This window comes from Arvicola amphibius, chromosome 1, assembly GCF_903992535.2.
Source record: "Arvicola amphibius chromosome 1, mArvAmp1.2, whole genome shotgun sequence".
NCBI classification, from domain to species: domain Eukaryota; kingdom Metazoa; phylum Chordata; class Mammalia; order Rodentia; family Cricetidae; genus Arvicola; species Arvicola amphibius.
The window spans coordinates 12,956,260-13,100,438 of NC_052047.1; the positions used below are offsets into that span (position 1 = coordinate 12,956,260).

At 44.1% G+C, this 144,179-nt stretch overlaps 4 protein-coding genes across 11 annotated transcripts in view; 1 reads left to right on the forward strand and 3 right to left on the reverse strand.

The window, feature by feature from the left end:
* Nucleotides 1–15,115, reverse strand: part of Shroom3 (shroom family member 3) — a 282,941-nt gene extending 267,826 nt beyond the window's left edge. For both annotated transcript variants that reach the window (XM_038331795.2, XM_038331788.2), the window contains exon 1: nt 14,075–15,115. In XM_038331795.2, the coding sequence (XP_038187723.1) occupies nt 14,075–14,239 (165 nt within the window). In that variant the 5' untranslated portion in view covers nt 14,240–15,115. The remainder of the gene's footprint in view (nt 1–14,074) is intronic.
* Nucleotides 15,116–23,720: 8,605 nt separating this feature from the next.
* Nucleotides 23,721–92,685, forward strand: Ccdc158 (coiled-coil domain containing 158). Of its 7 annotated transcripts, none has more exons than XM_038317253.1 (24): nt 23,721–23,839; nt 29,509–29,647; nt 31,371–31,588; nt 34,382–34,491; nt 34,852–35,179; nt 35,493–35,569; nt 36,882–36,992; nt 38,954–39,068; nt 45,409–45,528; nt 46,082–46,279; nt 46,460–46,942; nt 53,575–53,764; nt 61,450–61,602; nt 66,434–66,546; nt 68,907–69,065; nt 70,755–70,847; nt 71,675–71,800; nt 72,713–72,861; nt 74,595–74,654; nt 77,321–77,380; nt 81,911–81,978; nt 85,321–85,479; nt 90,369–90,468; nt 92,541–92,685. In XM_038317253.1, exons 2-24 carry the CDS (start codon nt 29,581–29,583, stop codon nt 92,659–92,661), a joined length of 3,378 nt encoding a protein of 1,125 aa, XP_038173181.1. In that variant the 5' UTR covers nt 23,721–23,839; nt 29,509–29,580; the 3' UTR covers nt 92,662–92,685. The 7 variants fall into 7 exon arrangements, with proteins under 7 accessions (XP_038173181.1, XP_038173189.1, XP_038173164.1 ...); XM_038317261.1 differs by lacking the exon at nt 23,721–23,839 and adding an exon at nt 30,906–30,978 and having other exon boundaries at nt 29,520–29,647; nt 90,361–90,468; XM_038317236.1 differs by lacking the exon at nt 23,721–23,839 and adding an exon at nt 30,906–30,978 and having other exon boundaries at nt 29,520–29,647.
* Nucleotides 92,686–94,612: 1,927 nt separating this feature from the next.
* Stbd1 (starch binding domain 1) lies at nt 94,613–98,430 on the reverse strand. Its single transcript, XM_038331335.1, has 2 exons — nt 98,154–98,430; nt 94,613–96,313 (listed from the first exon to the last, which is right to left on the reverse strand). The coding sequence occupies exons 1-2, from the start codon at nt 98,377–98,379 to the stop codon at nt 95,532–95,534; spliced, it is 1,008 nt and encodes a 335-aa protein (XP_038187263.1). The 5' UTR covers nt 98,380–98,430; the 3' UTR covers nt 94,613–95,531.
* Nucleotides 98,431–110,874: 12,444 nt separating this feature from the next.
* On the reverse strand, nt 110,875–138,101 carry Fam47e (family with sequence similarity 47 member E). The gene is made up of 9 exons (XM_038342430.1): nt 138,022–138,101; nt 132,428–132,770; nt 129,552–129,685; nt 123,190–123,334; nt 121,396–121,498; nt 120,730–120,830; nt 115,584–115,739; nt 113,435–113,512; nt 110,875–111,926 (listed from the first exon to the last, which is right to left on the reverse strand). The coding sequence occupies exons 1-9, from the start codon at nt 138,099–138,101 to the stop codon at nt 111,828–111,830; spliced, it is 1,239 nt and encodes a 412-aa protein (XP_038198358.1). The 3' UTR covers nt 110,875–111,827.
* Between the last annotated feature and the right edge of the window lie 6,078 nt (nt 138,102–144,179).

Sequence of the window (144,179 nt, forward strand, 5' to 3'; positions counted from 1 at the left end):
GACGTAGCTTTAAATCCTGGCTCCGTCAGGCTTTAGAAGAAAGCTTTCCTCGTATATAAAAACAAATCTTATTCTAATACAATAATAGCCTAACATAGTGTCAGACCCACAAGTGCAAACCAGTATGTATGTCTCCTTCTCTTGCTCTGACTCCCCTATTGAAGAAGTCAGGTAGCAATCACACTTAGTATCTAGGACCAGAAAGGAGCCACACAGCTTGTCCACTGGAAGGAGTCTAAATGGACCATTCTTCTCACAGGTCACATCCACTGACTTCCATGTGTAGGAGAAAGCACGGTGGGGGTCCGCTGGAAAGAGCGCCAACAACTTGTTGAATTGTATACTCCGAGCCAAGAGCACCACCACGCAACTATGAATGCAACGCTAAAGAATACGGCTAATTCCTTTAACCTCTCCTGCTGTCTTATTCTTAGGTTGATGGCTGCCTTCTTTTTGGCTGGCTGCTCATTAGTATACACTCAAAAGCAAAAATATGAAAAGCAAACAACACACACTGGCATAAGAGAAAGGGCCATGCTATTTCCCCTTCCCATCCTTAAAAGGTTATTCATTGTCCATTTTTTCAATTATTTATGTCAATACCCAACATGTGTATTCATTTCTGGACACCACCCAGATGCTGGGTCTGAATTCCAGCCGCTCATTTCCCAGTTTCCATGAGACAAGTTCTAAAACTTCCAATGCCCCAGAGAACACCCACAAAATGATGAAAGCTTAAATTATACCCGAACATCTTTGTCCATTAAAAGTTTTGAATTTTAGAGGAAAGGAAGAGGACTGGGAGTACAGCTCAGGGGTAGTACGTTTGCCTAGCATGTGTGAGGGCCTAAGTCTGGTCTCCAGCACCATGTCGGGAACCAGCCTTGACAGAAATACCTCTTGCCAGGGTAGGGGCGTTGGGATTTAGAAATATAGTAAAGAATACAAAGATGTGCTTAAAAAATAACAAAACAGAAACGTATAGAATAGTATTGGGAGGGAGCTCTAATGAGTACTGAAATTACCCACATTTAATTTCCAATTGCTTAAAATACCACTGACCCCAAAAGGTAGGAGTATGACAAAAAAAAAACTGCATTAACATGATACAAGGAAATGAACAGATCAGCTGAAGGTCATGGGCTACTTCTGTCGTTAAACATTCTGTTGCTAGAACCAACCAAGTGACACTCACACCTTAGGCCAAAACATTCAGTAGGCAAATTACTCCCTGGATAGAATCCAAAGTTATCTCCGAGGTAACTAGGACGTTAGTTGGATCCTTAGACTTTTGTTTGAGGTAGGAAGGTATCTGCTTTTCTATTCCTGAAATACAAGGGCTAGCTATTAGCCCCACCTGTTAGCAATAACCTTGAAGAGCAGAACTCTCTGGTCTGAATCTAGGTAGGACCTTTGTTTGAGGTAGAAACACAATAACCTTGAAGGAATAGAGGTAAGTTCCAACTCTCTGACCTTTGGTCAACGTGGAAGTAGGCTCACATTTTTGGGCCTCCACAGCACCACACAAAAGAAAGGAGAAAGACAATTAGTTCTACAGTAAGCAAAATTGTAGCTCAGAACAGAGTTTAATAACCAAGGTGCTAAACACTTAGTCCAACTAATTTCACTTCAATTACACAGCTCGGTTGTTTGTTTGGTTGGTTGGTTAGTTTTGTTACTGTCTTTTTGGGGGCAATTTTTAAAAGATTTATTTACTTTATATGTATGTATGTATGTATGTATGTTTGTATGTATGTGTGCCTGTGAAAGTTTATGTGCACAACATGTGTATAAGTACCTGTGGAGGGCAGAAGAGGGTGACATATCCCCTGGACAGTAGTTATAGGCAGTGTGAGCTGCCCAACATGGTGGCTGCTAGGAACAGAAATCCAGTCCTCTGAAACAGCAATGTGCACTCTTAATCACTGAGCCATCTCTCCAGCCCCCTCCTCCATTTTAATCTCAAACCACTTTCTCTCTTGCTTAACAACCTCTAAGCATTGCTTGATTTTTTTGGTGGATGGGAGATATTAATTTATTTTTAAATTATTTTTTATGTAATGTAAACATTAGTGAGAATATGGTATACATGTTGTAGGATAATGCTTTTGTACACTGTATAGATTTGTCACTTGTATAAACACTGATTGGTTAGTAGTCAGGCAGGAACTATAGGTGGGGCAACCAGACTGGAAGAATTCTGGGAAGAGGAAAGGCAGAGACACAGTTACTAGCCAGGCACAGAGGAAGCAAGATGAGAATGCCTCACTGAGTAACGTACTAAGCCATGTAGCTAAACATAGATAAGAATTATGGGTTAATTTAAGTTGTAAGCACTGGTTAATAATAAGCCTGAGCTAATAAGTTAAACAGTTTAAAATTAATATAAGCCTCTGCGCATTTCTTTGGGACTAAATGGCTGCTGTTATGATCTGCTGGTCTGGTCTGTCACCTGGGTACCTGTCCCTATAAGAGACAAGCCCCACCCTCTCCCAACTCCTCCCCTTCCAACCTGCTCTCTCTCTTTCTGTCTCTTTCCCAAAGAGGTTACTTCTGTGCTTGCTCTCTCTCCTCTGCTCCTCCTCCTCTCTCTCTCCCTCTCTCTTCTTCCTCCTTTCCTTTTCTGATTCCCCACTTCTTATCTACTAGGTCTTAGTTCTTAGCTTAACACGGGGAAACTCTCCTCTCATCTGATTGAGGACAAGCCCTGCTCTCTCTCTCTCTCTCACACACACAGATATCATCACTCAGGGGCACACTGGATTGGTTTTGTTCTTAATAAAACTTACTCTATCCTGGAATTGTCCTGTGCAGACATATCCTTTGCCGTAGGGCAGGACATTAGTTCAGTGTTTCACCATGAAATGGCAACTCGGGCCATGATATGGAAAACCAGACAGGTACCATCTTTATTACATGTTATAGGAATAGCCTGCTGCTGTCGGACTTCTGTAGCCCTTGCTGTCTTGGAACTCACTCTGTAGACCAGGCTGGTCTTGAACTCAGAGATCTACCTGCCTCTGGCTCTGAGTGCTGAGATTAGAGGCGTGTGCCACCACATCCAGCAGGATACTCCAGTTGTAAACAAAGTTTCAGGAAAGATGAGCCCCTTGCACACGGCCTCATGACCAGTGATAATGCTATGTGTATTTTCACTCAAAGCCGTCCACCATCTGGGATGTGTATTTTGCTACACTTGACAGCCTTGCTCCGAATGATACAAATATCAGAGATTACAAACATACCAAAGAGGACTTCTTAAAAATAAAGATTTAGATAAAACCTCAAAGAAAACATGCAGTTCAAAAGGGAGAAGGTCACAGCAAATAGGTGTGAGGAATGAAAAAATGCAGATGACGTAAGTGCAAGTTCAAGCTCTGACGCCCAGGACAGAGTCCGGTCTGCCAAAGCATCCTGGGAAGGCAGGAAAGAAATGTCATTTCCATTCTGCAGGTCAGATACCCCAGCTTTGCCTTTGTGGGAAAAAGTCACTAGAAGGCAGGGAGCAGGATTTAGCAAAGACTCTTTGCATCATTTTTCTGCATTGAGAAGTGCCTGGGAGGTCAGAGCGCAGGAGATGGATGGACTCCCCGGATGGACAGGGATGGACAGAGAACAACTCTGTGGCTCTCTGGATAAGATGCTCACTGTTTGGAACCACATCAAAGGCTGCGATGTGGAAGACTCTGTCTTCGGGTTAGCTCAGATCCAGAGCGTCCTGGGAGGCTTTGTTGTTTTCAAAGATTGATAGAAAACCTCTTATTATGTGTCTCCAACTGCACTGTGGGCTCACTAAAATGAGATGAACATTTCTTCAATTAAGTTGTGTTCTCTGTGTAGGAGGGAGAGCTTGGGGGATGTGTTAGCTTTCAAAGAAAGCAGAGTTTCTCATTGATGCTCAGATCCGCTTGGCATCTAAGATCAGCTTGGTGTTTGAATAAAATCTCTCCCCATCCAACACTGAAAGGATCGCATCCTTAGCTGGTTTCTCAAAGCAAGCATGTCACACTTTAACCAAAGCTTGGGTAACACATTAAAAGTGAAATAAAAACATGTGGTTTCCCCTTTATGACTAATTTAATTCGATCTAACAGATATTTACCAAACATTTTACATATGATCACATATATATGTATATATACACACCATATATATACATATATTTACACACACATATATATGTGAAACTTAACCTGATTGCTTTATTTTTCTCAGGCAGGAATTTGTTCATTTATTTTTTAATTTTGACTTTAAAGATGCAGTCCATTATATTAGCCTCAAGCTCACTATGTAGCCAAGGAAGACTTTGAATTCCTGATTTCCTGCCTCCACTTTCTGAAAGTTGGGATTACAGAGGTGCACCACCATGCCTAGTTTATGCAGTGTTGGGTTTGAATACAGGGCTTCCTGCATTCTAGGCAAACACTCTACCAACTGAGCTATATGCCTGGCCTTCAAGCAGGGTTTTCTAATATCTTGTCTGCACACTACCCTACATAGCCTTCTAGGAAAATGTTATTTTTTTGAGATAGTATATACCTCCAGCCTTGAATTTGCTATGCAGCCAAAGCTGATCCCCCTGCCTCCACTTCCCAAGTACTATGATTACAGACATGTGCCACCCAACCCAGATCAATTTTATGATCTGCTTTGATATTAGTCATTTCCTCTCTACTCATGAGCATATTTTCATAACTGCTATTCATATTTTCAGCACTATGGATAGCACGAAAGAAAGACGTGGTGGGTAGCAAGGGAAGGAAAGAACTGGAAGAGATACCTATCTTCTAGGAGACAACAATCTGAAAGGGTGATGGGACTCATACAAAAGCAAGAACAGCCTCAGCAGAAAGCAATTACTTTCTCACTAGTTGCGCTTCATGTACACATGCACAGACACCACAAATGCACACAAACACACACTGTGTCAGCTAAAGCAGAAAGCACCTTGTCAATACATGGACTTTTTGTGCTTCAGGGTTCCCCCCCCCCCCAGGATAATACGGAAGTTGGATCACATGACTGCTGAGGTTCTTTCTGGCTCTGAAATCCTATAAGCCACTTAAATTGAGAATTTTGTGTGTGAAGTGAGAGTTGTTTGCCAGAGAAAGCAGGATATACAAAAGCACAAGTAAAATGCACGAGGCCTTAAAGAGACTGCAGTTCGTCCACAGATGGCTAAAAGGCAAAGGACTGTTTTATTAGAAAACCAGGTGAACAAAGGTGTTCGAGAAAATGCGGGCAAAAAGGAGACAGCAAAAGCAGGAAGGTGGAGAATGAACAAGGAGGGGACATGCATCTATTTAAGCGAAGCAGAGGCATGTGTGTGTGGAGGACAAGCAGTGTCAAAGGAAAAGGACAGAAAACTAGGGAGAAAAATTCAGAAAACCCAGGGATTTGGAATGTCAGAAGAAGCATGAGGACATATTTTGTAAATCCAGTACCTAGGAGGCTGAGGTGAAGGATATCTGAGTAATAAACAGACACCTGTAATCCTCGCACCTAGGAAAGAAAGGCAGAAAGATTAGGAGTTCAAGGTCAGCCTTGGCTCTGTGGCAAATTCAAGACTAGCCTGGGCTACATGAGACCCTATCTCAAATGAAGAGGAAGAGGAAGGAGGAGGAAAAGGAGGAAGAAGGAGTCAGAGGAAGAAGGAAGAGGAGGAGGAGGAGGGAGAAAGAATAGCAAGCTGATAACACTTTGAAGGAACCAAAAAGATGGCCTCGGTGAGCCAATTTAACCAGTCCAGAGTTTTAAGGAAATGCTTAAAAATTATTTCAAATTGACTCGGGGACCTTGGTTGGGGATCTGGTAATTAAACACTGTTTTACCACAGAAGGAGAGGACCAGGAGAATTTTATGACTGAAGTTTGTGTGACAAAACCGAGGGGTGCCAGGAAAACTGGAAAGGCAAAAAGTGCTGATTCCAGACAGACAGAACCTCCAGAAATAATAACTGTCACAGAGTTCTGTTCCCAGCCATGGAAGGTTCGGTTCCTAGCCTGCCCACGTGTCCACTGGGGCTCACGGTACAGTAAAGCAACTGTTTCACTTTCAGACGGCAGGCACACTAGGCTGTTCTAGGGGATTCTCTACAGGGGTAGAGTTGTAAGGAGAGCCTACTACAACATTAGAAGAACACAGCGAATAAATCCTTTCTAAAACGAATATTGTCAATAGGAAACTGGGCGTTACACATGAAAATGCTCCTGGCTTTACATCACAGTTTTGGAAAGATGGGGTTGGGGGAGGGCTAATGAGTCAAGCCCCATGCCTAAGGAGGCTGATTTGGCCTGAGAAGAAAAGCCTATGGGTGGAGAAAGGGGTGTCAGTGAGGAACAGTGAATGGTGGAAGTCACAGGAACGATGTCTCCCAGAGAAGTAGGACCCAAACAGGAGAACCAGGGGAAGGCAGCCCTGCCTACCACATCAATGAGCACGGATGAGGCCAGTAATTTCCCCCAAGTTCCAAAGCCCATGTTAAAAGAAGCCAAGACAATACTTCTCCAGTTAGATAAATCCATGAAAACACTTGCCAGAGTGGTAAGTGACGCGCTCATTTCATGGGTCTTAAACCCAGTCCTGTGACTTACTAATGTGGATTCCTGGAAAGAAGTTGTGTCTCCAAAGCTTGCTGGACGGGTGAGAACCACAGGGATGTAGAGAGGATGGGGTGTTGCAGGCTTAGAGCCTAATTATACTTTATCCTGGGTAACAGCAACCTTTAGCCTCCAAAAATAGCCACTCCTTGCTCACCTGTGTCAAACCTAACATGCCAGGACTAATAGATAATGTCATGGCCCCTCAAGTGGGGTGAGGCTCAGCAGGATGATAACACCTTGCTCGAGTTCCTCAGATTGTGCCCAGTTCCTCACGGAGATCACTGAGGTACTAGGATTGGTGGAGTTACAGAACTCGAATGACTGACACATAGCGATGCCTTGGGATAGAGCCTGGAGCGCAGTAGGCTTCTGGCAATGCCGGCAACAGCTTGCTGTTACTGCTGTCACTATTTAGCAATGAGCCCCGGGAGCAGGTGCACACTGGCATCAGGTGGAACCACTTTTCCCAGCTCCTGCACTGAGCAAATGACTCATAACCAAATCAGGCTGCCAACTTCCTGAACCATTGAATTGTCTGAGCATCCACTTACAACTATCCTTTTTAAAGGAACCTTTCTATTTGAAGCTCACAGATTACAGAGGTTCGCCTCTCTGCCCCACCTTTCCTTTTCAAGGACATTAAATCCCAAAGAAAGCAATCAGAAAATAATCTTTTATTACAACCCCTTTGTAGTTTCTGTCCCCCCCCCATTCATTTTCCTGCTTTGTTTTGTACCCAAAGAAAAGTGATATGTCATGCATTATACTGTCATCTATACCCTGGCTGCCTACAACTGTGCTCAAAACGCGTACGTGCCTTTCCTAAGACTCAGTACCTCTTGTCTCTTCCCTTCCCCTGCAGTAGGGAACCACCCCACCTTAGAGAACACTGGGCATGCTCAGCAGTGTGCAAGTCCATTAGCTACTTTTCTTCACTGGCTCAGACAGAAGATCTGAAATCAATCTCAGCTTCTAAGTGTCACGCTAGACCAGAGGTTCTCAACCTGAGGGGCGCGACCTCTGTGGGTATGGACTGGTCCCTTCACAGGGGTCGCATATCAGATAGCCTGAAAATATCATAAGATATTTATATCACAATTCATAGCAGTAGCAAAATTATAGTTATGAAGTAGCGATGAAGTAATTTGATGGCTGGGGGTCACCTCGACCTGTGAGACTGTATTAAAGGGTCACAGTGTTAGGAAGGTTGAGAAACACTGCTCTAAACTCTTCCCTGGTTCTACCTTCAGTCTATGAACTTTCACTAATGCTTAAAAATGCTGAGCTAGGGAAAATAACACCCTTTCTTCCCAAAGGCATCCATTGTAATCCCTGGACCTTGTGAACATGTTACACTATATAGCAAAGGGAGAATCAAATGGAATTAAAGCTATTAATGAGGTGGTTACGTGGTCCCCCCCCCCCAATTTTTGGTTTCTCAAGACAAGGTTTCTCTGTAACAGCCCTGGCTGTCCTGGACTCACTCTATAGACCAGACTGGCCTCAAACTCACAGAGATCCACCTGCCTCTGCCTCCTGAGTGCTAGGATTAAAGGTGTGCGCCACCACCACCCAGGTCAGGCAGTTTTCAAATAGGAACATTCTTAGTAGGCTCAATAAAATCACAAGGGTTTTCAATAAGTTGACAAAGGGGTTGGGGCACTTGTGTGGCATGCATGATGCTGCATTTGACTCCTAGAACTATAAATAAACTAAATAACAAAGTAGAAGTGAGACAGAGTCAGAGGGTGGAGTAATAAATGAGACTTAAGTTGTTTGGAGTAATAAATGAGACTTAAGTTGTTGTGGTTTCTTTGAAGGAAAAAGGGGACCAAGCACCAGGGAATGTGGGCCTCTAGAACTGAATGGGGGAAGAAACAGTCTCTCCTGGAGCCTCCAGAGGGGAATCTGGCCCTATAGATGATGTAGGTCAAGATGTGAGTAAGAGGCTGAAACTAATGGGCCAGGCAGTGTTTAAATGAATAGAGTTTCCGTGTAATTATTTCGGGTGTAAAGCTAGCCGTGAGGAGCTGGGTGGCGGGACGCAGCCCGCTGCTCCTCTACATATAGATGCTTCGATTTTAGCCTAGTGAAACTTCTGTTTCACTTCAGGGCTATAGATCCGTAAGCTTGCATTGTGTTAAGTCGCCAAACTTGGAGTAATTTGTTATAGTAGCAATAGGAAACAGATACACACCTAACCTCTGAATATGTGTCTAGCTTTCTCCATCTCATGGGAGCTCTTGCTTCTTGCTAGTTGATTCAGTAAAAGTTATTAAATGCCAACTCTGTCAGGCACTATGCTGGGTCCTTATCATTTGAGAGGAGTCGCATATAGCCACACCCTTTCATTTGCTCAATATTTGATTTCAAACAATAGGCAATGAGCCTTGACTTCGAGGAAGGGTAGATCCCTATTACAGGCTCTGGTTAGGCACGGCAAAAATAAAGAACATACCCGCTGTCCCCGACAAGTTAATCAGCAGAAATAAACATCATGACTCCATGCGATGAGTACATGACACGGGAGTATAGAAGAGAGACCAGGCCACTGAGCTTGGACATGAGAAATCTGAGCGGGGGGTGGGGGGGTGGGGGGGTGGGGACGTGGATGCGCAGGACTTGGCTTGCCGCAAAAGGTGGGGAAAGATGTTCAAAAGCTTTGGTGCAAGGTGAGGCTTAAAATGTCTTTAGTGCAAGTGAGGGTCAGAGTTTTAAATCTAATTGTGTTTTCTGTTGCCTTCCATTGAAACAGAAAGGGAAATGACTGTTGGTCATATTGGAAAAAGCAGACTGAAGCAGATTATACTCCTGTGTGGATACTGCCTTCCTTGCCACTCCTGACTGCTTTTTTTTTTTTTTTTTGGTTTTTCGAGACAGGGTTTCTCTGTAGTTTCTAGAGCCTGTCCTGGAACTAGCTCTTGTAGACCAGGCTGGCCTCGAACTCAGAGATCCGCCTGCCTCTGCCTCCCGAGTGCTGGGATTAAAGGCGTGCGCAACCACCGCCCGGCTCTGACTGCTTTTTTTTTTCTTCTTTTTCTCCTTTTTCTCTTCCTTCCTTCCTTTCTTTTTCTTTTTTTTTTTTCTTTTTGGTATGAGTACTTGCATGTTATGTCTGTATGCCAGAAAAGGGCATCAAATCCATTATTTGGTTCTGAGTCACCCTGTGGTTGTTGGAAATTGAACTCAGGACCTATGAAAGAGCAGCTAGTGCCCTTAACTGCTAAGCCATCCCTCCAACCCTCCTGGTTGCTTCTTAATGGCTGGAAATTAGGCATAGTAACAAGTCGCCTTGGTCATGCCAATAGAACATCACTCTAGGATTGAGGTAGGAAAATGGAAGGAACTTGTATCTAGCAATATAAAGAGCCATTATCCAGTTCAGCATATGCTCATACTGTCATGGGGGAGAAATATAAACGCTGTGGTTGTTTAAATAGATGCAGACAAACTTTCTCCTATTCCGGCTGGAATGTGATCTGCCCCACAAGCTCCTATGTTGGAATATGTGGTCCTCAGCTGTTTTGAGATATTATGGAACTGTTGGGACTTTTGCCTAGGTAGAAGAGGATGGGCCTTGACATTGATATCACCTTCTGGTTCCCTGCCTCCTGGCCCATTGAGATGTGAGCAAACCATACTGCAAGCTGATGCCACCACAGAGTGGTCTCCCTAGCCTCTATGAGATGTAAGCATGTCAGCTGCATGTCAGCTGCAAGTCGCTGTCCTCCTAGCCACGATGCAACCTGTCTCAATTGGGGTGCTGGAGAATTCTGCATCATGATCCAAAGGCAACAGGAAGTGAACTGAGGCACTGGGCAGTACCTTGAGCATAGGAGACCTCAAAGCCCACGCTCTAGTGATGTAATTCCTCCAACAAGACCACACCTATTTCAACAAAGCCATATTTCCTAATAGTACCACTCTTTTCGGGGGCTATTTTCTTTCAACACACTTCTTTCTCTTGGGGTTATTCTATTATCTGTTAGCTCTCCTCGGCAGGTATAACTCTGGCATCTCCAACATCTTGGGGTCTCCAATGCAATCCAGACTTCAACTTCACAGCTTCACACAATGACCTCTCTAGGCTTCCATTCAGGGTCACCCCGACACATGCCTAGCCTTAGCAACTTTCCTTATTCATGCAGGCAAATTTCATAGCCCCTTTCTTCTGTCCTTAATTCCAGAGCCACATGGCTGAAGCTGCCAAGTTCCACTGCTTTCTGGGGCTGGAACATGACCCCCTTGTTCAATTTGAACCATTGAAGGAATGGTTTCCTTCAATGACTAAGTTTAGCTGTTCTGAAACTTTCTCTGTAAACCTAGCTGGCCTCAAACTCAGAGATCCTGCTGCCTCTGCCTTCCAAGTGCTGAGATTAAAGGCATGCACCACCACACCCAACTAAGTTTTTCTTTAATTCCTTTTCAAAAGTTGGAATTTAGTTGGCTGGAATCTTGCCCCAAGATCACCACTCTATTTCATTTTTTAATCTATTTATCTTCTTGAACACAGGATTTAGCTCCACTCCACTCCCTGATGCTCCTTTTCTCCTCAAATTATTTTCCTCTTTTTTTTTTATTATAAACCTGTGTAAGAGTAACCTGTAACAACCTCACAACATAGTCAATACTGTTTTGAGATTTCCTCTGCCAAGAGAATTAATCCGAATCTCTTCACTTTCACCTCAGGCAGACTCTTTGGACAAGGGCAAGAAGCAGCCACTTTTATCACCAAAATATCACAAAGATGATCTCTAGGCAACATACTATAACTCTTCTCCTCTGAAACCTCTTAAGCCAGCCCCTCAAATTTCAAATCATTCTTAGCACCACTGTCTTCCATGCTCCTACTGGTATGTCCCATTAAGCTTTCCCTAACCCAAACTCCCAAGGTCTAAATTCACCCAAACAAAAGCATGGTTCAAGCCATCACAGCAATACTTCCATCCCTGGTACCAACTTCTGCCTTAGTTAGGGTTTCTGTTGCTGTGAAGAGACACCATGACCAAGACAACTCTTACAAAGGAAAAAATTTAATTGAGGTGGGCGCTTATATTTTCAGAGTGTAGTCCATTGTCATCACAGTGAGTGAATATGGTGACTCAGAGTATGGTGACATGCAGGCAGACATGGTGCTGGAGAATTCTACATCCGGATCCAAAGGCAACAGGAAGTGAACTGAGACTTTGGGTAGTACCTTGAGCACATATAAGATCTCAAAGCCCGCCCCCTGTGATGTACTTCCTCCAGTAAGACCACACCCACTCCAACAAGGCCACACTCCATAATAGTACCACTGCCTTTGGGAACCATTTTCTTCCAAACCATGACACCTACCTTACCTGGATAGATTGTATTCCCAAAATAAGCCCTTCCTCCCTTAAGCTGCTCTCTCAGATACTTTGTCATTGAAGTAAGGAAACTAATTAGCATATTGAACACAAAAGTCTCCTAGGATAAGAGTAATAACCATAATATTTATCAGATTTTTTAAAATGTTCTCTATAGCAGACATTATACTACTCTCATAGTCAAATTTAATCTCTGTGCAGTTCACTGGGGTAAAGAGTATTATGCCCACGTCCTGCAGATACCATCAGGTTGTATCCACCCAGTAGAAGTGGAATCAGACCTCTCCAAGAGACACCTGCATTCTCATGAATACATGCATACATTTTATCATTGAAAGTCTGCAAGGCTGTGCAATCAGGTTTAAGAGGTAGACCCCCCTTCCCCCCCCCCCCCCCCGCACGATCATTTGTCGAGACAGGGTTTCTCTGTGTAGCCCTGGCTGCCCTGTATACCAGGCTGGCCTGGAACTCACAAAGATCCACTTGCCTCTGCCTCCTGAGTGCTGGGATTAAAGTTGTGCACCGCCAACACCCAACTAAGATGCACATATTTTAAAATACATTTGCTATAGGAATTCTCAGTTGTTTACCCAACAGTTAACTCTGCTTCATTCATAAAAAGAACCACTTTTTTCCCCCAAATAGAAGCAAAGAATCCTTAAACTTTTCAAAGAGTAGGACCCTATTCAGAATTCATGAGAGGAACCCTCGCCAGTCTAAACTAGTCATGGTCATTAATTTCCTTTTGCTATCTACAGGATAGCTGTGCGGTGCAGTTCTGGTCAATGAGAAACAAGCGAAAGTCTAAGGAGAAAGCAAAAAGCTCCAAACCTGCCTGGAATGAAGATGCAACACTGGAGGTGCAGCAGTCACTATGCAAGTAAGAATGGCAAATGGAAGGTCCAAGTGGAATTCTTGATTAGATTAAGCTGTTTCCATGCCTAACAGCTGACATCTGTCTAGACTTCTTGTACTTGGAGAAAAACAAGCTCCGATTTTCTGAGGGCTGTGAAAACAGGCTTTGGTTTTTCAACACCTGAGATCCTTCCTAGTGGATGCATACTCGTATCCTCGGTTTTCCTTGAGAAAGTCACACAGCCTGCATGATGCGTGGCATACCTTGGGCCAGCTGCTGTCTTTCCCAGTCCTCCTGGCTCATCATCCACACTAAGATTACTCTGGACTTCCTCAAAACACACACCTGGGTTGGCAGTGGGGGTGGGGTGGTAACCTTACCAGATGACAGAGTTCAAATTCAACACAGTGTTTCTTCCTCCACCCTCAAACTCAAAAGAATTTCTCCCTCAATCACAAATGTCTCCTTGGGGAGGTAATGTCCTGAACACCCTTAAATATCCCATTGCCGTCGACTGTTACTAATCTGTAATTTGAAAATAAATATTACAACAAGTGTATGAATGTCTGCTGTTTCAGAGAAACAAAGGAAAGCTCTAAAGCGTAAAAAATCCAAAAGATCAATCACAGGATCTAATTTTGGTTCTGAAATTAGACCTACAATACACAGACAGAAGCCGACTAAAAGTCGATTCAATTCCTTCTGTGTATAAAGCGATCAATTCTCCAAAAATGTTTGTTTATTTGGTTTTTGAGACAGTCTGGCTAACTTGCTCTGGGCTGAAAATCCTGCCTCTGTGTCCTCTGCTGGGTTTGGTGGCATGCACCACTACACTTGGGCTAATGATCTAAAATTATAAGAATACTTAAAATATTTTAAAGCTGGGTATTTTTGCTTGAAGAGAGAGGTTTTCCCTGACCGTGAACTATGCCATGGCCTTCCAATGTTGCTGATCTTCAACCAGGTTTACAACAGAAGGTTCATTGGGGAACTGATCTAGCATGCCATACACAAAAGGAGAAGATTAGCCAGCAAATGAACACATTTTCCTGGGGATTTCACTGAATAAATGAGCTAGACACACTTTTCTTCCAAACACCAAGCTATCCAAAACCATTTCCACATAATCAGAAATGCATGGAACAACAAATTAAGTGGTATTCAGGCAATGTTCAGGAGGGTTTTTTCCCCCCAGTTTCCGACGACTTAAAAAGTTGCAAACAAAACAAAAGTTCGTTGAAGACAACACTGAGCAGAAAACTTACCTTGGAAATGATTAACGGTTCTCCATGCTCCAGGCCACCTTTCAGGGTGAAGCCCCAGGGAGCCCCTCCCTCTAGGAGCGCTTCCAGATAAACGAACCTCTCCTTGGGGATCCTGCTGGGGTTTGGTGTGGAGCTAGGCTCCTCCAAGTTCTCAGGGGTCCTCATCACGCCCGACACATGGTCAAGTCGGCTTCTGTTTAAAGTGCCTGACCCAGATGGAGGCGAGCGGAGCCTAGCGCGGTACCCGCGGGCGGGGAGAAACGCAGGCAGCCGGGGTGGCGTGGCTCGCGGCCCCCCGGGGATGCGGACCCGAGGCCCGGCGGTCCGCGCTTCTCCGGGTAGACCTGCTGGAATGCAGGGCTCTCGCGGAAGTCCCCAAGTGGGGTCTGCCCACTGCGTTCGCACCGACGTCCTTCAGGGTCACCGCAGACTGCTTTAGCTCGCACACGCGCCAGAGCCTTTTCTGTCTGTGTGTGTGTTTTTCTACCGAGAAAAAAAAAAAAAAAAGTCTTTCACGCAGCGGTGCAGGAAGAAAGCGGCATAACCGCAAAGGAATACCTCCTTTTTGATTGATCATCGACCCTTTCTTCCTCCGCGAGTGAAATTTACCATGACAATAGCCTCCGCCCTCCGCTGAAACCGCGTTTAAAGAAAGCGGGCGCTAGTGGTGCTCCTGTTGCCTTCGGAATTTTCGATCGTGTCCCCGGGGGCGGAGAGGCTGTCCGAAAACTTTGTACCCATTTTTGTCAAGCATTAAGTTCATCGTTTGTTTCTCGGGTTGGGGGAGGTTTGCAAAAGGGAAGTAGGGGGTTGGGGCGCGTAAATTCTTAGTGGAGGGCGGAGGAAGCCATCCCCAAATCTCAGCAAAGCAACGCGCTTCTTTTCTTTGGCCTTTTTAGCGAACGTGGTTCCCTCTGCAGCCGCCCGGGAGTTAAGAGTGCGGTTGGCAGAGGGCCCCCAGAAGCGTCGCGACCTTGGGGCTCGAGGAGCGCGCTCAGCAGAATTCAGCCACAAAGACCCGACAGTGAGAGTTGGCCTACAGTCGATAACACCGAGGATGCTGAAAAATACAGTACAGATGGCTATAAATAGTTACCAGAAGAGCCCCGCCCCTTACTAATTAAAGCAGAACTTCGGGCGGGCAGGCGTTGGTATTTTGAAAATCCCTCCCGGCACTTCTGCTGGGCAGTCAAGTTGGAGACGCTGTGGCTAAGCGGTTTGGGCTAACATTCAAGTATCAAGGGCTTTATTGATTTCATTAGAAGAACATGCCACAGGCTACATAGGACCAGCTTCTCCAGTGAATTGCTTCACCGTGTAAACTAAGGAAGGCTTTTTCTGCCTTTGACTGTGGTCGACCCCAAGATAGTCTGTTGTTCACTGTGTTGTGCTAGGCACTCACGGCTGAACGCTACTGACTTCAGGTTATCAGTGTAACTTTGTAATAATATATAACATCCAACATTGGTTTCCACCCCTAATTTGAGCAGTATATGATAGCTCTTTGTCTTGCCCAGAATCCTGTGCTCTAAAATTATTGGAACAAATTAGAATTCTTTTCAAAGAATATGTTTACCCAAAGTTTTTCTATTTAAATTTGTGATAAGTTGGGTTTTATTTTTGGAAACTGAAGTTAAAAGCTGTAGGGTTGTGATAACAATGTGATTCTGGTGTTTTTTATTTACACATAATGAAAAGGAGATATTGAGAAGCAAATAAGATTGTAATGCTAGAGGGATACCGTAATATTGGACCAGCTAAATGGCTTAGTAGGTAAAGCACACGAGCTGAGTAAGCCTTACACGGCCCCCAGCCTGTTCCTGGAGCCCATATGAAAACCCAGAGGCTGTGGTTCCCATCCGCAATCCCAACAAGCCTACCTCAAGGAGAAAGCCCACGCAGGAGAATGGTTTGGAAGTTTAAGGTCCAGATAACCTGAAGCATACAGCACAGCCCCAGCCACAACGGAAGACCCCACATCAAGAAGGTGGAAAGCTAGAACTGAATCCTCAAAGTTATCTTCTGACCTCCACATACACACCATGTCACGAGTGTGCCCAAACCATAAACACACACATACACATGCGCACACACACACACACACTCATACACACATCATACACACACATGCACGTACACACAATAAATAGATGCATAAACTCAAACGGCCGTGATGCTGAGGCTCAGGGCTAGCTCAGGTGGTGGGGTGCTTGCTTGGCATACAGGAAGCCCTAATTGGCACCTCATCAGCAGGATCCGAAGGTCAAGCTCTTCCATAGCCACACAGAGTTCAGGCCAGCCTGGCATGTGAGACCCTACTACCTCTCCCTCCTCAGAAGATTAACATTTAGTGTACAGCGCAGGGCATGCATTGTTTTATTTGCAGAAGTAGCTCCACCCGCAAGGCCCGATGCCAGGAGAAAAACATATCATTTTTACATAATGGTAGCATTCTAACGGAAACATAGGTGTGACAAATGAAAATGGTAAGAGAGATTTGGGCTATTTTTAATTGATATTTCCGTTTGCGGCTTAATTTGTAATAAAAAGGGAAAGCTTAATAAAGAGGAAAACGGCATGGTGGCAAGTGTCTGCAATCCCACCTACTTGAGAGCTGAAGCTGGAGAACCGTGGGTTCTAATACAGTTCAGTCTCAGTAACACAGTAATATTATGTGTCAAAATAAGTTAAAAATGGTAGGGTGGAATCATGGCTCAATAGGTTAAGGACTGATGTGCAAGAGAGTTCAAATCCCCAGAACCCATGTAAAAGACAGGCATGTTGGCACATGCGCAGTGGTACACGCATGTTGGCACATGTGCAGTGGTACATGCGTGGTGGTGCATGTGCAGTGGTACACACATGGCACACACGTGGTGGTACATGTGTGGTGGTGCGTGTGCAGTGGTACACGCGTGGTGGTGTATGCGCCTGTAATCCCTGTTCTCCTTAGGAAGACCAAAGATGGTGATGGAGAACAGGGAAACTTGTAAGCTAGGAAGCTCGCAGGCCTACTAGCTGATTGTCTTTGCCTGCATGTATGTTGGTGTGAGGGCACCAGATTCACTGGAACTGGAGTTACAGACAGCTATGAGCTACCATGTGTGTGCTGGGATTGAACCTAGGAGAAGTCAGTGCTCTTTATGGCTGAGCCATCTCTCCAGCCCCCTCCCTTCCTTCCCCAACTAGCCAATTGTATGCAGCAGTGGCCAGAGACTGTCTCAAACAAGGTAGTAGGCAAGTAGTAACACTAATGTTGACCATTGACCTCCACATGAGCAATATGGCATGTGCACCCCAAGGATAAACACACACACACACACACACACAACACACACACACATATATTATAGTGTGGCTTTTTCCTCTGGGTCTCACAAGGTCTTCCCATAGTCATCTTGCTGTAGAGAATGACCTGGCAGCCACCGTGTGCCTGTGGAGGTCAGAAGACAGACAACCTAGGGAACTGTCTCAAGGATCAAACTCAGGTTGTCTGTCAGGATTGAAGGCAAGAGCCTTAACCATCTCTCCAGCCCCATAAATACTGTCCTCTGGCAAACTATTTGGAGTTGGGGTTCTGCTATACACAATGGAACCCAAGTAACTTCTTCCCAGTTTGAAGGAAAGGTCTCAGAAAAAAAGTTCCTCCGTCCCCTTTCTCATCTTCTACCGCATGCCCTCCTGCTGCCTCTGATCTAGAACTGCCTCTGCTGTAGCAATAAAAAGTCCTTTCCTAAAAGACCCCCCAATCGGGTGGCAACCGAACTTCCAGTGGCTATTTGAGAAATTCTATCTCTAATCAAGTGCTTTCTTACAGTTCTCCTACTGTGTCCAATGAGGAGAAACAACCACAACACCTTGATCCCCACCTAGCGTTCCCACACTCAACTCTTTCAAATGCCGCGTCACAGTTGGGACATCCTGGAAACCACACTGTGTAAAGAAAAACAAATTTGTTCTTTGTGAAGCTTTCACTTATTGATTTTAATTTTACATTGTATCCTCTATTTCTTTCTGTCTTTACTGACACTTTCTTTCCTTTTTGTCAGTTTTTAGGAGTGTGAGTGTGTGTGTGTGTGTGTGTGTGTGTGTGTGTGTGTGTGTGTGTGTGTGTGTGTGTGTGAGGGAGCCAGCCAAGAACCTTGAGCGTGCGAGACAAGAGAGTTCTGCCATCAAGCTACAGGCCCCATGTTGCTTGCATTTCTCATATGCTTTTCATTCTGTTTTGTTTCGTTGAGACAAGGTCTCACTGCACACCTTGTCTGACCTGGGGAACCATATGTAGACCAGGCTGGCCTCAAACTCACAGAGATCTAGTTGCTGCTGGCCCCCAAATGTTGGGATTAAAAAAAAAAGTGCTTCTAACTCATTTTCAAAGTACTGGCTTTTGTTCTTGTTTTTAACTGCACCAGAACGTCTCTGAAATATGAAATCAGGGCGACACCTAGTGGCGCCTCTGGGTCACTAATCATTGAAGTCATAGATAAGACGTTGATGTATAGTTTGGAAAGATTATTTAGACTTAGTCTCTGAACAATTTAAAACAAAAACCACCTTATTTGAAAGTTGATATATTTCTCAGAGACAAATATATCAATATTTCAGAGGCAAAAGAGTCACTTCTTCATGCCTCTTAAGATGATAACTTTGGAGCTGACTTCTCTGCTTCCAAAGGCCAGGGAGTGCTTTACATGTTGCCCTAAAAGAGGTCACTTGGAAGAGGCATAAAAGTACATCAGTTAGTTTATGCCAATAGGATCTCAATGCTAGAACTTTCCCTGAAGTACAGAACTTTATAGAATGTTATGTTGCATACTTCCTCATAACTGGGGTGCAGCGAGAATGAGGAAGGGGGAGTTGAGGAGGCAATGTACAGCATCTGCTTCATGAGCTACAGCCACGCCTGTCACAAGATGATACAGCACATCCATCGAAATCTTTTGGAAATTATCAAAGGTGATTGTAACTGAGACAGCAATTTTATAGGTATATAGATCTGCCACAACTCATAGATGGTACACTGCAAGCAGATGCAGTTTATTCATAGGAAATTTTGCCTCAATAATGTTAGTTTTCTTAAAAAGTCAGCCGAGCATAGTGGAGCACCTGCCACCCCAACATTCAGTGAGAAGAAGCAGGAGTATTGCCAAGGCCAGCTGGGCTGCGTTATGGCATTCCAGAACAGTCTGAGCTCTTATCTTAACAACAACAAAGACAGGCAGACACATATACTTCCTATTCAAGCATTTCAAGAATTCTAAGAACAAATGAGTAACTAAAATGCAATATATACACATGATGAAATGCTATTTAGTCTTAAAAAACAGAATGAAATTCTCAGCTATGGTGGTACATACCTGTAATCCTAGCACTTGGGAAGCAGAGGTAGGAGGATCAGGAATTCAAGGTCATCCTTGACCCCATATTGAGTTTGATGTAAGCCTGGGTTACACAAGACAATATCTCAAACAAAACAAAACGAAAGAGGAATGAAGTGTGTGTAGAAATAAACCTTTAAAGTACATTAAGTAAGCTGGACACATAAAAGCAAACACTGGGAGCTGCAGAGTTGGCTCACTGGTTTTCCAGAGGACCCAGGCTCAGTTCCCAGCACTCATGTGGTGGCTCACAATCATCTGTAACTCCAGTTTCAGGAGATTCGATGCCTTTTTCTGGCCCCCAAGGGCACCAGGCACACATGCAGTACACACATACACATGTGTAGGAAAAACACACAAATAAACTAAATAAACCTCCCAAAACACTATGCATTTATACATATGTGCAACGCCTACAGTAGATAAGGTCATACACACAGAAAATAGAATGGTGGTTGCCGGGGTCAGAGGAAGAGGGAGGGAAGTTAGCGTGTAATAAGCGCCAAGTTTCAGTCGGGGAAGAAAACAGAGCTTTGGGGATGAAGAGTGATGATGGCTGCGTGCAGCAATGTGCTTAAAAAGAAAAGCAAGAATAAAAAGCAAAAAAGAACTAATTCCACTTGTACTTAAAAATGCCTAAAATGGGGCCATGGGGCGGGTGAGATGGCTCAATGGGAAAGGTACTTGTAGCCAAGTTTGAGGGAGGAATTGGCTTCAATCCCAGGGACACAGCTGGTGGAAGGCAAGGGCCACTCCTGCAAGGTGTCTTCTGACCTCCACGCATGCTCCATACAAACATAAAGAAACGCAGTTCTAAATAGGTTAAAATATTGTTTTATGTATACTTTAACACAGCACAGTTGTTTAGAATAGTATTTTTAAAGTACTTTTAAAAGTTAACGTTGTTGGGGTGGGATATATATATATATATATGTAAATATATATGTACACATACATGCACACACACATACACGCACACACACACACACTCACACACGTGGTCCAGCATTTCCCTAGAGGCCTAGAATTTGATAAATACACAGAAGTGGGGCTCCCGAGATGGCTCAGTGGTTAAGAGCCCTTGATGCTCTTGCAGAGTGCTGGGATTTGATTCCCAGCACTCACATGACAGTTCACGTCTGTCTGTGACTCCAGCCCCAAGAGATTCAACATCCTCTTTTGGCCTCCTTGGGCACTGCACAGATATGATGCACATGTAGGCCAAAACCCATACACATAAAATTTAAAAAACTGAAAGCCAAAAAAGAAGTACAAGATACTTCATCATGTAACCATGGTGCCTGTCAATGTTTGCAATGAATGAATGGCTTCAGAAGGAACCCTGGACCCTTCCTTCATCTTTACACTCTTTGTTTTAAAAAGGCAGAAGCTATTGTTTTTTATTAGGGGCTTTAAAAAATACCATAAAGTGGGACTGGACGTTGACTCAGTAAATTGACAGCCATGTGAGCATGAGGATCGGAGTCTGGGTCCCCAGCGCATATTTTTAAAAGCTGGGAAGGCAGAACAGAAAGTTCCCTGTGTCTTGCTGGTGGGTTGGTCTAGCCAACTGGTGAGCTCCAGACTCAGTAGGAGACCCTATCTCATAAACTAAGGTGGAGCCTGCAAGATGGCTCAGATGGTGAGGGGCTTGGTGAGGGGCTTGCCTGGCAATGACCTGAGTTTGATTTCCAGAACCGATGTAAAAAGGAAGGAGGGCACAAATCTCCAGTTGTCCTCTGACCTCCACATATGTGCTATAGCATTGGGTGCCCCCCCTTTCAGGTCACACACACACACACACACACACACACACACACACACACACACACACACACGTATATATAAAACAAAGAAGTAAATAAATATTTAAAAACTACGGGAGAGTAATAAAGGAAGACGTCCCATACTGACATCTGAACTCCACTTGTACCCTCATTATATTAGTTTGGGTTCTCTAGAGCAGGGGTTCTCACCCTATGGGTAGCAGTCCCTTTGGGGGTCAATTGACCCTTTCACAGGGGTCACCTAAGACTATCAGGAAACACAGATATTTACATAACAGTAGCAAAATTACAGTTATGAAGTAGTTATGAAGTTGCTACATAACAGTAGCAAAATTGTAGTTATGAAGTAGCAGTGAAAGTAAGTTTATGGTTGGGGTCACCATGACACAAGGAACTGTCTTAAAGGGTGGCAGCATTAGGAAGGTTGCGAACCATTGCTCTGAGGAGCAGAGCCCACAGGGTATATTTGTAGTTGAGAAAGGCTATATTAGATTGGCTTTCACAATAAGGTCTCCATCACGCCGGAGAGCTGAGAGCCCAGTAGCTTTTCAGGGCACGAGAATGGGTGTCTTAGCAATCCCAGTCTGGCACAGGAGGTCTGGGAGTCCCAGTCTTCAGTCCACACGGAAAGGTTGAAGAAACTGGGTTCTGGTGGCAGCAAAGGATGATGGTAGCAACAACGAACTCACTTGCAGAAAAGTTTCCTCTCCCACTTTTATCTCGGTTGGATCCCACATTGAAGGTGAGACTTCCCGCTTCAAATAACCTGATCAAGACTTCAAAAAAAAAAAAAAAAGAAGAAGAAGAAGAAGAAAAAAAACTTTATTTGGGGTACAAAAAATGACACCAATAAAATCATGTATTAGGCAATTAAAATATTTTTATGCCGTAAGAACACAGTTATATGTTGATAGAATTAAAAAGATTAAAAAGAAGCTAACTGGAAATTGTATTTGGTCTAGTCACAGAGCCTAGAAATATTTATGGTTTAATTTCCTGTTTATGTGGGCTGGAGAGATGGCTCAGCACTTGAGAGCACTGCCTGCTCTTCCAAAGGTCCTAAATTCAATTCCCAGCAACCACATGGTGGCTCACAACCACCTGTAATGAGATCTGGTGCCCTCTTGAGGAAGAGACCTGCTCAGTGGTCTTCATCAACTTAGACCATGAAACCCAGTTTGGACAAGTTCAACAGAATTGCCGTATATGGGCGGCCCATGCACGCATGCTTCAGCATTGCAGGGCATAAATTTCTTTTCTTTTCTTTTTCTTTGCTTTTCTCTTTTCCTGTTTATGTAGTTGGTACTTTAATCCTATGTCTCTGAGACAGTAAACGCGAAAACTGAAGGTATAATAAAAGTCTATAATGGTGATTCCTAAAGTGTTACACTCTCCAATAACACTACAGAAAGTACTGAGTGTGTCTATTGATATGCATAGTCAATTTATACATTTTGTTGTAGTCTGCTTAACGTTGACAGTTAACAGAATTCAACACCACAAAGCCAGAGTTGACCAGTGCAGGCCCGTTATAGCAGAAGCTAAGTCAGAAGGATCCCAAGTTTGTGACCAGTCTCTGTCTTCAAAACACCAACAAAACCCCCACCAGGTTGTGTCTCGAAGACTCCCGCCTCTCTGGAACCCTCCATTGGAATGCTAATGCAAGCAGCACGCAGGAGTGTGCAGTCTCAAGATGATAAATTCCATGTTAAGAATTAACGACAGAATAACCGGAAGCACGGCGGAGGAAACAGCTCTCCAGAGGCAGAAGGGTCAGCTATCCTGAAAACACGTCTAAATCTGGAGGAACATTCCGGAAGGAGGCACAGCATAAAAGCACAGGCTAAGCACAGGCGGGCTGCAAAATGCGAGTTACTCTGCTGGTTTGAACAGAGCGGAGTAGGGAACAGGCTGCAAGTGGGAGTGCCGGTGTCATCCTGCCCCTTCCTTGGCGCGCAGGTCACGGGGAGGATTTGTGACCACTGCTATCTGGGAGGATCTTTGTGGCGGCCTCAGTGAGAGAGACAAGAGTAAGGCGAGGAGCCTGGTTGCAGGGTAGCAGGAAAAGTGAAGAAAAGTGACCTGCCGGGCCCGCCAGGTTGCCTCGGCGACGGCGTGGGGGCGGGGGAGCGCAGGATGTCCGGGGGCGTGATCTCGCATACCGCCCCGCCACGCCCCTCCCTCGTGCCTCATCCTTCCCGCCCTCCTCCTTCTGCCCCGCCCTCCCCTACACGTCCCGCCCCCTCATACTTCATTCACCCCGCCCCTCCTCTTCATGCTCCGCCTTCCTCTTCTTGCCCCGCCCTCCTCTTCACGCTTCGTCCCTTTTCCCACGCCCCGCCCTTCTCGTGCCTCATCCTCCCCGCGCCTCTTCTCCAGGCCCCGCCCTCCTTCTCGCGCCCCGCCCTCCTCCTCGCGCCCCGCCCCTTCTCTCGGTGGCTTCCCCACCACCAACCGTCAGACCCTCCTCGCGCAGCTGGCGGCCGCGGGAGCGAGCGTCGCGAGGCCGCGGCGTGGTGGGTCGGGCGCCTCGGAGGGGCAGCAGCGCGGGCCGCGGCCTCGGGGCGCAGTGGGAGCCGGCGGGTCCCGGGGTCGCGCAGGTGCGGCCGCCGCCCCCACGGACATGCGGCGGGTCTCTTAGGAGGAGGTGGAGGGAGCAGGTGTGAGGATGGGAGGCGTCCCAGGGGGCAGGGCTGGGTTGTTCCCCGGAGGACCTGGGAGCAACTCCTGTTGCTTCTGGAACCTTCCATGGCCTTGCGTTCCCACGTAGTACCGGCCCAATAACTTTGTCCAGCTGTTTTAGGAGAGTTCAAGTTCGCCTGCGACGGGGGGGGGGGGGGGGGCAGGAAAAGTGGGTCTTCGTGACTGCGGGGCCTCGGACCGTCACCAGTCTGTCTTCCCACATGGGACTGTTAAAGGCTGTGTGACTTGAGCCCTCGTGGTAATCTAGCTCGGGGTCCAGCTTTTCCTCACAAGCAACAGCCATCCTTCCCCACAACCCTGGCAGAGGTTCCCATTCCAGCGGTCCTAGACGTTGTTCTGTTAAATGTCATGCTGGCTTTAAGGTCGTGGGAATGTAGAAGACAAGTAATGTTGGGCTGTTTTGACTGAAAACTATTTTCCACATAAGAAAAGAAAAAAGTCCAGCGCTTTGACTCTTCCTAGAGGTGAATTAGACAGGACTGCTTGTCTGTGAGAGGGGGAAGCTGTGGCAGAGATCTGAACCCCACCTCTGCGCCATAATTATTTTTTTAAAAGATGTGTTTTTATTTCATATATATTAGTGTTTTCCCTACCTGTGTGTAAGTGCACCATGTGAGTGTCTGGTGCCTGTGGAGGCCAGAAGGGATTGTGGGATCCCCTGGCGGTGGAGTTAGAGAAGGTTTTGAGCAGCCATGTGGGTACTGGGAACTGAACACTGGTCCACTGCAAGAGCAGCAAGTGCTTTTTAGGCTCGGCCATCTTTCCAGTCCTGTAGTTTAAATTTTAACACAGTTACCTGTTTACTTTAGTTATGTGTAAAATAGTTTCTGTGACATTTTACCCTCTAAATGAGAAAAGCAGTTGAAGATGTATTTGATGTATATACAAAGCCTTTGCTTGCTGTTCTGGGGTTTTGTTGGGTGTGTGTGTGTGTGACTCTGTTCTTATGAGGGCAAAGCCATTTGAAAACTCTAGACTCTAAAGCTGGGTGCACTAGCACACAGCTTTAATTCCAGCAGTGAGGAGGCAGAGGCAGGTGAATCTCTGTGAGGTCTACAAAGAGAGTTCCAGGACAGCCAGGGCTATGTAGAGAGACCCTGACTCAAAAAACAAAAACAAAACAAAGAAGACCTCCCTTGGGGAGTCAACAAAGTCTGGCATACCAAGCTGAGGCAGGACCAAGCCCCTTCCCCCTGTGTCAAGACTGAACAAGGTATCCCATCATAGGGAATGGGCTCCAAAAATCCAGTTCATGCACCCTGGATAAGCCCTGGTCCCATAGCCAGGGTTCGCGACAACAATTCAAGCTACATAACTGTCACCCAGATTCAGAGGGTCTAGTTTGGTCCCATGCAGGCTCCCCAGCTGGCAGTGCAAAGTCGTTGAGCTCCCACTAGCTCGAGTCAGTAATTTTCCATAACTTACAGAGTTGTGTAGTGAGCCACACCATTCAGTTCTAGAACCGAAAGTCCTCATCCCCATTTGTAATTGGCCCTGCTCAACCCGGCACCAGTCCTCGCTCCTTTTGATCGTTGTTAAGCTTTAGAGTTAAACTGGGACCCTGCACTGGGCTACTCCAGCTGCCTCCTGACAGGCCTCACCCCCACTCTGGACCCTCTCCACACAGCTGCTGAAGGAGCATAATATGTCTCTGGTTAAAATCCTTCAGTGAGCCGGGCGGTGGTGGCGCACGCCTTTAATCCCAGCACTCGGGAGGCAGAGGAAGGCGGATCTCTGAGTTCGAGGCCAGCCTGGTCTACAAGAGCTAGTTCAGGACAGGCTCTAGAAACTACAGGGAAACCCTGTCTCGAAAAAACCAAAAAAAAAAAAAAATCCTTCAGTGACTGGGTACAGCAAGTCCCAGAGCCCCCAAAGGAGCCATTGACCCCAGGCCTGTTGGTGTCGCCAATTTCCCGGGGTAATCCAGAAGCATTCTGTTTGGATATGTGTGCAGGTGATGTCCATGGACAGGCCTCTTGTCTCATGATCACTAGCCTCTCTGTGAGTGGGCACTGAGGTCTCACTTTTGTATATGGTGTTTTAAGAAACATCATTCAAATTGAGCACCACCTCAGGAAGGCCTTCTGCTGGTTAGAAAAGGTCTGAAATCTCAGTGATCATCTCATTTGGGTAGGTGGAAATGGAAGCTCAGAGGTAGACGTTATATGTGTTCCCTAATACACAACAGCAGAACGAAACTTCCTCATTCTGGGTTATGTCCTCTTCAGTACTAGCTTCCTACTGACTGGTGTGTCCTAGAGACATGATCTACACAGTCAGCTTCTGTACTACATTATGATAGCTGTGTGTTCATAGTTAGCCAAACCAGGTCAACTCTATTTTTTTCCTTTTTAAAAAATATTTATTTATTTATTATTTATTATGTATACAATATTCTGTCTGCCATGTATGCCTGCAGACCAGAAGAGGGCACCAGAGTCACCATGTGGTTGCTGGGAATTGAACTCAGGACCTTTGGAAGAGCAGGCAATGCTCTTAACTGCTGAGCCATCTCTCCAGTCCCTCAACTCTACTTTCTTTTGTGTTCATGAACTCATACAAAGCTTGTATCTTCTTTTTGATTAAATAGCAAGATAAAGCCATTTATGTCATAGGGCAGTGAGTTGCTATATACAGCTCAAATTATGAAGGTGCATTATATCATGTTATTTACTGCCCTCCTAGGTGGTACTGTGTGTATATATATTCTAATCATGCTATTACTGCCCTGTTAGGTGGTATTGTATGTATATATTCTAATCATGTTATGACTGCCCTGTTAGGTGGTATTGTATGTATATATTTTAATCATGTTATGCTGCCCTGTTAGGTGGTACTGTATGAATATATTTTGAGGCAGGTTCTGTATAGGAGGGCTTATTCATGAGTTCTTTCATTTAACCCTTGCTCTTAGGAAATATGTACACAATCTCTATATCATAATCTTAAAGTGTCAAATGTTGTTCATTGGTCACAGAGGTGACACTTCAAAGCTCCAGGGCTTGAGCCTGGATGACAACAGCAAGAGAAAAAGAGTGTGGTTGAGAATAAAATGAAGGTCAATGTGAAATTAATAAGCAGTTCTTAATTAATGAACTAGTTAAAAACTCCAGCAGTTAAGTGCTGTCCAGTATTACTCTCTGTATACTTTCAGTCTGGTTTTAGGGGCATGTACACCAATCCTCGGGGGTCCCCAGCCTCAAATTTCAATGGAAGATAGAATGGTCCAACCTTGTAGGTGTGGATCATTAGTTGACAAATCAGGGAATCTGAAAGACCTACATTTAAGTAACATAGTGAATCAGAACAGGACTTCAGCCGTGACTCACCTTGCCACGGAGATGTAGTTTGTCATAGTCTAGAGAGGTCCACCTCAACTGAGCGTCCTAAGGAAAGAAGTCAAGATGAGGACTGTTCACTCTAGAACAGGGGTTGGCCATCCTCCAGAGCCTTTTGAGGTTCAAGGAGCAAGAATAAATAAGTCAGGAGATGCCTCTAAGCCCTTGAACTCAACTCTAATAAAGTCTATAAACTATCTTCTAAAGTTCTTTTTATGTGGGCAATTTCCAAGTCTTTCTCAGACATTCCAGTCATGACTGCCTTTGTCACAACTTTAAGGCTCTTTTCAGTGTGAACAGGTGCATATTTTAAGTGATGCAGAGTATTTGTACTAGACCTTAGGTGTGCCAGAACACGCCAAGATCTCACCTCTGCATGTCATGTAGCTCTGAGGCAGGGAGCTTGCCTTATATGTACCATGTCCTGTATTTGATTCCCCAGTGTCCCCCACACACTCACACACACTTACACACATATTCTCATACACACTCACATACACACTCTCTGTCTCTAACACACACAGACACACACACAAAAACAGACATGTAAGTTCATGTTATGATACCCAAATTATCCAAGTACAGAGCTCAACAATTTTATCATTTCCTGAGGAACAATCCTTCAATTCCAGAAATCCTTAATGATCTTATAAACTTGTGCCTAAAAATAGAGTATCTAAATTTCTATATAAAGTATCACAAACTTGGAATCACTGTTCAAAATGAAGATGTGGGCCATTCTAAAATAGTGCAAACTGAATTGCTGGGATTTGTTTGTTTTATGCAGAATTCATTATTCTAAGGCTCACAGAATAACTGGCAGTGATGCCAAATAAAGGTACCAAACATCTTGACAAAGAAACAGCTGCTAATAACTCTTGTTTAAGTAGAAATACCTCAACCCTGTGCTGTGGTCTTACTCTGGCCTGGAGGCTGTGTGGTCCGGGGTTTAATCCAGGGCCTTGTACTTACCAGGCATGCACATTACCCACTGAGCTAATCCTTTCCACCCTTTCTAATGGGGTGGAGGGCACAGGGGTAATGACCTGTGATACAGTTCACAGAGCAGTATGGTCTCCTCAAACTTAGTGTCATGGCTGCCATTTGATTAAAATTCTGTCACCTACTGGTCACATTACTGAATTGTCTATAATTATTAGGTGTCTTATATTTGCTGTTTATTTGGTACTGTGCCTTTACTGTTTATTTTTAAATTATTTTGTCATTTACAAAGGTGTATATACCTATTTGAGTTTATGTTTATATACATGGTACTCCAGTGTTTACCTTGGAGTGTCATGGAATAATTTTTGTGTTATTTGTTTGGCGGAGGAAACTTGACCAATCTGGGTTCAGTGTTTTGGCTTCTGTTGTCTGACCGTAGGGATGCACTGGTCTGCACCATCAGTGTCTGGCTCACCTCTGCTCTTTGAGCCCTTCCAGTTTCTCCCATTTCCCAGCCAGATGGTGGGAACTGCCTTAGGAGGGAGAATCGCTCTATTTCTAGATAGTTGAAGGTAGTCTGTCTTGAGGGTATTGACAATGTGAAATACACACATAGTTTTGTTGGTTTTCCATCTTGATTTTGTGCTTGTTTGAGTGAAGTGAAAATAAGGAGAAATTTGAAATTAGGCCACCACTGTTTTCCAAACTTAGAAGCATGCTCTTGACCAAATATAAAACTGTAAACGATATTTTTTCACATAAGTTTTTCAGCTTTTATTAATGACATCTAATTTGCTGATTTGAAGCAATGTAATTTTATAAGGGACTTGAAAGCCTACCTGCCCCCAGTCAGAGCACTAGTTAACAGAATAACTGATTTTAGTTTATATTTTAGTTTATCTGTAGTAACCTTTGGAGGCTGGGCATGGTGGAGCACATCTTTAGTCTCAGCACTAATGCAGCAGAAGCAGGCAGATCCTCTGAGATTCAAAGCCAGCCTGATGTACAGAGCGAGTTCCAAGCCAGTCAAGGATACCTTGTATTGTCTAGGTGATCCTGTCCAGACAAAACAAATAAAACAAATAAAAACACCTTTGGTCTTAAAAATCAATTTTTAGAACAAAAATTGACTTGCACACTCATTTTATTTAGCAGTAAAATATTTTTGTATGCATAAATATTTTTCTGGAGGAAAAATTTACAGAGCATTAAAAGTCAGTTCCTGTTCACCTCTGAGCTTTTCCACATAACACTGTAATAAAATTGAATATTTTGTCTTTCAGAGACAAGAACTGAAGGATCCAAACAGGGAGGCACTCACATTTCAAGATCTCTAAGAAGAGGTAGAAAATAGTATGGAATCAAAAGCTTGTGAATCAAACAAAGAAGATCTTTTATCAAGCGGCATCACAACCAATGGAGGTATGTACCTTTTATAAAGCAAAATGAGGGGAAAATGAGAAATAACGTATCCTCATAATAACCATCTCAGGGTCTGGTTTATGGTGTGCTTTGTTTTTCTATTGTGCTGTTGCTTTCAATTCTGTTTCTGAATTAGAAATTGCCTCGCATTTTTACTGAGCAGATCTGGCTTTAGCATATGTTTCCATTGTCTTTTGATGTATAAGTTGTTTCTGTGCTGACATCCTTGAGTGTCAGCATCTCCTGTTGTCCCCCTAGTACCTTCACACCCTCAGTTTCCTGGTCAAACTCAGCTCATGTCAGATCGCCTCTCCTCCTAGGGTTACCGTTCTCCATCAAGATCCTAGGCGCACAACTTCTTGACCTCTAAAGGTTTTTGGTTTATTTGTTTACTTAATTTTTAAGATTTACTTTATTTTATGTGTATGAGTGTTTTATCTGTAGGTATGTTTGTGAACCATGTGTGTGCTTGGTGCCCTCTGAGGTCAGAAGGGCATCATATCCCCTGGATATGGATGATGGCTGGGAGTCACCATCTGGGTCCTGGGAATCAAACCTGGATTCTCTGCAAGAGCAGCAAGTGCTATCAGCTGCAGAGTCATCCCTCCAGCCCCATCCCATCCCTGTTCTCACATCTTATTAGCAGGTGTTGGGCTTCTGTAACTGGTCTTTCACCTCAGCCCTCCCCTGTGTTATTGCTATGGAGCTCCTGTTTTCCTGCCTACTTTCAAGTAGTGGCTACTACCAACCATGATCCATATCAATGCACCCCACGCTGCCTTTTCAGTTCTAAACATTTAAATGCCTTAGATTCACACTTGCAAATTCTGATGCAGTAGGTCTGGAATGGGGCTTAGGCACAACTGTATTATTATTTTCAAGTCTCTGAAGTGATCCTGATATATTACAAAGATATTTACAACAGCTATTACAGATTCTGACATTTACTTCTAAATTACCGCTCTTCTGTCTGCATGTCCAGCCCATCACTTGCCAGTGTCCTTCTGTCTGCATGTCCAGCCCATCACTTGCCAGTGTCCTTCTGTCTGCATGTCCAGCCCATCACTTGCCAGTGTCCTTCTGTCTGCATGTCCGGCCCACCACTTGCCAGTGTCCTTCCCCTCTATTATTTGCATTTTCACTGGAATGTGCTAAAGCCTATCACTCTAACACTTCAGTTTGGGGGCGAGGCTGCTGGAAGATTGTGCTGTGAATCTCTCCCCAGGCTGCCACTTACAATCACAGTCTCTTATCACAGCAGGGTCCTGATGCTACTAAGAAATATTTCCTGTGGCCAGATCTCTTTCCAGTTCAAAACTATACCATACTATGTGAGATCCAAACTCCTTGGCATGACTTCAGGGCCCTCATATCTGTATTCCCATCTTCATCCGTGGCAGCGGCTTTTCTTCTGCCTCGCACATCCCAGCGTTCTCAAGCCCACTGGCGTTTAATACGGTGCTTCCACTCTGGAATGTTCTCTTGTCTTCTCCAGACTGGCGCTTCCTCGTACATACTTCCAGACTTTTCAGGATCACGTGCTCATCCTCTTCCCCAGCCTGTCCCTGCTTTGGGGCTCTGTCTGTCCTTCTCAGCCCTCTTAACTGTCCTTTCACTTGCCTCTGTTGACCTTGTGTCCTTCAGGTTTGTTAAAGGAGCCTCCTGCAATAATGTTTGCCATAAACGTGTTTTGTGAATAATTAATGAATTCTCTACTGTTTAGGTTCTTCAAGCCCATTTTTTGTGTCATCTGTTCGTGGTACAGTAACTGAAAATGCATCTTCAGCTGGGACTTTAACACAAATACCTTTTTTCCCTAAATATGAAGTGGAACTTGATTCTCATAGGAAGGTCATCCCTTACCCTGGAAAAGAGCACATTGAACGTGTTTTGGAAGAATATTCACATCAAGTTAAAGATTTGCAGAAAAGACTCAGTGAAGTGAGTTACATTTTTTTGCTATCAGCTGGTACCATTAGGTTAAGGAGACATGTTGTCTTGAAATCAAATGTAACCCTCCTGAAAGAAAGCATTAGCTCAACAGATAGAGAAAGAGACTTCTCCTTTCTGTTGAGCTAATGAGATGTTTGCATACCATTTTCTTTCTGGTAATAATGTCTCAGTCTCGTGATATAATTTTTGAACGCTTCAAAATGTTATAGTTAATGACATTCATATGCTATTAATAATTGGTTTAGGCCAGCTGACCTACTATTATGACACCTGGATTTTTTTTTGCAAACAGTGGTAGAAAGTAGGATTTTACAAACACACACACACACACACACACACACACACAGAGTTCCAGTGGTTTACTTTCTAAAAGTCAGACTTCTTACCACCGTATACAAGAGCTTCATGCTGTCCTTGTTCAGTACCCATTCTCTGTGTGTGCCCTCTGTTCCAGCAGAACTAAGCCACCTGATCATCCTGGGTGGACCTTGTCATTCTAGATTCCCCTGCATCTCCACATGACTGCTGCAAGACTCTTACTATCTTTATGCCTTCCCTTCTCTGAAGCCTTCCCTCTAGGCAGCACTGAGGGTGTCCTCTGTGCAAGTATTGTTTGTACACTTTTATACACCTTACTGTATCCATCAGTATGTTATTCTGCTTCATCAGACAGATAAAGACTTTAGGAGATGAACCTTAAATGTAAAAAATTATATGTCACTGCATTATACACATGGCATACAAAGATAAATAAGCCACAACTCTCAAAGGGGTTCATAGTTTCAGAGATGAACTGGCCATATAAACAAGTAGTGCTGCGACCTTGTGATAAATACAACAAGACATAATAGAGACAGAGGACGTAGTAGTAGAAAAAGAAACCGAAATTGGGCCAGCAAGACGGCTTGGTGGGTAGAGGTGCTAATGCCCAAGCCTGACAGCCTGAGGATCCTGCAAGGTGTCAGGAGAGAGTAGATTCCCAAGAGATGTCCTCCCACATGTGGGGGGACAGGAGAGAGAGCACCTTATTTATTTTCTATGTCTGATTTATTCCTGTTAACTCCTGGTAGAGTATGTTGCACTTGTTTTGTTCCCAGTAAACATCTGTGAAATATTTCTAATATTTATCAAAGAGTGCTGTTATTGTATTCCTATGTAACAGAAATGTGCTAGGTACCAGATATAAAGAGATGGAAAAGACATGATCCCTTCCTGTAGTCCTGTGATTGAGATATTAGAGAAGGAAATAATCCTGTCAGAGTTCTGCTGCAGGGTGGGTTCCCTGGTGATACTGAAGCCACATGGAGCTTGGCATTCCTTTCCTAACCTCACTTTGCAGCCTCTGACAGTCCTGTCTCTAACCCTCTGATAGTGCTAGGCATTAGCCTAGTGCAATGGTCCTCAACCTTCCCAGTGCTGCGGCCCTTTAATACAGTGCCTCATGTTGTGGTGACCCCACTCTACTGCTAGCTGCTGCTGCTTCCTCCCTTCTTCATCCCCCTTTCTCTCCCTTCCTTTATCTTTCTGCCTTCCATCCTTTATTCTTCCTTAAACAGGGTCTCATTGTAGCCCAGGCTTGCCTTAAACTTGGCCTCCCCTGCCTTAGCTTCCTAACCTTTAGGAATTTAGGCATGTGCCTCTGGCCATCCTTAGCATCCTGTTCTCATTTCTGTTTTGTTTGTTTGTTTGTTTTTAAAGTTATTAAAGTTTTTCAAGATAGGATTTCTCTATGTAGTCCTGACTATCCTGGAATTCACTGTGTAGACCAGGTTAGTCTTGAACTCAGAGATCTGCCTGCCTCTACCTCCTGAGCACTGCGATTAAAAGCACGTACCACCACCACCCAACTTCCTATTCTGTATGGTTGTGATCTTTGTATACAGTACTAGACCTCTGCAAGCACAGGATCAGTGATAGGTTAGAGTGAAATCCTATATTATCTTTGTTCCCTCCAGATCTTTTTTTGATTGTTTGTTTGTTTGCTTAATTTTAGTCTCTAGTTTTGTATTTTAGATTTTAGAATCTTCTCATTTTCAGTGGTTTTTGTTTTCTGTTAGAACTCAAAGATGAGGCAATAAAAACTGTTCATCCTACACTGGTCACCAACTGCTAGCTGGGAGATGCTTCAGTGCCTGGCTTTGGAAATCTGCATTTTCCTGTAGTTGAGCACCTTCAGAGTTTTATTTTTACATTAAAATTTATTTTTATTTTATACATATAAATGTTTTGCCTGCATATATGTATGTGCACCATGTGTGTGCAGTCCTCACAGAGGCCAAAAGGGGGCATCGGATTCCCTGGAAGTGAAGTTAAAGATAGTTGTCAGCTGCCATGTGACTGCTGGGACTCAAACCCTGGACCTCTGCAAGAGCAGCCAGTGCTCTTAACCCCAGAGCCGTCTCTCCAGTTCATCCTTATAGTCTTAGATAGCAGTAGCTGTTGCCAAGGATTTAGGTAGATTGAAGGCAAAGTTTAACTTTTCTGTATATATAATTTCAACCAGTTTTCCAGTTTTAAGGGACAAAACATTTTCCCATTTTCACTTTGGCTGGAATATTTATTTCAGAAAATGGACTAAGGCTAAGCTAGGAAACCTTGCTGATGTAGTCTAGTTATCTAGGTGAGAAATTATTCACTGGGCTCCGAACTTCAGCAGTGAGGGGTTTTTATATACATAACAATAAATAACACATAACCCTTGGGATATTATTGCCTTCTATAGGAACTATGTTTTGATGGCTTAATATAAATATAGATTAATTTGTGTGAATTTTTTTTCAGAGCAATGAATTACACGAGAAACAAAAGTTTTACTTAAGACAGTCAGTCATTGATTTACAAACAAAACTTCAAGAAATGCAAATGGAGAGAGATGCCATGGCCGACATCAGGTTGGGATTTGTTACCTGAATTCCTCCTCCTCCATCAATGCTAGAGATTGAACCCAGGGTCTGGGCAGGTTAGGCAAGTGTTCTGCCACTTAGATATGTCCCCAGCCCAGAAACTGTTCTCTGGCGTTATTCTTAGTGCTGGGTACAGTCCCATATTCAATACATATAATCTTAGGACTTGGGTGGCTGAGATAGGAAGACTGCTGTGAGTTCAAGGCCAGTCTGGGCTATGTAATTGAGTTCAATGCCAGCCTGGGATATACAACAAAATTCTGTATCAATTTTTTTTACTCCTTGTAGTAAAATTGGGTGAAAGTGAGTTTTATCAATATTGTTTCTTTTCTTTCATTTGTTTCGTAGACGAAGGGAGAGTCAGTCCCAGGAGGAGTTAAGAAATCAGCTTCAAAATACAGTTCATGAGCTTGAAGCTGCCAGGTGCCTCAAGGAGGACATGTTGAAAGACAGCAGCACACAGATAGAGCAGCTAAGAAAAATGATGCTTAGCCACGAAGGTGTGCTTCAAGAAATCCGGTCAATATTAGTTGACTTTGAAGAAGCCTCAGGCAAGAAAATATGTGAACACGACAGCATGTCTACCATGCACTTCCGCAGCCTGGGCTCCGCTATTAGTAAAATCCTAAGAGAATTAGACACAGAGATCTCTTATCTTAAAGGGAGGATATTTCCAGTAAGTGGTGAGAACACTACTTTATATTATAATGCATTGAGCGATAGCTTATACAATCCTTGTAAATAAGCCAGGGTCTCATTTTCTGTTTTCCGAGATGATACACAGTGCTCTCTCTCGACAGGAAACTAGCTCTTTTACCCGTACGGCTTGGTGTAAGTATAGCAGAGCACAGAGCTGTGTGACACAGGCGTGGAACTCATTTTAGTGTTATTTCTACTTATGTCTCTCGAAAGCATTCATTTTACAGAAACTGCATTTTCTAGGTTTAGAATTACCAGTACCCAAATTAATATCTCTATTTTAAAACCAGGTAGAGGATCAGCTTGAAACACTGAAGTCTGAGTCACAGAACAAAATAGAGCTATTACTTCAACAACATCAAGATCGGTAGGTGTCTGGTGGAGACAGGTCACAGCGAGACTACTCCACTCACAGTCTCTCTCCTGCATTTCCAAAGTCTACAAACTCAGAGAACAAAAACATTTCCTTATCAACCCGTAGCAAACTTAGATTAATTTTTTTTCTGACAACTGTTGAAGCTACAAGGAAGGCTTCATTCAAGACTGTAGCACTACAAGTTTTGCTACAGAGAGAGAAAATAAGCTCAACTCCCAACACAATAAGGACAAGCAGAGATTTCTAACCAAGGGAGAAGGTGCGGGATTGGTGGGTGAAACGTTCACAGAAGGTTAAAGATTCCCACAAAAGATAGGCCATGAATATAGATTCTTAAGCTGAAGGATAAGCAACTTGATCAGCTGTCAAGGATTGATCAGATAGCAAGAATGAGACTATTCTCACTGTAGTTGGCCTGGGTCAAAGACCAACCAGAGTGGCCAAGTCAAGGCCTAGGTAGAACAGCCTCAGTTGGCCTAAGAGTTATCTGTCACATATCTGTTGATTAGCTAATATGAAGCATTTAATAGTCTGTGACTTAGTGTAAATATTTGTAAACTTGTATTCATAATGTGTTTTCTTGATAGGACCCTCTCCTAGGTCTCCCTGGAGATACCATATGACATATGGTATATACATTATTCATAATACTCAAAGGTGTTTGCTTTCTTTGAGAACAGGGTCTTATTGTTGCCCAGTCTGGCCTTGGATTCCTGCAATCTGGTGATCTTCCTGCTTCAGTTTCTCAAGTACAGGACCAGAGGCATGTACCACTGTCACCTTGCTTGGTTCTCAGAGTTTGATACTGAGACTTAGATCTTAGTTGGTTGTAAGAAAAGGCCTCTGGAGTTGTTATTAAAAGAGTAGAATGACCAGGTGTGGTGGTGGCGCCTTTAGTCCCAGCACTCGGGAGACACAGGCAGACAGATCTCTGTGACTTTGAGGGTGGCCTGGTCTACATAGCAAGTTCCAGTACACCAGAGCTACATAATAAGAGAGACCCTGTCTCAAAAAGAAACAATTAAAATAAAGACAGAAAGAAAAAGGAGTAATGTTTACAAAACCAGGCATGGTGGCTCAGGTCTGTAATCCCAGCACTTAGGGGGCAGTGGCAGGAAGATTGCCTATAAATACAAGACCAGAGAGGACTGCACAAAAGTCTATCTCAGACAAACAAGTGGAAGAGTAACATGTAAAACTGAAACAAAATACTAAGCTTGAAGGTGTTTTTCAGCATTAACTTTGAGATGAGTTATAGGTAAGAATTTCCTGTATCATAACAATTATTACATTCTTTCTGTAGGATTGAGCAGTTGATAAGTGAGCATGAAATTGAAATAACAGGACTTACGGAGAAAGCCAGCAGTGCACGAAGCCAAGCCAATAGTATCCAGAGTCAACTGGAAATCATTCAGTATGTGTATACTACTGGTTTGAAACAGATGCCACTTAAAAACTATTATTTTAAGCTGGAGAGTTGTCTCAGCAGTTAAGAGTTCTTGTTGCTCTTGCAGGGGACCTGGGTTTGAGTCCCAGTACTTACCTGGCAGCTCACTGCTGTTATCTGTAATTCTGGTTCTTGTGCACACGGGGATGCGGGAGTGTCTTTGTAGGCTTTGTGACCAGCAGGAAAACGATCTGGGTGAGGGAAGAATGAAACTCAGCTCAGCCTTGCTTAGGTGCTGAGCCAAACTTCCAGAGTCTGACATTTGGTTTATTTTAGCCATATTTAAGCATGGCACAATTTTGGAAAAAGTTTTCCGATAGCAGTTAACTCAGTCCCATGAGTATAGCAGAGGTTAAGACATGTTTACATTGAGATTCTTACAAAGTACATCTGGTTCTTTTACAAGAATGGATATTGTTGACTCAGAGATAGTGCCCAAGATTTAGAGTTTATAGGGAGCTTGACTAAGGTAAATATAATGCCTGTGAATGTTGGGATTGGCCTGGTCCTAAGATAACATAGAAGTCACTTAGGCTGTTATAAAATACAAGTGACATCTCTCATAAGGATGAATTTTAAGACCTAGAAGCAATGGTCAAGATTTAGAGGGGGAGGTCTGGGGTAAATAAAACATAAATTCTGAGGGATATAGGTGGAGCCTGACTCATCAGACAGCAAAGGATCACCAGGTTGTGAACTACGTTCTTCCCCAGCTTTCCAGGAGAACAGGCAAACATCTTTGAAGAGACAAGTATGCATGTTTAATTTTTCCTGCCTCTTCCAGTGCTTATCTGTGCATGCGAGAACTTTTGCCCTCCACAAGTTCCAGGGGATCCAATGCCCTTTTCTGACCACTGTGGGCACAAGGCATGCTCGTGGTGCACACACATACATGCTGGCAAAACTCATACATGTAAAATAATAATTTAACAACTATTGTTTTAACTCATATGTTGTCCTAATATCTTTTTGAAATTGCTTGATAATTGGGTCCATGAGAAAAAGATAAAGCTTTTCCAGCACTTTAACAGAAAGATAACAGTAATATTTTTGTGCCACCATGTACAAAGTATTATTGCAAGTATTCAGGCTCCTGGGATTCACTGAGTTATTCATTCAAATGATAGGACAAAGAAAATATACCACACAAATATTAGGAATACTTGTATATAAACAATTACATGTATATCTCTCTATATAATTGTGTATGCATATATGAACACAATTAGAAAAGATACATATGTTCAAGTATATACATAATATATATGCATATGAAATTTTATAATTTGAAATGATTCTTAAGATTGTCATGTGTCAGTTAAATTAAACCTAAATCAAATTAAAGGTTTATTGTATTTGTATAAGTGTATGTGTACCTCTGTGTGCACATATAAGCACCTGTCTGTCATGTGGGGACCAGAAGAGGGCATCAGATTCTTTGGAGCTATAGTTCTAACATTTTCAGAATGTAGGTGTTGGGACCATAACTCTGGTCCTCGTGGTTACATAACAAACACTCATAACCACTGAGCCATCTCTCTCGCCCCCAGGACAGACATTTTTGATAATATGCAAAAGTAGAGAATAGTGTAATGAATACCTACATACATATGTATATCTTCACACACACACACACACACACACACATACACACACACACACACCACCTGCTTTGATAATTAACATTTGTTTTTGGTGCTAGGAATTGAACAGAATTTGATATATAACACACATACCTTATACCGCTAAGCTTTGTCCCCAATCTTGAGCTAAAACTATAAGGAAGCAAGTTTGCAAAATGAAAACAGTTGCTCTGATACTATATAAAGTAATTATTGATAGCATCTAAGAGATATGAGGAGCCCTTGAGGTATCACTTCTATTCTTAGTTTGCTATTTGTTTTTATGCCCTTTTCAACCCTTCTTAGAGAACAAGCAAGGAACCAAAACTCCATGTATATGCGCCAGCTCAGTGACTTGGAGTCTACTGTTTCTCAGCTGCGTTCTGAACTGAGGGAAGCCAAGAGGATGTATGAGGATAAGGTAAGTTTAGACTTCACTTCCAAGGACTGTTTTACATACTGATCAATAATGTTGATAATTGGAAAAGAATAAAAATAATTTCTAACTAAAAAGAGTATTTTTAAAATCAGTGTAAGTTGGTGTGAAAGCATTCTATATTATCTATTAAGTTATAAATTATTATTTAAATTGTATCTTTGAATTCATAAAAAATTGAGAAATAGTTTTCAAGTAAATTACTAAAAAGTAAATTGAGTAGCAGAGAATATAGCTCACTGGAAGAACACTTGTCTACTCTGGATTAATCCTCACTACCACAAAAATAAATTAAGAATAAAGAATAGGATTCTGTTATTCATTTTCATATGTCTTGGCTTTAGCAAATATTCAGTACCAGCTGGCCTGTATATCTACCACCAATGTTTTGGGGACCTACAACTCATCAACTTCTAATCATTTTGTGGCTAGAAAACTAAAATTTAAGATTACCCAAAATAGTTAAAATAGAATTTAAGAACGTGAGTCTTGATCTTTTAGCATATAATTGCTCTTAAAGGCAGGCATTCGGGAGACAGAGGCAGGTGGGTCAGCCTGGTCTACAGAGTGAGTTCCAGGACAGCCAAGGCTGTTACACCAAGAAACCTGGTCTTGAAAAACAAAAACAAAACAAAAAACCCAAGAAAATCAGATAATAATATTTTGGAGAGGCAGGGCTGGAGAGATGGTAGCCGCTGAGGACCTAAATTCAATTCCCAGAACCCACGGCAGGTGTTCATAACTGCCCATAGCTCCAGGGACATCTAACATCTCCATGGGCTCTAGCACTCATGCAGACACACCCACTCATAGATACACACACATACATGTCATTAAAATTTGTTTTAATTAAAAATTTTGGTACTTTCTATTTTTTGGTTTTAAATAGCTAAAAAGAAGTTATTTTATATTATTATCAACCATTTGTTCAGAGCTTAAAATGTATTAAATTCAACCATTTGTAATCAGTGAAATTCCTAAACAAAAAACCAAAGCTGCTTTTCAGTGACGTTCTTCATTCCCTGAGGAGGGTTGCTTGCCCTTTGCCTGGGGTGCTCTCAGTCTCAGTGCTGTGCCAGTGTCTTAGTTTGTGGAAGCTTGGAGGATAAATCCATCTCTAGTCCTCCCTTTAGAGAGTCTGGCAGAGGTAACTTAAGTATAGTGTTTGCCATCTCGTTTACTCAGTTTCCCATTCTTAGTTATTTGGAGCAGTGATTTAGAAGAGGTAGAAGGTGATGCAGGTACTAGACCTTTTATAAAATGAAAACAGTTCTGTAGGGTGGCAGTAGAAGAAGCCGATCATTGTGTGGGCAAACTCAAACAAATAAGTAAACATTTATTTATTTTTCCATGGGCAGCAGTTTAATTCCCACTGTCCCTCCAGTTACCACATGAAGGCGCTATCTTCTTGGCTCAACCATGTAAATTAGATCTCTGTCTTTAACCTTGTAGCAAGAAAAGGAAGATTTGCTGTGGCTTTGTTAGAGTCAGCAGAGGAACTAACGCGAATCTGTAGAACGTCAGTGATAGATAGGGTCCTCCACAGAAACTGTAGAACGTCAGTGATAGATAGGGTCCTCCACAGCAGTGTCCTCAACTGTTCTGGTCACTACGCTCAGTTACACACACAGCTGGAGCAACACAACAACATTCATCTCTAGTAAATGTGAGCTGATGTTTTCTCCTCTTCAGATTTGATTTGAGGATCATTCAACTGATCTTGTGATTGACTAAGGGGATGTAGTTTGAATACCATCCCTCCTTTGTAAACCCCTTGTAGAGCTCTTAGCCTTGGAGCAGCCCAGAGAGGCTTAGCTTTGCGTTCCAGTTTCTTTTCTAAGGACAGGACAGACTTTTCTCTTGATGATGATTGTCCACTCGCTGTGGACAAACCCATCCACAAAGGATGAGACCGCCCTACAGATACCAGGGCAGAAGGGTGGTTGTGGCTTCAGTACTGGCTGGGAGAATACTCTTATAATCTGACAGTGTCACATAATTGTATTATGGTCCAATAAAACAGCTGTTATTCATGACTATTTGAGCCATTTTGAAAAGACAAATATTTATTGACATCAGACTCTGAAAAGTCACAGACTACTAAATCCAGCTCAGTTCACCTGTGTTTACTTATATAATTTGAAATTACTATGGCTTTCCATTAGCTTGGAAAAATGATCTCTTCATAAGCTTCATCCAGTTTATAAGGAGGACAGCCAGCACATGGGAGGCTGATTTAGGAGGATCACACATTCAAGGCTTGCCTTAGCTACATTGTGAGGCCCTATCTCGGAAAAGGGAAAGGGACATATCAGTCTTGATCTAGACCATTGAAATGTTGATAAAATATATCATAGTGAACCTAAGAGATGGATCTAATGATGCTTAACTAGGCTCTCAAGAGGAAGCAGCTCCTGTTGCCTTAGTTAGAGAATACATGTTAATATGGAGTTAAACACACTTTGGCCTGAAGTTTCACTAATACTTGATGTAACTGAGTAACAAAGATTAAGCAAGTTAACAAGGATTTGCTTGGGAAGTCTAGTGTGAAATGTCTTGTCAGGGAAAGTTGGCTGCAGGGTTTAAAAGCATATGCTTGTGTGTATTTTGTTTCATTTTCATATATTATGACTTCACATTGCTAAAAACTTAAAATCCATTTTCATCTTCATTGTTTTAGTGCAGATTTCAGTATATAATGTTCAAAAACCAAAGGGGAGGTCAACAAAGTTAATACCTATTGATTGGGCTAGAGCTCAGTTGGGGGAGTGTCTGCTTAGCATACTTAAAGCCCTGTTTCCATCCCAGCACCAGGGTCCCCATGAACATGCCTGAAATCCCAGTAGTCAGGAAGTAAAGGCAGGGCAACCAGACATTCAAAGTTATCCTTGGCTACATAGTGAGTTTAAGACCAGCTGGGGTATATGAGACATGCCTTAAAAACAGAGTTTTTTGTTTTTGTTTTTGTTTTTTTGTTTTTTTTTTTTTTTTGACTGAATGAAACTTTTCTACTTAGGGTGTATAAATTCAGGAAAAAATCCATTATGGGCAAGTCTTTTCAGGTTAACAAAAAGTATTTCATAATGGTGAAAACAGAAATTGTATTTTAAAGAAAATCTTAGATGTAGCTTTTTCAAAGTTGATCAGAGTGTTGAACTATAATGCTGTCTTCTATTCTTTTTTCCCTTTTAGGAGAACTTCCAGAATTCCCCTTTACGAATTCGGACCAGTAGAAGCTGTCACTATTGGCTCTGTAGATTTGGCTTTACTCTTAACTTTCGCTTTTTGACAACAAAAATATATCATTATATTGATTCTAAGTTTGTTCTATTTTGAAAGTGGCTGGAGCTGGATTTCCTAGTCCGCTGTGAAGATTTAGTAGCACTGACTGAGCTGTCCACTATGCTGGAAGAGGCTGCAAAGGCTTCCCAGAGTTCTGTGCAGCTTCATGCTGATGCACAGCGCCCTCCTTGGGCCACACCTGTGTCTTTTTGAGCACAGTCTCAAAACAAAAGCACCACCAAAAAACCAAGTAAATAAATAAAGCGCAGATCCAATATGATTTGATACGATTGGCTAATACCCCTAAAATCAGTGATATTAGAACGAAATCCTTGTTCTGATTTGTTTGGATCCAAACCAAAAGTCTGTCCATGGATGGTGAAAGGGAAACCAGCGCTGCTGTGTGAAAAGAACGGAGAAAACCTTTACTCTGGTCAGACGTCAGTGCCTCCTGGACATTTCAAAGGCTTTCGTGCAGGGTTTTCTTTTTATAGCTGTTGGTACCAGCTCAGCTGCTACTTCAGTGGTTTTCCCTTCACTGTCCATTTGTTTATTTTTGATGGATTGATTCATACAGATGTTTTTACTCTAAAAAGTGAAAGGTAAAAGCAGAGCTATAGCAGCTGAGTCAGTACTGACAACTCCAAAACTAGGTTTCTTGTGGGGTCGGGCGACTTGTGATCTGGGCAGATGTGCTCTTCCCTCCCCGCTCCTCTCCTAGTCTCGTCTCAGATAGTATTGTCCAGTCTGGTACTATGAGAGAGCCGCTTGCTTTTCTTTTGCAGTAAAAACAGACCTACTTTTAAAGAATATAAACAATAACTCTTGCTCAAGGATGGAAACGGCTTGTACCAAGCTAGGAGTAGGAAGTGCTTGTTCCACTCATGACAATTCAGAATACTTTTAAAATATTGCGCCTTTAGCAAAATTGAGGCGGGATGCAGGACCTTGACCAGAACCCAGTGCAGCCTAGCCGATTCCGCCAGGTCCGCAGAGTTGCTGTGAGTGTAGTAAAACGCTGTGGTTCCAATCTCTGTTTGCTTCACTCCTCAGTGGGCCCACTCAGGCTTTCCCAATAATGACAGGACTGAAAAGATTACATTAACTGATAATTCATTTTCTCAGAAGTTACTTATATTACAGAGGTTAATTTTCATGTTTTCTTGGTGTGTATGCCTCCAAAGAAGCATAAGAATGAAGGATTTTTTGTTTTCATTTTCTTATTGTTTTTGTTTTTCTTTTATCATTAGTAGTGGTAGTAGTAGTAGCACTAGGGCTCAAATCTAGCAGGTACTCTTCCACTGAGCTATATCTCCAGTCCAAAAGTATTTCTTAAGCCTGGGATAGCAGTGTAGTGCAGTTGGGTAATCCATTGATTCCTGTGAAGTAATAATGTACGGTACAATGTGCAATTTACAATCAAATATAATCTATAATCTAGTATTTCATGTGTACTTAATTCTTGTGAGAATGCCTTGTAACATTATCAAATATAATTAGAGTCTAAAACTTTATATACTTAATTCTTATGAAATACTTTTTAATATATAACATAATTACATAAAGCCAACTTAAACATATATCCAATGTAAATGTTTAAATTTATGTCCTCAGCCCTGTAGGCACTGATACTATATTATAGATGAATGCATAACTGTATGATATTTCTGTATTAGTATTTTCTTAAGTCATTTATGTGTACATGTGAATAGATACAGGAGCCCTACACATTTATGCTTATTATTTGTCAAGAAGACGGTTAAATATGTGTATATGTGTGTATATATATATATAATGTGATTATTGATTATATATTGGTTTAATAAATGAAGAGTTTTAAATGAATGTTCCAAGTAAAAATAAAAGGTTATTAAGAAACATTTGTCTTGGTCATATGTTTTCCAGTTAAGAAGGTTTGATCACATCCAAACTAAGTTTTAATCTTGACCAAACTTTTCAAGCCTATTGACTGTACCTTAGAAAAAGGAAGAAATGTGTTGCATTTCTGCCAGTATGAAATCTTTTGAATCCTAGAAGGTAGATGATAAAATACCATAGTTATAGGTGGGGTTTCATTGCATAACACTAAGTATTAACATGTTCTTATGAAATAGTTTATTACCTGAGTCTTGATATTGTGTGGCTCAGCTCACATCAAAGCCTGGAGTCTCCATGGTCTGGGATCAGCACTCAGCCCATGTTGAGGGTGCAGGAACATTTGCAGTTGGAGCAGCCCGGGTCCTCCTGTGGGCCTGCTGCATGCTGAGCTTGTGCAAGGAAAGGGTGTCATCCCGTGTGCTGTTATTGGTGCAGAGACCTGAATTTCTCTATTCAGACAAGTTAGCATTCCTGACCAAGGAAAAAATATATTCTTTAAAATTGATTCTCGTTCTTTTTTATAGTTGAAGAGAATAAAGTTTTGAATTATATTCCCCTAATGTTAAACATTGCTATTCACTCATTCTATTGAATCTGCCACCATAATGGCACAGGTGCACTGTCATGACCCATTCTTTTGTATTCAGTATCTTCTCGAGACTCTGATGTTTTTATTTTTATTTATTTATTTTGGTGTTTGGTGTTTTTTCAAGACATGGTCTCATTGTGTTAGCCTTGGCTGTCCTAGAACTCCCATAGACCCTCAGCTCACAGATCCACTTGCCTCCGTCTCCCAGTGCTGGGATTAAAGGTGTTCCACTATGCCCAGCTGAGACTGATATTCTAAAGCAAGACAGCTCTTCTCAGTATTGCAAAGTTCATTTGTTTGGGGTCTACGGTACATTATTTATGCCACCAGAGACTCTTTGAATTATAGAGTGTATCTCCCCAGAAGATAACTCCTGTGGAGGAGAAGCACAAAGCAGAGTGTGCTGTACCCAGAGTGCTCCTCTTTGACTAATCCTACGGAGATGCTAAGGTTGGGACACTGCAGACATCTCAGACGTATGCGCTCCGCCTCTCATAGCACCGTCTGCTAGCGTGGGCTTGTTCTCAGACGCCGCCGACCTGGGCTGCGTTTGTCTGATTTGGGCTTTTCTTCCAGATAGAAGAGCTGGAGAAGCAGTTGGTCCTTGCCAATTCAGAGCTCACCGAGGCACGCACAGAGCGGGACCAGTTCAGTCAGGAGTCAGGAAATCTGGATGACCAACTCCAGAAGCTGTTGGTGAGATCATGCTCTATAATCTGAGATTTGGGATCTGGGAACATTTTCAATACATTTCACAAGCCAGTTTACATTTTAAAATTATAGATTTTTACAAAATATTGTGCATACACATGGGATATCATTCTACGTACTTTAAATGATTATATAAGATACCTACCTGTGTCTTTTTCTTTAGGCGTGGCTGTTACATGTTAGATAAAGTAGGTTGTCAAGTAGCCACACTCTTTCAGTTAGAACTGCCGTCTACTAAATTCAGGTTGTGGTGTGTTCATTTTGTAGCAAAATGACATTCAGAACACAAAATCTGCACCTCCTGCGTGCAGAGATTACAGGTGTGAGATGTCACTCCTAAACCAGCTAAAATGTTTAAGCAAAATACCAGTGTACTTTTCTAGAAAATAATCAGTTTTAGTCAGCTGTTGAAAAGCAGTTCTTTTCCGTAACCAAAGACGTCTCAAATCACATAACTCCAAGACCGTGTAAGGCAAATGGAAGAATCTGTTTCGGCTGTGACCGTGGCTGGAGAAAGAGCGCTCCTCGCTTCTTTTAGGCAGACCTACACAAGAGGGAGAAGGAGCTGAGTCTGGAGAAGGAGCAGAACAAGCGCCTGTGGGACCGAGACACCGGCAACAGCATCACCATCGACCACCTGCGGCGCGAGCTGGACGACAGGAACATGGAGGTGCAGCGGCTGGAGGCCCTGCTCAAGGCCATGAAGAGCGAGTGTCAGGGCCAGATGGAGCGGCAGGTGAGCGTGCAAGCTGTGCCGTTGCCAGGTGGCCTCGTCCATGATGAAAAATGTCCTTTGTGCCTAATGTTCTGACAGCAAAATGGTTTAAGTCAGGCTTTCTGGACTATCCAGGGCAGGGTTTCACACTGAGTTAACTTACCTCCCTCCCCCTCATTATGAAACTCTGTTTTCCCACAGATGGCAGCCATTCAGGGGAAGAATGAGAGCCTGGAGAAAGTGTCCTCCCTCACTGCACAGCTCGAGTCCACCAAGGAGATGCTGCGCAAGGTGGTGGAAGAGTTGACGGCCAAGAAGATGACCCTTGAGAGCTCTGAGAGGACGGTGTCCGACCTGACGGCTTCCCTCCAGGAGAAGGAACGAGCCATCGAGGCCACCAATGCAGAGATCACTAAGCTCCGCTCGCGGGTGGACTTGAAGTTACAAGAGCTTCAACACCTGAAGAATGAGGGGGACCACCTGAGAAATGTGCAGACCGAGTGTGAGGCGCTTAAGCTCCAGATGGCAGAAAAGGACAAGGTCATCGAGATCTTGCGGCAGCAGATTGAGAACATGACGCAGCTGGTTGGCCAGCACGGACGGACCGCTGGTGCGATGCAGGTGGAAAAGGCCCAGCTGGAGAAAGAGATCAATGACCGGAAGCTGGAACTGCAGGAGTTTAAGGTCTGAGCGGGGGTTTGGGCAGCCTAGCTCCTGAATTTTCTATTCTCCAAGCAGCAATAACCTAAGAATATATTGAGAATAACTGAACTTACTCTTGATATTTGTGGGGCCCCTAGGATAGAAAGTATCTGAGTTGCTGTACGTAAGTTTTTAAGAAAAATCCCTACTTTCACTCTCTAAAAGGAATGTGTGGCTCCAAAATGGTTGAGGACCATGGGTACAAATGGAAAATCGCAAGGACCCCTCTCTGAAATGTTCTCTGAGCTCACAGTTTGGGGTATTTTTCACAGACCAAAGTTTGACCCCCATCACCTCGTAATTACTATGTAACATTGAACTGTTTACTGACACTTGGTGTGTGTCTATGAAAAAGCCACAAGCAAACAGAAAAATACAACTTTATTGGACTATTGTGAGGCTTGGCTAAGAAAATATACATCAACTAGCCTGGCCTATGTGAATGTCAGCTTCTTTGCCCGTTGTGTTGAACCGCTCAACTGTGTGCCTGGCACTTCCGTGCTGCACTGGGAATACTGAAATAACGAATCTCCTCACTGCATGGGTGACGGCATAAAGCGGGGCACACACCTTATTCATCTTTGCAGTGTTTGCCCCATGTCTCTATGGCTTGTTTTTTGTTTGTGGGTTTGGGTTTTTCTTTTTTGGCAGGGGAGCCAGTTTCCATGGAACTCATGGAGGCTCAAGTTGCCCTCAGACTTGCAATGAGTATTCTGCCAAATGCTGGGATTCCAAGCATGAATTACATAACACTAAATTTTTTCTTTCCCTTTTCTTTTCTTCTCTTTCCTCTTCCCCTCCTTCTTTCTTTTCTTTTCTCTTGAGAGTCTCACTATGTAACCATGGCTGGTCTGGAACTTACTATGTAGACAGCAAGCAGAGTAGACTGGGTGTGGCCTTCAAAGGCTTCCCTAGTGATCTATTTCCATCAAATCAGCTCCCCCTCCTAGAGGCTTCAGAGCCCTCAGAAAAGCACTTCTAGATGGGCAACAAGTAGTCACACACAAGAGGGAGCCCCAGATTCAAACCAAAACAGCTGGCAAAGGAAAAAGGCAATGGGGGAAAGCCCAGAGAAAACCAGCTTCCAGGAGTCACTTCCTAGCCCAGTACATCCTTGATTCCCCCAGTAAGAAATTGTGAGAACTCAAATGCTTCCCACAGAGAAGTTTATTGAGGACTCAGTACCAGAACTTTTTTTTAGCTTTTTTATTTTTATTGATATATATATATATATATGTATGTATATTTTTTCCCACACCCCTTCCTTTCTCCCTTCTCCTTTTCCACCCTCTCCCCTATTCTACATGCCCAGTTCTCTGGAGCTGTGGATTGTAGTCTGATTATCCTTTGCTTTGCTTTGCTTCATGTCTTCTATACACTTATGAGTGAGTACATACCGTGCTTGTTTTTCTGAGTCTGGGTTACCTCACTCAGGATGTGTTTTCCTATTTCCACTCATTTGCCTGCAAAATTTCAAGCTATCATTTTTTTTTACAGCTAAGTAATACCCCATTGTGTAAATGTAGCACATTTTCTTTCTCTGTTCTTCAGTTGATGGCATCTAGGCTGTTTCAAGGTTCTGACTATTATGGATAATGCTGCTATGAATATTGCTGAGCAAATGTCCTTGTGATATGATGGAGTATCTTTTTGTTATATGCCTAAGAGTCATACCACTGGGTCTTGAGGTAGATTGATTCCCAATTTTCTGAGACACTGCCATACTGATTTCCAGAATGGCTGTACAAGATTGCACTCCAGGGCTGGAGAGATGGCTCAGTGGTTAAGAGCATTGCCTGCTCTTCCCAAGGTCCTGAGTTCAATTCTCAGCAACCATATGGTGGCTCACAACCACCTGTAATGAGGTCTGGTGCCCTCTTCTGGCCTGCAGGCATACACACAGAATATTGTATACATAATAAATAAATTAATTAAAAAAAGAGTTAACAGAAACAAAACCCTCAGAGATAAGAACAAAAATAAAAAAATATGCAGGAGGGGAGCGGGCCCAACATTTAAAAAAAAAGATTGCACTCCACCAGCAGTGCAGGAGTGTTCCCCTGACTCCACATCCTCTCCAGCATGAGCCATCCTCAGTGTTTTATCTTAGCTTTTCTGAGAGGTGTAAGATGGTGTCTCAGAGTTGTTTTGATTTGGATTTCCCTGATGGTGAAGGATGTTGAGCAATTCCTTAAATGTCTTTTGGACATTTGAGTTTCTTCTATTGAGACCTTTCTGTTTAGCTCTCCACCCCATTTTAAAATAACATTATTTGATATTTTGTTGTAGTTTCTTAATTCTTTGGATCTTTTGGAGATCAGCCCTCTGTCAGATGTGGGGTTGGTGAAGATCTTTTCCCATTCTTTAGGCTGCCATTTTGTCTTGTTTACCATCTCCTTTGCCTTATAGAAGCTTCTCAGTTTCAGGAGGTCTCATTTATTGAATGTTGCTCTCAGTGTGTGTGCTACTGGGGTTCTATTTAGGAATGGTCTCCTGTGCCAGTGCATTCAAGGTGACTTCCCACTTTCTCTTCTATCAAGTTCAATATAACTGGCTCTATGTTGAGGTCTTTGAACCATTTGGACTTGAGTTTTGTGCACAGGATAGGTATGGGTCTATTTGCAATCTTCTACATATTGATATCCAATTATGCCAGCACCATGTTAAAGATGATTTCCTTCCCATTATACCTTTTTGGTTTCTTTGTCAAAAGTCAGGTGTTCACATGTGCACAAATTAATGTCACGGTCTTCAATTTGATTCCATTGATCCATGTGTCTGTTTTTATGCCAATAGCAAGCTACTTTCATTACTGTAGCTCTATAGTTGTGCTTAGGTCAAGGATGGTGAAGCCTCTGGAAGTTCCCTTATTGTACAGGATTGCTTAAGCTATTCTGGGTTTTTGGTTTTCCATGTGAAGCTGAGTAATGCACTTTCAAGGTCTATGAAGAATTGTGTTGGGAGTTTGATGGGGTTGCACTGAATCTGTAGATTGCTTTTGGTAAGAATCAGCATAATAAAAAGAGCAATCTTACCAAAAGCAATTAAAATCAGGAACAAGACAAGTCTGGCCACTCTCTCCATATCTATTCAACATTGTGCTTGAAGTTCTAGCTAGAGCACAGCAAAAAGCAGATCAAGGGGATACAAACTAGAAAGAAAAAAGTCAAACTACCATTTTTTTGCAGATGATATGATAATATACATAAGTGACTCCAAAAAAAACTCTACCTGGGAGCTTCTACAAATGATAAACCCATTCAGTAATGTGGCAGTTTTAACTAAAAAAAAAAATCCTTAGGCCTTCTATATCCAACAGTAAATGGGCCGAGAAAGAAATCAGAGAAACATCACTCTTTGTAATAGCCACAGATATAAAATATCTTTGGGTAACTCAAACCAAACAAATGAAAGACCTGTATGGCAAGAATTTTAAGTTTCTAAAAAAAGAAATTGAAGAAGACACCAAAAAATGGAAAGATCTCCCATGCTCTTGTTCCTGATTTTAATGGAATGACTTTGAGTTTCTCTCCATTTAATTTGATGTTGGATCTAGGCTTGCTGTAAGTTGCTTGTGTTTAGATATATTCCTTGTATCACTAACCTCTCCAAGACATTTATCATGAAGGGTGTTGGATTTTGTTGAAGGCCTTTTTTATAGCATCTAATGGGATGATCATGTGGGGTTTTTTTCTTTCAGTTTATTTATATGGTAGATTATATTGATAGATTTCCATATGTTGAGCCATTTCTGCATCTCTGGGATGAAGCCTACTTGGTTATGGTAGATGATGTGTTCTTGGATTTGGTTTGCCAGTATTTTATTCAGTATTTTTGCATCAATGTTCATGAGAGAGATTGGTCTGTAGTTCTCTTTGTTACATCTTTGTGTAGTTTGGGTATCATGGTAACATAAAATGAGTTTGGCAATGTTCCTTCTGCTTCTATTGTGTGGAATACTTTGAGGAGTATTAGTATTAGCTCTTCCAACGTTTAATGGACAGGATATACATTACCATTCCAAAACATAGAGAAGGGAGCACAGTAAGGAAATACTAGACTGAAAAACAGATGGGCAAACTCCAAACTGTATCTCTATATCTGATGTCAAAGTGTTCTTCAGATCTCCAACTCCTTTCAGCTTTGTTGACTGCAATACACTTCTTTTTCTTGGGCTGGTTACACTCCTTGTTAGCAGCTTTCCTTGGCAGACATTCCATAACCCTGGCATCTCCAACATCTTGGGCTCTCCAAGGCAATCCAGGCTTCAACTTCACAACTTCACACAATGATCTTGAACTCTCTGGGCCTCCATTCAGGCACACCCCTGGCACATGCCTGACTTCAGTGGCTTTTCTTAGTCATGGAGGAAGATTCCATAACCCTTTATTCTATCCTTGATTCTAAAGTCAAAACAACATGGCCAAAGCTGCCAAGCTCTGTTGCTTTCTGGGACTGGAACATGGCCCCCTCATTCAATTACATCTTCACCAACTTTCTGTTTTTGATGGTTTCCTTCACTTTTCTTTAATTCCTTTTCACAAGTTGGAAGCTTAGCTGGGTGGGGTCTTACCCTGAGGTCACCACTCCCTTTATTCCTTCCTAATCTGTTTATCTCCTTGAACACAGGCCTTCACTCCATTCTACTTCCTGGAGTTTTTTTTCCTCAAAGTGTACATTTTGTATTTTTCCTTGCTCAGCTCACTCCTTTTCATTAAAAATATTCATTAGAGTTAACACTAATAACAGAGTCAATACTAGACTGTTTTGAGATTTTATCTGACAACAGAATTAATCCAAATATTTTCAATTTAGCCACAAGCAGACTCTTTGAACAAGGGCAAAAAGCAGCCACATTCTTCACCAAAATATCACAAGAATGATTAGTAGACAACATACCAAAATTCTTCTCCTCTGAAACCTCTTGATCCAGTCCCCCACAGCTCAAATCACCCTCAGCATAACTGTCTTCCATGTTCCTACTAGGATGGCCCATTAAGCAGCATTTAAAATGTCCAAATGATTTTCTGTTCCACTGTACCAAGGTCCAAATTCCTTCAAACAAAAGCATGGTCTTCCTATCACAGCAATACCCCAGTCCCTGATATCAACTCTGTCTTAGGGTTTCTGTTGCTATATAGCGACACCATGATCACAGCAACTCTTATAAAGGAAAACATTTGTTGAGATGGTGGCTTACACTTTCAGAGGCTTAGTTCATTATCATCATGGCAGCAAGCATGATGGTGCACAAGTAGACACGGTGCTGGAGAAGGAACTAAGAGTTCTACATCTTGATCCGCAGGCAACAGGAAGTAAACTGTGTACCCACTGAGAGTAGCTTGAGCAATGGAGAACTCAAAGCCTGCCTCCACAGTAAAACACTTCCTCCAACAAAGCCACACCTCCTAATAGTGCCTACTTACTTTGGGGGCTATTTTCTTCCAAACCACCAAAGCTTTCCTGAATTCTTAAATGCCAGCCAAGGACCAGCCTGTGAACAGAACTGAAGAACAGGAACAGGCCTGCTGTGTTAATACTTCTCTATACACCAGCTCACCTCAAGTAGCAGTCCCTCCCTCACATTCACCCCTCCCACACATCCACCCCTCCCTCACATCCACCCCTCCCTCAACCCACCCTTCCCTCATGTCCATCCCCCTCCCTCCCATCTCTTCCCTTTCTGTTGTTAGTCTTTTTCTTGATGTGTCCCTGTCTCTCTCTTTCCTAAGGAGGACTTGAGGACAAAGCTATTACATGGGTGGTATCCAGGCTTGGGACTTGAGTAAGGCAAGAGAAGTCTAAGATAGGGACCTCACATCCAGGCTCACTTAGTCCTGGCTCTCTTATGTGTCCCCAGTATATGAAAAAGTACCCAATGTAGCATGAATGAATAGAGAATAGTTGTAGGCTACGGCAAGTGATCCTGGGAATGGACATCTGGGTCTAAAAGAATGGTGACTCATTCCTTTCTTCTCTCTCTCTCCCACTTACATTGGGTTTTATGTTAAAGTCCAGATTTAGTGTTGTTATACCCTGAGTGAAAGTAAAATGTCCCCACAGGCTCATGTATTTGAAAGTCTTCACTGCCTTGTTCTTCTGCTTTTTCCTTTTGCCAACTATTAGGGTTTGAGTTTGGAAAGTCTTCCTCAGGCTCATGGTTGGAGCGCTTGTGCCCCAGTTGGTAGTGATGTTTTGGACAGCTCTAAAGCCTTTGGGACCTAAGTAGCAGAATTGGTGGGTGGAGGCGGGTCTTGAAGGTAATAATCCCTTGGATTCTGGCCTTAGCTCTGCCCTGTGATCTGCCAAGATATGAGGAAGCCATACCACATGTTTCTGCCACTGTGGAATGAGGTGTTCCAGCTACCATGCCTTCCTGTCATGATGTATCCTGGAAGCTAGGAGCCAAAGTACCACCCCCACATATACCACACAGTGCTTCTCATGGGTATTGTACCACAAGAAAACTATATAAGTAACCTTAGAAGTACTGAACAAATTAAAGGTAGATAGAATTGAAAGGATGCTAGGGGTTTTATTGTTTTCGTTTTTTCTCCTGTACATGTACATATTCTTTTACTCCTTTCCCTGTACTTTGTATATGTCATAAACAGATTTTAAAAGATAAAAAAGATGCAAAGATCCGGGAGCTTGAAGCCAGAGTGAGTGACCTAGAACTGGAAAAGGTGAAGCTGGTGAATGCAGGCTCTGAGCGACTCCGAGCAGTGAAGGACATCAGACAAGAGAGAGATCAACTCTTGAATGAGGTGAAGACCAGCAGGACTGAACTAAACAGTCTCTCAGGTACGCCACTTCAGTTCTCGCTCTGGTGCTCGCTGGGAAGTCCAGCATGGGCACCACACAGCTACGGAAAGAGAGTGCCTGACTGCACACAACAGATATAGATAGCCTTGCCGTTCCAGTCATGTGTACATCTCACCGTTCTCCATGAAGACTTCTGTGTCTTGATTTATCTTTACTCAGTCCCCAGTTTCCAAGAGTATGGTGAGGTATCCAGACTCCAGGCCTCTTGAGGTATTCAGACAAATCATGTTGTTTGTGGTTTTGCTTTTATGGAAATGGGAATCTTGCATCCTTTGAGTCAGATCACTTGAGTAAATGATAATAAGGTGATGTGTATAAATAGAATCGTGCAAAACTACTGAAAGGAGGAAGTATGATGAGGACTGAAACAGAGGCAGTGGCAGTGGGAATGGAAGAAGAGCGAAGAATTAAGACTACTCTGGGCCTGTGTGGTCACTCACGGAAGTGCACATCTTTAATTCCAGCACTCAGGAGGAAGAGGCAATGAGCCTCTGTGAGTTCAAGGCCAGCCTGGTCTACACAGTGAGTTCCAGGACAGCCCAGAGTCACATAACAAGACCCCTTCTCAAAACAAACATAAAACCACACACACACCTCCACATCCCCTCCCTCCTACAAAACAAAGAGTACTTTGGGAGGTTGCATTAGTAGAACATAGTGATTAAAGCATTTCTTCGCAGTTTTTACTTTGTGGGATTAGAAAACAATAATAGCAACAACTAAAGGGGAACTAAGGAAGAGGCAGGCTCCAGAGCAAAGGTGAGGCAGAGGTAAGCCGGTGTGAGGCAGCACTTAGGATACGTGGAGTTGGACTTTAGTATGTGAATATATATCATAGCCATGTGTGATACATATTTATAATCCCAGCACTTGCGGGGTAGAGAGAAGGAGAATTAGGAGTTCATCATTATTTTTGGCAATGTAGTGAGTTTGAGACCATCCTGACTACATGAGACCTTGTTTTACCCCTCAAAATCTCTATCATGTATACATAGGTAAACATATGTATGGTGAATGAGGTTATGCCAAGTATTTTTAAATGTGTTTATCCTATGAGAGTTTCACACAGTATATAAGGTGTTTTGGTCATACCCACCTTCACTCTCCTCCTTCTACTCTTCTTGATACCCTCTCCCATCTCCCTCCTAACCTCATGTTCTCATAGTCATAATCCACCACGTCCAGTTAGTGTTGTTTAATTATGCATGGGTTTAGGACCATCCACTGGGGCATGGACAACCTACTCAGACCATACCCCTGGGGGAAAACACAGTTTTCCCTCAGAAGCTATCATCTGTGATATGAGTGGGATCTTGTGAGTTTCTTCCTTCATTTATGATAGGATAGTGACCGTGTGTCAGGCATTTTGATAGTTACTAGATAGATAGTAAATAACTGTATAGATAGATAAATACAGGTTGTAACTTGGTGGTAAAGTACTTGCCTGTAGCCGGGCGGTGGTGGCGCACGCCTTTAATCCCAGCACTCAGGAGGCAGAGGCAGGCGGATCTCTGTGAGTTCGAGACCAGCCTGGTCTACAAGAGCTAGCTCCAGGACAGGCTCCAAAGCTACAGAGAAACCCTGTCTCGAAAAAACAAAAAAAAAAAAAAAAAAAAAAAAAAAAAAGTACTTGCCTGTATGGGCAAGGCTTTGGGTTCAGTGTGTAGTCCCTTAGGGTAGAAGGAAAGTGAGACACTCGAATGTCAATTGAGAAATAAATTGTGAAAAGATCCTTGGGAGCCTTAAGTCATTTATGGTGTCATGAATATTGGAGTCATCCAAAAAGAAGATTTAAGATGAAAAAGACATAAAGCTGGGCATATGGCACATGACTTTCATCCTAACACTTGGGAGGTAGAGGCATGTATATCTCTGTGAGTTCAAGGCCAGCCTATATAGAAAGTTCCAGGCTAGCCAGGGCTACATCATTTGTGAGATCCTGTCTCTAGATAGGCTGACTGACTCAAAAACAAAACAAGAACAAAAAATGAGAAGTCTTGTTTTTCTGTCAGCTTAGTGGCTGCACCTGAATCTACTGATATTTTAACTACCTTCTGCAGTCCCAAGTCCCCAAAGTCAGCACCCTGCCAACTCAGGCTGCAATCTGGTGGGATTTCTCTGCCAAACGTTTTTAACTAAGTCTCTTTTATTCTATTTATCAATAAAGACTCAGGAGTCAGATGTTGGTGTGAAAACATGCTAGCTCAGAGAGGCTGTTCTAGAACTAGCTCTTGTAGCCCAGGCTGGCCTCAAACTCACAGAGATCTGCCTGCCTCTGCCTCCTGAGTGCTGGGATTAAAGGTGTGCACCACCACTGCCTGGCTGAAATTAAGGATTTTTTTAAAATCAAATTTCCTATTAATAGCTGATCAATTTCATCATTACCTTGTGCCAGAGGGCCCGGTAGAACCATATGGGATCTGGTATGTGTTATAGACAAGGGATGATGTCCATTTCTGATTAATTGTTGTAGCTGAGTAAATAACAAAGTTAATTCTGAATCATCTGGAATAAGTTCAGTAGTTTCAGTGTGTAAAACAACTCTTTTTTTACATATTGAGAGTCAATATATATATATATATGTATATATATTAAGAGGTTCTGAAAAATCTAATTCCATAAGAATAACATATAATCCTGATTTTTAAAAACAGAATCATAAGGGCTCTGAGCCACTTTGCTTAGATTTCCTGACTTATAATCAACCTTTCTTGATTTATTTGCATCAGTATACAGTATATTAGTAGGGGCTCTAGAAATTGATGTTCCTTTTGTTATATGAGGGAGAATCCAATTAAGTTCTTTTTATAAATCAATGTATCTTGCTTTGGGGATACTTGTTGCTAATCTCTCAAAAAAAATTACTACAATGTGCAAATTTTGCCAGTGTGTATTTTCCACCCATAATGAAACAAATTCAGCATTACAATTACAATTTCTGCTGGGTCTATTCATACTAATTGATGAAGTCTCAATTTTCCTTTCAGAATCAATTCAGAAACCTTTTCTACATAGGTCTTTATTTTTTAATTTACTCTATACTCTAAAAATATCCATTCTAGCTGGGCAGTGGTGGTGCACGCCTTTAATCCCAGCACTTGGGAGGCAGAGGCAGGCAGATCTCTGTGAGTTTGAGGCCAGCATGGTCTACAAGAGCTATTTCCATGATAGGCTCCAAAACTACAGAGAAACCCTTTCTCAAAAAACCAAAAAAGGTCCATTCTAAAATATTATCTTCTCTCCACATAAGAATGCCTGTAGAAAGTAAAATGACTAGGACCCCATCAAGCTCTGGATCTAAGCAGTTCACATGGTCATCCTGTAATGTCTTTTCTACCAGAGCCAATTCTCTCTCAGGCTCAGCTGATAATTTTCTTGAACTATTTACATCCTCATCACCTTGTAAGGTTTGGAATAAAGCTATTGAGTAGTTAATCCAGTTGTGGGCAATAACCAGTTAATATCTCCCAGCAATTTTTGAAAATCATTAAGAGTTTGTTATTGATCTCTCCTGATTTTTACTTTCTGTGGTTGAATTTTCTATAAACCTATTTTATATCCTAAATAATTAATAGAATCTCCTCTTTGTATATTTTCAAGAGTAATTTATAATCCCTAACAAGGAAAAATTTTCCTTACTTCATCAAAGATTTTTTCTAAAGTGTGTGTGTTTGAATCAGCCAGTAAGATATCGTTCATATAATGATAAATTATAGATTGTTTATGAATTTTTTCTAATGACTGTTATACAAAATTTGACACAAGGTGGATGTGTTTAACATTCCTGTGAAAGAACTTTCCAATGGTACCTTTTAACAGGCTGGGAATTATCAGAAGTAGGTGCTGTGAAGGCAATTTCTTTTATCCTGTTCTTATAAAGGCATAGTGAAAAAGCAATCTTTTAAATCAATCATTATAATATAGCATTCTCAGGTAATAAAGAAGGCAAGTGAATTCAGGCTGTAAAGAGTTCATTGGCTGAATCACCTTATTTATAGCTTTCAGATCTGTTGTTACCATTCTCTATTTTCCAGATTTCTTTTTAATAGCAAATATTGGAGAATTCCAAGGGCTGGTTGATTTTTCTATGTGAGCACTTAGCTGCTCCTGTGCCAGCTGTTCTAGTTCCTGTAAATTTTTTTGATGTCAAAGGCCATTGTTCCACCCAGACAGGTTTGTCAATTAACCATTTTAAAAGTAAGGAGATTGAAAGACCAACAGTTTATGTGTAGTGAGGAGCTTCGGGCAGGCCTGCTTTTCATCCTGCCTGGCTCCCGGCCGCCTGGCTAGCTTATGCCCCAAAATAACAACACACAAACTATATTCATTTAAACACTGCCTGGCCCTTTAGTTTCAGCCTCTTACTGGCTAACTCTCTCTTGCTTTAACCCATATTTAGTAATCTGTGTAGCACCACAAGGTGGTCGCTTACCAGGAAAGATTCAGCATGTCTGACCTGGTGGCTGGCTTCATGGCATCTGGCCCAGAGAAGAGAGGCATGGCGATTGCCCGAGGCATCTGCCTCACTTCCTTCTTCCTGTTCTGTCTACTCCACCCACCTATGTTCTAACCTATCAGGCCAAGCAGTTTCTTTATTAATTAACCAATGAAATCATCAGATAGATAGAAGACACACCTACATCACTTATGTACTATCTGAATGATCTGTGACTATTCTTAATAATACTTTCTAATATTTTTCTCAGAGGTATTCTTTATTTTATGATTTGTCTTGAGATTGGAGGAATGTTAACCTGTGTTTTCCATTGCTACAACAAATCCTGTCCCCATAAATTCATTGCTATGTCAGCCACATAAGGCTTTAATTTTCTTAACTATTTTTCTGATCCTATACACTCAACACATCTTATACTTTGTTTTGCCTGAGATAAAGTTCCAATCACTAGAGGCTGACTATTTACCTCCTCAAGAAGTCAATCTGGATGCTAAGATTTTGGTGAAATTATTGTTACATCTGTGTGTGTGTGTCTAATAAACCTACATTTGTTTGTACTTTTAGTTTTGGTCTTTGATCATTTATAGCAATTTGCCAAAATACTGTTTTTTGGTCTCTCCTGAAATTTTTCTTTCATCTTCTAAAGCTGTCTGTCATCTAGAGCGGTGTGGTTTTCCATAATAGGCATTAAGTTTTCTAATTGCTCTGTGGAGGAGTTTCCCCAATGTTGACAGGAAATGATTTAACCAAATTTGATATTGGCGCCTGCAAGGGGCCTGCTAAGATGTTTTCCAATGGTAAAGGGTGACCTTGCCTGTCTCTTGTTGCTCTGCATTCAATAGTACAGGGCTGGCCTGTGCCACACTTTCTGCATTCTCCAGAAGGCTGAGGCATTCTTTTGGATTATTTCTAGAAAAAAAAATTGCTTCTAGGAATGCCTTGCAAACGACCTTGTTTACCACAATAAAAACATCTGACATTTTGATTTTTATTAACATTTCTAGAAATTACTTCTCCCATCAAAAACGTATCATAAGTATGAGATCCAATATCAGCTGTATTTCTAATCCATTCATCTATTGGTGGTAATCCTGCCTTTAAAGCCCTAATCACCCTTTTATATTCTGAATTAGCATTTTCAAAAGCCAAAGATTCAATTAATATTCACCTGACTTCTATATCTGATACTATTCTATTTACAGCTGAAATCAATCTTTGCAAAAAAATCAGTGAAGGCTTCCTTTGGGCCTTGCATAATTTTAGTAAATGACTCAGACCTCTTTCCTGATTCATCTACCTTGTCTTAAGCATTCAAGGCTGCTAAACAGCATACAGCCAAGGTGTGATCGTCAAATCCAAACTGTTTTTGTAACTCAGCATATTGGCCTTCACCTAGAAGCTGACTGCAGGAAATATTAATGGCTCCAGCCCTGTTTTGCCGCTCTATAACTCTAGTTTCCTCTGTCACCATGCTCACCATGGTAACTGAGGACCAGTTTCCACTACCACTATAGCTAAAGCTTTCCAGTCTTGGGGGATAATTCTCTTCTGAGTTGCCCTTGAATTTAACATCTGCTTTACATAGGGTAAATGCACACCATATGAAATGATTGCTTCCTTAAATCTTCTCAAATCTAATATCTCTACAGGATTCCATTTAACTTCTGCATAGCCTCAGGGGTGCCCATCATCTGATGGTCATTCTTGTATAGTAACTGGGTAAACTAAGTTTAGTTTCCTAATAATTTTGGGACCGGATCCCCTTTGGCTTCATCATGCATTGATATAGTGGGTTCTTGTATAAATTCCTCTGTCTGTGTCTGTTTTTTTTTTTTTTTAGTTTTCATTAGTTGGTCTTCCTAAGCTTGTATCTTATCAGTAATAAATCTTTCTAAGGCTTGTATCTTATCAGCCAAATTTTATGTTACCAAACCATTTTTAAGGATAACATATGAGTTGTCAAACTGATAGTAATTAAAATGACATTTTGTCAATCCCAGCTAGGTCAGTTATCCCTTCACTTATTTTTTTCAACTTTCAAGCCATTCATTGTGGCTATACACAGTCTAATTCCCTGCATTTGGGATTTCCCATTCTTAATGTGGGAAAGATTTTTTTTAATATTACTTACCTCTCTCCTTAAGAATTCCACAGGTGTCTCACCAAGTCTGCTGACTTCTCAGGTTATCCGCAGTAGCAATATCAGCAGCAAGCTCGGGTTTTCTTTCCAGAGTTCCGATGCGCTCACCTCTCCAGAGTCCCTGTGAGAAATCCCCATGAGGAGTTCATATAGTCTTAAAACTAAGGTTCAATCATTCTATTTACCAATTAAATTGGGAGTCAGATGTAGCACGAATAGTAAGAACCCAGAGACAGATACTCAGGTTCAAACTGAAGATCAGAAAAGCAAAGCAACCAGCCACTGGCTCTAACCTCTACCTTATACCTAAATGGGTGATCCTGCCTCCGTGAATCACTCAGACTAGACTAAGATGAGAGCTGTCTCCTCTCATCTTATATCCTCTCTAGTGCTGGGATTAAAGGTGTGCACCACTACCTCCTGGCCTCTATGGCTGACTAGTGTGGCTGCTGGGTTTAAAGGTGTGTGCCACCACTGCCTGGCCTGTATGGCTGATAATGTGGCTGACTTTGAATTCTGATCTTCAGGCAAGCTTTATTTATTAAAACACAAATACTATACTGCTGTAGTCAGATACTGGGATAAAAACATGCTAACTCAGAGAGCCTGAAAAGCAACCAGAATGACCTTCTCTTTTGGCCAGAGACCCAATAAGAGAGCACCTCTCCACTGGTTCCAAACCAAAAAGACCATGAAACTCCAAATCCCTCCCTAAGCCTTCCTGTACTTCCTGTGTCTCTATCCATCTTCCTGGCTCCTCTATGGCTTCCTGTACTCTCTAGGGCTAATTCCTGTCAACTAGTTGCTGGCTCTGCCCCCATCCATGCTTGATGTTATTAACATTGTCTCGGGTTTCACAGTGTGATCAAATATCCTGCAACAAAGTTGGGCTAGTTACAAAAGCTGGGGAGAAGCACTGAACGAAGGTAGGTAGAGGAAGAGCAGCTAAAAGCAAAGCACAACAGATACCTGGGCTGTAACAACTGAGGGCTGACCAGAGTGAGTTTTCTTTCAGCCTCTAAGAAGCTATGGTTATTAATTACAAATATCGGTTATTATGTTATATAGAGGACTATGAAGTTTTGAAAAGGAATTTCCGAAACAAAAGTGAAGAAATGGAAACCACCACAAACAAACTGAAGATGCAATTGAAGTCTGCACAGTCTGAGCTGGAGCAAACAAGGAATACCCTGAAGACCATGGAGGGCTCCGATGGCCATGGTATGCTCCGCTCCACTCCCCTCCGGGTTTGAATTCCATCGCCTAGATTTGTTAGAACACAAGTCTGGATGTACTGTCTCTCACCTCCTCACAGCGTCAGGGAATGAGAAACACACAGAGGCTTTAGCGACAGGCGTTAGAAAGCAGGACTTTTACTGTGTTAAGGGAAATCGCCATGTGCTTCGGTCCCTGACATGTCTGAAACCAGAGCTATTCCCGTAACTTCTAACAAATCTCACCGTCTCCCCTTGTTTAAGGGTAGAAATGTAAGCCACTGATAGGTTTACAGGTAGGTTGTCTACATAAATTGTAGGTCATTATCACACTTGTTACCTTTCCACTTGCTGGCATACTGACCACGCACGTGCCATGTGAGTGAGAGTGAGCTGACCATGCGTGTATCACGTAAGAGTGAGCTGACCATGCGTGTATCACGTAAGAGTGAGCTGACCATGCGTGTATCACGTAAGAGTGAGCTGACCATGCGTGTATCACGTAAGAGTGAGCTGACCATGCGTGTATCACGTAAGAGTGAGCTGACCATGCGTGTATCACGTAAGAGTGAGCTGACCATGCGTGTATCACGTAAGAGTGAGCTGACCATGCGTGTATCATGTAAGAGTGAGCTGACCATGCGTGTATCACGTAAGAATGAGCTGACCATGCGTGTATCATGTGAGTAAGAGTGAGCTGACCATACGTGTATCATGTGAGTAAGAGGGAGCTGACCATGCGTGTATCATGTGAGTAAGAGGGAGCTGACCATGCGTGTATCATGTGAGTAAGAGGGAGCTGACTAGCACGTGCCATGTGAGTGAGAGCGAGGATCGTCAGAATGAGAGAAGCTGGTCCTCTCCCGCTATTCTGCCGATTGAGGTATAGCTTTAATGGCTGACTATAAGAATTAGTGTTTACCCAGGCTTGGTGGCCTTTAACCCCAGCACTCGGGAGGCAGAAGCAGGCTCAAAGAGAGTTCCAAGACACCCAGGGACACACAGAGAACCCGTCTCAAAAATTATTTATCAAATTCAAGCCTATCTAGTTTATGTGTTTTTATGTGTTTGCATGTATGCGTGTGTTTAGAGGTCGGGGTTGACATCAGGTGTTAGCTTCCATTACTCTCCACTTTCTATTTTGAGACAGGGTCTTTCTCCATCATTGAACCTGGAGCTCCTGATTTTGTAGATTGCTGGCCCAGAGAGCACAGTGTTTTGCTGAGGGTGCTGGGGTCAAAATTAGGTCCCTGTGCTTCCTCAGCAAGCACCTTGCCAACTATGCTATCTCCAGTCCCCATTACATTATTTAAAATATTTTAAAGATATTTTATACATTTGTGTGTGTGCATGTATGTAAGTGTATATGTGAGAGTCTGTGCATGTGTATATGCATGTGGAGGTCAGAGGACAGCTTTCTGGAGTTGTCTCTCCTTCTACCATGTGGGTCTAGGGATCAAGCTCAGGTTGCCAGCTCAGCACCAAGCACCTTTACTCACTGAGCTATCTTGTTGGCTCCTGAGGGTTTCTTTGTTTTTGTTTTTTTTAATTAGTTAGAAGATTCGTTTATGCTTGGATAACAGCACAGATTCTTCTTTTCTTTTTCTTTTTCTGTTTTTTTTTTGTTTGTTTGTTTTTTCGAGACAGGGTTTCTCTGCAGCTTTAGAGCCTGTCCTGGAACTAGCTCTTGTAGACCAGGCTGGTCTCGAACTCACAGAGATCCGCCTGCCTCTGCCTCCCGAGTGCTGGGATTAAAGGCGTGCGCCACCACCGCCCGGCTCTTTTTCTGTTTTTTAAGGCAGGGTGTCCGGTTGCCCAGATTAGTTTCCACCTTGCTATGTAATTGAAGTGACTTTGAGATCTTGTTCTTCCTGTCTCTACTTCCAAAGTTCTGGGATTACAAATCCATGCCACCCCACGGCTAAACTCCCAAAGTCCAGAAGAGTGGGAGGAGTGAGAATATGAGCAAAGAGGTCAAGACCATGATGGGGACACCCACTGAAACAGTTTACCTGAGCAAATGGGAGCCCATCAATTCCAGCCCGGACAGGGAAGGAACCAGCATAGGACCAAATTAGGCCCTCTGAATGTAGGTGGCAGTTGCATGGCTGGGACAGACTGAGGGCCACTGGCAGTGGCACCAGGATTTGTCGCTGCTGCTTTTACTGACTTTTTGGAACCCATTCTCTTTGGATGGATACCTTGCTCAGCCTGGATATAGTAGGGAGGGCCTAGGTCCTTCCTTGGAGCAATGTGTCTTACCCTCTCTAAGGAGTGGATGAGAGGTGGGGTGGCGATGAAGGTGGAGGAAAGGGGGAGATGTGAACTGGGATTGGTATGTAAAATGAAAAAAGATAGTTTGTTTTCTTTTTAAAAAAATACTTTTAAAAAAATCTGTGCCACCACCCCTGACTCTGGCAGCACATAGCCCCAGATCAGAGTGACCCAGGGACAATACTGTCCTGTACACAGAGGATCCACAATTCTAAAGTATTCTGGTTTTTGGCAGTTTGGCTCTTTGATGATTAATGCTAAGAGAATGACATTTGGAAAGGATGTTGAAGGATGCCTTTAGGGTCTATTCTGTCACCCCAGCCATTCCAGAAGGTTATGATTATTAATTACCTAGGTAATCTTTGTATTTACATTCAAATATTTGTTTTTATTGAGTAAAATTAGCTTAAAATTAAAAATGAGATTACCTTTGAAGTACAACCATAATCTACTTAATAGACCAGAATTTTTCAAAGTGGTGAGCAAATGATGTCAGTCTCTGATATACTAATAAATCAATTAATTAACAGTTGACCTTGGTATATAGCTCATTCGGTACAGTGTTTACCTAGCATGCATGAAGCCCTAGGTTCAAATCCCCAGCACCAAATAAATTGGGCCTGATGGCAGACCCCTAAATTACCAGTACTGAGGAGGTGGAAATAGGGAATTAGAAGTTCAAGGTCATTTTTAGCTAGTCTGGGAGTACACGACCCTGCCTGAGGGTAAAGGGGGGAATGAAGTGGGAGCCTCTCCAGTGAGTTAGAAGGACGAAGATGGGGTAGGAGCCAGGAGGAAGATATGGTGAGAGCCTCTCCAGCAAGTTGAAAGCAATTCTGAATGGATATGAAAAAAAGTCATTATGTAAATGTAAGAAATTTTCAAAAAACTAAAATTATTTTTAAAATCAGTGCATATACCTCTGGATTATAGACCCTGATTTTTTGTTTTTTTTTTTTTTACTGTTTTTATTGAGCTGTATATTTTTCTCCATTCCCCTTCCTTCCTCCCCTTCTCCCTTCTACCCTCTTCCATGGTCCCCATGCTCCCAATTTACTCAGGAGATCATCATAGACCCTGATTTTGGCAGATTATTATGAGAACTTTTTTAAAGACAGGATCTCACTATGTAGCTCTGGCTAGCCTGGAATTTGCTATGTAGATCAGGCTAGCTTCAGATCCATTTGCCTCTAGATTAAAGGAATGCCCAAGCACACCTGGCAAAAACCATCAATATGTTCTTAATGAAAAATCTTTTTGTTTTTCTGATGTTTTGTTTCAGCAAATAGTATGTTTTAATTTTCCTTTTTAACCTCTAATTTATAGCTAGGCCTGACTCAAAGCAGTATTAGTTTGTAACCTATTTTCTCAACTGACTTTTAAATAAAAGATAAGGTCTTCTGACTTTAAAATTCTCTGTAAAGACAGCCTCCCATATCTTTCCAATAGCTTTCCATGTCCTAAGGATTCAGTGGGACATTCTCATGTGGGGCTGGAGAGATGGCTCAGTGGTTTAGAGTATTTGTTGCTCTTGCAGAGGACCAGAGTCTGATTCCAGAACTCACATAGGTGGCTCACAACCCTCTATGACTCTAGTTCCAGGGGATCTGAACCCTCCTCTGGCCTCCACAGGCACTAGGCATACATGGGGCAAACATACATAAATGTGAGCAGAAAAACTCATACATATAAAATTAAAGAAATAATCTTTAAACATTAAAACATTCCCAGCTTTTTTGAAAATAACCATTTCTGTGCTTCTGTGGCATTTTTATCATGAAGACTGCAGTGAGTTAACTCTGAGAATGAAGTGGAATGGACTGTGATATCTCGGGAGTCTGTTAAGAGTTTGTTAATAGTAGATGTCTTCAATGATATTTAAACATGGTTTCTGGTGTGGGAAGTCCTTCTGCATATATGTTGCTTTCATTGGTTAATGAATAAAGCTGTTTCACCCAGCAGCTAGAGCAAGAAGGGAATTCCAAGCAGATAGAGGCGGAAAGAAGGCAGAGTCAGGGGGATGCCATGTAGCCACCACAGGAGACAGACACATCGGAACCTTGCCAGTAAATCACAAGCCTTGTGGTAAAATATAAAATAATAGAAGTGGGTTAATTTAAAACGTAGGAGCTAGCTACAAATATGCTTAAGCTATTAGTCAAACAGTATTTCAAATAATATAGTTTCTGATTGATTATTTTGGGTCTGGGCAGCCGGGAATGAACGAGAAGCCTGACAACAGGCTTCTGAAAAAAATCATCTTGTTCAAACATAATTGACTGTTTTTATGTGTATTTCCTATTTGTATATAAATGTGTTCAGTGTATTACCAATGAAAATGTGTTACTAATAGTAGTCAATGAAATTAACTCCAGTAGCAAAGAAACCACAAGACTTCACTGTATAGATTTCACTAGTTCAGAATCTCCGGGCACTAACTGAAATGACTGTATAACCCTAGAGACTTTGTCCATGACATCTAACTGACCTCAGAGAATCTCACCTGTCGTCTTGCCATAACTTACAGTACCTCTCGAAGTGTACAGCTTGCATCTTTCCCGCAGCTATGAAGGTGGCAATGGGCATGCAGAAGCAAATCACAGCCAAGAGGGGTCAGATAGATGCCCTGCAGAGCAAGGTGCAGTTTTTAGAAGAGGCTGTGACAAGCGCCAACAAGGTGAGTCTTTGTCCTGAGAAGCCCGCACAGCTGTGAGGCAGAAGAGGGCACAGCATAGGACGTACAGTCGGTAGAGATTTCTGATGGTAAGTTTCCAAAAGGAACATTAGAGAAGGAATTTTTAAATTTAAATGTAATTTTTAAAATTTTACCTGCACATGTGTGTGTATGTTCACTACCTGTGTGACATGTGTGTGCAGAAGTTAGAAGAAAGTGTCAGATGCCCTGGGAATGGAGTTATGGATGGTTGTGAGTCACTATGTGGGTTCAGGGAACCAAATTTGGGTCCTCTGCAAAAGCAACAAGTGCTCTAAACTGCTGAGCCACCTCAAGGCCCTGAAGAGGGATCTTAAAGAATAGCTAGTATTAAGTGTAGGAATGGTCAAAGGGACATTCCTGGTAGAGACAGGAAAGAGTCATAAACAGAATATAATCAATACTGTTCTAATGACTTCCTAAAAACCATGTTGTAAAGAATTGTGTAATAAATACCACCAGACTTAGAAGAACAGTGGGGTTTAGAGCACCACACACCAGGGTAACACAGATTTACATATATGAAGTTGTTCAACACTAGGCTAGGGATATAGCTCGGCAATAGAGCACTTGCCTACTTATCTAGCAAGTGCAAGGCCTTGTTTCAGTCCCCAGGTAAGAAAATGAAATATGTATATTATGGCATATGTGGTCTTTTATCTTGAAAAGATAACTGGAATTTACTCATGAAATTGTACATTATTGTGAAAGGTAGAAGACCAAATGTGGTTCATAATCTAGAGTAAACTGAGGTAGCGGATCCATGTGTTTGAAGAACATGTTGGGGGGGCTTTTTGTGTGCTCCTCCACAGCTCTGGCTGGTTAGTCAGATGGAGTTTTCACAGTTACGGAGTAGACAATGTTCAGTTGCAAACATGGCAATCGTGCTGTGTTCGGATGTCCTCGAATGTCAGTTTCACACAGATAACATTTTCATATCTGTAACAGAACTGACCACAGTGAACATGCAAAAGAAATGCACAGGGGCTGGAGAAATGGCTCACTGTAGGAGACTGGCTGCTCTTCCAGAGGACACGGGTTCAATTCCCAGCACCCACATGGCAGCTCACACTGGTCTGTATCTCCAGTTCCAGGAGGTTCAACACCCTCACACAGACACACATGCAGGCAAAGCACCAATATAAATAAAATAAAAATAAACTATTAAAAATTTTAAAATGACATAAGTAAAATTAATTAGTTACTAACTTAATTACTTTATCTGTTATTTATATTTATTATTTGTAGTTTATTAGTTCGTCATCTACATGAGCTGCTGGGATGCTTTGGAAGGCGCATACATTGTACCCCCTTCATTGTATGCACCTGCTTGTTTCCCGTTCCTCTCTTCTTTCCCATATTTCTTCCTCTTCTTCTCTTTTCCTGAATATATTCTTTTCTCTTCTGCCTTATTATTTCCCCTTGGGACTCTAAAGTAGTGCTTTTCTCAATTTATGGTAATTAGGGCTTTGTAAAGTTACTTCCTCCTATTGGCCTGCACCTACCTCCACATAAAGCAAATGTCTTCACAGCCCACAACTGCCTCCACGTATAACAAGTGTCCCCAAAGCTCATGAGAATTCTCTCAGACAGAACAAGAGGAGACTTGTAAAACAAACCCATCCTCTGTTCTACAGATGTTTCTGTCCAAGAAAATCAGGAAAAGGAAAAAAGCAATACAAAGTGTGTTGCCGTGACAATACTTTCTGATGTATTCATAGCCAACATTTTCATTATGAAAAATAATATACAAAGGAGCAGAGTAGAGGACGTGATGCCTGTGTTTCACCTTGACAATTGGCACTCCTGATTGTTGTATTTGTCTCCAGTACTTTCTTGAGGAGAAAACTAATTTGAATGTCATTGTCATTTAATATTAAAGACATTATATTAGCAAGCTTATTGCTACCAATAGCACTGACAGGTGACGTCAGGGCAAGAGCTGTCTGTCTTGTTGGTTTCTGTCACGCAATCTACAGTAGACATTTGTAAAATAAATATTCAACCATGAAGCAAGACTGAAACCCATGAGACTTTCAAATAAGTGCACCTTCTTTAAATATCTTATTATTTGAAGTAAATTTTAGTAAAATTTAGTATGCTGTTATTCAATTCTACTGCACCAAGATACTATTTTTTATGATGTGTGTGTGTGGTTGCTTCATACTTTGTAGATGTCACCAGAGACCTATGGAGCCTAAGCAGTAACACTAGGAGAGATGAAAACATGTCTAACTCAGACTCCTTTGATGGCTGTTTTAGCTTCAGCACTTACCAAACTTTATCAGCAGTTATCCCTGCGACTTTCTCTTCTGTAATTGTAGGAGAAGCATTTTTTGAAAGAAGAGAAGAGTAAGCTCAGCCAGGAGTTGAGCTCCGTGGCAACAGAGAAAAACAAAATGGCGGGGGAGCTAGAAGTGCTTCGGTCTCAAGAGCGCCGCCTGAAGGAGAAGGTTGCTAACATGGAAGCCGCTCTTGACAAGGTAGCTACTGGCTGAGCCGAGGGGGTTAGCACCTGGATAGCCGCTGGATAGGATAGCTCTCAGCAGAAGTTCTGCACCGCCAACTCGCATCATATCCCAACCTTACGGCACAGAGGCAAGCTGTCACTGACAAAGGAGACTGAATTTAAACCTCAGCCATTGCATATGTAGCCGGTACCTCTACACGCTGTCACTAAACTAGCAGAAGCAGTGGGCTTATTTTCTTTCACGGTTTTGTGTTTCTGATCTCCATGGTAGTGGGAAGGATGGTGGCCACACCGTCTATCATAGCAGACCAGGGTGTTGTGTGTGGTGTTTTACTTCAGCTTTTTGAGGGGCCCACCACCCAGCTCCCAAGTAAATCACTCACGGAGGCTTATTCTTAGTTATGAATGCCCGACCTTAGGTTGGCTTGTTTCTTGCCAGCTTTTCTTAAGTTATCCCATCGACTTTTTTTGCCTCTTGGGCTTTTATCTTTCTCTATTTACCTTTCTTTACTTGGTTCTCCTTGGCTTGCTGGGTGGCTGGCCCCTGGTCTCCTCCTCTCCATAGTCTCTCGTTTGCTCCTTGTTCTCCTTCTATTTGTTCTCTCTGCCTGCCAGCCCCGCCTTTCCTGGCTCCTGCCTCGTTATTGGCTGTTCAGCTCTTTATTAGGACCACCATGTGTTTTAGACAGGCAAAGAATCACAGCTTCACAGTTAATCAAATGCAGCATAAAAGTTACATACCTGAAAAGAATATTCCCCAACACCAGGGAGTCAAGTGTGAAGCAAAGTCAAAAAAGGCTGGTCTCCTCTCTAGAGACCCTTCTGTCTGCTAGGCCACCTCCTAAAGCTTCCGTGCCCTGTGAGGAACATTTTAGACTTGAGCCATAATAGTATACTTTTTCCCCCAGAATATAGGCTAACACAAGTCGCAGCAGCAGTAGATAAAATACGTCTTCGCTATCCTTAGTAACCTAAGTAAACATGCCTCCATGAGCACCTAGCCTACCATCAAAATCATCTAGACTTTAACTGGAGTCCAGTCTCTTACACGTTAATAAAGTGATAGTGCTCATATCCGCCACTCTGTTGGGTCTGGAGCGGGTGGGTAGAAAACAGCTGAAAGAAGGCCTGACACTGTTTATCATTTGTTACACAGGGATCAAACTGTCTCCTGTTACTTAGAAACCCTGAAACCTACAACTGCATCATAACCAATCATTAACTTCTAAGAAGCCAGACCTTTGTGTTAGATAAAATAATCTGTGATCTGACTATGCCAGCTTTGCTTCTTAAAGCATGCTATTCTGGGTCTCAGTTGTAGTTTGGGATTTTTGAATATGGCCCCAAATTTAGCCCAGAGTAGCATTGAACTACTGATCTTTCTGGTTTTGCCTCCTGTGTCCTAGGATTACAGGCCTGTGCTTCTGAGCCCAGCATACGAATTTTATGCTTTGATAAAGCTTTTTGCAAATTCCATCCTTTGTTCATTCCCTCCTATTAATGATTGTGTGTTTGCTGAGGATGCACTGGATAAGACAGGCCACATGGCTGCACGCAGCAGATAGATGGATCATTAGAGTGCAATATGCCAGGGGTGGATGGTAGTTTTCCTGACAAGAGAGCTGGAAACTACATTGCAGGTTAATGAAATAAAAGTGCATAAAGAATGGAGGACAAACCACTTATGGTTGCTTGATTGTAGGCATCTTTGCAGTTTGCAGAATGCCAAGATATCATACAGCGCCAGGAGCAAGAGTCTGTGCGTCTGAAACTTCAGCACACTTTGGATGTAAAAGTAAGGGTATTTTTCATCATATTTAAGCAGAAACAATGCCCATGCTTGATATGCTTTGATATTCTCTTTATGTACATGTTTTGTGTGTGCATGTGTATACACATTTGTATGTTTTTTAAGTGAGCACTGAGGAGGCGAGCGGTCAATGGTAGGGTTCTTCCTCAGTCACTTCTCAACAGGGTCTCTCACTGAACCTGGAACTCAGTAGGTTAGGCTGGGGCCAGCAAAGCCCCAGGAGCCACCTCTCTCCACCACCCACCCAGCTCAGGGAGTACAGCCTCACGTCACTGCACCTGACTTATTCCGAGTACTGGGAGTTGAAGTCCTTACGCTTGCACAGTGAGCCATCCGCCATTGGAGCCAGCTTCCCAGGTCTCTACATATTTTACATTTAATATACTGTCCACATCATCTGCTACATTTATAACGTCTGTAGAAGCATTGCTACCCACTATGCCCATACTTTTCATTGAGAACAACATTGAAACATCACGTTTTAGTTTTAGTTGACAATAAGCAAGTGAAACAATGTTCCTGAAGTGACCGCCTTGGGAATCCCCAAGGGAAACCCCCCCATCCCCGCACACAGGTGTCGAGTGACCCAAAGACCAAAGACCCAAAGGATAGATATTTGTGCAATAATTTACATAACAAAACATGTTTTCTTTTAAAAAGTGCTTTTATATTAAAATGTGTATTTTTTAAGTTGCCTCTATTTTAAAGTTTTAGTAATAGATTTTGCCTGTGGAATTAAAAACAATATTGACTTCACACCTCTTTGTAGCTGTGGGTTAACATTGCTTTGCTTACTTCTGCATTGTTTGTAGGAGCTTCAGGGCCCTGGCTATACCTCTAATCCTTCCATGAAACCTCGCCTTCTCCAGCCGGCCTCTGTAACCCGGTCTCATTCCAATGTACCCTCCTCCCAGTCGACAGCCAGCTTCCTGTCTCATGTTAGTAACAAATCATGTAATCCATAAAACGAATGGCATAAGGTGTGAGTAATTTAAGTTGGGAAAAAGTCACTTATGAAAATAATGTTTATAACTAGCAATTTCAACGACTAGATTTTAGATTTATACAGTTTCCTTAAAATCCAATGGAGTTCATATGAAAAAAAATTTTCTTCACTGTTTTCTTGGAAAAGACAAAATAAAATTGTCATTGGGATTAATGATAACAAAACTATTAAAGTAAGTTATTTAATTGCATTATATTCAGTTCTTCAGTTAGCCCCAGCACAAACAGGTTTCATATAACAAAGCAACGCACATGGGAAATACATAGCATAGCACATGCTAAGTGCAGCACAGCAGAGTATTTAATACTTCACCAAGACAAAAACTGTTGGCTTTAGGTCATTTCCTAATAAACTGTTTTTAATATTTTATTAATCCCCAAATACTTTTAGTCCCTCTAGTTAAAATGTTAGTAACTTGGTAAAATTTTTAGTTTAGCTCTTTGAACTTTCAAAACACAAGAAAAACCATGGATAATTTAAATTCAGGCTTTCCCTGAAGATATAAATTCCTTATAATCAGAAACCAGCGCTAACCCTTAACAAAAAAAAGATAAGACAGTAGAAAGACTTATCCCATCTGTCAGTTACAATAATCATGTATTTACTTTGAAAAGTCCTATATTTAGAATGGCAACAGGATCATCAAAACCACTGCCAGTACTATTCAAATAAAAGTTTGGTGCTGTCTAAATGACTAGTAGTTGAAATGGACTTGTGCACTGCAAAATAAACCATCATTTATCCTGCTATTCCATAATTTCTGTGTAGCAGCTGAATTAATTTTATGAGAATATAATTGCAGACATGAAAAGCTAAGTTTTTGTGTGTGCATTGTTTTGATCAGCACTCTCTGAAAACCAACACACTGAAGGAAGACCCGACCAGGGACCTGAAGCAGCTGCTCCAAGAGCTGAGAAGTGTGATCAACGAGGAGCCAGCCATGCCACTGAGCAAGACGGAAGAGGATGGACGGACACCGTCCCTTGGAGCATTGTAGGTGGCTGTGTGAGACTGCGTGCTTGTAATGGCAAGCTCCTCTCAGGAGCCTCAGGAGCATGACAATCTGTAGTAGGAGGATGTGGGGGCCTTTTTGTTCCATCTAGCCCTGCTAACTCAGCTGGTAGAGCGTGAGACTCTTAATCTCAGGGTTGCGGGTTCAAGCCCCACGTTGGGTGCCAGATAAAGCACAAAACAATCCCACACCAGTTTGGATTCAAAGGGTTATTTATTTGAGGGGGAAAAACTTACAGAACACTGTCCTACACGACAGCCAGGAAAGGAGTCTAGTGGCTGGAGCAAGAGAGAGAGCAGAGGGCTGATGCTGCTTTTTAAAGAGAAAGATACCATGCCCCAGTGGGCTGGTATCGCAACGGCTATTGGCTGAAGGAGCGGAAGGAGCTCCCACAGCACCAGCCTCCTGCCCCTGTCTACAGAGGTCTATGAAACTCCCCTGTGCTTCTCAAGTGCTCTTGTATTGTCATTTAGATGAACTTATAGTAAAGCATTTAATGTGCTATCTATGTTGGTACTAATCTTATTTTTGTAATATTAATGTGTTTATATGGCAAATATCTGAAAGTAAAATTTTCTGAAGAAATATCTCTATATAATTCATCTCTAGTTCCTTAAGATATTCTGAGAATGTATATTTAACCCAAGTGCCAACATTAGCTGGATTTATCTAAATGTTAATAATAACAGTAAAACATTAGTAATATATTGATTACCCATCATGACGCTGCATTACCTCAGCCACAAAGTGCTGAGAAATGTTCTTTCTGTTGGCTATTCCAGCAAAGAATCCTCTGACTTGCAGAGCACTTTCTTCTCTGTGTGTGTGCTGGGGGAGAGGGCGGTGCAGAAGGGGTGAGACAGGGTCACTGTGTAGCCCTGGCCGTCCTGGAACTCCCTGTGCAAACCAGACCTGCCTCACATTCACAGTTATCTGTCTGCCCCTGCTTCCTGAGTGCTGAGATTAAAGGCATGTACCACCACACCCAGATTTTTTTTAATGAGTCTTACTGTGTATCCCAGGCTGACTTTGAATTCTTGATCCTCCTGCCTCAGCATCCAGAGTGTGGATTACAAGAATGCATGTGCTGCTATGCCAGGCTGAGCACTTCTGTATTTCATGGCCATCTATGCCAGGTCAGTAGAGTCAGGTCATTTGACACAGGAATAAATTCAGTATAGGTTTCTACCTCTTCTGAAACTAAGAGACAAAGCCAGGAGAAGTAGGAGCTCAGCCCTGAGCACCAGTGACTCTGCACTGTGGAGTCTCCTGGGTTACCGTGGCTCCCCAGTCGATTCCCATCACTGCAGGCCCAATGGACTGGAACTCTACCAGGACTGTATCAAACAAGTGTATTTGGTAAGAATTTGGGTTAGTTTTCTGTAGTCCTACAAATGTCTAACTTCTGCCCGATGCTGAAGAATGCAAAGAAGAAAGCCCTTGTTGTGGTGCATGCCTGAAACCCCAGCGCTTGTGACAGAGGTGGTGAATTCCAGGCCAGCCAGGGCTACACAGCTCCAACCCGCTAAACAAAACAAAACAAAACAAAACAAATCCCTGGAAGATAACATTGTCTGAGCTGAATCTAGAACTAGCTGGCTCTTGTTAAATTTGCTTGGTTGCCTAAAATACAGTTGTAACTTGAAGAAAAGTTAAGCATAAGTGACTGCAGAAATGCATGTGTCTGCAGTTAACGGAGTTTATCTGTCCACAGAGATGACAGGGTGAGAGACCGCATCACGGACTCGAGCCTGCGATCAGAGCTCTGCCACAGGTGAGTGCATCCGACTTAGTTGGATTCAGGGTCCAGGAATGTTTTCTATGGCCTGGTAATCTAGGAGTCAGTTGCATGATTTCTTGGAACTTGATGTGCATATTGGCTTCACATAAGGAAAGCTGTTGCTGGGATTAAAGCTTAACTCTCTCAAAAGGGCTTCAAGGGTCTAGAGACCAACTCAAAACCTTCTTTTCTTTCCTCTTTTGCTTATTTTAAACCTTGCTGACAGTGGTCCTCAGCTTTCTGTCACTGTAGCCAAGTGCCTGAGATCACTACAAGAGCAGAAGTTGATGTCCACCACATCCCGAAGGTTCTAGCCCACAGTCAGGCACATCCATAGGTGTGGGATGCTGTTGAGGGTATCAGATGGCAAATGGCAAGGCAATTGAGGCAGACGGCTCACCTCACTGCTGAGAAACAAAAGAGAAAAGGGCCAGAGATCACAGTTCCCTTGGATGTCCCACCAACAGTGACCTAAGAGCTGCCCACAAGGCACCATCGCCTTTTAGTAGTTCCATGCTGAGGACAAAGCCTTTAACTCACGGGACTTAGGAGGACATTCAGCATCCAGACGGAAGCTCTGATGTTTAGCCATGTGAACTATTTGTGTGGTATGCCGTGCCAAAGGACTTTGTCTACATTTACACGTATTTACAGTGGTTTTTCTAACTTTGAAGAGTAGTCCAGAAGGAAGTTACAACAGCATCAATGTATGATTCTAAGACTCCTACTAAAGATAACCCTATACTCATCAATAATTGAATAGCTGAATTCTAAATGAAATCATAAAAACATAGCATGAGGAAAACATCCTATAAAACCCTAAAAAGGGAAATTACTGAGAAGAATATTAACAAAAAAGAAAAAAGTCTAATATTAATCCATTATTAGAGAGGACACAGAACCTGTTGTTTCCCTCCTCTCTGCCTGCTACAATAAACAGTGGCTCATAGACTGAGATTTCACTTTTGTTTCCCAGCTACCCAGACCCAAATAATCACACAAAAAACTGTATTAATTACAACACTGTTTGGCCAACAGCACAGGTGTGTTCCTAGGTAACTTACATCTTAAATTAACCAATTTCTATTACCTCTGTATCACCAAAAGGCTGTAGTTTACTGGCAATGTTCTGACATCTTTCTCCTTCGGCAGCAACATGGCATTTGCCTGACTCCGCCTTCTTTTTCTCTGAATTCAGTTTACTTTTCCTGCCTACATATATTCTGCCCTGCCATGGTCCAAAGCAGCTTCTTTATTAACCAATGGTAATAAAACATATTCATAGCACACAGAGGAGAATCCTACATCACTGGACCCTCAGCCTGGCATTGAAAACTCTCTGGCTTCTACCACTAGCCTGCGCTGGCTAGTTTTAAGTCAACCTGATACAAGCTGGAGTTGTTTGAGAAAAGGAAACCACAACTGAGAAAATGCCACCATAAAACTGGCCTGTGGGCAAGCCTGTCTTGACAAAGGATTGATGTGGGAGGGCTCAGCCCGCAGGGAGTAGCACCATCGCTAGCCCAGTGGTCCTGAAAGCAGGCTGAGCACACCATGAGGAGCAAGTCAGTAAGCAGGACTCCTCCATGTCCTCTGCTTCAGTTTCTGCCTCCAGGTTTCTTTCTCGATTTCCTGCCCTGACTTTCTTCAGTGATGAACTGTGATGTGAAATCAAAGCAAAGGCTTCCTTCAAGTTGTTTCTGGTCGTGGTGGTTCATCACAGCCTGTGCTACTGTACTGCTAGTACAGCCTGGGCTACCAACCAGGTTATTGTTAGTATAACCTGGACTAACCAGCTTATTCATCTTCCTCCTTTTTAATCTTGAGGCAGAACCTCGTGTACAGCCGGGAATGGGTGACCTTGACGTCCTGGTTCTCCTGCCTCCACTGCTTGATTGCTAGGATTACAGGCAGGGGCCATGTTCCCAGTTTACGTGGTGCTGGGATTCAAACCCAAAGCTTTGTACCTGACAGGCAAGCAGTAAACTGTCTTTAGTCCCTAACTTATTACTCTCAATTCCCAATGGTTCACTTCCCCTTTTAAAATATTTTCCCTACACATATTTATTTGTGGGTTGTATGTGTGTGTGCGCGCATGCACATGCATATGCGTGCGTGCCACAGGACAGTTTGCAGGAGTCCGTTCTCTCCTCACCATATGGGCTCCAGGGATCTAACTCAGGTATCGGGCTTGGCCTTTCTTGCTGATCATCTCGCAGCTCTCTTCCTTCTGACTTTACATTTTTCCACCCAGAAAAGCCAAAGTTTCAACATTAAACTTTTGAGTCTGTAACTGCCCCAAAATAGTGCTCAAATGAAAATGTGTTTCATAAAGCCAGCTACCAGTTTAAGAATAAATTGAACTTAGGGTATAGCGTGTTCTTGCGCACAGCCCTGAGTTCAATTTCCTCCACTAAAGAATAGGCAATTTCCCTCACAGATTTTTATTATATAAATAAGAAAATAACATATCTTTGTTTTGTTTTTCTAAGATGGAGTCTCTCTATGTATCCCTGACTGTTCTCCATACACCAGGCTGGCCTAGAATTCATAGAGAACTGTCTGCCTCTGTCTTCTGAGTTCTGGGGTTAGAAGCCTGAACCACTATGCTCAGCTTGATCATACTGTGTTTTTTATTTTTCCTGTTCTTCTACCAACAGAAGTAACAACTCCTTGAGGGAATCCACTGAAGGGAGCAAGTCTAGTGAAACCCTTAGCAGGTGAGAAAGGATTTCCCTGCCGCTAAGATACAAAATGTCCTTTTTGGCTGAGAAGACCATGAGCTCTGTAATGTACCATGGGCGTCTGTCCTGTGCCCTTGGGATATATAACACTGAGCAGACAGATTTGGGTCCTGACCCTCTAACTGTGTAAAATTATAATGTGTGTTTATAGAGTATGTATAGAAGAGCCTTTCTTTAATCTTTTCTGATTTCATGATCCATAAAAATAGAGCTATTTAAACCATCTTTATGTCTTAAGAGTAGGAAAATGATTTAATATTCTCAGCTGCTTAAGTTAATTTTAGTGTGTTGGCTAGTTTTCTGTCAACTTGACACAAGCTAGAGCCATCAGAGAGGAGGGAGCCTCAATTGAAAAAAATACCTCCATAAAATCTAGCTATAGACAAGACTGTGGGACATTTTCTTAATTAGCGATTGATGGGGGAGGTTCAACCCATTGTTGGTGGTGCCATTCCAAGGCTGGTAGCCCTGGGTTCTATATGAAGGCAGGCTGAGTGAGCCGTTACAAGAAAGCCACTAAGCATCACCCATCCCCTGCATGAGCTCCTGGCTCCAGGTTCCTGCCATGCTTGAGTTCCTGTCCTGATGAATGGTGATGTAGAAGCGTAAGCTAAATAAACCCTTCAGAGGGTCATGGGGGTATACAGCAGGTAACAATTGGTGTTCAGGAGGTCGGCCCTCCAGATGCATGATTCAAGCCCCACTTGGCAAAGCCATGGGGTTACTGACGAGAGGCTAGATGACTGGTTGTTCCTGTCCAAAACTTTTTCAGGTGCCATTGCTTGCCTCCCTAACAAGAACAACTGTGGGGTTCTTTCCACAGCCTCTTGGTGGTATGTTTTATCCTTGTTGGGCACACATATAGCTGTGAATGGTCAGGAAGATGATTTCTGCTTAATTTTTAATTTTGATGAATAGAAACAATACTAGGATATTTTGCATTCTCAGACTGGCATAGGTTCTCAGTCACAAAGACAGCCTTTCACACAGACAGCTAATTTTAGACTCTAGAACAGATTCAAAGCAGGCTGGCTGCCCCTGGAGACCAGTAGCTTGTTGTCTCCAGAGACATAGACACAAGGTCATTTTCCCAGGTGTTTTGCTGATACAAGGTCAGGCATGAAACAACTTCAGTGCCTTTTTTTCTTGCAAAAAAGCCTGGCAAATAATGTTAAAGACACAACTACTTGTCTAGCAGCTGAGACTTTCTGCACGTACTCCCTACCACTCAAGGTTTGGTTCCATCTGGGAAAGAGGTATGTGCATGGCCAGGTGTTGGTCACTGGCTGGTCAATGTGACATTCCTAGCCTAAGAGAAACTACATGACTTATCACTGGTTATGAGATAGGTTGAGCCCTGAGAATGTAACTTAATTGTCCAGAGTTTGCCTGTGCAAGAGAGTGGCAGCAGCACTGTAGAGAGCAAAGAGAAAGATGTAGAGCTAATTAGGAAAGTTACTTCCAGATTATGTGAACCTGTGTTTACCTAACACCTTTTTAGACAGTTAAGCTCTTTTTCCTAAATCATCACTGCTCTGAAGTCCTTTTACTACCCTCGAGCAGATCTAGGAGCCGGCCTCTCCGTCCGCAGCCACACCCTTCCCTCCCCAAGTCGTTTTGGTCATGGCGTTCCATCACAGCACAGTGACCCTGAGACACTAAGAACGGGCTTACTCATTTCTGTGTTCTTAGCACTTGAACACAATGTCTATCAAGAATCTATTCAGTAAATACATTTTAGTGAATGAATCAAGGCAATGTTGTAAATATTTTTTGTCTCTGCTTCTTGATCACAGTACAAATTGAATCTTTCTAAATATGTCTTTCTTTTAAACAGAAAAGATGTGTTATTTCCTTTCTTGGCTATATAGTACCACTGTATACCTATGAATAATAATTACATTATAATTTTATCCCTTCTGTTTCCTAGTTGCATTAGAATGATCTCATTTTGTCTGACTAATCTATGTGGAGGCTATCATTTTCCTATAATTAGGCTAGAAATGAAGAATCAAATTGTTTAAGCAATTTGCCAAGGTCATTAAGCTTGTAAACTCTGAAGGCCACATTTGAACATGAGCCATTGTAACACAATCTCTTTGGGGGCCTCCACTTGTAGCACCCATGCTACTACATGTAGCTTATTGCCTGCACTACAGGACAGTTTGTCAGCCCGGCAAGTGCATGGAAATTGACACACACACATATACACAGAGACAGAGACATGGGTCATCCTTGAATTCCCTAAGAATGCCAACTTGAATCAAGAGCGCCCCTTTATTGTGTTACAGGGCAGCATATATAGTGCCCTCCCTGACCAATGGCCATGCCCTAGCTCTCGGGATTTTCAGCTGCAAGCCACTAGAAACCACTCCCCTGTCTCATGCTCAGAGCAGCTGCAAACACAGGAAAACAAGCTGTTTTGCTCAGAGCATTTACAAGAGTATGAAAAACAAAGTTGTTTACAGGAAATTCAGGTTCTGGGAGTCCGCAGTCCCCAACAAGCCATGATGACTTCAAAGTGTATTTGTGGCCACTACTATGTACTGCCTCTGGGGACCTACAGAACTACCTGGAAAGATTCCAGTCACAAACATAGTTACTTCCTTGAGGTAACTAAAGCTCCACTGTAGAGTTTCTCTTTGACTAGAAAAATCTGTTTCTTAATAATGAAATTGTCAATACTTATTTTATTATGAAAAAGTCACTGAGAAGATACTGCTTTATAACTGAATGACCAGCAGAGTCAAAAACATCTGGATCCTCACATCTGTATTTCCATAAACTATCCTGTGATAATCAGCTGTCAGTACAACCTCCAGGGAACTCCACTCTATGTCTTTCAGAGACAGAGACTAGAGTGTGGAACAAGCCATTTTTTCTTTAAAAAATTTTACATTTAGTGTGTGTGTGTGTGTGTGTGTGTGTGTGTGAATCAGAGAACAACCTGTGGGAGCCAGTTTTCTTCCTGTACTATATGCCCAGGGATTAAACTCAGGCCACCAAGGCTGGCAGCAAGTGCCTTCCCCTGCTGTGCCATCTGGCCAGCCTTCATACCATTTTCCTTTGCTGTAGCTACAGTCTTGCAATCTACCCCTTACTGTTGTTCTCTGGTAACTCAAAATCACTATGAAATTGATAGTTACCTCCAATGTTGCACTTACATGACTTATCTCTTTAATTTGTGTCCTGCATAATTACTCCTATGAATAAAACAAAGCTAATGGCACCCTGTGTTAGTGACAGTCATTGTGAGCTTCTATGAATAAAACAAAGCTAATGGCATCCCTGTGTTAGTGACAGTCATTGTGAGCTCAGCCACTCCAGTGCAGACTGAGACTGCAGGTCTCAGAACAACCCGGGAAGTGCTGGGCCTGTTTCCACCCACTGATGGGACCACATCTTAGAGTTTTGTATACTTGTGTTATTGATGCTGAGTTGTTGCTTTCTTTGGTTCCTTCTGTTTCCTTTCTTGTTATTTGTTTGTCATATAGCCCTGGCTGGCCTGGAACTCAGATTTCCCTGCCTCAGCCCCAAGTGCAGGGCTTACAGGTAAGTGCATCCACACTCATCTGGTTTCTTTACTTTTAAATAAGTGATTAAAATTGCAACTTACAGAGCATATGAGAAAATGACTTGTATTTATAATTATTGTTATAGGAAAATTAATTTTTTTACCAAGATTCTATCAATATAATTTGTCCTACAGTACTTTAGTGAATGGACAGGAGATATAGCTCAGCTGTTGTTAGAATACTTGCCTAGCATGCTCAAAGCCCCTCATAAATCTGCCATGGTGGTACACACCTCTAATCTCAGCACTCAGGAGGTATAGGTAGGAAGTTCAGAAGTTCAAGGTCATCCTCAGCTACACAGGGAGCTGTAGATGTAGAGGCTAGAGACCCTGTCTCAGAAAGAGAAAAAAATCGTTCTTGAATACTGAATACAAAACTATAATATAACTTTATGTTTCCCATTACAGTATTTCAAAACCCCTACAACTGACAGTTATGATTAGGCATCTTGATATTTCATGCCGTCACACTTATCTGGATTGCTTGCCTTGGTCCCTGTATCTTAGCACTGTGCCTAAGAAAGGCCATGTTTGCATTGGCATTTACATTAGCTTCTCTTCCTGAAAGTGGAAACAGCATAAGGAGGAAAGCTTTATTTTGCCCTATGGTGGTTCAGGCTGTGCTGGGCCAGAACTCCACGGCAGGAGGCACATGTGGCAGAGAAAAGTTGTCTATCTCATGCAGGGGGAAGTTGAGATAGGGAGAATGCTGGAAGGGATCCCAAAGACAAGCCTCCAGTGGCTTCCTTCTCGTGACCAGGCTCTGCCTCTTCCTCCTCCCCCAACACCATCCATTCAGAGCCTGCATGGTCTCACCATCTCTGGAAACATCGCAGCCGTCCCACCTTAGCCCTGTGCCTTGATAATCACCTAGGTGTTTGTCAGTCCAGTTAGACTGGCAGAGTAAATCCGCACACTGTTCTTGTTTCCAGAGAGCCGGTCACACTGCACGCGGGGGACCTGGAAGATCCGTCTAGTTGCTTCACATTCACGTCTACAGGTGAGTTTCCATGAAATCTGCAGAGGTTCCTCACGCCAAGAGAATAAAGCCAGAAGTGTTTGAGCCCCCCGTGAACTCTGCTCTCACTTCCTACAACCCCTCCATTCCCCCACCCCCATTTTGGTCACTGTTTTACCCTCCTGGAACTGTTAGTTGAACCTGCTATGCTGTCTCCCTGTTGGGGCTTTTGCACCTACAGTGCCACAAACATTGCTAACCACCTCATCCTCTGTCAAAGGTCACTCTCCCAGCAACACTTAACTCCCATCACAACCTTCCCACAGTTCCAGCTCCCCCTGCCTTTTCCACTGCTGTGTATTACACAGCAGCCTCTTACATAACTTACTACTTGGTGTTGTTACTGTATGCCATACCACAGCCTGGGAAATAAAATCCTGCAGTCTCTGGTTTCCTGACACACTCTAGGTACTTAGAGCCTTCTTGATGTAAAGTAGGTGCTAAATAAACGCTTATCGAATGGCTGGAATAGAAAAGGAGAATCGAGGCTCTCCATGTCTTTTCCAATGAATTACAAGGTTGTTACAAGGAGAGCAGGCCCTTTGTTTGTCCTGACCGTCTGGCTAACTTACACCCGAAATAACCACACAGAAACTGTGTTAATTTAAACACTGCCTGGCCCATTAGCTCTAATTTCTTATTGGGTAATTCTTACATCTTAATTTAACCCATTTTTATTAATCTGTGTATCGCCACATGACCGTGGCTTACCAGCAAGATTCTAACCAGTGTCTGTCTCAGGCAGAAGATCCATAGTGTCTCTCACTCTGCCCTCTTCCCAGCATTCAGTTCTGTCTTCTCCACCTGCTTAAGTTCTGCCCTATCAGGCCCAAAGAAGTTTCTTTATTCATTTAACCAATGAAAGCAACACATGAACAGAAGAACCTCCTACACCACAGAGTGATTTCCATGAAAACAGCTTCTGAAAGGAAGAGCCAGGAGAGACAGAAAAATATCAATACTCTAAACGTTACAATACTCAGACTCAGGATGGGAAAGGGAAATAAAATGGCTAGAGGATGACTTAAAACAGAGCCAAAGAACAAATTACAGAAGGCACACTTAACTGGGAAGAAAAATTGTAGCGTATGTTAGTTTTAGAAAGCGAAGGCAAGAGTGGTAATGATTTACAGAAGAGAAAGTAATTGGGAAAGAATGAAGGTGACCGTTATTTAATAAAAACATAGTTATAAACCTGGCCAGTCCTAATGTAAATAAGGAAAAGTAAAGTATAATAATGTAAGAACTTCATTTATAAAAGAGTGTTGTTATAGTTAAAATCAAGACAATATATATGTGTGTATGACTCTTGTGTGTGTGTTTGCAGGTGCGTGTGGTGTCTGGAGAGTGAGATCAACCTGGATTGTCATTTCCCAGGATGCCAGCCATTTTGATTATGAGACATAGCTTTTCACTGGTCTGGAGTTCACAAATCAGGCTCGGCTGGCCGCCCATCAACCCCCAGGGATCCTGCTTCCTCTGCACCACCAGTGCTAAAATTTCAGTCTCATGCTACCACTTTTTTCAAACTCAGGGACTCTTGTTTGCAGAAGCATTTTGCCAACTGACCTATTTCTCTAGCCCTTTGTCACTGCTGTCTTAATGATTAGCCAGGACACGAGAGCAATGCTCTTGCCTTAGATTGCTCTAAATTAGAACATTTGCCTTTTCTCACATATTCTGAATACCTTAGAATACTTTAACCCTATTTGGTATCCTTTTAACTTTCATACAATTTTGTTAACATAGATTAGTTATAAATATAAACACAGTTGGTTGTGTGTTAGTCGGCTTTCTGTTCCTGTGATAAAACACAGTTACCAAAAGCAGCCTGGGGGAGAGAGATGTTTGGCCTACAGCTCCCCGGCACAGTCCGTCATCAGGGAGTCAGGGCAGGAGCTGCTACTGGCAGTTTCCACATGACTCGCCCAGCCTGCTTTCTTACACATTCAGGACCATCTGCCCAGGGCTGACATCACCCACCGTGATCGGGGCTTCCCCCCCCCCCCCCCCCCCCCGCAGTCATCAATCAAGGGAATGCACTCGAGGCTTGACCACAGGTCAGTCTGATGGAGGCATTTCTCAGCTGTGGCTTCTTCCTTTCAGATGACTCTAGCTTGGGTCAAGCTGACAAAAATCAAACAGGACAGGGTTTATTTGTTTGCTTTTGTTTTGTTATTTTGAGACAGAGACTCTCTATGTAGCCCTGGCTGTCTTGGACCTCACTCTGTAGACCAGGCTGGCCTCGAACTCACAGATCCTCTTGTCTTTGCCTCTCAAAGATTCAAGGTGTTTATCACCACCACCTGGCTTTTCACCACACTTTTAGTGTGGATAATTTTTACCCCACTTAGAGTCTCTGTTATGTCTTCTGAGAAGTCAGCTGTAAATTTAATTGATGCCCACTTAAATGTAACATGCTTTTCCCTTCTTGTCTGGTAGCTGTAATGTTTTTTCCTTTTGTTTGTTTGCTTGTTTTAGCAGTTCTCATCCATGTATCTATTTTTTTCCACAAGTAGAACACATTTGGTGTTTGAAGTCATATGGTTTGAACCTATGGAAGTCCCTGCCTGAGAGTTCCATTGTCTGGTCTCCCTGTTTACTAGTAATCTATTATTTGCATTTTCCTCTTGGTCGTCTACCATGCCATCATTTCTCCTTACAATACCCCGTTAGTTTTTATTATATGACACTTCGTGGGAGATTGCCCATCTGGGGTGAGACTCACATTGAGGTTACCTTCTTCTAGACAGAATTTGTTGCGATTTTGTTTTTTTAGACAGCTGAGGGTGTTGACAATCCCAGGCCATTATGATCAGATCAGCAGTAGATCTGATTTGAATCAGGAACTCTGGATCTCAGGGTCCTACACATTCTCATTCCTAGAGTCAGGGTTCTCTGGAGAAACAAAACCATAAAGTGTTTACATAATTGTGATTAACTTCCATGATCAGAGGCTGGGTAGTCCTGCAAAGGCCATCCACAAGCTCATAGCCGTGTGGAGGGGGAGGGGGAGGTACTGTTGCTTAGCCTAAGAATCTTGACACTACAAGAGGGAGCAAAGGTTCTACCCCAGTGCAAGGCCAAGGCCTGGAGGCTTGCTGGAGAGTCAGGGTCAAGATGCTGGATGCTGATGTCTCCATGGAATGGCAGTATCAAAACCAAGCCCACTCGTAGCTGTGCGAAGTTCCGTTTTCCTGTCATTGAGGCTTTTGCTTGTGCAAGGTGTGGCTTTATGTGTGTGTGTGTGTGTGTGTGTGTGTGTGTGTGTGCACTACACTATTTTTAGCTAATTCTTTTACCCTTGTCATTATACAATCTTAGCAAGTCCATCTGTGAAGGTTTCAGGCTCTCGTTCATTCAATTCCTCTCCTAAGAAGTCTCCAGTGCACTCCCTCCTGACTAGTTCTGCTGAGGAGTCAGTAGGCTCCACATCCCAGTACCGCTCCACTAAGCCTATCCATTCACCCGACTCTGCTAAAGGTAAGAATGGCCTGATGTTGCTGATGCGATTGACTGGTTCTTACACAGGGAACTGCAAGACTCTGCACGCTCCTCTCATATGCAGCCTGCAGTTGGTGCTCTAAGCATGTGGTCTTCAAATTAGACAGTGACTGTTATGCACACTCACACATCAGGATAACGGAAGCTTAGATCTACTCTTGTCTGACACAAACAGTGAACTTGTTTTCTATTTCTTTATAGTGCTCTGTGTCTAAGTGCTAAGACTTCTCCCTCTTGCTTAGTTTAAAACATGACTCTGCTTTAGCCAACACCTTTTTAAGTGTAGATGTCTGTTGTACAATCTTGTACAAAATTTCATCAAGATTTTTAAGTTCAATTTTTGTTTTAAAAAATAAATGAAAAAAAATGATTTGTAGTCAATGCCTTGGAATATTGAATTACACATAAATGTGTTGGATTGGACTTGAAATGTTTCTCGTTCTCTACTGCATTAACCAAAATCAACCCAGCACTCTGTGGAATCAATCTCATTGATAGGCATAAGCCACACAAGGTGTGTGTCATTGTCAAAACATTTCAACATCTCTTAGTCTTTTGGTATTCTACACCATACATATTTCTAGATTCTAAAAGAAAGTATGAAGACTAGAGCCTGATCACATTTGTGTGCACTTGTTTACCATTGTGTGCATTGCACTCCGTCTTCCATTTCCAAGCTCTTTGTGTTGTCTCGTCATTCGGAAGACTCAGAAAGGAAGTCTCCCAAGTCCAGGACTGGGTCTACAGAGTGAATCCCGAGCCATCTGTGGCTACATAGTGATGCCCTGCCTCAAAGAAGGCAAACAAACCACAAGCAAGTGCTAAGAACCAACTTACTAACCCATTAAGAGTGACCACTAGAGGAGGGGGCAGTATCTGTGACATCACACAGTGACAGGACACTTTCTCCCCCATTTCATATCCTCACCAAGAACATCATGTTATTATTTCTGTTCAAACATTGCTAAGATCTTGTTTCTCATCCTTTTAAATTGAAAGCCTTTTAGTTGATTATGTTCAATACTATAATTACAACAAAAAGGGTATTAGTAATAAAAAACTAAGTCAGCAAAAATGTTTTTAAAATTATTCATCCAGTCAGGGGCTAAGATCAAAATTCAACCCTTCTATTTGTTAACTAAGTATTTTCAAAAATTGACAGAACTCTCCCACTTCCTAAAGACAGCTTTCATGCCTCTGGGCCCTCGTCAGTTACTGTTGCCACATTATAGGTCACCGTGCCATGCCAGAATCCATACAGCCTTTTCCAACACACGGACCATCCACATGCAGGTGTAGTTGGAGACCATTGTTCATTTCCTGGCTGCCCAGACCCAAGATAATCACACAGAAACTGTATTTTACACCACTGTTTGACATATAGCTTCTTATTAAGTAATTCTAACATCTTAAATTAACCCATTTCTATTAATCTGTATATAGCCATGTGGCTGTGGCTTACCAGTAAGGTTCCGTCCAGCATCTGTCTCCTTCGGCAGCTACATGGTGTCTTTCTGACTCTGTCTTCTTTTCTCATCTATCTTTGTTTGGATTTCCCACCTTGCTCTATTCTGCCCTGCCATAGGCCCAAAGCAGCTTCTTTATTAACCAATGGTAATAAAACATATTCATAGCATACAGAGGGGAATCCCACATTACCTCCCCCTTTCTGTCTAAATAAAAAGGAAAGTTTTAACTTTAATATAGTAAAATTACATATAACAAAACAGGTATCAAGCAAGAATTACAGTTACAATATTTATATCTACTTTAACTTTTATCATAACTAAAGAAAACTATAATTATAACTATCTATCCTTCAACTCCATTAAAGGATATAATATTACTAAGTTAACAGGAAGTGCATTGTAAGCAACTTCTAAAACTCTGGAATTGACAGAGACATCTCACTGCCTGGACAGTCACCCAAAGTTCTTCTGTATCGTTGGAGCACCCATCTTCAGCCTACAGGTCCATAGTGTCTGGCAGACTTTTCCATGAAACAAAAAATTTCAAAGACAGTTTTGCCTATATTGGCAGTTTGTCAGTCACTTTATTCTGTATCCTGCAGAATGTCTGGCAGACTCTTTCATGAAGCAGTAACCATGAAAGACTGTCTCACCTTCTTTAGACAACTTCAGCAGTCCTTTTTCTGTGGATCCTGCATGTCCAATTTATACAGTATACCTAATCAAGCAGTCCAGGCAAGGGCAGTTTCTTGGCCAAATGGCTAGCCTTGTCACATTGAAGGCATTTTTTTTTTGAGACAGGGTTTCTCTGTAGCTTTGGAGCCTGTCCTGGAACTAGCTCTTGTAGACCAGGTTGGCCTCAAACTCACAGAGATCTGCCTGCCTCTGCCTCCCAAGTGCTGAGATTAAAGCACCACCACCCAGCTTGAGGACAAATTTTATAATGAGTTTTTTCAGTGCCCATTAACCTCTCTGAAGTAATTAGTGCTGCCAGAAACAGACATGTCTTCCTATCATGAAAAGTCCCAAATTCTTAAAACATTTTAAATGCCATATTTTGTACATCTTTGAAAGATTTGGAGAATACCTATCCATCTGAAATATATCTCTGTTCATCTAGAAAACCTAACTAGCATGACTACAAGTTTGGCTATTATAGATGACTATCTATTAATCTGTATTTCTTAACTATACAGTACATTTTTAAATGAGTCACACAAACACAATACCTTTAAAAAGAGCAGAAATACATATAACAAAATTGACCTTAAATTTGTATCAATAAACCAAGATACATGCAGATGCAAAGTATTCATCTTTGTCATATTCCCCTTTAAATGTAAACAAATATTTATAAACAATATCTGGGAATTTGGGCATAGTTTTTTAAGCTGCTATTTGCTTATTGATGGATGAAGTGTTTGGGGGGTTTGCAGAGACCTTTTGGGGGGTCTTGGTCCATCAAACAACATTAGTCTGAAAGGAATTCACAGGTTCTTATCTTCTGTGGAAACAAAAGCAGAACCTCTCTTTTAAAGCAACATATCCTTAGACCCAAATTTTGAAGTCAAGATACCTTTAAAAAATATATGTTGGGGGCTGGAGAGATGGCTCAGAGGTTAAGAGCATTGCCTGCTCTTCCAAAGGTTCTGAGTTCGATTCCCAGCAACCACATGGTGGCTCACAACCATCTCTAATGGGGTCTGGTGCCCTCTTCTGGCGTGCAGGCATACACACAGACAGAATATTGTATACATAATAAATAAATAAATAAATAAATAAATAAATAAATAAATAAATAAATAAAATATATGTTGGTTTAGCCTAGCAGCCTGTACAATGAAATGTCTTTCTGTACTTACTTAGCTCATTTACAGTGAAATATTTCAAAGAAAACATAATAACATACATAATCCAGACTCTCTGTGTATATTTTATCTTTACATGGCTTTTTTACTCTTTTTCTTTTTTACAAGTTTAATATTTATTATCTTTGCTCCTTTAGTCTATTACTGTCTGTACTCTTAGATTATAACTGTCTGTACTCTTTTTTTCTTCCTCCTAAGCCTATGTACATTATTTAACATTGTGACCCTTTTAGAGGTCTTTTTTATTTGAATCTGTCATTATTGCATTATTGTGTGTTTGTAATTATTTCTTGACCAGGAGCGCTTTTTTTTCAATGTTAAGTACATGTGGCTAGGACCAACTCCATGGCCCTGTCTGTTGGCTCCTCCCCGTCCAACATAGTGGAGGCATGTTCACTGCCTCTGAGAGTCATGCACATCATCCCAGCTCCAGCGTCACAGTGGGTCTATGTCACCACTAAGCAATTTGTAACATTCTGCTAACAGGCCCTATTTAAGTGCTCTGCCTCCTGAAAGAGTCAGAGCTGTTCATGCAACTAACATGAACTGGGAAGCCCTCCCCTATAGAAGCCACTCAGCCTTTGTTGCCAATGCCGAGTCAGGAAGACCTCTCTTAAAGGAGCCATAGCACCTCTGTTCACCAACAACAAACAGAGCCTATCCCCCCTCAAAAAAAAAAAAACAAAAAACAAAAAACAGCTACCAAGAAGCTGTGCTAAACTCTGTTGTTTTGTGTCTAGAATTCCTTTTCAAGCTCTCTCAGGTTTTATGTGGACATAGTTGCCCCATATTGGGCATCATTTTGTATGCAGAGACCACTTGTTCATTCCCCCACTTCCCAGACCCAAAATAATCACACAGAAACTATATTAATTATAACAGTGGTTGGCCTATAGCTTCAGCTTCTTATTAAGTAACTCTTACATCTTAAATTAACCCATTTCTATTAATCTGCTTATCACCATGTGGCCTATCAGTAAGGTGTCATCTAGTGTCTGTCTCTTGGGTGGCTACATGGCAACTCTCTGACTCTGCCTTCTTTTCTCCTCTGTCTATGCTTAGAATTCCCACCTTCTCTATTCTGTGCTACCACAGGCCCAAAGAAGCTTTTTTATTAATCAATGATAATAAAACATATTCACAGCATACAGAGGGGAATCCCACATCACACAGGTTAAAGTCTGACACTGGAAAGTGAGCTAGTTTCTGAATTAGAGCCTGCTCCTCAAACCCCAGTTAGAAAATACTCAGGTTTGGTGTGAAAACTGACACAAATGTGTCACTGATTTGAAGTATTCTTGTCAAGAGACCTGTTTAATACTATACAGTTAAATAATAATAAATCAAATTGATTTGAAACAAAACCAAATAAGCTAGTGTTACTGTGTTTAAATGGGAATTTTTTCATTTTAGAATAATGTTTTAAAGTATTCTTAGGAAAAATGTTTAATATATAATTTGACAACTTCTAAAAGAAATATCGAATAGACTTTTAATATCACATCTAAGCAATTTTCTAATAGATTCACAGTCTCCGTCACTAGAAACAACAGGAAAAACATGCCGAAAACTGCAGAACAGACTGGAAAGTTTGCAAACCTTGGTAGAAGATTTACAGCTGAAGAACCAAGGTACAGTACAGTGAGGTCTCCAGGCCTGGGAACTTAGCTCAGTGATGGAGCACTTGTCTAGCTAACAAAAGCCCTGGTTTCAGTCCTCAAAACTGGGGGAAAGCTCATAAAACATATGTACACACATACAACATGCATGCAATGCAATAAATATTTTTCTAACAAGTATATTTAATCATGGTAATAATAATAGTCTCTGCTGGCACCTGTAAGTGGCACCTGGGCTCAGTGTTGCTCTTGTCTTCACATCTGTGCAGGAGGGCAGGCTGTTGTTAATGTCATAATGAGAGCACAAGACAGACAGTCCTGGGCCTCAGTGAACACTAGCACTGGGACTTGATTCCTGTAATTCCTGAGGCTAAAGCCAACATCTTTCTAATACACTGAGGTCACATCACATTGCTGTTGAATAAAATCCCAAGTGAACTGTGTTAACCCCAGGTCCCCCTAAACAGTAAGAAAACATTTGCGTTTAGGTTATTGAGTATTTTTTAAAACGTAGTCCAAGAATTCCAGACAGTTTATCTTGATCACTTTCCTTCCCCACCAGACCCACCCCCTCCTCCCCTACCAGACCCACCCTTCCTCCCCTACCAGACCCACCCCTCCTCCCCTACCAGACCCACCCTTCCTCCCCTACCAGACCCACCCTTCCTCCCCTACCAGACCCATCCCTCCTCCCCTACCAGACCCACCCCTCCTCCCCTACCAGACCTACCCCTCCTCCCCTACCAGACCCACCCCTTCTCCCCTACCAGACCCACCCCTCCTCCCCTACCAGACCCACCCCTCCTCCCCTACCAGACCCACCCCTCCTCCCCTACCAGACCCACCCTTCCTCCCCTACCAGACCCATCCCTCCTCCCCTACCAGACCCACCCCTCCTCCCCTACCAGACCTACCCCTCCTCCCCTACCAGACCCACCCCTCCTCCCCTACCAGACCCACCCCTCCTCCCCTACCAGACCCTCCCCCTCTTCCCCTACCAGACCTACCCCTCCTCCCCTACCAGACCCACCCCTCCTCCCCCTACCAGACCCCACCCCTCCTCCCCTACCAGACCCTCCCCCTCTTCCCCTACCAGACCTACCCCTCCTCCCCTACCAGACCCACCCCTCCTCCCCTACCAGACCCACCCCTCCTCCCCTACCAGACCCACCCTTCTTCCCCTACCAGACCCACCCCTCCTCCCCTACCAGACCCTCCCCCTCCTCCCCTACCAGACCTACCCCTCCTCCCCTACCAGACCCACCCCTCCTCCCCTACCAGACCCACCCCTCCTCCCCTACCAGACCCTCCCCCTCTTCCCCTACCAGACCCTCCCCCTCCTCCCCTACCAGATCCACCCCTCCCCTACCAGACCCACCCCTTCCTCCCCTACCCACCCAATTTGTCTTTTTTAACCTACCAAATATAGTTGGTTTTATCCATATTATTGTTCATTTTTTAAAATAATGTAGGTTTTTTCCAAACTTATACCTATGCTTTGATTTACACTTCTAGTTCATCCTACTATGTCATCCTAGACTCACCCAGTTGGAAGACGTTGGCATCTGTTTAATAGAAACAGTGCCTTGGATGAGGCAGTACCTGGTAGGATGACTCTCCAAGTTCTGAACAAATAGTTTCAGATTTATCAAAATTTAAAGTATAGGTTGTAGATACAGTTGGTGTTAGGGCATTGCCTCGCATGTAAAAGACCCTGGGTTCAATCCCAGCATAACCAAAGCCAATAAAAGTACACATTTCCATTGATGTGCATGTATACAAGAGTATAGAGAAATATTCCCCAACTGTACAGTACTGACCTCTGCCCTCTCCCGCCCCCAAATGAGAGGCCGGCAGGCTTCCCGCTGCCCCCCTCTGGAGGTGCCAGCACTATGCTCCCCTTAGCTCACCCTGCTTCCCGAGGTTGCAGGTTTGCTGTCACTTCAGCCTTTGCATTGCAGTCTGGCCAGCTCTGGGCCTGGGGGAGTCTGTTGTGCGGGCTAAAGGCTCATCCTTGAACACAAGTGTGAAGGCCTTAACCCAAGTTGACTTTCCAATCTAACTCTGTTCTATTGATATTTCAGCAATGTCTTCAATGATCAGAAATCAAGAAAAGAGGATTCAGAAAGTGAAAGACCAAGAGAAAATGTTACTAAAATGATGTCATCACTTGCCCGCTCTCTACAAAGGGCTGGTGCCCGATGAGCCGTGCTGTTACTTATAATTATTGCCCTGGACGTTTTCTTTTTATGTGAAAATTTAATAAAAGATACCCTGTCCCATAAACTCTATTTTGAAATAAACTTCTTGAATGCTCTCATAGTAAAACCTTCAACACTACCAGCTAGATTTGAGCATATTCATATATTATAATGTATTAACTTGTGCTAATCTAGCACATTAGTATAATTTTTGAAATTATTTTACTGGTTCTGAGATAGAGCCATTTTTTCCAGCTTAAACAAATTCTGAGGAGGAAAAAAGAGTGTTCATGTGGTGTAAAAGGGTGAAGTGTCAAGAGCAGAAGGACAAACTCCAGCATGCTGGACAAACACCAGCCTTCTTTGTGACCTTGAACTCATTGCTCTGTCAACATTGGTGATCAACAAAACGGTGGTGCCCCCAATCAAAACTTTCAGAAATCTCTCCTCTTGCATAAAACTAAAGAAAGACAATACTTTGTTACTCTTTAACAAATGAATAGGTAAGTTCTAGGTTGAATATAGTCTACCTTAAAATTTAATAAATTGGGGGTATTCCTATACAGACCAAATACAAGGAGACAAGGACAGACACATAAGTGTTTTACTTGTGCCAAAAACCATTAGACACAATGTGGCAGAAAGTGTATTTCTCCACTCCCTAGTACTCAGTTGTCATGGAGACAGAGCTGCCTAGTTGGAGACGCTGTTACAGCCCCACCTATGGGGGTGGTCACCTGACTAGTTCTCACAGCTCTCTGTGCCTTCAGGTCCAAGTGCTACACTGCATTCATGCTTTTTTTAAAAGTCATTTCCCTCCCACAAATTGGATGCAGAGGATGGAGAGGGTCCTTAGGATGGTGGCACCACCAGGCAGAAGAGGGTCTGAGGGACTCCACAAGGAGGGAGCTGCTGCCCAGACGACCAACAGTTGACTGATACAGGGGCAAGAAATCTGGGTGGTGTTCCTACCTTCTTCCATGGACGCCAGCACCGGGCACAGGCAGTGACTAGGAGGGCGTGCAATGCTCTCTCAGGGGAACCTCATGCTGCCCTCAACGTCAGTTAGCACGCCAAGCACATTTGACTTGATGGTTAAAATAAATGTGTATATATACACAGCATAATGTTTCTTAAGTCAGTTGGCTTTAATGGAAGATTAACTTTTATTTCATCAGGTAATAAATAGAATTCTGGAGACTTTTGTTTAAATTGCTTTACTTCATAGGGATACTTGAGCATTGTGAAGTAATGGCCGGTGCCTTCTGCGGACTTCATGATATAGAAGCAGAATGTCTGAATTTCATCTTCAAAGAGCCGTGATCCCGAAGCTCGCAAACAGCCTGCTATGCACTTCCTGATGCTGCTTTCATTTGGATCTATGTTTTTGTCAGCCAGAATGAAATACTTTCTTGCCAATAGACATTTTACTGTTTTTCAACACATAAAAACTTTTTATCTGAGCACTTGGAAGGTGGAAGTAGGAAAATTGGGGCTTGAAGGTCATCCTTAGCTGTAGATCAAGTTCCAGGCCAGTTGGGGCTATCCTGTCTCAAATCAACAACGTAGAGCTGGGATGTAACTCGGTTGTAGAGTGCGTGCCTGGTACTGCACATTCTGGGTGTGGTGGTCCATGCCTATAATCCCAGCACTTGAGAAGTGGAGGCAGGGGGAGCAGTTTCAAGGGAGCCTTGGCTACATAGTGAAGTTTTGGATAGGCCTGAACTACAAGAAACCCTGCTCCTGAAATTTAATCTTTAAATATCAACATGCTGAATTCCCTTCTAGGCAAAGTTATAAAAAATATGTAAAGCTTTCTGCAAAAGAGAAACAGACTTCACATGTCATCTGCTATCATGTTTAACGTTTGCTTTTCTCTGTACGTAGAACATCATACCATCACTTTATATCTAGCTTACGGTGCTAAAATTGAAACAAGTAATTCAGACACTTAATAAAGATAATACAACTCAGGATTTATTATTCTGTTATAACTTAAAGCTTAATAATTATTTCTTCTCAGAGCAAAGGTGGTATTCTGTATCATGGTCCTATAGAGATTCTCACTCACGGGTATGAAGCGAGAGTGAGGAGCTGACAGGCGGAAAAACTTCTCTAGGATAGCCCATCAGTTGAGACCTGGCAGGAGTGGGACGGGGAAGTGAACAGACATGCTCCGGCAGGGCACTGTGGGTAAAGGACACATGCACCCTTTGCTGGAACCAGGCTCCGACCTGTAACTCCCAGTCCTCAAAGAAGCATAGTAAACCCTTCAAGCCACCTCACCACCTCACCACCTCACCCCCACCCCACTTCCTGGGTGACTGAGCAACTCTGCTTAGGCTTTAAACCATTAAGACAAAGACAGGTCTGCTAATTCCGCCCCTACCTCGGCGTTTAAAGTGGAACAAAAGCTAACGGGGAGTCTTCCGGTGTCACTCGGATCAGACTGGTCACAGTTCCATATGGTGTTATTTTTAAATGTAAACAATGTTGCTGTTGCTGTATCTAAGGAGGCTGACTGTCATCTCCCTACCCTAAGAGCTCCTACAGGCTCCACCTTGTACTTGTGCAGTTGGTTAGTTTCTCCCTGCCATAGTCCATACCTCAATCTTAGCCCAACCAACTACCCAGGGGCAATCAGTCCCTCAAGTAATGTGTCAGCACAAACCAGTCAGTGCAACAAGGGAAAAGGCCCAGCTCCCAGGAAGCATTTCTGCATGCATACATCTTCCTACACTTTGGACAAAAGCCACACTAGCAATTCTGATGGCTACAAATGGAATCACACTGCCTTTGAATTATGCAGTGTGCTCTACCGCCTTAGCCTCTCGCACATTCCGCTGCACCCTCCGGGGTGCTTTGCACAGCCAGTCAGTGAATCCCCCACCACCCGCGAACCACTTTATCCTCACGGCCAGTCTGCAGGAATCTATTGCTGCACTCTTCCCAGCGAGTAACTTCCCTGTTCTCCACCAACACAAACTTCCACTCCACCACTGTGTCCGCAGGCAGGAAGACAGAACGAGACCACAGCCCGTCCTCGCAGTAGTGGAGTGGGGTGTATGTGCTCCAGCCCCCAAGATTCTCATGGTCTCCGGTTACTGCAATGAACTGCGCATCAGTGCTTGTGGTGTAGTGCACCTGGAACTGGACGCGGACCTGCTGCCGGTCCAGAGACACCGACTTCCCGCCTGCATCCCAGCCTCTTCCTCCCACAAGAGTACTTCTGCCATCATCCATTCCCTGACTTAGGCCCTCGAGACTGCCACCCAAACCAACATCCCCCCACGATGAGTGCCTGGACACCACCTCCCAGTCCTCGGGGCCTGCCGGGTCCTGACTGAGGGAAGGTGCAGGACCGGCTGCTTTGGCTCTGTCCCTGAGGGGGCTGCAGGAGGGGAGCTTCTCCGCCGTGCCCCCAGCTGTTTCTTGTCCTTTGCTGTGTCTCCATTCTCCTCCGTGAGCTTCCGGTCTCTGATTCCTTGACTCTTCTGGGTTGGCACTGGAGTGCGTGTCTGGACTCTTTCCAGCGAGGACATACTCTCCGGCACTGCCCCAATCTGCTCCAGCATTCTGCAGTCTCTGTGTTTCCTGCAGGTGACCAAGCTCTTTGGTCTCGGAAATCAAATGTCCATTGCTTTCTTGAAGCTGCTCTGAGAAAGGAAAGTGTGGCAACATTAGGTGGGGCTCACAAAGGAAAACTGAGAAAATCCATTGCTGTTATCTTCATTTCTATGTGTAGTTCAGGTTCCTGTAGAACTCAAGCGTCCATTTGCACCTTTCCAACACTGCTTTAAGAGCATGCGTGGAGAGCCCACAATGAAAACAGGCAGGAAGTCTCAGTGCACACCCTGAGAGACAATGAAGTGGCAAGCTGCAAAGTCTCCCACAGGCCAGACCAAGTTGGCAGGGGTCCAGAGTTAAATCACTTGGCTCCTGTCATTAAAAAAGGGGGAAAAATGCTGTCCAGGGGTTGGGCAAGAGCTTAGCAGAAGGCCCACCCACAGGCACCGTGGCTTTTGTGGGACAAAGGACTGCATGCTGCTCGGCACCTTAGTGTACATCTGTGCTCCCTGGAAGTGAGTGCAGGCCAGGGGCCACCTCTGGAAGGCAGAGCAACCGGTCAGGAACACCAAGTGTGACTGAGTAGAGTCAGGTGGGGTGGGGGTGGGGGAACTTGAGGGGAGAGAAATCTCCTTAAAGACACATGAGGTTTTCCAACCCACTGCCCCATTACACACTTTAAAAAAACTGTTCTTAGCCGGGCGGTGGTGGCGCACGCCTTTAATCCCAGCACTCGGGAGGCAGAGGCAGGCGGATCTCTGTGAGTTCGAGGCCAGCCTGGTCTACAAGAGCTAGTTCCAGGACAGGCTCTAAAAAAGCTTCAGAGAAACCCTGTCTCGAAAAACAAAACAAAAACAAAAACAAAAAAAAAAAACTGTTCTTAAAAACCCACAATCCAAGTCCCCTAAAGACTTGGTTTCTTTCCTGGCTACCTCAATAGTTCTCCAAGCCTGACTCCTACACTCAGCACGGGGAGGAGGGGGGTGGTTGGGGGGGGGTGGTTGGGGACTCCTACACTCAGCACGGGGGGGGGGAGGTGGTTGGGGACACCCTTGCTTCATTTGTGAGCTTCGGAGTGAGAGGTCAACGAATGTTGCTCTCAATTCCCAACTTTCAGCTTAAAACATGAGGCTGGCCTTCGGGAACAGAAGAAAACAGATGAACCGTTTATCGAAAATCAGCCGTGGGAAAGATTCTCACAAATGACCACCACTAAAAATATGCTCTGCCGGGCGACGACAGTTTAAAAAAAGGGGGGGGGGGCGCAGGAAGCTAACTAAGGCTTTGTGCCAGTGCGCAATGCCTGGTGCGGGGGTCTCTAGAATGTAGATCTAAACTTATATGACAATTCTCATCAGAGTTTGGTTCCCCAGTAGGCCGCTGGGGCTGCTGGGAGTGTACACACGGCTAGCGCACAGCCCTGGCTGACGTGACTTTCATGACCCACATCTAAGCTGAATTTTACTTTCCTGAAAGAACTATCCAGACAGTAGTAAGGGAGTGCTCAACGCTCACTAGCCCCAAACTCAGATATAACAAGGGGTGTGGGGTGTCAGGGCTTGAAGCTAGGGGACTGAGACTCGGAGAATGTCCCTCCCAGCTCCATCGGAGACTGAAGAGAGTTGTGAGATGCCCCCACAAACCAGCCTCGCGCACTGCGCCAAGCGCCGCCAGGCGAAGGAGCCGGTGCCCGGTGCCCGGTGTCCGCTGCACAGGAGTTGGGCGCGGCCTCTGGAGCACCCGCGTGCCTTCTCCAGGACACTACTGCCCGGGAAGGCGACAGACCCGAGGAGGGTTCAGTCCCAGGTCGAGGAAGTTGGTTCACCAGAACCCACCTGGAGAGTTTCACAGGTGGCTTTCATTTCCCCTTCCCCAGTGAACTTCAGAACACGGGCACGTGTTCCCCGAGCCCAGGGGGAGGAAAAATACCTGGTTTGGAGACCAGCACCCGCTCGGAAGGTCCAGGGCTCAGGCCGCAACTGCCACCACCACCCGGACCGCCTCCCGGAGCCGCAGCCTCCCCTGGAGGTGCGTCCTTCTGCGGCTCCGCACCCCCGTCTTTCCCCGGGGCCCCAGGGTCGCCCCGCAGCAGCCAGAAGATAAGCGCTCCCGCCAGACCCCCGCCGACCAGCAGGGCGGACCAGACGGCGCCCATGGCTGAGAGGCTGCGGGAGACTACGGGGCCCCGGACCAGGGCTCCGCTCACCCGCACGGCCACACCCACCCCACCCGCCCCAGCCTTTTACGGGTCCACTGTGGCCAGCCCAGACCGGCCCCGCCCCACGCCCCGCCCTGCAGCGCGGAGCTCGCTCAATTCCCATCCTCCCCACCCCCCCCCCCCAGGCTTCCCACGCCGGGGTACAGCTCCACTGGATCCTGCACCAGCACCGAGCCAGTGCAAGGGTCTCCGGGAGCTCCGAGGCGCCAGAGAGGTTAGGGACCGGGACTCTCGCTTGGCCGTTAGCACAGGCTGGGGTGGGGAGAGGCCTAGAGGAAGCGCCACTCCTGCCCCCAGCTGCACTTCGCTTCCAGAACACCTATGTACTGTCTACTTAAAGGCCCATCACTGCAACCAGTCTCTTTCCTTCTCGAATCTCCTACTCCCTCCTTTTTAAAAAGAAGGGTCCAGACTAGCCTAGAACTCTTTATCTATCTAAGGCTGGTCTCAAACTCGATGGAGATCCTCCTGTTTCTGCTTCTTAAGTGCGGGGTTACACATTTTGCCTCGTGTGTTACTGCACAATGCACATCCACCCATCTGAACTTTTTTTGGTACAGGAATGGAGCCCCTGCAAGTAAATCTTATGGAGCATCATATATTCAAAGTGTTTTGTGGATGAACTTAAAATGATCCTCACGCAATAGAAGTCCTATGAAGGAAGAGTCTGACCACACTGCTCTGCGTATGTGCACACTTACTTCAGGTTAATGAGCCAAGGATTTTTATTTCCGGGGGCTTTTTCTTAAACCCATCCTCCCACATCCCTCTGCTAAGGCCACAGCTGGAAGGCCTGTGCCTTGGAGCTATGGCTAACCTGGGAGGATCCTCTGGGAGGATCAATCACTCCCCACTTTGCCTTGCTGGGATCACACAGCAGCTCCTGACAGGCACCTCGTGGTCCGTTGCTCCTCTCTTGGTTCAGACTGCAGCTCCTAAGATAGAAGGTAGGTAGGTAGAGAATGCAGCAATAAAACGACTCCTGTTTTATTATTAAATTCGTGAGTATTAAACTGAAATAGTGCTGCACCCATAGACGAGAGTGTCACTCGGCTCTCATCAGAGAAGTTTCTTGCAGTTGATGGTAACTGATACAGACACCCACAACTGGACCGTGTGTAGAGGGTGAGAGACTCTGGAGCACTCGGCCCGAAATGGGATGACTTTACTAAACCCCTCCCTTCAAGGCTCAGGGATCTCTGTGTGAGAAGAAGGAGAAATATCCTAAGAGCCAGAGGTGGTGGGTGACTCCAAGGAAACAGTGTCTTGCAGACACATCAGGGCTTGAGGCATTCATGCACTCACAGAGACCGTGACAGCATCAGCCACACCTGCACAGGTGCACAGCCAGCAGGCTCCCAGCATTGAGAGGAGGAAATGAGCACAAAGTCCCTCCCTAACCCAGAAGTTGTTTGCAACTGGTACCTGCCGGAAAGGGAAAAGCGGTTTCTCCAATGGAGCATCACTCTTACGCTACACTTCATTTGTGGAACTTGTCTCCTCCTCCTTTAGCTCACAAGTCCCTCGGAGGTCAGAGCATTTCGTTCTTTGTATTCCACGAAATGCCAAGGCTATCATGCAATACACCATTTTATTGTTGCTTTTTATTGAGGGCCTAATTGATGTAATTGATGCTGGCCCCTGACTGGTGCTTCATCAGGATTAGCTCATGCAACGCCTTCAGAGGCGAGATCTGCTCAAGGTCATCCAGGGGGTAACCGACCAGGATAGGATTTGAACGCATCATCCTGACCCCAGGATCCCAGCTCTGAACCTCTAGCTACACCAAATCCTGATGGTGGTTAAACCATATCCACATTTCAAGACATGCATTTTAGAAGGGAGGGTTATACTTCAGGGAATATTCCAGCATGAGGCTGAAGTCGCTGGTTTCTAATTCCTCTCTCTCGCCAAGCCCTGACTCTCTGGGGATGTACCCACCAGCACCTGTCCATTTCTGTCACACGCTGTGCCTGTGCCTCCACATGACATTCACCACAGGCAAACCCTCTCTGCAGATCTGTCACGTTGGAGCCTCCCAGCCTCAGGTTTCACAGAGACATTTTCCAACTGGGACTCTTTGCAAACTCTGACTCATCCTGGCACCTGGCTGGACGCCAGGCTGAGCGGCTTGGTACTGGTGAAACCTTTAGAAATAGAGAAACCGTGTTGGAAAAGCCAGCTAGCTCGCTGTATAGAGAAGGAGGCGGGGAAGGCTGGGTTCGTTGTGCTGCATTGAACAGTAGGTATCAGGTGGAATAAAAACCCTAAATGAAAATGATAAAAGTGCAAGGCTAAGGGAGCAAAATCCAAGACTATCACTGTCACAGTGATAGTGCCTAAGGTAGGAGGTGATTTTGATATAATCACATCCAAGGGTGGGTGCTCGACAATGTAATCAGACATTGCTCCAGACAAGGGCAGTTAGCTGTGCTGTTTAGAAGACCAAGGATTAATACCCAGATACCCAACAAACTCTCACACATGGACAAGAAAACTTCACAACTGGACTGAGCAGACAGCAGGCACCCACAGGTTGAAGGAACAAATACAGAGATGCTTGAAGCCACTGGTAAGGAGGAAAAGGCAAATTTAAGAAAGACGTCGGTATCTATCCCAGAAGCAAACAACAGCAAGAAAATGTGGTGGGGCTTCTGGAAAAGTTAATGGGCACAGGCAGAAGCCTTGCATGAAAGGAACGATGCATGTATACCCTGCCACCCACCCTCATCAGCACGCAAGGCCTGCAGGCCACCTGGCTACACAGGAAGGAGAAAATGACTCGGTGAAGTGTGGTGTGCAGGAAGGTCTTCACAATGCCAAGTCAACAAATACCAGGAGTGGTAGACAAGAAATTATCAAAATTAATGCAAAAACTGTCCAAAGGGCTTGGAGCTTTTCTGTTGCTGTTTAGGGTTTGTTATTGTTTTTGCAGTGTCGGGCATTGAACCCCAAGCCTTGTGTGTGCCCGGTAAATGCTTGGACACTGAACACACCCAGCTTGCTTCCCCCTGCCTTCCCTTCCTTCCTCCTCTCCCTCCTGACAACTGAATTAGAGAACGAGGTATCAGACAAACCGTGTGGGAGGCCCCTTACTGCCTGCTTCCCGTGTTGTTCTCTAAACGTTCCTGGTGCCTCTCGCCCAATCGCAGCGCTGTAAATCTTGTCCTGTATCATGGCCTGAATGAGACACGTTAAGCAAACATTTTTCTCCCGTGCTGTGTAACAGCAGAAATCTCCCCAGAATCTCATTTCTTCACACCAGGCTAGAAAGTGACTCAGACTCAGATACAGATGATTCCGTCCACTGACCTTTCCTTAAACACAACTATTCCTGGGCATTTTCTCAATCCAAAGACTTGTGAATTCAAGAAACAATCTCTCCATGACAACCGCCCCAACGAACAACAGGAGTAGAGTTACAGGACACTGACCATAGGCAGTCCTGTTCAAACAGAGCGAGCTGGGGATGCTCGGGAGTCATGGTTCCCATAGCAGCTCTGAGAACCAGGCAAGGGAATGCTGAAGGTAGCTAGATTGGGACCCTGCATAACACAACCTACGAAACATTCTCCACAGCCTTGAATCACTCTCCTGGTGCTGTGCTCTGCGGTCTCTGTGCTGTGATGGATGGAAACTCAGCTGAGCTCTCCTGACCTGCTCTGTGTCATTAGAGCTTAGAGATCCACAAGGCTCTTTTCACTTTATGCTGCCTGTGACCCTTTAAAAGAGTCTGACCTGGAAGTATTGTGGAAGTATTATGTCAGTCTTTGGGAAACGATCAGCATTTTCTGTGAATCTTACTGGGTCCATATCATTTTTCTGAAGGCAGACCATCAAAGGTTGGTGTAGGAGGTTCTTCTGTGCTTTGGGCCTGACAGGGCAGAAGTTAGGTAGGCGGAGAAGACAGAACTGATGCTGGGAGAAGGAAGGCAGAGGGGAGAAGCCATGGATCCTCTGCCTGAGATGGACACTGATTAGAATCTCCGGTAAGCCACAGCCATGTGGCAATACACAGATTAATGGAGCTGGGTTAAACAAATATGGAAGAGTTAGCCAATAAGAAGTTAGAGCTAATAACCAAGCAGTGTTTTAATTAATACAGTTTCTGTGTGGTTATTTCGGGTGTAAGCTAGCCAGGCGGCCAGGACAAACAAGCGGCCCCCTCCCCCTGCAACAAAAGGTTTTTAAGTAAGTCCCCCCCCCCCCCCCACACACTTTCTTAAGCTTCTGCAGTCCAGACAAGCCTCCTCCCAGGCCAGGGCTGAGCCCAGCAGGAGTGATGCAGGGTGATGTGAGGATCCTTCTGAGGGCCATGGTAACCTGGGGACCCCTATGGGCTGCTGGGACCTCAATCTACTTTGAGTTGGTGCCCTTTCTCAGTTCAGTCCTCACTCCCCCCACGCTCAGACCTACATCTTACAGCTCCCCAGCACCTGTCCACGATCCTCCTTGGAACTGGGTTCAAGGACATCTAATCCCATTTTACTCTTTGCTGAAGCACTTTCCTTTACCACAGCGACACCCATCAGCGACACGAAAGCCTCTTCAGCGTCCATGAAGACTCTGGAATAACTTGTGGAAACAGCTTTGAGAGAGGGGAATCTTTATCCCCAACATACATCATAGCCTCAACCCTTACGATCAAATGTTCCAGAGACAGGGTATTAACACACAAAGACGGTGAGGAATTTGGTAAGCTGGTTGGTGCTCACTGCCATTCCTAAAATGCAGTTACACACACTTCAGCTAAGCAGTTGGTTTTAAAAGGCAATGAATAAAAACTTCACCTCTTCCTAGCTGAACAACTGAATATTATTCTCTCCAACTGGTTCTATCTACTTCATCTGGATATCGGGAATACTGTTGGATGCTGTGCTACTTAGCTTCCGATCGGATTTTGGAGGCCAGAGTTACACTTGCTCCTAGCCCAGAGGCTGTGAAGTGACAGGAGGCCAGGTTTAGACATGTTGTCTCGGCTCCTTCATTCAGTAGACTGAGAAGCTGCCCCCTTTGAGCCCACCATGTCACTCAAGAAGGCATCCCAGCCCTGCTAAGCCCACGGAACCAGTGTGTTTGAAGCATTGGCTGCTGGAAGGACTCTGAATAGAGCTTCAACAAGTCCAGAAAGAGTGCTGGGCTGGGCACTCAGTGTTCTGAAGCTAAGCTGCAAACTTGGCAGTTTAAAACTCTTCTCTTGGCTTCTCACTGGGCCATAGTTAAATGCAGCCAGCTGACCCGGAGACAGATGGTAGCCATGTGACAGGTGCCCCTCATTAACCGGTTGGGGGTTATCTGATCTGCCAACCCTGGACATCAGCTAACATTCAGTACGTGAGAGGGATATGCCAAGGTGCGTTCCCTAATCCTCACCACATCGCTGGGGGTGGGACAGTTGTTACTGAGATTATTCCTACTGGAGATGGGGAAGCAAGAGTGAGCAGGGTAACAAAGTCTGTCCCTGGTCACCGAGCTGGTAAGTGCTAGCGGCCATTAGAACCCAGGATCCCTGACGTAAAATCCCACACCTGATTACCTAATCATCTGGCTTCTCTCAAGATTGAAGACACAATCCATTGCACCCGTGTTATTCCTAACACCACGATGCCTTCCACAGCCTACTTCTCTCCCTTCCTGGGATATTCTCGAAATCCAGCTTGTTAGGATTTACGGAACCTTGTCCTCTGCTCTGCCAACCCCTCGCCAGGTCCAAGAGACACTGGACAGTTCCACAGCACAAAACCTGGTCAGGAGTGAAGCAGCCAGATACCCCAGGATATGGCCAGCCTCCCAGCTTTCTCAAGTCCCCCCAAAACTGAACACCCACAAATCAGCAGGAAGCAGTCTTGAGAGCTCGAAGGCTCTCATTCCTTTAACCTGCCATGCCTAACTCCTCGCCTTTTATTATAAGAAAAAGACGAAAATATTATAATTATACTTATGCTGGCCTGCTCCTGTCACCTGGGTTCCCTGTCCCTTTAAGAGACAAGCTCCACCCACTCCCAATCTCCCCTTTCCACCTAGGCAAGATGGTCTCCATTCTCTTCCTTTGTAGCTCTCTGTCCACTCTTCATCTGAAGAGGCCTCCTTCCTTTCCCTCTCATCTTTCCTCTCTCCCGCCCCATGCCCCTACCCTCCTAATACCCACTAAATAAACTCTCCACACCCAAGCGCTCTCCACGTAGCACTCGCCAGGGTCTCCCACCCACCGTGGGACCTGCCAGGATCACTGGTGCCATAAATCATAGCACAGCTAACTGACTAAAGAGTCAGCACAATATGATGTTAGCAACCGCTCATTACAGCCCAATTTCAGGCTGGTGCTAAAAAATCAAGACAAATTTTCCAGAACTGTAAGCATTTTGTCCTTCTGTGATCTGGATGTTCCCAGTTGTCACCGTCCAGCCTCAATGGGTTCATACGTTCCAGGGTAGGGGCACGTGGATTAGAAATGTTAGGCAAAAAGAAAAGGGACACAGAAGAAATAGACAGAGACGCAGGATAGAGCCAGGAGGTGACCCAGTGAGTACTGAATCCGCTGGCGTTTATTTAGCATGTGCTGTGTGTATCTATGCCCTGAGTTAAGTCTTCTGTTGTTTAGATGGGACATGCAGCGACCACACCCTAGGCCAAGCACCCGTAGGTAACCACACCCAGGGTCAAATCTCCTGTCCTTGAAGAAGCAGGAATAGGCCTGAACTCTCTGACCTTTGGTCAGTATGGAACAGAGCCACATGCATGGGCTCCAACACTCAGTAAAACTTATGTTTAAATTAAGGGTCTGCTGTGAGGTTTTCAGAGGTTAGAAACACAATCTGACTAGAATTTAGAGACAGAACATTTGAGAGTTAATTGAGGCCATAAAACTGGGGTTCTAATTCTGTATTTCCATGACTTTATTAGAATCAGGCTGATAGCCAGGCGTGGTGGTGCATGACTTTAATCCTAGCTCTCAGGAGGCAGAGGCAGGCAGGTCTTGAGTTCAAGGCCAGCTTGGTCCACACAGTGAGTTCCAGGACAGCTAGGGCTGTTACATAGAGAAATCCTGCCTCAAAAAAAAAAAAAAGAAAGAAAAAAAGAAAAAAGAAAAGAAAGAGAGAAAATAGGTCTGAGCTATGCTGTCTTGGGATTCTGCAGAGTTTCACTATCAAGAAGGACTTCATGAGATGTGGCCACAGGGTCTTGAACTTCCCAGCCTTCAGACCATGAGCCTGGGGCAATACATGGTGAAAAAAAACCTCTTACTTTCTAAAACACTGGAACTGTTGCTGGGCCTCCCAGCCAGAGTTAATAATAATACACCCTGAGGTCACTTACAACTTGAGACTGCTATCCTACTGTGTACCCAGTCTGTTTGTTTACCCCTCCTTTAAGAGAACAATGGAACAGCCAACATTTTTTGCCTTGGATTTCCCATGTAATCAACTTTTACTGCCAAAGCTAATGCATAAATGTAATCTTACATATTCTTCCACGCCCTTTGCCCAGAGTAATGCATGTGTATCATGTGTATCATGTGCTGAAAACAGCAAAATTAGAGGTTGAAAGTAATTGTATAAAAATGAATATCCACCATAAATCCTGAAGACAGCATTCAGATATTGCTTGGTAAACAATGATGTTTATAGTACTATTATCTGGGCCACTTGGGGGCAATAGGAACCAGTGACTTAATCTCTTGTAAAACTCCGTTAAAGATTTCTGTGGTGTGCCTCACTCCTTCCCCATGAGATGTTTTCCATGCTGTTCAATAAATACAGAACAAAGCCTTCTGTCATAGACAGATACACACAGTCACACACAGACTCAGACTCTCTGGGACAGAGAGGATGGAAGACAGGGCACTTGAAGTAGAGAATTCCAATCTGGGCTCGGTCGTGATTAAATGGCATCAAGGGGAAGGGCTTTCTTTCCCTAATGCCACACTGATGTGTTACTGGTGATGCTGAGCTTATTCAAGCTGACCTAATTTGGGTGCTTTGTGTAGGAAGATGCAGTGTGTTTAATCCACTCATGAGCTGAACAAACTTCTATAGCTAAAAACTTTCCCCAATTATGCAAAGAAGCAGGGCAGATCCTGCTGACCCCTCTAGCTGAGATGAGAAATGACCTGTGGTGCAGGAATCGCCAGTGGCTTAATTCAGTAGCTAGAGACTCGGATGGACCAAGAAGGCAAGGCCATTGACAGGGACATTTGAGAGAAAGGGGAGAGGCATATGGAGACTCCTTTAGAATGGATCTAGAGGGTGGGAGACCCTTCAGGTCTTTGTGACACAATCAAAAGACTCCCCTCTACAGGAAGTAGTTAATAATCAGTGAACAGCTGAGCCAATGGCTCAGCAGCAGCGTGTGCTGCTCTTAGAGACCTGTGTTCAGTTCACAGCATCCACATGATGGAGCCCACAACCACCTGGAAGTCCAGCTCCAAGGGATCCCTCTCCGGGCCTTTGAAGGCACCTGTACTCATATATTTTATATATATATATAATAGCATTCAAATTTATATAATATAATTTTTAAGATTTATCTTCTATATTTCAGTCGCTTTTATCTACAGGCATTCCAATATCACCCAGTGACTCATGAACACAGACTACATACGCACTCAGCAACTTGGATTTTCCCTCATCACAGACACTTTGGCTGCAGCTTCTGTTGGATGTTTAGCCATGTGCTGGCGAGTTTTGTGTCAACATGCCACAAGCTAGAATCATTTGGTTTGAAAAGGGAACCTCAGTTGAGAAAAACGCCCCACTATACTGGTCTGTGGGCAAGCCTGTAGTGCATTTCTTTGATTGATGATTGATGTGGGAGGGTTACCCCTTGATTGTGGTCCTGGTCAGAAAAAGAAAGTAGAGTGAACAAGCCATGGAGTGTAAGCCAGTATGTAACATTCCTCCATGCCCTTCGCTTCTGCTCCTTCCTCAAGGTTGCTGCCCTGCTTGAGTTCCTGCCCCAGCTTCCCTTGGTGATAGAGTGTAACCTGAGTTAGAAACTGAAATGAGCCCTTTCTCCTTATGCTGCTTCGATCAAGCTGTTTTATCATAGCAGTAAAAACCCTAAGACAGCTGTCCTCCAACTGAAACCGGTCCTGGGATCCTGAAAAGGACTAGGCCCGACTGCAGCAAAGCCAGGAACAAGATATTGCTGGAAAGATGTGGATTCTCGCCGGGCGGTGGTGGCGCACGCCTTTAATCCCAGCACTCGGGAGGCAGAGGCAGGCGGATCTCTGTGAGTTCGAGGCCAGCCTGGTCTACAAGAGCTAGTTCCAGGACAGGCTCTAAAAAAGCTGCAGAGAAACCCTGTCTCGAAAAACCAAAAAAAAAAAAAAAAAAAAAAAAAAAAAAAAAAAAAAAAAAAAAAAAAAAAGATGTGGATTCTCTCCAGAGTGACACAGCTCATCACCTACATGCCAGAATCTGAAGACTGAATGCCAAAACCCAGCCCAAGGTAGGACTGAATGCCAAACCCCTGCCCAAGGTAGGACTGGGTGCCTCCTCCACTGGTTCTCAGCAGACCCATTTTCCTTTTGGTGCCACCTGTGGGCTTCCACACATGTGAGGCTATTGCATGAGCGCAACCGTGAATGGGTTTGGGAAATGTAACCCTCAGCTTTCTACCCTGTACAGTGGGAAGAACAGCAGAAGGGACCAAAATGGCTGCAGATTGAAGTAGTCTTCAGCAGGAAGTCATGAGTTATCTTTTGCTCAGAGTTTCTCTGGGTTTAGATTTGCTGGCTTGCTTAACACACATCCACCCACATCAACATTTATAGACTTACTGAGTGCTTATTCACCACCAGGGTTTCCCACTCAACCTTGGCTCTCATGAAGAAACTCGTTTGATCTATTATCATCATCATCAACATCACTACCATCCCCTGCATCATCATCATCATCACTATCACCACCACTGTCATCACCATAGTCATCACTATCGTCTTCATCATCACTATCATCATCATCATCACCTTCATCATCATCATCACCTTCATCATCATCATCACCTTCATCATCATCATCACCTTCATCATCATCATCACCTTCATCATCATCACTATCATCATCATCATCATCACTATCATCATCTTCATCATCATCACTATTGTCATCTTCATCATCATCATCATCACTACCATCTTCATCATCACTATCATCACCTTCATCATCATCACTATCATCATCATCATCACTATCTTCATCATCATCACTATCATCTTCATCATCACCTTCATCATCATCATCATCATCACTATCATCATCTTCATCATCACTATCATCACCATCATCACTATCATCTTCATCATCATCATCTTCATCATCATCATCACTATCGTCATCTTCATCATTATCACCATCACTATCATCATCATCATCACTATCATCATCATCATCTTCATCTTCATCATCAATATCATCTTCATCATCATCACTATCATCATCTTCATCATCACTATCATCACCATCATCACTATCATCTTCATCATCATCATCATCATCATCATCACTATCATCATCTTCATCATCACTATCATCACCATCATCACTATCATCTTCATCATCATCATTATCATCATCTTCATCATCATCACTATCGTCATCTTCATCATCATCATCACTTGGTAATTTGGAAAAGAACAAGGTCTCAACCTTCAGACCACATCAGTCTAAAATTCCTGGCATTTCTTCTGTTTCAGCCTCTGGAGTTCTGGAATACAGTCAGGAGTTTTTATGCAAAGTGCAGAAATTATTTTTATAGTAAATGAGAAAGCAATAGGCTGGCACTACGGTGCACACAAAAGCTTACATCAGACTCAACCTTCACTTGAAAGACAATGTTTTTGAAGTGCAGTGCCATTGCCCACTCGTACCTGCGCGTTCTGCACCCTCATGGTTGAAGAGAATTGTAAATATTCAAGCAATTCTTGTTCTTACTGAACACTGACCGACCGTTTGTCCCTCTCGTTACTCCGTAAGCAGCACAGTGTAAGGATGATTTCTTAACTTGCATTGTGCTGTAACGTAGCGATGACTCCACGTGCGGGGCGGGCCATATGCAGTGTCACTGTGTGTAAGGAACTTGAGAGCAACGACAGATTTCAGAGAAACCTGGAGCCAGTGCCACCCAGACCCTGAGTGATGGCTGTCCACACTGAGCCAACTCCTGCTCATTGTCCTGTACTCTGGCTATGCAGGTCTGAGTGAGTGTAAGGGGTGACATCAGGAGTATCCCCTTAATGACCACTGGAACAACTGTTCCTTAGCCCCGGGACTGAGCTGTGGGTATGAAAGCTTGAGAAAAGTCACCCACCAGCAGAAAATAGCAATATTAGGATGGACTTGGCAGCGATCATCACTCAGACTTCATGAAGAACTCGAGAGAACATTCTGGTGTCAGTGAAACTTCACCAATGAGGAAAACAATTGACGAGAGCGTCATGGAAACCAGAGGGCCCTGGAGCCCCGCTGTGTCTAGTAACAACAACTCCAGTGTGGAAATCATGGAGGCTCAGGCCCTTTGCAGATAAAAGTCCGGGCCATTCTACCGAGCAAGAGATCCCTCAGCCAAATGGTTGACTAAAAGGAGCAAGCATGGAGAATGAGAAGCGGATGAGGAAAATTGTATAGAAATTACGCCTTCCCACCAGTTGTGGAAATGGCTGCTGTCGCACTGATGTTGTGTTTCTTTCCTCCCATTTCATGTATACACGCTTTTCAAAAGCTTTTTCTCAAGCAAAGGTGTGTTACCAGCAATCAAATTTAAAATGAAATTCTGTATAAGGCTGTTGCGATCAAGCACGAGGACCCGGGGAGTTGACAAAAGCTCGCTGTGCAGGCATGAGGACCCACATTTGATTCCCAGCACCTGTGTAGAAATCCATGGTGGCCTGGCGTGTAATCCCAGTTTTGGGGGAGGAAGCAGGCAGATCTCAGAGCTCACTGGCTAGCCAGTCGAGCTGAGTTGGTGAGCTCAGATCCAAGAGAGAGAGCCTCCCTCAAAAACCAATATAGACGACCTTTGAGGACCCTTCTGAACTCCATATGCGCCTTCCACACACGCATGCATGGCCATGAGCATGCATACAAAATAATAATTTCATTTTCAAAGTTCTTTATATTAGTTTAAATTTTTATTTTATACTTGTACCGATGTTTTACCTGCATGTATGTCTGCGTACCATGTGCCTGCCTGTTGCCCACAGACACCAGAAGAGAGCATCAGATTCCCTGGAACTGGAGTTACAGATGTTTGTGAGCCACTACATGGGTGCTAGGAATTGAACCTGGGTCCTCTGGAAGAGCAGTCAGCATTCTTAACCACTGTTCCAGTGCTCCAATCCCGCCCCCCCCCAAATAATTTATTAAAGTAATAAAATGTAGTGACTGGAGAAATGGTTCAGGGTTCAGGACACTTGCTGCTCCTGTAGAGCATCCAAATTTGGTTTCCAACGCCCACATAGTACAACAAACAAGTGCCTGTACCTCCAGCTCCAGAGGATCCAGTAGACTCCTCTGACTCTGAGAGAAGTCACATGCATACACAAATACATTTTTATCTTTAAACATGTTAGCTTGATTTTCCATTACAATTTTTGACCTATGACCTTCCATTGCAAAAACACATTTATTAGCAAGACTAACATGTCTAAGAAGAGAGAAAAAAAAAACCCAGTTAGCTTAACTCAAAATGCAAGAAAATAATACTGTAAAGGAAGAAAGAAGGCACCCGTTCAAAGTTATAACAATAAAAATAGAGTGATTTTGCCTTTACTTATGATTTTATTCTTACTAAGAACTAATATACTTATGTAATTTTCATAACACAAAATTTTGAGGAGACTCTACATGAATTTAGATTCCATAGTTGGTAATACACAAAATGATAAGCCAAGGATGTTGGTAGACAGCTGCAATTATAGCCCCTGAGAGTCTACTCTGCGGGTGGGGTGACTAATTAGAGGTTAGCCTGGGCTACAGAGCAAGACTGCCTGAAGAAGACAACAAACAAACAAGACATCGATTGATGGGGGCTGGAGAGCTCGATCAGGAGTTAAGAGCACACCTGCTCTTCCAGAGGACCAGGGTTCAATTACCAGCACCCACACAGTGGCTCACAACTGTTTGTAACCCCAGCGCCAGAGGACTCAACAGTTCTGACCTCTGAGGGCCCCTACATTCATGTGTACGCACCCCCATGCAGACATACACAACTATACATAACTAAAAATAATACAAAAATCGATTAAAGTCATTTAGAAACATTGTGTCGGGTTTTATATTTATAGATGCTGCCAGGTTGAAGTTTCCGCATGGGCACTTATCATGTCCTGCTTAATAATTAAAATAATGGAAGAAAACCCAAGTATGCAGTCAATAAAAGCTGCCTCATCTTCTCCCAGGATGCCTCTCCGTCGGCGTGAGTTTCTTAGGAGTCTCAATATTTTCAGCTCTACCTTTCTCGACAGCATATATCTTCTCAAGGAACTACAGGGAAAAAATGAGTATCTCCTCAGTAGAAAGCTTTTGTTGAAAAGCTATACAGCCCTCCTGCTATAAAGTCCCAGCTTAAAGACTTCACTCCCACAGATTCCCTTATGCGAGGCAAGAGTTTCAGCTCGAGTGACAGCCCCTGTCTGAGAATACAGCAAACAGTGAGAGAGGCCTGATGTCCTCCTCTGGCCTCAGTGGGCCACAATAATAGGCACGGTGGCACATGCCTCTAACCCCAGCACTTAAGAATTAGAAACAAGGGGATCATAAGCTCAAGGTCACTAAAACAAACACCAAAAACAAATAAAGGCATATATATTATACCTACATAATATACAAAAGTATATAAAATGCACAACATAAAATATTAATAAGCATATTTTACATACTCTACATAAAAATATGTATAAATAAACTTATGTGGACTTTCTATGCAGATCAAGCAGCTATCGAATGCATATCAAACCCAGTAAGTATAGAGTATCTACATAGAGAGAGTATAGAGTAAATCTAGCCAGTGGTCTATCACTGACGCTCAGAGCTAAAGGAGACACTCCATTGAACTCTACGATGGAGTGTTTGAATCCTAAATGTCCATCCCATGCTCTAAATTTATCCAAAGCCAGGCTGGTTCTGAGCATGCTCAATGTGTTCATTTATTTGACATTAAATATAAGCCACCTTTAGTTCTGTGACTCAGGAAATAGAAATCCAAGCAGATGTTGCTGCACATACCTACACATCTCGTAATTGGAGGACAGGTCAGGGGGCTCTGAAGTTCAGGGCCAGGCTCGGGTACAAAGTGATTTTGAGGCTAGCTTGGACTATCTATATCTATATAAGACGTTATCTCAAAACAATAACTATGGAGACAGGGGGAGAAAAATGGAAGAAGAAAAAAGAAAAGAAAAAAAAAAGAAATCTAGTATCTTGTTCTAACAATCTGAGTGCTTGGCTATTCTGTCCTCTGCAGAGCCTGAGGGACTAGTTGGCAAGCTGTGAACAGCCTGTTGCTAGCTAAGACTTTGGTCTCTTATGCTTAGTGTCCAGCTGTTTGGGCACACTGGGTGTCTGGGTGTCTTAGTAAGAGGTTGTGCAAGGTACACACTCTGCACCTCTACTCCATGCACTTTGGTGCCAAGCAGAGTGGACTTCAAACATCAGGAGGACGGACCAAAGGGCTCCATCTGGAAAGAAATGCTGAATTTGTTTGTGTTTGCTTTTGAGACAGGGTTTCTCTGTGTAACAGCCCTGGCTGTCCTGGACCTCTCTTTGTAGACCAGGCTGGCCTTGAACTCACAGAGAGCCACATGATTCTGCCTCTGAGGTACTGGGATTAAAGACATGTGCCACCTGGCTCATAACATTGTTTTATTTGATTGCATCCTTCCTGAGGTTTAAGGGTGCCGGAGACGACTCTCCGATTATGTTAGGGTACTTCTCATCCCCACTGTCTTCTTCAAAGCCCTCAGCAGGGTTCTGCAAACCGGCTCTTCACTCACCCTGGGCATCCTGTAACCCCTGCTTAGAATGAAGTCTTTAAAGGCCACAGTTCCGTGTAGGCCTGCAAGCAGCTCCGCCTAAAAGAGCAGATTAAAGGAGAACTAGGTGGGAGACACTGTGAGGTCCCCCACTGTGAGGTCCCCCCTGTAGGCACTGCCTTCTCACTCTGAGGTTCATCAGCTAAGGAATGAGGGTTTTCAAAGACTTCTAATTTCAACCTTCTGCCCATTTATTTTCTTACACTTGTATAAAGGATAAGCAACAGATTTCAGTAACTGAAAAGTTTTGACTTCATATATCTAGAAACTGATGAAAGAATCTATCTACCACTTAGAGATTTTAGTTTTAATTTTTACATTTACCTGGTAAGGGAAGCAAATGAGCCTTCTCAACGGCCCCACAATTTACAGAGCTTAATTAAAAGGGCACGATAATCAAAAACAGACTTGCTTTGGTCCCAACCCCTTGGGAATATTCAAGCATCCTTTTGATTTTTTTTCTTTACATTTATTTGAACTCAAAGAGTGGATGTAGAAATCCACATACTGAGGTTCAACTCTTTCAGGTCATTCCACCACCCAAACCCAGTCGGTCAAGTCCAGTGAAGACTCTTGGGTCCTTGGTAAGACTGCCAGTGGCTGTCCCCCACTGACAGACCACTGTAGCCGCACCTGCAGTGCACAGGCTCAACCCTCCCTTCCAGTGGCTGTCCCCCACTGACAGACCACTGTAGCCGCACCTGCAGTGCACAGGCTCAACCCTCCCTTGGGTGCAATGAAAGTGTGACTGATCAACACCACGGCAGGCTGGGCATGGTACAGCATGCCTGTCATCGCGGCACTTGAGAGGGTCATGAGTTCTCAGCCAGCTTGGACTACATACGCAAGACTATGCCTCCAAAAAGATTGCTGTAGAACAATTCTGTCGTTTTGACTCCTCACTGTGTCTAGATCTCCTAATGAATAATTATCACCGTAACAATTATACCAACAATATTACCCAAATAGAAAAGATACTGCTTGTTCATTAACTGACCATAAGTACTCTGACAGACACCATACATAGTTTTTTATTTTTTGCTGTCAGAATAAAATATTAGTTATGAATTAAATTCTCATACATTTGGGCACTCCTATACCATGCACTCAGAATTCTAAGTGTTATTTAGATTATTTTGAAGTTTATTCAAGCATGTTGTGCTAACAGAGTTACGGCATACCTCACTCCTAAAAAACAGCTTTTTATACCCAGCACGGGGAAACAGAAAACGACTACCCGCCATATATCTGAGCTTTCTGACCTGCAGAGCAGACTGATAAGCAATTTCTAATGAAGTTTCCCACCCAGTGTCTGGAGACACCCCGGTCTGCTGGAAATGAGAAGCCGCCCACAAATGTGCTCGTCAGAGTCTGGTGGAGAGTGTGTCAACACCTCCCTGTTTCCAGAGCAACGGCGATGACCTTTGCTCTAGCAGAAGCCTGTGCACAAGAGACAGGCAAGCACACCGCTCATCTGCAGTAAAGCAGGGCCTCGGCATGGTGGTGCGGCTTTGCTGCTCTGTCACCTCCAAGTGTTTAGCTTTTGTCCCCTCTTACAGCTTCCGTGACGACTGGATTCTAATGAAACTTCCCAACTGTAGTCCTGATTCTGTGATTGTCACCTCTTGCCGAGAGGAAACTAGCTCCACCCTTAGTCACCTGAAACTTCATGACATCACATCAGTTCTGAGCACTGTGGGGGTCCCACCTGGCCACCTGCCATTTAAACATTTTTTTCATAGAAACATTGTTTAAAATGGTAGTAATGGCTGAGGGTGGAGGCCTTTAATTCCACCACTCAGGAGGCATGAGGATCTCTGAGTCTGAGGCCAGCCTGGTTTATATATGGAGTTCTAGGGAAGCCAGGGCTACAAAGTGAAACCCTGTCTCAAACACAAAATGTTAGGCGTGCTGTCTCAGTTCAGAGGCAGCGTGCTTACCATGAAGACAGAATTCAAGTCTTGCTCACTACATGCACTACATACCTCATCTTGCCTTTCCTGTTGCTGACTTGGATACATATGCCCTGGGACTTTGGGGGAACCTCTGTGCCCAACCATGCAGTGATCATCCGTGACTCAGACAACCAAATCTCAGCACATGAACATACCTGCTCCCGAAGATGCTTTTCAAAGTTAGCATCCTGAGCTTTGTGTGAAATCTTGGGATCAACCAAAGGTTCATCGGCTCTTTGCTTCTTCCACAAGTTGGTCTTCAGATACCAGGCTCCATACCTCATCTTCACCCTCTTTGGTTTGTGAGGATTCTAGAAAAGGTAACATAATTCCTGGGTTGTTAGTTGACAGTACTTACTTGTTTATTGATTGGTTGATCACTTCAATAATCTAACAATAATCTAAGTCTCATTTTATGAAAAGTGTGCCATTGCTTAGAATTTACAGCTGGTCCTTGCCAATTATTTTACAAAATTCCAACGTGCTTTGATTTTTTTTTTTTTTACAAAAGAAGCATGCATATTCATAATTAGGAAAACAGAGTAACGCCTATGAACATGGCCTTGAATGCAGACAGATCCAGGCCTGAATCCAGTCTTTCCCTTTCTCAGTAGCTGCGAGTCCACGGGCATACCCCTTAAGCTATCAGTTTATCTTCAAAGCAGAAATAACAGGTTTCTAACTCCATAAGAGTGTCCTGAGGATTATGGGAGAGTACACATGCAAAGCGGGTAGAAATCAGGTAAAAATCACATATTTCACCCCGAACAGTTTGGTTCACTGGAGTCTTTTTCAAGGTCCCAAACTGTTCGGTTAAACTCACCAAGCCCCGCACTATGCTGAGCCCTGGGATCATGCTTCTACCCCGCTAATGGAAAGAGAAAATACGGAGAAAGAGTGGGTCTCACTCTCTTCTTGCTCCTTCCACTGTTGTGCCCCGAGGATGTAAAGATAACTTTGCGCTGGCTCCCAGCCAGATGCCATAGACACAGTGCTGCAAGCTGCCTTATCACAGACAGACGACTCTTGGGTGGAACACAGAATGTGAACACACAGTTCTGGGTCTGTCTTCACATCCACGTTTTCACGATTATTCTACATGCATGAATACTTGCCTGCACATATCACATGTGTACCTAGTGCTTGTGGAGGCTGAGGAGTGCCTTAGCCTTAGATCCCTGGGGCCAGAGTTACAGATAGTTGTGAGCCATCACGTGGGTGTTGGGAACTGAACCCAGGTCCCCGCTGCAAGAGCTACAGATGCTCCTAAATATTGAGTCATTCCTCTAGGCCCATATATATTAGAGATTTGCTTTAAATTGTGTGTGTGTGTGTGTGTGTGTGTGTGTGTGTACACATGAGGACTGGTGCCGAGGAGGTGAGGAGAGGGCATCAGTTTCTCTGGAACTGGAGTTATAGGCAATTATGAACTATCTGGCGTAGGTGCTGGGGACCACCTGGGATCCTCTGGAAGAGCAGCGCCATTTCTCTGGCTCCTCTCATCTGCATTTAAACTATGTAATGAAAAGTGTAGAGTGTTTGGGGGTTACCCCGTCTGTCTAAAACATCAAACACTGCAGCTGATGGGGGCAGCCCCTCCTAGGGCTGGACTTAGCACACTCTCTCCAAGCATTCTGACTTCCCTCCCCCTTCTAGAACACGCCCAACACATTCCTGCATCTCACGCACGTCCTTCCTATGCCCAGTTCCTGCTGTTTCTTGTAGAATCTTCCCTGACCGCCCAGTTTAAGAACCTGCAAGCCTCACAACACACCTTGGCTTCTTTGCCTGCCCCAGTTTTCACAGAAGCACTGGTCTCTGATATGCTCTGTATATTTCCATTGTCGGCATCTCTTTACGCCCCCTGGAACGCAAGCTTCGGAGGCGGTTCCCCGCTGTACCTCCCTAGCTCCGGCAGGTGTTCTATAAATAGTTGCTAAATGACAGTGCTGTTTCCTAACTCTGCCACTATTGACACTGGGATGGGATCATTCTTTGCTGAGGTGAGGTGGCTGACCTCCTCACGGTGGGATATTTAACAACCAACGTTCCTGGCCTCTATCTTTGAGATGCTAGTGGTGCCCGCTGAGTTAGGACAACTCGAATTGCCATCTTCAAACATTGCCAAATATCCTTGGGGGGGGGGGAGGGAGAAGGGTGCAAAGAATGGCTGAATTAAAAGAAGGGAAGCTGAGAATGGGGATAAAGAGTGGGGGTAGAAGTGGGGCCCAGCTGAAGAACTAAGGTTGCTAATGTGCTAAGGATCTTCTATGCTTCCACACAACATAATTTCTTCTTTGAAGCCTTTATTGAAACTGCCCACACCCTATGCTTGTTGGATCGGTCATTTCTTCTTAATGTGTATGCACGAGACATCATTCTGTTGCAGTTAATCACTTGCCTGTTGACTTTGCTAGACCGCAAGCCCTGAGTGCGTGAAGTAGTCTGCCAGGTTTGTGTCATTTGCTACCAACACCTTTGAACACACAGATGCTCAGAAATGTTTCCTGCGTGAGTGAATAAGCAGACAGATGAACTGGCAAACAGAGAGAAGAGAAAATAGAAAACTAGGGCACACAGAGCTATGAGAGGTGGAAAATAAGAATACAATAATCTCAACCATGTACCTATTGATAATCTCAACCAATGTACCTATTGATAATCTCAACCAATGTACCTATTGATAATCTCAACCAATGTACCTATTGATAACCTCAACCAATGTACCTATGGATAATCTCAACCAATGTACCTATGGACAATCTCAACCAATGTACCTATTGACAATTTCAACCAATGTACCTATTGACAATCTCAAACAATGTACCTATTGATAATCTCAACCAATGTACCTAGACGAAAGAAACATCCACAGCAAAATTAACATATGCCCTCATCTAAAAAGAGACAGAGATCCACGCAGGGAAAGGGGGACTTCAGACAGACGAAACACATGAGCAGAGCTACGGTGGGAGGGGAAAAAACATTTAAAGAGTAACAGAGGGCAGAGCATAGCAGTGCTGAGAACCGTAGAGCAGTAAACTAAAGAAGGGGACTTGCATTTCCAGAATACAGACTGGCTTTCCCTCCTCCTTTCCACATTTGGAGCATAGAAAAAAAGAAAAAAAAATTAGCCTGCAAGACACTGGGCCTCAGTAACCAGGACAGTAATCCCTGGGAGGAAAGGGACAAACAAGATAATTGCCTGCTGACTGCAGAGAAAGAGTCCCTAGGGACGGGGAGGGGAAGCCCAGAAGCAGCCCAAGGGACTCACCGGACTGAGGGAACAGAGGGATCAGGAGCCCAAGGATAGCCAGGCAGCGGAAGTTTACAGCACACCACACAGAAAAGACACGGGGCTGCAGAGGATGGGGTGGGGTGAGGTGGTTGTTCCCTCTCGGCACGTGCAAAGGAAACCACCCAAGGTCAGGGGAAGGACAGCTAAATGCACTAGAGGGAAAGGGCCTGGGATCAGGTGCCTCTCCCTCCTGCTCTCAGGACCAGGGAGAACACACTGAAGGTCTTGCTCAGAACTACGAAATAAATAGCCTGAGACTGAACGTCGCTTTTGTTGTTTCTCAAGGAATCTTTAAAGCAAGATCCCCAAAGACCAGACTTTTCTAAATAACTTGATTGTATCCCAGAACAAATTCCAAAAATATTTCTAAACATGCCTAAGTGCCCTAAACACTCATTCCGGTAACCAGTGAACATGGAGCAATGCAGGAAATCATAGCACATCTCGAGGACATAAGCAAGTTCATGGGAACTGACACAGAGAAGACACGGGGGTTCTGACGAAAAGACATCAGAGCAGGTTCTCAAACTGGACCTCATGTGTTCCAAAAGATTAGGTGGAGGCATGGAAAGCCAACGCCCACCAGACGTCTAGACATGAAGATTGTAATTATGAGACAAAACCACCGATGTTTCAAGGAAAGAAATCACAGAATTTAAAGCTCTATCAACAGAAAAACATGAACAAAGAAGAAAAACACAGAACAGAAGCGGGGAGCTGGGACACAGCATCAAGCCTCCTCATGTGCCATTCAAATGTAGGGGAAAGACTGAGAAGCCAAAAACAGACTTGAAGAACTAGTGGTCAAAGTTTTTTTTCAAAGTTCATGAAAGAAGAACATTGTACACATGTGTGAAAATGTCAGAACACATTCATAATTTTGTACAAATAATAATACTAATAATTTTAAAAATCAAAAAAAAAACTATGAAAATTATAAGTTCAATAGTCGAAGAGGCTCAGGGAACTCCTAGCACAATAAGTCTGAAAAGAACGGTATGTGAGTGTACGTGTGCATGTGCATGTGTGTATGTGTATGTGTGTAGGTGAGTGTGTGCGTGCATGAGTTTGTGCATGTGTGAGTGTGTTCATGTGTGTGTATGCATGTTCAAAAAAAAGAAACATCTAGAAGTGATCGAAGAAAATAGCACATCGGGAAGCAGAGGTCAAGCGTCTCGTAAGATTCATCAGAAATAGTCAACACTGTGGAGCAACAGCGCCATGGTACTGAAGTAAAGGCAAAAACTGTGAACCTAGAATTCTGCACCCACCAAACACTGTGTGTGTGTATGTGTGTGCACATGCGAGAGTATTGTGCAAGCCTGTGTGTGCAAGCATGCATGTGAGTGGAAGTGCATATGCTTCTGCACACACGTGCAGGGCACAGGGACAGCTCTGTGCCAGCCCTCACTTGTTAGTGCTTGAGGAAGGGTCTCTGTTGCTCACTGCTGAGATGCCAGGCTATCTGGCTCTGAGTTTCTGGGAATCCCCCCCAGCCCCTGATGCCACCATGTCACCATAGGAAGAGCTGAAGTGTCAGACATGTGCTCCCGTGTCTGGCTTTGGATGCTTTCTCAAGATTTAAACTTAGCTTATTCTGTTTATGCAACAAGCGTTTTATCTACCGCGCCATCTCCTCACCCTGAGAGAAGTCTTCTGTTTTTCTCTTCAGAGAACTAAACTACATGGTAGGATGTGTGAAGAAAAAATTACAGGTAATTCCGAGCTAATAAGAGATAATGCGCTGTTTTTGACTCTGAGGAAGACACTCCCCGCTCACACAGGCACTGAAATCTGCTGTTCGCTCGCACAACGAGGCATGCGTGTTTATTTACATTGGAATTGAGCAGAAAGTTTAAAAGACCATATTGTTGGGGCTCCCCATGATACTTCTCTTCAAAATGCTGCTGCAATTCTTTCTTCAGCCGTGCTTCCAAGTTTGCAAGAAGGAGATCCCGAAAGGAGCTGTGGTGGAGAACGGCTCAGAGGCTAAAAGCACTCACCGCTCTTCCAGAAGGCCGGGGTTTATTCCAGCACCCACCATGTTCTCTCAGGGAAGATCGACCATCGATGAAGGGTTTGTCCTGCAGAAGGTTCACACGGACTCATGACCACCTGTGATGCCAGCTCCAGGGGATCCAACGCCTCCACAGGCACCTCCTGTCATGGGCATATATCCATACACACACACACGCACACACCTAAAAAGTGTTTTAAAAATTCTTAACAAAAATAATGTGTGGTCGGTCAATTCGATTCAAATAAGAATTCTTTGGGCATAAGATTTACAGTGTTCACAATCATCGTATTACTCTTGGTTATAAATAATAAGCATTCATTAATATTCCCATTAGATGTAAACACTTTAAAAAGACTCTCTGAAAGTGGGGAGTCAGTAACAGTTCCAAACGGTATGTCTTCTTCACATAAACCACTATCATAGATATCAAATATCAATTCTCTTATCAAATACTTACTAAGTATGATAACATCCTGAGAGGGCGGCTTTAAAAGGCCAAAGCCCCAGAGAACACGTAAGGCTTTAACATAACTCAGTTTCCTTGGATCTTCGGCTTGCTTTCCTGCACTCACCTGTGCTCTCCGGAGTCGCCTCTCGCCGTCTGGTTCATGGCACAGCTCTGCCTCCTGCAGTTGACTCGGGACAGAACGCTTTTCAGCTCTCATGGCAGGAAGCACAGCACAGCTGCGTCTGGTGTGATAGTCAAGGTCAAACTGCTGCAGGATGAACTCCTCCTCCACAGGCGAACTTCCCTGCAAGGACACGGCAAGGCATGAGCGGAGGGCAGGAGGAGGAAGCCGGGCAGAAATGAGGGAAGGCGTGGGAGTCAAACAGTCCTATACAATCCTATGGACCAGCAGTGCTGGGGTAGCAGGGAGCGGCATCCTCTCCCTAATCGTGGGGATTAATTCTGACACAAACACATGGTCCGCGCAGAAAGCCCTGGATTCGGCCTTGTTAGAGAAAGGTTTCTCTCTCTCCACCAGACCTCACAGTGGTACAGTGCAGCTTTAATTAATTTTGGCGATGACTTCCGGCATGTCTTGGGGGAAACTTGAGAGTAAAGTCAGGGAAAGAGGCCAGTAGGACTTGAGAGCAGCATCCAAAAGCGGTTCAGCATCTAGAGCTCACTGGGCCTCAGTCTCCGAGTGCTTCTGGGTAATTCTCCTTTCTCCCTTAAACCCATCGAATTATATTCGGGTCTGGAGGATAGTCACTGCTAATGAAACAGGACTAGAGAGATACATTAACCAGGGCTGGCAATGTCGCTCAACTGGTAAAGGCGCTTGCCAACAGGCTTGATAAGCTGAGTTCGAACCTCAGGACCCACATGATGGAAGGACAGAACCAGCTCTCACAAGTTGTCCTCTGTCACTGTGACATGAACATGCACACGCGCGCACACGCGCGCACAAACACACACACACACACAAATACATAATTTAATAAATGTAATGAACATGCATATAAAATATTTTGACTAAAAATTACTAATGCATAAAAAAATCTGAGAGTGATGTAATACTGGAAGGTCTTAAATCTGAGAACAACATCAGGCAATCAGAAACTCTGCAGACACTTGGGATGAGCCTCAGAAACTGGGGTTCTGGGAAGGCAGGTGAAGAAAGGCCTGACGACCACGGCAGAAGTCTCACCCTTCAGAAAAGCACCCGTGTCAGCGCAGCTCACAAGCACTCACAGACAAGGGTGCCTGGGAGTGTGAACTGAAGCAGGAATGAAGGCTGCAGAAGAGTCCTGTCACTAACAGATGCGTCAAAGCCATCTACGGTGAAAGACGGAGACAGCAATATTCAATTAGCTCCGTGCTTACACACTTGGCAGAAGTTTCCTGTCCCCAAATTTTCTACTGTCAATGACTGCCCAGACTGATTCCAATATGACTGGCGATTTGAGACTTTGACTCTGACAATGTTTACCAGAAACGATTAGGAGCTTGGTGCGTTTCTTCAGTACTGGAGTCTGAGCCCAGGGCCTCCCTCAGGCACGGAGAACGACTCTAACACACTGAGCCAGGCTCTCAACTGTACTTTAGGAGTCACTGCTGTGGGATAATGCTCTTGTACACTGTAAAGATTTGTCATTCACATAGGTTTAATAAAACGCTGGTCAGTAGCCAGGCAGGAAGTATAGGTGGGGTGACCAGACTGGGAGAATTCTGGGAAGAGGAAAGGCAGAGACACAGTCACCAGTCAGATGCAGAGGAAGCAAGATGAGAATGCCATACTGAGAAAAGGTACTAAGTCATGTGGTTAGATATAGATAAGAAGTATGGGTTAACTTAAGCTGAAAGAGCTAGTTAATAATAGCCTGAGCTAGTAGGCCAAACAGTTTGTAGTTAGCATAAGTTTTTGTGTGATTACTCGGGACTGGACAGCCAGGAAATGAACGCGTAGCCTCTGGTTACAAGTCACCGCTAACTTACAAGAGCTTTGGCCCAGTCACAGAAGTCTCGGACCCCTCTGCACACGTTGTCATGAAGGAGACTGTCTTGATAGAGAGAAATCACTTCGCTTGGCTTTTCTTCACAAAGCCACTGGCCTGAATGTGACACGGGCATCTTCTTGGGACTAAAGACAATGAGATCATCAAAGAAAGAAGAATGAGGTTCAATGAATCCAAGTGAGTCTCAACAGGTATCGTTGGGAAATGAGATCAGACCTCTCAAGGTCTCAAAAAGGTCATAGTCAAAGATCATATTTTCCCCATCAGTGCTAGAAATACAAGTGTGTCATGGCTAGTCATACTGATTAAAGCTTAAGAACATTAAATCCAGGGTCATGACTTTCAAAGTTATGAGTATCATGTATTAATACATGTGTCATCTAGAAGCCACTACAATCTCTGACATCCAGCCCATCGATGTCTGCTTCTCTGCACTACTGTGAAAAGCTCTCACTGGCATTTCTGCATTGTCTATTCTCCCAATCCCCAATTCTTTATTTAAATTTCAGGCCAAGTGCTCACTGCTGAATGTAAGTCTGAGCATGTCAAACCCAGTCTCCCGCTATCCAACTCATAAGGTTGAGGTCCACCATAGTAGAGGAAGAACCTTAAACATTGGGCCCTCCCACCTGAACCTCCCACCTGTAGCAGATTACAGTCATGTGCCTCTGCATTCTGTTTAGCTGGTCCCAGAGATTAACCCCAAGACTTTGTGTGTGCTAGGCAAGCACTCATAACAACTGAGCTACAGCCTAGCTTCATATCCCTTCCTGAGGGAGGCATTCCCCACAGAATTCCCCAAACCTACTATCTTCTTCATATATCCACAGATTAACTTGTCTTCCATTCAGTTAAGAAATACTTCCTAAGCACCAAATATGGGCTGGAGATGAAGAATTAGGAATCGGCATTCAACTGTAAATATAACCAAAATTGCTGTCTTCACTTGCCTTCAACGGAGCAAGAAGGACAGATTGGCAGGCAGCCCAGCATATGCCAGATACTCAGGAACGAGATAAAATAAATGAGAGAAGTGCTGGAGAGGATTGCAGAAAATTATCTCATTTCTGTAGAGAAAGTCTCTCCACTAAATGACACTGAGCACAGACCGGGAAGAGGAAAGCACTGGACCAGGTAATTATCAGACTGGGCAACAGCCTTGGTATGGATGCACAGCATGTGCAGTCCAGTGTGACTTTCGCCTGCACTAGGAAGCAGCAAGGGAAGGCTGAGCACAGGACTGACGCCCAAGTGTGTGAGACGATCGAGTTTGCTCTGGTGACAAGCAGACTTCAGGACCAAACAGCTTCGCCGCTGAGTGCACCTTAGGCCAAGCCCGACCCCCTCAGCTCAATGCCCAGGACCCACGCTGAAGATGGGGACGACCAACTCCTACAAGTGGTCCTTTGACCTCCAGGTGTACACTGTGGTACACACACAACCCCACACAGTCCTCCAAGTGTACACTGCGGTACACACACAACCCACACACTCCTCCAAGTGTACACTGTGGTACACACACAACCCACACACTCCTCCAAGTGTACACTGTGGTACACACACAACCCACACACTCATCCAAGTATACACTGTGGTACACACACAACCCCCACATACTCCTCCAAGTGTACACTGTGATACACACACAACCCACACACACTCCTCCAACTGTACACTGTGGTACACACACAACCCACACACTCATCCAAGTGTACACTGTGGTACACACACAACCCACACACACTAAAGTAAATGAAAATGTAATTGTTTTAATTTTAAAAAGAGGGGAATAGACTGGGGAAATGGCTCCATGGGTACAGCGCTTGCTGCACAAGTATGAGGTCCCAAGTTCAAATCCTCAGAATCCTTAGAGAGCACACAAAGCAAGGGTGGGCAGCACAAGTCTCTAATCCCAGTGATCTCCCATGGAGGGAGGAGGCAGAAACAGGAGACTCCCTGTAAGCTCACAAGCCAGCTGCAAACAACCAAGAGACCCTGTCTAAAACAGGGTACAAACACACCCACACACACAGAGAGAGAGAGAGAGAGAGAGAGAGAGAGAGAGAGAGAGAGAGAGAGAGAGAGAGAGAGAGAGAGAGAGAGGAAGGAGGGTTTAGGCTTGGAGGCCATGAAACCAGTTGTTTCAGTTACTGACCTACTGTGATGAAGAAACCTATGGCCAAGGCAACTCTTATAAAGTATTTAATTGGGGCTTGTTTACATCCTAGACAAGAGGCAGAGGGAGGGAGAGGGAGGAAGGAAGAGGAAGAGAGAGAGAGGGAGAAAGAGACTGGACCTGGTGTGAGCTTTTGAAACATGCTAGTGACACACCTCCTCCAACAAGGCCACACCTCCTAACCCTTCCCACGCTTTAGTGACTGAGCACTCAAATATATGAATCTATGGGGGCCATTCTCAGAGCCACCACACAAATTAGTAAGCTATTCTGATGATACAAACAAGAGACAGTGGAACAGACTAGCAGTGCTAGCAATGCTAGGATTGCTAATAACAGTAAAATAGAGCGCTTCCGATTTCACAATGACCACTAGCTGGCAGCTTGCTGTTGTTCTGGAAGCAACTAATTATTGTGTCCTCACTATTTCCTGAGCTATGCAAGGCAGAGGAGGACTACAGAGAGAATGAAGATTTGGTTTCCATCTGTACAGTCCCTGGTGTTAACTACTGGTCCAAGGACAACTCCTGGTTTGCCTATTGAAAGTGGCCAAGATCACTTGGGTGTGAATGTACAAAAACTGAAGTACTTCAAGGTTTAAAACAAACAAAAATCAAAACAAACAAACAAACAAATAAAAGACAGCTAGAGCTACATAGGGAGACCATGTCTCAACATAAATAAATAGATGGATGGATGGATGGATGGATGTATGGATGGATGGATGGATAGACAGACAGACAGACAGACAGACAGATAGATAGATGATAGATAGGTAGATAGATGGATGGATAGATAGATAGATAGATAGATGAATAGAGAAACCACTCAAAAGAAACCAAAGAGAGGACAACGAGAAAACAAGGAAAAAGAATGTTCCAGAAGCTAAAGGAAGACAGGTCATGAGTGGTTCACATCAGTAATCCCAACACTGGGAAGGCAGAACGATTGCCACAGGGCCAGCCTGGTCTACAGAGTGAAACCCTGTCTCAGAAGGAAAAAGGAAACAGTGTGAACGGAAAGATGATGTCATCAATTGTGTCAGTTGCTATGGAAACAGTTGTGTGCTAGTGCGGTAGAAACACAGATCCCCTGCCCCAAACGAGAGTGCTGGTGACAATGTCCTAAACAGAAGACTTTGGCCAAGTAAAAAGAAAGATTATTAGGTATATAGAGGCTGAAATTCAGTTTCTGTTTACCAGGAACCCCAAGGCCGACTCCCTCTGTCAAGGACGTCTAGTTCCCAGTCCATCTGAACAGCCTGCATCAGCTCAAAGTCCCCATCCTGATTGCTGTTACATCAAATCCGCTTGCTTTTCCACCATGTTGCTTGTTTCTCTGCACCCCTCCCTGACCCAGAGATAGCTTTGGCAGTTTGATCCCCAATTAAACCTTTCTACCCATGGAGCCGTCTTGACCGACACCTTCACTGTGTCCTCGATGACAGTGTGGTGGCCTGTGGACACTTGTTTAATTACTGTTATGGTCTGCATGGGAAATGTACCCCATAAGCTCAGATATTTAATACTTGGTCATTAGCTGGGGCTGCTCAGATTATGGAACTTCTGGAAGGAAGGTAGAAGAAACTGTTGGGGGCACAGCTTGAGGGTTATAGCCTGACCCTGCTTCTGCGCCAAGCTCTCTTCTATCTGTTGGTCTTCAGGAAACAGGCCCCTGGAGTACCTGCCTAGTACCTTGAGGCTGCCCTACCCCCATGTCTTCCCCGCCATGATGGACTGCACCCTCTGGAACTGTGAGCCAGAACAAACCCTTTCCCCTGGCACTGCTTCTGCCAGATATTTTGTCAGGACAATGGCCAAAGTCACTGATGTGGGAGAATAGGTTTCAATGTGACCTTGACCAAGGGCAAGGTCAGTGGAGTTCAGTGGGCACTGAAGAGGAATCTTCACTGCTGTGGGATCAAGAGGGAATGAGTTTGGATGCCTCCTTCAAAGGCTCTTTTCAGAGGGAAGGCTAGGGAGCTTGTTTTCAAGAGGGGCAGTGTCACCTCATGCTCTGGGAGGGCCATAGAGGCCTCTAAAGAGATCAAGTGCTAATCCTTGGAGCTTGGAGTCCTCTGCTTTTGAAGAGTCTTCACAGGTGTGATTCGTCCACATTTCTGAGACTGGGAGATTATCTTAGATTATCTTGCTGGGTCACACACACCATCACAGGCATCCTTGAAGGCCAGAGAGGGGTGGACCTGACACACAAGAGCAGGCCATGTGAGGACACTAGACAGAGACATGAAGCTGCTGGTCTCCAAGTTTGGAGCAATGTGGTCACAAACCACGGACTCCATCAGCCACTAGAAACCAGAGGAGGCAAGGAGCAAATTTCCCTGCAGCCTCTGGAGGCAACACAGCCCTGCTGATATCTGATGTCAGCTTGATAGTCATTTCCGGCTATAGGCTCAGAGCTGTTAGGAAATGTTGGATGAACATGTCCATTGTTTTAAGCCACCAGGTTTGTGTCAAAATTCCCCAGCAGCCAAAGGAAACGAATGCATATGCTAACAGCCAAGCTCACCTCTTTGAAGTTACACATTTCCTGTATGATATGCTATCATATTTATATATTACGGCTGGACTTCTTCTGAGTACATGGGTGATCAACGCCCACTTGTTTACAATATCTTACCTTAGAACACTGGTTCTCAACCTGTGGGTTGTGAGCCCTTTGGAGACTCACACATCAGAATTTCCATTACAGTTTGTAACAGTAGAAAATTATAGCTATGAAGTAGCAATGAAATAACTTTGTGGTTGGGGTTCACCACAACAAGAAGGCCCATATCAAAGGGTCACACCATTAGGAAGGCTGAGAGCCACTGCCTTAGAGATTTTTCGGGGTTAACCACGTAAACTGCCCAAAGTAAAAGACAGATTGCTGCCTTTAGTCTTACTGTATCATAGACTATGTCTCCACGCATAATGCTCCTCTCTTCTGCATGCAGGTTCTGAGCAACCCGAGAGACAACAGAAACAGTGAAGACAGAAGCCAAACCATCCCTTTCATGACAAGCAGCTGCCATGGTGGAGGGCATGGCTTTATGTCCAAGAGAACTTGTTCATGGAAGACCATAAACTGGCAGATTCCTCCACCCAGCCCCCACCAGGGCTGACTTTCCCTCCAGCACAGAGAGGGAGACAAACTTGTGCACCCCACTGGTTCTCTCTCCAGTGGGCGAAGGGCAGGAGTGAGGTGAGTCGCTCTCCCGGATATACCAGAGAGCAAGCCAGGCAACAACAGTGAGATCCTTGCAGTCTATCCATCTCCCTACCTACTTCAGCACCCATGAGAGAGCTCACCCAGTGTCAGAAGTAAACACGTCTCATCCCATGTTTATGTTGAAACTTATTTATGCCAATCAACATTTACATTATTAAATGATATGGGATTGGGGGAGCAAGGATGAGGGACAAAAGAATTTTTACTAAGTTTCATGTTTTAGATAGTTTCAGAGTAGGAAGCAATTATGGGCATGGTTTATGTAAAGATGCACAGGGCCTCCAAACAGAAGATTTTATAATTGCTTTGGATGACAAGCACCTAGCCAGGTGTTGTGGCCTAAGCCTGTAATCCCAGCACACTGGAAATAGAAGCAGGAAGATGAAAAATTTCAGGACAGCCTGGGCAACCTTAAACCCTGTCTCAAAATAGTAAGAATGGCTAGCGAGGGCATCCTTGACAATTACCTGTGTTATGCATAGGTGCACACATGGGCATATAATGATCCAACCAACCACTGGTCTGCCATGTTGAATAAAGTCAATTCATTAGGCCTTTTGCCGTCCTCTTGTCAAATAAAAGCCAGATGGGTGCCATGTTTATTTATCGAGCAGAGTCACGGCTGTCTCCCGCCACAAATCTTTATTGCCATTGCTTCTTTAAAAAGTATTCTAGATACCCAGGTGTGGTGGCATGGGCCTACAATCCCAGTCTTGAAAACACAGGCAGGAAGATCAGGCATCAGGTCATCCTTAGCATCATGACAAACTGGAGGTCAGCCTGGCCTAAATGAGACTGAGAGGGTTTTTTTGTTTTGTTTTTTTTTTTAACTAACAAAACGAAACACCCAAAACACCCAAATTAGGAAAATTGTTCTAAATATGATAAGAGCATCCTAGAATGTTCATCAGGGCAAAGATGTCAGCAGTACTCACAGGCACACCTGAGAAGAACATTTTTCTTCAAGCTCTGTGGGTCCCTTCATTAATTTTCTGGTATCCCGACAATAAGCCCACGTCTCCTCCAAGTTTCCCTCAGGGTCGAGTACCTCCAGCACCTGGAATAAGAGCTGCAAAGAGAAAGTAGACTTGGGGTGGGGTAGGGTGAACACTGCAGGAAAGAGGGCCCCGATTCTGTAACAAAGTGCACCAAGTCGCTCCTCTGGTGTTCCTTTTCAAACGTCATTCATAGAGCCTGGGTGCTCAGGCTGTGTTACGGTTCCACTGTGCTGCAGGGCGTCTGTCACCTGGACACTGGGTGCTCAGACTGTGTTATGATCCCATCTCCTCTAGAAATACGCCTGTGAGCCTCCCCCAGACCCTAAAGACCCAGAACTTGGAGTGTCTCGTTGGACTTCCGTGATTCTTGACTGCTGGCATCTCAGGCATCACTCATGCCCCATGGATACAGTGTCTGCATTTTCCTTTGAAGAACCACCTCAGGAGCTGGGGAAATAGCACAGCCAGTAAAGTGTTTGCCTTGATAGCAGGAGAACCTGAGTTCCACCCCCAGAACTCATGTTTAAAAAAAAAATCTGGGGCTGGAGAGATGGCTCAGCGGTTAAGAGTATTGCCTTCTCTTCCAAAGGTCCTGAGTTCAATTCCCAGCAACCACATGGTGGCTCACAACCATCTGTAATGAGGTCTGGTGCCCTCTTGTGGCCTTCAGGCATATACACAGACAGAATATTGTATACATAATAAATAAATAAATAAAAATCTGGGTGCGGTGCACATATAATCTTAAGTCTAAAGTAATAGAGACCTGCCTGTCTACCCAGCTTGATGAGTCCCATGCCAGTAGGAAACATTGTCTCCATAAAACGATGGTCAGCACCCAAGGAACTACAGGTGAGGTTGTCTTTTGTTGTACTACACAGGCACACACATCTCAACAAACACATGACCCTCCCCTGCCCCTACACACCAAGAGCCACCTCTCCCCCCTCCCCTATCCACTTGGTCCTAGTTGGCCTAACCTCACCTCCATTCTTGCAAGACCACACCAGAGCCACAGTGACTAGCTTAGGGATGCAGCAGGCTCGTGAACCAAGCAGACCACGGAAACTAGACTGTGGGTCTGGATTTTTCTGTGACCACACGAAAAAGAAGTGTTGTTCCTTTGCTGCAGCTGTGAAGTCAAACCTGAACTGGAGACCCAGGCCGCTGACTCAGCACCAGAAGGCGCACCCTGCCTCACAACAAAGCTTACGAAACCTAGGCGGGGAAATCGGACGGGGAAATGAGAACCATGCTCCCGTGCCATGGCCATGCGCCATGAGATGCGGTAGAACCACCTCTTTATTTGAAACCCGGGAAGGCAAAAGCCGTGTAGAAAACCGCTGATCAGAAATTGCAGCTGGAGCGGGATGAGAGAGCGGGTGGCAGAGCTGGGAGAGCAGCAGAGAAGAGGGTCCCCAAAGCCAGGAGGGGACTTGGCTCCAGCCAGAGGGGGTTCTGAGCAAGGGAATGGTGCACCCAGACTTGCCTGTTTAGCCCGGGACAGGCTGCAGGGGTGGGGGTGGAGAGACACTCCTGCTCACCTCCTGCCTCACCCAGTCTGCCTTCTTCCTCAGATCTCACAGAGCCCAGGATTTCTTTAAGGCTGTGCTGGTCAAGTAAGAAAGCATTTCTCAGCTTTCTAGCGGATGGCGGAGGTCAAATGAGGAAGCCATGCCTAGAAAAACTATCGTTAGCTTAGTGAAAAGATAGTCATTTCTCCTTCTTGCTGGAACTTGGGTGCCATTTTGAGATAGAGAAACAGGGTAAATGTGCCGAGGGCTATGCAGAAGGATTAGGAGCAGCCTGGGACACTCGTGACACAACAAAGTTCCTATTCAGGCCTGGCCTAGAGGTTACGGTGAATCCTGCTCCTCTCCCTGTGGCCTTCAGATTCTCCCATCTCTATCCATTTGTTAGTGAGTTCTTAATACCACTTTTGGGTATATATCCAAAGGATGCTCAATCGTGCCACAAGGACGTGTGCTCAGCTATGTTCATAGCAGCATTATTTGTCATAATCAGGACCTGGAAACAACCTAAATGCCCCCTAACCAAAGAATGGATAAGGAAAATGTGGTACATTTATACAATGGAGTACTACACCGTAGGAAAAAAAATAACGACATCATGAATTTTGCAGGCAAATGGATGGAGCTAGAAAACATCATATCGAGTGAGGTAACCCAGACACAGAAAGACAAATATCATATGTACTCACTCATAAGTGGCTTTTAGACATAAAGCAAAGAAAACCAGCCCACAAATCACAATCCCAGAGAACCTGGACAGCAATGATGACCCTAAGAAAGACATACATAGATCTAATCTACATGGGAAGTATGAAAAAGACAAGATCTGCTGAGTAAATTGGGAGCATGGGGATCTTGGGAGAGGTTTGAAGGGAGGAAGGGAGAGGTAGGGAGGGGAGCAGAGAAAAATAAATAAATAAATAAACTCTAATGTTAGTTACAAAAAAAAATCTCTTTGGCCTGGGCTAAAGAAAGCAAGGCTTCCTGTATCTAGAAAGTCTCAGGGCAAAGTCAACAGAGAGAGCTTGAGAGCCCAAACTGCCTGTGTGGGCCGCCCTGGTGAGCTGAAAGGCTGCACAGAAAGCAAGGGAGACAGTGTGTATCCTATCACTGTTTCCTCAGTAGACACAGGGGGGCTGCCCTGAGCTGCTTAAGAACCTTCACCTGGGGTGGGTATGACCTCCTTTCCTATAACATGCACCCCAGGGCCCCTGGGCGACTGGAAAGAATTATTTTCAGCCCAACCCCCGGACTGCATGCCCTCAAACCCAGACAAATCACCTCAGGGGGCAAAGCTTCTTCCAGATGTGGGTAGAGAGCCAGGAGGTGCAAGGCCATGTTATCTTCCACATCCTTTAGGAATGCCTTCCTCGCCTGTGGAAGCTTGGATAACAGGGCGGCCCCCTCGAGTAGTCCATTCTGCCTCTTCTTGGGGGTAGCTTGGGGAATTCTGTGATGAACATGAGGCAGGAAGACATCTTTGGGGTGCTGGTGTGGGGGACAGCCTTTCCTGAAGTCATCCAGTCCCTCTCTCACAAACACCCAGCGCCGGCTGTTCACAGGTCCCTGGAACCTCAGTCTCTTGGGTTTCATGAAACTCTTGGAAGGCAGGGTCTCCAGGTGCCTAGAAGACACAAGTCAGGTGATGTGCATCCCAGGACCAGGGTGGAGGAGGCTAGCCTCCATCTATTGTGGGGGAGGTGGGGGGCAGAGGAAGAGGGAGTTACAGGAGGCTGAGTTAACCATGCTCTGCAAGACCCGTCATTGTGTGTCCCACTGTGTCCCCAGGGTCTGCTCCCATCGCTCACTTAAGCAAAGCCACTGTTCTGAAGGGGACCTGTACCTTAGCCTGCACACAGTTGTCCCTAAGTGCATGTATTCTAAATGAAGATGCTTTTTTACTGAGTACCCTATTTCAAAGTCTTACCTGTGTCATACACGTCACTGTATTTTAAAGGCCCATCCAGGTATAAATTTAAGCATTCACTTTCTAACTACTTCTGCCATGTTAAAAAAAAAATCCATTGTGTTTGCAAAGCAGGCCGGTTCCCCTCCCAGAGACAAGGGACAGCAGTGTGGCAGGGAGAACTGAGGTCCCAGTGGCAATGCAGCTCTTGTGATGAAGAGTTCACTGTCAGCTTGACTGGACTTGGAATCGCCTAGGAGACACACTCCTGGGCACACCGATGAGGACATTTCCGGGAGGGCTAGCTGAGGAGGGTGAACCACCCTGAATGTGGGTAGCGCCATGCCATGGACTGGAGGCAGGGACTGAGGAGAGGAAGCGCTGGTATTCTCCTTTCGGTGTGAAGAGTCCCAACTGCAGGATTCACACCATGAACTCAGCCCTGCCTTCCCCACCACGATAGCCACTTCCACCTCAAACCCTGAACCCAAAGAGATCCTTCCCCCATGTGTGGCTTTGCGTTAATATTCTGTCATGGGGATGAGAAGGGTAACTAATGCAGCCCCTCTGTAACTGAATGAATCCGTGTGTTAGATATCCTCAGTGAGCCTTTGTGGTGGTTTGAATGAAAATGGATCCCACAGGCTCACAGGAAATGGCACTATTGGGAAGTGTGGCCTTGTTGGAGGAAGTGTGTCACTGGGGGCGGGTTTTGGGGTTTCAAATGCTCAAGCTAGAGTCTCTTTCTCATCCTGCTTCCTGCTGATCCAGCAGTAGAATTCGCAGCTACCTTTCCAGTGCCCCACGCTGCCACCATACTTCCCGCCATGATGATAATTGACTAAATCTCTGAACCTGTAAGCCAGCCCCAATTAAACGTTTTCCTTATAAGAGTTGTTGCGGTCATGGTGTCTCTTCATAGCAATAAAACCCTAACTAATACAGCCCTGGTTTCCCCTTTCAACTCAGGATGAAGACTGGGAAATGATGTCCATGAGCTGCATGAAGCGCACAACGTGTCATTTAGATCCCTCCCTCCCTCCTTCCTTCCCTCCCTCCCTCCCCCTCTATGTGTGGAGGGGGAGGGTAACAAAGCCTGCCCGTGGCTCTATGGGCAAAGGTGCCTGCTGCCCAGCCTAATCCCAGGACCCACATGGTAGGAGAGAACTGTCTCCAAAAAGTTGTTTTCTGACCTCCACACACACGATGGCTTATGTGTGCAAGAACGCGTGTGTGTGCACACATACATACACACACACAAATAGATAAATTTTCTTTAAAGAATCATAACAGCTACACAGATGGGGAACTCCCCACAACACAGTGGGGTACTGCTTTAAGTGCTTTCATACATCAGCCTATTTAAATGTCATAACAACCCCATGTAGTCAGTACTAGTAATATTCCTATTTATAGATAACGTGAGGCATAGAGAAATTAAACACAAACATACGTATGCACGCACACACACACATCAAAAGCTACACATGTGTAACTCGCTCCAGGGAACCCAAAGCTTCTGGCCTCCATGGGCACATGCACTCAAGTGCACATATCCACATGTGTGCACGTGCACACACACACACACATATACACAAACATAGAGGGGGGGGGACTAGAAACATTAAAAGTAAATTCTAGATAAAAAGCTCCATGGTTAAGAGGCGGTAGCCTGGGATTTCTAATGCAGTTCAAAGCACCAGTGAATGGCGGCTAGCTGCACGCTAAAGCTGATCATTTTTATAATTTTCTCCTGAATTATCTGGCATCTCAGGTCCCCTTGCAGAATCCAAAGATTTTCTACGTTTTGGACCACTAGATGCATATTTTCATGGAGCCACGGGTGGTCTTCCACTGTTTACCTCAGGTGAGCCATAGAGTTTCCCTTCATCCCTCCTCCCATCTGACTTTCACACAGCCCGTGTCTCTCTGCTTCCTTCCCCTCCAGGCTCCCACTAGGACGGAGCAGTCAGGTCACAGAGATGAGATGGAAGGGACGGATGGCACATGGGAAGGAAAATGATAGCAGATCTAGAATACAGAACCAGTGATAAAGGCAGGCCTCGGAACCCGGGCAGCTGATGGTCCTAACTAATGTCAGCCTGCCTCAGACATTCTGACAGCTAGTGCCTTCCCTTTTTTGTCTGTCCAGTTTTATACTAAATCCAATCTTTGCTGTAACCATCTTCATACAATTTTAAGAGATTCTAGCCTGGTCCTCAGGGGTTTCCAGTGAAGCCTAGAACCTTCTTTGCCAGATGTAAATGTACAGGTGTGTCTGAGGAGCCTAACTTCACTACATTCTAAAATTCTCCATGAAAGGACCAAAAGATGAGTTTGCAGAAAGTTTCTCCCTGCCCTTAATAAATCACTCTCCAAATGGCTCGAGGTATGGGTGCGTTGAGCCACATCTCATCTTGGGGTTTATGACCAGTCAGCTCTACCTATTAGCAAATAACCCTCTCCATTAATAACTATCTTCATAAAGCTCATATTCTATATTTATAACTAACTTAAATACCCAAGCGCTTCCTAAAATCATTAAACAAATTAAAACAATAAATGTCTTTGTTTTAGTACAGCCATATATCTCAAAATGGGAACTGTACAGTACCTAGTTTGAGACTCAGAATTCTGAAACTGGCAGAAAGCCTGAGGGAAGCTGAGCCTCCCTAACCTCCCTTTCAGTTCTGAGAGGTGCATGGATGTAAGAGGAAGGGCCTTCTTCTACCCCATCTTCTCATAGCTAAAAGCTTAACTCTGCACTTTCTTTCTGCCTTTCCTTATTCATACATTTTGAGAGACAGCCTCCTAGAGCCCAGGCTACTCTCAAACCAGCCTTGTAGAAGACACCTTGAGCTACCTTCAACTTCTGGGCCTCTTGCCTCCAGCTCCTGAATGCTGTGATTATAGTCATGTGCCATCATATCTGGCTTTAGGGTGTTAAGCTTCATGCTAGGTGAGCACTCGGCAACTTCATCTCTCCATATCTGCTTAGGCCCACAAATAATCTTGCTTGACCAATAATATAAAACTAGAACCATTTTCCCCCGAATGTTGGCTATTTTCACAGACATTCGTATATGATATATTGACACTTGTCCTAAGGAAATGAAAATATATGTTCTTCCAAAAACGAGCACATAAAGGTTCATGGCAGCTTCGTACACAATAGTCAAAAACTGAAACTACCCTGGATGTCTTCAAGTGCATAAATAAACAAACATGCCACAGAGCATGCTCCTCGGCAACCAGGTGAACAAATCGTTGACACGCACAACTTGGATGGATCGCACAAGCTTTATGGGTAAGAAGAGTCGGTATCAAAAGAGCATGACCTATGTCGTTCTAGCTTGCTAGCATTATTTTTTTTATTTTTATTTATTTATCACATTCCCTGAACTTGGAATTACAGGCACTTGTGGGCTGCCTGATGGAGGTGCTGGGAATCCAACTCCAGTCCTCTGGAAGAGCATCAGGTATTCTTAATTGCTGAGCCATCTCTCTAGACCCTAGGTAACACTCTTAAAATGCTCAAAATTACAGAACTGGGGAACAGATTTGTGGTTGGTCTGGGGAAGAAAGACTGACAATGAGGGTCCCATGTTTGTTCCTGTGTGGCTGTTTGATGTAAAATGTCCCCCACAGGTGCTTGTGTCTCTAGCCTTCAGGGTAAAACTCCTGCTCTCTTCCCACCTATCTGTGCTCCTGATTGCCCACGATGTGTGCAGTCATGCCAAGAGCGCTCATCTCCGTGGATGAGGCTGCCTGGGCTGCCCACTTCCCTCACTGGCAGAGACGGATACCTCCCAAAACGATGAGCCAGAGCCAGCCCTTCTCTGTTTGGGTGAGCTCTTCTTCCACAGCAATGGGGAAAGTAATTAATGCTGATTATGAAACAGTTTGGAATCTTGAAGTATACATATGAAAATTCTGCAGACATGAGAGCTGGTAAATGCAGAGGTCTTGCTTAACCACTCGGACCTTGTGCCAAGGTCACTTTCCTGGCATGGTGGCGGGCTGTAGACACGTAAGACGGTGCCATCGGAAGCCACTAGGGAAGGCTCTGTAGGATTTTGGACATTCACCATCTCCCCTGAGTCTACAATTATTTCAAAGCAGATAGGTTTTAAATGTAGGGGGCGGGTGTTAAGATTTCCCAGGCACTCATAAGGGGTCCTATAGATACAGAGAGCACTGTGTTCTATGTGTGGCCCGTCCCAAGAGTCCTCACTGACCTGCAAGGCTGATTCACTAACATGTCCAGGTTCACAGTAAGAAAACAAGAGCCCAGAGTGCTGGGTGTGGTGGCATACCTCAAATCATGCACTCTGGAGGCTGAGGCAAGAGGACCACCATCTTAAGGCAAGCCTAGGCTACATAGTGAGCTACTAGCCTTTCTGATTCTAGGCCTGCTGCCCAGTTCATCGCCCATTGAATGGCCTCTTCAACTAGAACTCACTCTCAAGCAAGTGGAAAATAAAATCCTTTTCCCTGCCTCACCAACCCTCCAAGTAGTGACCTGTCTTCCCAGGACTTCAAGCATCTCCCACCAAGGGTTCTGCTGGACCAGAACCTCCAACTGAAGGGCTACAGACTCCAGGTATTGCAGATGCCATGCGCTGAACCAGGGGTCTGTTGAAAGAGGTGGTTACTCCCCAACTGTGTGTTGAAGGCAGGAGCTCAGAGGCCTGAGCTATAGTACAGACTCCCTAGAGGCCTCTGTGTGTCCCTATCTGGCCTGAGGACTTCAAAGGACTTCTCCTGGGCTTGTGGCAAAGGAACCCAAAAGGCTGTGTCGTTTGGGGGACGGGGTATCTATCCAGCACTGGTCTTTTCATTCTATAGTAAGGGCACAGGGGACACCGTGAAAGGCAACTGCAAGCAGCAAGGACCTTCCCGGTCCAGCCCAGGGAATCCAGGCTTCCCTGATCAGCAGTTTCTTCAGCCCCAGCAGCACCGAGCTTACCACCGCCCGCAGTTCCGGTGCTCCTGCAGCAGCCTGGGAGGCAAAGTCGTGAGCCGGAGCAGCTGCCCACGCTCCGCCATGGTGTCGCCAGCTGCAGGACCTCTGCCGGTTCGTGGGTGGTGTGTTACCCCACGGCTGCCCGAGTCGCTAGGAGACCAGCACAGACCAGCTCTGCCCAGACTTGCCCAATCTACGCCGCAGCAACTGAGGCGTCCAACAGTACAGGGGCAGAGCTGACTTTATCTTGAGTGCACTGGCCTGAGGGGAAGGAGTCAGGCCTAGATTCAATCAGATTTTCCTGGTGGAAAGGAGCGTGCTTCTCCTACAGAGAAATTTACTAGAGACTGGAGGATTTTTTGTTCGTTGGTTTTTTTAAATAAATATTTACCGCGGAGAAGCAGCAGAGCAGGAGAGAGGGGAGAAGAAAGGGAAAGGGGGGAGGGGTAGGAGATGGGGGAGGGAGTAAAGAGAGGGCAGGAGCTAACTAGAAGAGTCTTTGGCTCTTCCCCACCACAGGTACTCGGTGTCTAGCCACCAAATGATGTCCAGCCAGCGTCCCTTTCAGCTCTTTTTTTTTCAATTCGTCAACTTTAAGTCACTTGATGCACCCAGTCTTATCTTCCTGCTGGCTCGGTAAGCAGGGTCCCATTTAAACATCAATTATAGGAGAATGTGTTTCTGTTTTATGTTTGCCTGCTCCTTCTGATAGTCCTGATTTCCTGAAAAAGGGTTCCTACCTCAGCTGCCCACTGAAGTCTCCTTCATAGGATAGCTGAACACTAGAATTAGCTAGGAACACACAAACTCTTCCTTAATGAGCGCTTCCTAGGCCCAGGTTAAGGGAGAAGGTCACAAGGGGAAGGGTTAACAGAAATGCTGACCACAACAAAAAGCCAGACAAAGCTACTTTAAACAACACAGAAGCAGTGATCATGTACTCTTTAGAGTCACAGAGTGACTCTTATCTTTTAAGATTTATTTTCATTTTATTTATGTGTCTGCTTTTGTCCTTGCCCATAAGTATATTCCCAAGGAGGCCAGAAGAGGCCACCAGCTCCCCTAGAACTAGAATTACATTGGTTGGGAGCAGCACTGGGTGAGTGCTTGGAACTGAACTCAGGGTCTCAGCAGCAGCACCAGCAGCAGCACCAGCAGCAGCACCAGCAGCAGCACCAGCAGCAGCAGAGAGTGCTCCTTTGACTGCCGAGGGGTTGGCTGGTCTCTTTGTCTTTCCACCATGAGTGTAAACAACCTGAGGCCCTCATCACACAGCTACCAGCTCTTAAGCTGCAGCCTCTAGAAGCATGGGCCAAAGAAAACCACTCCCCTGTATAAGGTGCCAAGTGTCAGGTTTTCTGTGGTAGTAACAGAAAAGGACTAAGACCAAATGGTGCCCTTAATACCGTCACCTTGAGGGTTAGGGTTTGGATTTCAACAGATTAAAGGGGCAGGGCACAAATATTCAGACCATAGCAAGTGGGAACTTTCTGGGAATTTCTACAAACACTGGTTAAATTTGGGTTCGGTTTGTATGAACTTACATACAAAAGGGAATGGGACCAGGACACTCAGACATAAGTAAAAGTTAGCCTTGGTCACACATATTTACACTGTTGGTCTTTAAACCATCTCAGGCTTCACCGGGTGACTTCAGAGTCTAACCTGTGCTCGTCACATACTGCCTTCTGTCAGTAAATGGCACGGCATGAGCATGGTAGGAATACCAAACGTGGTCACATAAAACAAACAAACAAAAACCCTTTTCAACGGCCGTAGGTCCTATCTCAAAATAGAACAAAATCAATTTCTTGTGGAAATTATACAATGATTTAGACCTGAATAGCCCACATGACAGGTTCCTATGATTTTTGGGTAAGCAATTAATCTCTCCAAACCCTTCAGGTATGCTCTTGGTTCCAGCCATGCTCAACTGAGTCTCTTGTTTTGAGGCCATGTGGAGGCAGAAAGGCACCGCAAGAAAGCTGCTCACCTGGCAGCTAGGGCTCCAAGCCAGGGAGACACAGTAATGTGACTTACTTCCTCTGTCAAGTTCCACCTTCTAATAGTCCATTCTGCTAGGATTAATTAATTAGATCAGAGCCTCATGTTGCAATCAGCTCTTGGCTGTGCCACTATCTGGGGACCAAGCCTTCTACACCAGAGTCTTTGGAGAATGAGGGAGGCAATTCATGTGCTGGAAAGGGTGGAATGGGACCCGCACCTTCCCTCCAACCTAGAGCACACATGGCTTCCAACCGCATTCCCTGAGCCTCTTTGGAATTTGCAGGGAATCATGGCGTTGGCTTGGTCTAGCTGCTTTGAGAGGCATGGTTAGAGTCTGTGGCTCCTGGGGCACTGTGTGCCTTTCAGTTCCCAAGAAACCAAGGCACCCCCTCGGGCAGTGAACATTCAGAACGCCAGAGTTTCTCTGTATTCTCTAGCGGTCAGCAAAGCATTTGCAAATTTGCCTGAATAATTAGTCTTAGACATTAATCTTGTGTTCCCTGTATAGTCTGCAGACAACATTGTAACCTGCCAACTACAACTGTATTCTTCCAGGCAACCCCCACTGTATTGTTTCTGATAAGGGGATAAAAAAATCTGATCACTTGTAACAAACTTGTCTCGGCCTCAGTCTTGCTGAGACCCTCTGACCCAGCCTGACTGACATTCCTTCCAACCATAATCAGGGAGCCCTGACTCAGGAGTTGTGGTGGTTTGAAAGAAAATGGCCTCCATAAGAAGCGGCACTGTTAGGAGGTGTGGCCTTGTTGGAGGAAGTGTGTCACTGTGGGGATGAGCTTTGAGGTCTCCTAAACACAACTTTTCTCAGTGTGGAACACAGACTCCAGCTGCCTGCGGATCAAGACTCTGAGCTCCTTCTCCAGCACCATGTCTGCCTGCACGCTGCCGTGTCCTACCATGACAATAATGGACCTCAGAAACTGTAAGCCACCCCAAGGAAATGTTTTCCTTTATAAGAGTTGCTATGGTGTCTCTGCACAGCAATAGAACACTAAGACAGTCAGATTGTAATTAGTTATCTTTAAAACTGTTGCTCGGGTACCTTTTTATTTCTGCTTGTGTCCCGTGGTAGAGTGCTTGCCCAGCATCTTCCCAGCAAAAGAAGAGAAGCAGGAAAGGAGGGAGGGAAGTAGACAGAGATGGGGGTGGAGCAGCTTCAGTTATTTGATAGAGAAATTCTCACAGCCTCAATGAAGCGTGTTACAGAATCTTCAAGATCGGTGAGAGCTTCAATTGCCTTGCATCCTACCTTGAGCTGGCCCATGCATGGCACCGGGTGTTCTGCCTAGCATCAGGTGGGACCCCAGGGGGAAAGAGCAGAGACAGTGCCTATACCCAAGTAAGCATTTTCCTGTTTGGATTAAAGCTAGAGATAAATTCCAAATATGTAAATTATTTTAAAGAAATTTGGTGCTTCAAAAAATGTTAAATATAGTTACAGCGTGCCCTGGCAAGTCCATTCCTTCATATACAAGCAAAAACAAAACAAAACAAAAAAAACAAAACCCAAACAAACAAGTAAATAAAAGGCATGCATTTGAAATGGCTAGAAAATAAGAACGCCCCAATGCTCATACACATGAACCCACATCCGGTGGAATATTATTCAGCAACAGAAGGAAGTGAGTTCTGATATATCTTTCACACAGTAGCCAATTCAAAGAAGTCAGACACCAAAGGTCACACAAAATAAGGGGCTCTTTGGGGGCAGAAAACAGATAGTTTGGCTTCCAGGGGGCAGAGGGTGACGTGATGGTACAGAATTTTCTCCTTGATGGCTTTGGAACCATGTAGAGATGCTGATTGACAACTGGGTGTGTACTAAAGGCTACCAAAGCACTCACTTTTAAATGCTTTTATTTCACAGGGATACAAGTGCAAATCAATGCAAATCCCGGGATAAATTTAAGGAAGGGATATGGATGAGGAGGAAGTATATGGATATAAATGCTCTGCGGATTTTTTTTCCCTTTCGCAACTATGATTTCTGTCTTTAGTGATATTCCCTGTTGTGTGAACATTCAGTTATGGAGAGGATCTCTGCCGGAGAATAAGAAGGGTTGGTCGCCATAGGAGCATCTTGTGTTATATAATAAGCGGGACGCTCAAACGTGGTCTGCGTGCTCACCTGGTCTCAGCTGAGACCCCGGGGGTAGAGAGTAGAGACAGTACTTAGACCTAGCCACTCAGGTTCCCAGCAGGCTAGTGACTTCATCCTTGTCCCCGTATGGGGACTACTTCCTGTATGGGGCAGGGGATGAACAACTCATAGCCCTCAGGTCCCTAGATGTAGGATACTTGACGGGGACAACCCTTAGCCCCCAGGTCCCTAGATGTAGGTAGAATATTTAGCATTTCTCATCAAATCTTGTTTTTAGAAAGGGAGTGGGATGGGGGTATATATTATTCTTTGGATATAATTTATGAATGTACATACACACATAAACACACATGTACAAATATTCCTTTATGAACAAGCCTCTTCTGACACCTGTCTTAAGGAAGGAAGAACCCATCATGTCATGCATGCTTCAAGGAGCTTCCCAGGATCCCGTGTACTATAAAATGTCCCACATGAGCAATTCATTACTTGCAAATGCCTGATGATTGCAGAGGGGGAGACGCAGAAGAGTCAGAGAAGTAAGAAAAGAATCCAAAGGGATGGTCAGAGCCGGTGAGGGACTGGGCTGTTTGTGGGCTGATAGCGATAACTTAGGACTCTGCTCGTACTGGCATCTCAGAGGCAGGAGAATTGTTTACATAGCAATATTCTTGGGACTGGCTCTTGACTGCTTGAGAGATACTGCAGAGTTACAAGACATGCATATTTACCATGCCAAACCCTTTTTAGTAAATGCCCAGCCCAAGGTGGGGGGCCCCAGCACAAGTTGTCCAAAGGTTGGTGACACAAAATACAACTGTCCAAAGCCACCCTCCGGTTCTTCCCGTGCCCTCGTCAGTGCAGCATCTCTCTTGCTGTCTCTTTACTCTTTCTGCCTTCCAGCTTTGTCCTGGGGAGGACCACACAGTTTTCTATCAACACCAAAGGGGCGCGTGGATTCTTTAGGGTCTACAATACAAACCCAGACCTTCCTTACTACTGTTAAAAATCCTATCAAGGCCTCTGCCTTCTCACTAAAAGTTAAATAATACTGTATGTTCTCATCCATAAGTGAATATTAGGCATAAAGCAAAGGATGATCAGCCTACAGTCCACAACCCCAGAGAAGCTAGGTAACAAAGAGGACCCTAAGAGAGATGTGCATGGATCTGCATAGGAAGGGGAACTAGACATGATCTCCTAAGACCTTCATCCAATAACTGATGGAAGCAGATGCTGAGTGGTTAGCTGTGGAACTAACCACCGGGCAGAACTCCTGGGGTCCTGTTGAACAGAGGGAGAAATGATATCATGAGCAAAGGGGTTAAGTCCATGGTGGGGAAACCCATTAAGATAGGAACACTTTCCAGCATGATCGAATCTAGACAGGTGGGTCCGTCAGACGGACAAACATTTTGTACTTCTTTCAAAGACTGTCTGTAGTACTTCAAAGCCACAGCGTTGCTCAGCATGAAAGGCAAGGTTTTGGGGGGATGGAGGCAGATGCCTGGTGATAAAGGCTAGCTTTTTGTACAGTCCAGCTTTGGAGCCATGTGTGTTCCATCCAGTGGGGAGATCCTATAGTTGTGGGTTGAAATGGCCCTCCATGGAGGCACTATATTTGTTCAACTCACAGATCTCTGGTCTCTCATCCCCAAGAAACCCATCCACTTACTCCCCAAACACACACTGTACTTGGGAGCAGAGTCTATGGGAAACAAACTGCCCTCAAGCATTTCTGGATGATTTCTGGTTTTTCATACACTACGGAAGTGTCTGAGAAGCCCACATTCATGCAGTCCTACTTAGCCAGAAGTCTAAGAGGAGAATCTTGAGGAGAATAAAGAGCCCGTGTGCTAAGGGAAGATAGCAGGATCCTGTAGAATCCAGAATTAGTATTCTATCCAGATCCTGAGCAAGGAACATTGCCAGCAGCTGCAGGGTCCTCTAGGACTGTGGTTCTCAACCCTCCTAATGCTGTGGCCCCTTAACACAGTTCCTCATGTCATGGTGACTCCCAACCATAAAATTA

What these genes read in the sequence shown, in the direction of transcription:
- Ccdc158 (XM_038317236.1), top strand. An exon ending in AGTCAACTGGAAATCATTCA is followed by an intron (nt 36,993 to 38,953) that starts GTATGTGTATAC and finishes AACCCTTCTTAG; the next exon opens with AGAACAAGCAAGGAACCAAA. An exon ending in GGAGGGCTCCGATGGCCATG is followed by an intron (nt 61,603 to 66,433) that starts GTATGCTCCGCT and finishes TCTTTCCCGCAG; the next exon opens with CTATGAAGGTGGCAATGGGC.
- Stbd1 (XM_038331335.1), bottom strand. Translation starts at nt 98,379, where the DNA reads ATGGGCGCCGTCTGGTCCGCCCTGCTGGTCGGCGGGGGTCTGGCGGGA. An exon ending in GGTGCTGGTCTCCAAACCAG is followed by an intron (nt 96,314 to 98,153) that starts GTATTTTTCCTC and finishes TTCCTTTCTCAG; the next exon opens with AGCAGCTTCAAGAAAGCAAT.
- Fam47e (XM_038342430.1), bottom strand. Translation starts at nt 138,101, where the DNA reads ATGGCGGAGCGTGGGCAGCTGCTCCGGCTCACGACTTTGCCTCCCAGG. An exon ending in TGTTCTTCTCAGGTGTGCCT is followed by an intron (nt 123,335 to 129,551) that starts GTGAGTACTGCT and finishes CATTGTCTTTAG; the next exon opens with TCCCAAGAAGATGCCCGTGT. An exon ending in CCCGGCCTTCTGGAAGAGCG is followed by an intron (nt 115,740 to 120,729) that starts GTGAGTGCTTTT and finishes TACCTTTTCTAG; the next exon opens with AATCCTCACAAACCAAAGAG.